We start from the raw sequence: 142,959 nt of genomic DNA on the forward strand, positions 1-142,959 counted from the left end.
TCCCTTCCTTCCTTTCATCCTTCCTTCCCTTCCTCTTTCATTCATCCTTCCTTCCTTCCTTCCTTCCTTCCTTCCTTCCTTCCTTCCTTCTTTCCCTTCCTCTTTCATTCATTCATCCTTCCTTCCCTCCCTTCCTTTCTCTTTCTTCCTCCCTCCCTCCCTTCCTTCCTTCCTTCCTTCCTTCTTTCCCTTCCTCTTTCATTCATTCATCCTTCCTTCCCTCCCTTCCTTTCTCTTTCTTTCATCCTTCCTTCCTTCCTTCCTTCCTTCCTTTCTGTTCCCAACAAACTCTGTTGCAATTGAGCAATTAATAAAACATAATGCTTTTTTCCACATGAAAATACTAAATTAAATGGCAAGGCGAGTGGTGATGGTCTAAATACTAAAAGTAACTAGTAATCTAAAGTGCATATTTATCAAAATAAACGACCCATAGCTCCTCAGCCGGCCCGGTGCTGGCTACTCCATGTGAGCGCCCTAGCAAACCCTGGATTGCCATATTATTGGCATAGAGCAAATGAATTAAAGAGAAGAGCTCTTAGAGGGGTCGGCACCACATGCTGACAGCTTCAGCAAAGTTTATTTTGTTTTATATCCACGATGTGAGGGTTTCTGACTTTTCATCCAAATTGTGGATGTCCCTGATGACAATGTTGAAGTGTTACAGTCTCATATCCACACTAAAAAAAAGAAGATGATTTAATAGTGGTTTAAATGTCACTGTTCATTAGTCTGTAGGAAGCCAGCTTCATCTGGAGCTCATTTGTGCCTTTGTTCTTAATGTGCAGACATATTGATGTATCTCTCCATGGGACAAATTAAAAATCCATCACTGCCCCTGCTCCTCAGTGTGTGGTTTATGAATGTGAAGAACTGTGGTAGTGCTAATTTGTCTTCATGGTGTCTCACTTTGTGGGCCAAACTGAATCAGCTAACTCACAGCTCTTTCAGATGTGCATAGACAATGGATTCAAAGTCGCTTGAGAATTTAAGTTTGTATTTAAGTAAATATTTACCAGCATAGGGCTGGGTGGTCTGAAGGATCTACTCCTCATCGATCTTAACAGTACTCTTATCTATACTGTAAATAGCTGTACTATACATCTACATTTGGACCTTATTTGTAAACAAATTAAATTTAGCACAGATCATGATTATAAGCCATCTAAAATATAATTTAATGTCAATGAATATTAAAGTTAATTACCTTTCCTGTGGTTTATTTTGGTTGTGGTGTGGGGACTGCCGGTCGCGTTTGGTGTGGACGCACCATTAAGATTTTGATGCGCCTCCAGGGCGTCCAGCGCGGCCCACGCTAGAGTTGGGAAATGTTGAACTTTTTGGAGAAATTTGCAAGCGTCAACCAATCAGAAGCTTTCCCCAACAGTGACGTACATTGTAGCTGAGCCACCGGGGCAGATGCTATGACGGCCCATAAAAATAAAAAAAAGATGGTGTGACAGCCGCAATCATTAGCTTCATTGTGAACCGGAGCTACAGCAGCTCTGGGACTTTTACAAAGAGTGTTTCTTTACCTAAACACCCAGGATTAAAAGCAGCGACTAGAAAACTTATATCAGTGGCTGAATCTGCGCTGGGAATGTGTTTGGGCCTCGAGGATGCCTGTTGTTGCGCTACGAACACACGACGTGCAGCCAGAGCGTCGGTGACATTTATGACAAGCGTCTGACTTCAGGTAAGCACACGCGTCTGACTACGGGCTTTAGGCGCGTTTTTGACGCCCGAAAAGCGTTTGGTCTGTACGCACCTTTACCGAATGTTCTAACAGTATGGGGCATTTGGAAATATGACTTATTAAGAAGGATAACATCAGTTGCATCATTATTTTATTTCAGTGACGCTGCCATTTTAATGAAGAAATGTTGGGCAGAAAGTTATTTTGATTTAGAATTTTTAAGCTGCTGACAGGAAGTGACATAGATGAAGGTAAATTTCCACAGCAGTTGTAAAGCTGCATTAGGACATACTGCAGCTCTTTTTTTTTTTTTTATGAAACGTCGTGCAGAAAAACTCTCAATCATTTCACACTCGTGCGGAGATTGGAGCTCGGAAACCTTCGGGAAGCAGCGCCGTGTCTTTGGGATAGTTCTTAGCTCCTTACGGAGGAACATCCCGAGGTTCCTCTGCCATAGGAGGTACCATACAGCTCCAAACCTAACTCCCTCCTAACTGCACTGACACATTTGGATGCTCCTTGTCATGGCTGATGAGGGCGAACGTCTGGGTCAGCGATAAGGCGATGTTTGCTTATTTACACTTTTTAGACATAAGGACGTGTGAATCGCCTCTACATGGTCCTTGTTTTAAACTTTATAAGGAACACTGGCTGGCTTTGAGCAGGATTAGAGACTTTCATTTTTGCAAAAGACTTGCGTTTGAAGAAATCAGCAAAACCAGAGGGAAGACAAACCAACTCTTTGCTTCTTTAGATCAGTTCTGTGGGGAAATGCTCCCCTCCTGAAGCAAAATGACTTCATCATAGAGAAACACAGTGGCAGAGGCAGCAGCCGCTTCCTCCTGCTCTCTAACAGTGTGAATGAACACCGCTCACTGCAAGACAGCTTGGCCGCTGAGGGCGCTCGACTGGGATAAGCGTGCAGTCTGTAAGAGGCCTTATATGTGGCTAGAGGGGAAAGCAGGCAGACAGGTGCTGCAAGCGTGCACGAGCCCCGGGCACAGCGCACATCAGCGGCTGGACTGAGAGCTTTGATCAAAAGGTAAACAGGCATTATGCTTGTTTAATGCCTTTTCTGTCTTGTTTTTTTTTTTTAAACACGTTCTTTTAATCAAAGACCAAATAAGCAGTGGACCTCTGAGTGTAGAAGAGGCAGAGCTCTGCGATGGAGGCTGAACGCTGCTTCATTCAGTGTTTAGCCTTGAGAACATGGAATGTTTGGAATTTACTCGCAGACTACCGGTGTTCCACAACCACAGTTTGAGAATCACTGCTTTAGAGCTATAGCCTGTTTTCTCCCCATTCTACACAGCTTGTGTTCAGTGGGTCAACCTATGCCTGAGACAACGTGTGGCGTTTGTGAGACTCGTCCTGAAAATCTTGTAGTTCGGGTAATATGATTGAATATCAGTGGAGTCTGTCTTCAGACAAGACAAAGATGGATGGCATCTAGTTTCGCTTTCTCAAGCTAGCAGCAGCTGAAAAAACAGTAAAACAGTGCTACAGTGAAGTACAGATGGCATATATACAGCACACCATGGAGAAGAAAGGATTAACTGATCAGATACAGGGAATGAAATGAAAAGGGAGGGAGACACTTGACATTCAACACAACTCCACAGCACTGATAAGACGAACCTTTAAGGCTGGACTATATTGGACCGGCAGACATGGTCCCGAGACCGTTGTGGTTCCGGGTTCCAGTACTGATCCGTACCTGCAGAGTGAACAATGCTATACATCAATCACAATGAAACAAACTGAAATAACAAATGGACACTGTACCTTTTCATTGACAAAGCTGAATGCACTTGCAAAATACACTTTTTGTTTTTATATCAGCTTGAAAAAATACACATGTAACAAGTATAGAATTTATTTCATCCAGTCTGGCCTTTTGTTTGGCCTATAATCTGTCTGTATGGCCGCCTGGAGAGTGAGGCCACGGGAAAGCCAGTCAGAGCTCATGGGAGCTCAAAGCAGAGACATGTGAGGGAGACTTCCAAACAGCAGATAAATCATCCTCTATTTCTTATCACATTCTTGCATATGGTGTGTACATGTAGCGCTGTCTGTTTCTGTGTGTACGGCTGCATCCCACCATGCCTGATTCTTTCTGAATCAGTTTTCTCCCTTTTAGTCCTCGCACACATTTTTCCTCTCACAGGCTGATCCTGTTGCATTTTTAGTCAATTGAACTGCTATTGAGCATAATGCTAATGTTTCTGATAAATTACAACATGTAAATACTGTCTCTGAATTGGTGGTCCCTTGGCAATAGGACATTGGAGCACTTGGCAGCATATTGAAATGTGTGTTTTCACCAAGTTCAGGCTCAAGGCCATGTCCTCGCTGTCATCCATAGTATAAAAGACATTGCAGGACAGAGGTACAGAATGTTCCCTTTTTCCCGCTGCATATGCCATGACGATTTTGGAATTTGTTTTCGGTTTCGCAGTTACATGTAAGACCTGAGGTGGCAGCCACGAGTGAAAAAAATGACAACTTCCATGTAGTCCCTTTAAAGAGTGCGGGGCAAACTTTATGCAGCCGATACACCTGCAGAAATAAAGTGCGAATAGAGCAAGCATTCCCAAGTTTTATTCTTCCGCTTACTCTTTTTGAGCTTTTCTGTGTAGCTACCTTGATCAGTCATTGGACAGTGGTGAGAAAAAGTAAGTTCACCGTTTAGTTTGGAGTGTCTCACATTTCAGCCTAAATTAGTCACTAAATGTGGCCTGATCCTCACCAAAATCACAGGAATGATTAAACAGTGTCTGCCTGAACTAATACCACCCAAACATTTACATTTGATCATATTTTTATTGGCCATAACATGTAAACATTGAGATGACATGAGAGCGTGGAATAAGCGATCAGGCGATCAGGATGAATCTTGGACCATTCCTCTTTATAAAACTGCTGCAGTTCAGTGAGATTCAACAAAAATATGATAAAATGTAAATGTTTGGGCGGTATTAGTTCAGGCAGACAGTTTTTAATTATTCCTGTGATTTTGATGAAAATCAGACCACATTTAGTGACCAATTAAGGCAGAAATGTGAGAGATTCCAAACGGTGCACTCACTTTTTCTTACTACGGTATATGGCGTATATGATGCCTTCTTATTTTTTTTTACACAAATAACTGACCTGAAATTTTCCCAAAGTTGTACTGGCGAGTGCCAGCTGATGTGAATGCGCTCAAATTTGAATCCAATAATGACCAGCTTAGCTTTACTGCCAAACAGAACAAACAAATCTTACAGAATGTCCCGCAAGCTCTGCGACTTTCTTCAGTTGAACAAAACAAAACAAAAACTCTTTACTCACTCTGCAACATGCACACACTGAAACGGAATACTTCAGTACTTTTAGTTCAAAAGCACTTAAAGCCAATGTAAGTGAGGTTTTGTGCAATAAATTCTTCCAGTTTTAAAAAATAGTGGTCCAGACTCTACCACAATACACTGTAATTATCTGGATGACTACAGACCTCCCTAGATGTCCAGTAACTGAAGAAAAGACTGGACTGCCTGGCCATAGGGGTGGCCACGAGGACATGCAGATAAAGTCATGTGCAGGTCAATGGAAGAACTTGTGCGTGTCACGTTGTTTGACACTTGAGCCGATTGTGTAGTGTTTACCCCGCTGGCACCCTGCTGTGTCCCTCTCAGCTCTGCTCTCAGCCCTCTGACAAACCATGCTCATTGTGTTTAGCATCACTTCTCCTCCCCAGGTCTTTCCGTTACCATTTTGAGGCAGTTTCTCCTTCTGTCTCTGGAGAAAATGCTCTCAATAGACCTCTTCACATGAATCTGAATCTGTCCACTCGCTCGGCCCCTTTTGAGAACTGTTCTTTGACTAACCTCTCTTGTACAGTCCAAATCAATGGAGCTTAACCTTTACCTGCCTGTCTTTAACCTTTGAAACTTTGGAGCCATGCAGGTGAGTAATGTGATTAGCCACCCCTCGGCTCTGTGAAATAAAAGCACAGACACGTATCTGGCCCTGAAGCAGGTGGATGCTCATGCTGCAATATTAAGTAAGCATTTCCCTGGCAGCGCAATGGTGTCTGCCTTTGAAGTTAAGAGTGAAACTATATTTAAGGCTTGCTTTCTGCAGGAAAGAAAGTAAATGCGGCTTCATTAAACAGTAGATTTCTAAACCCGTCAGTGAGCAGTTTTTGTCATGGAATACTTTTATGTCTCTCTTATAGTGTTTCGATAGACAGTGACAGAAAAAATGCCTGAACATGTTACACGTTTTTAAATTGCCTGGCTCTGCCATACTATTCCCTGTCAATTCCACGCAGAGAAGTTTCGTAGTGGAGCAATTGGAGCAGTTTAGTTGGGCGCGTACAGATTGTCAGTGAAATATACCAATCAGCATTTAGCAGACGTGATGACAGCTGTAGTCCAATTCACAAAATATGAACTGAATATAAACTGATGAGACTCCTTCATCCATGATTAGTTTTGGCTAATAACTTCTGCGCATGTCACTGTTGATTGAACTATAGCGGCGCAGCGAGTGATTGGTTCGGCTAGGCCTTGTTTACTGTGTATGTCCTGACCCGCCTTCTTTCGCACAGTAAAGAAGTGGGTGTGGTTTACCTGGCTAGTTTTAAAAACCTCTTCATTTGCAGAAATATTCTGTAAACTATATTATATTGGTAATTCTGTCCTTGGCGATGTTCTAGGACTGTTACAAAATAAAGCAGCAAGTGCTTTAAGGTGCGTCCACACCAAACGCGGCCAAGCGTCAGGTTTACATTGAAAATACATGGAGGATGTGCCTCAGGGAGCGTCAAGAGATCCCGCAGCGAGTCTGCGGCACGTTTTGAAGCTTTTCACGCGTGGTAAGCTTTTGACGCGCCTCCAGGCCGTCCAGCGTGGCCGACTCTAGAGTTTATGTTGAACTTTTTGGAGAAATTTGTGAGCAGCGACCAATCAGGAGCTTTCCCCAACAGTGACGTACGTTGTAGCTGAGCCACCGGGGCAGATGCCATGACGGTCCACAGATCTAAATAAGTCACGGCGGATTAGCTTCATTGTGAACTGGAGCCACAGCAGCTCTGGGACTTTTACAAAGACACACATCAGTGTTTCTTTTACCTAAATACCCAGGATTAAAAGCCGCGACAAGAACATTTATTTCAGTGGCTGAATCTGCGCCGGGAATGTGTTTGGGCCTCAAGGATGCCTGTTGTAGCATTACCATCGGAGAAAGCTAATGCTACAAGCTACATCTCTGGTCATCATGTGAAAACGAGAAATGTGCACAAATTAAGTCAATAAAACCACCATCTACATAAAGAACCGTTTAACAACGATCACAGACTAAGCTGGGCTGGCTGTATGGGAAATAGGTGAGCGTAACTGGCAAGGATTAGTTGCAGTCAGGCCGTGTATGGTTGTAAATGTGATATGTTTCAAAAAGAGGTTTATTGAAATTAAAGAACAATGCAGTAGAACAATGTCTCTCTCTCTCTCTAACCTGTCATATATGCTTACCTCACGTGGAGTCAGTCCATAATACAGGTCTGCTGCCTGAGTCAAATTGTCAGCCAACACTTCCTCCTGCACCTCAGAGAAAACTTGATGATTTGTTGATGCTTCAAAAACCTACACTGGGAAGATCACTGCACCCCTGTTTGCAGTATCTGCTCAGTGTTATATGGCAGATCCCATGTGCCTTCTGAACTGATCTGACTGACTTGCCCTTCTTTGTGACCTCATCAGCTGCTTTTTTAAAACATTTGAAGGCACACCACTGTGAGTCTTTATTTTCCACTGTCTATAGGCATTGTGTAAAAGTATTAAAGCCAAGAAAGTGTCATTAGTTGTATGTAAGGGGATGGTTGTGGTACAACCCCTGTCAGCCACTGTTTAGCTGTATTAGCATATTGGTTTGAAATTAGCAGAGGAAATGTCCATCACATTTTGCCTAACAAAATACAATTTAATCTAATGTAACATATGGCTTTATGTGCAATAGTATTTGCACTAAACAAAATATAGTCTTGGTCAAAAAATGTACGTTCTTACCTCCAAATCATTTTTTTTTTCTCTCTATAGAATCTCCATGCACATGTTTACCACCTTGAGCCACCATGTGGGATCAGGGAGGAAGTGGGTAAACACTGATAATGTTCATTTGACTCCTATCTTACCCCTGAGTGGTGGAATTGGTGATGTTACAACTTCCCCCATGTTACAACCATACCTGGTCTCCCCTACATCAATAATAAAACAGGATAAAACACAACACCACCCCTACTTGCAGCTCATGACATCGGTACGTACGTACAGCAACAAACTTTCTGAGCCCTGTGCTGTAGGTGGAAGTTAGCAGTGTTGGTTCCTTCCTCCTGGGAGAGGCCTGAGTGTTTTATAGACCGCTCTGGCTTGCTTTCCATTGTCTCATTCTGACCACAAGAGCTAAAACGAAGTTGCCGTGTATAGAAGCCAAACGTCCTCTACTCACCTAAACTCAATCCAGTTGACGATTTAAGCTTCACTCCTATAAATGTGCATATGAAATTTGGCACCTGGCCGAGTAAACCAGGCCCTGAATGGTTTAATTACGTCCTGCTTTCACATAAAGTGTTGGAATGAAAGTGGTTGAAGACTAAATTGACTATTTGTGAGCAAGATGTTGAAAGGAAAAAAGCGAAGACAGACTGAAACGCTCTGTCTTCAATCATGACCAGTGTGAAGGTACAAGGCAGCTCAGCACCCGTGGGTCACTGCAGAGAAGGTTACACGGTGATCTCACTCTGCTGCTTCCATGTGTGCGTGTATTCTGGCACTTTAATGGCCACCTGGACCATCCTTGATACCGGACCTAGTGAATTGTGCTTTGTGGAGTGTGGGAAACCTCTGCTGATTTGGCCTGTTACACCTCAGCAAACAAAAGGTCACCGTTTCATTACACACAACGCCACACTGGCCAAGTCTTTTTGCCCAAAGAAAAAGCCAAGGAGAGGGAACGGATGCAAGCACAACAATAGACATTTATGTAATTATTTCAAATGCGCGAGACCAGAATATCAAGGAGGTGTCCTCGCTTTAACCCAAATACCCATCGGGCTTTGCACCGCTTCCACAGCATCAACAGAAGTACATTAACAGCTTACATTCAGTGTGTGAGTGTGATGGCAGAAAAGCCAGGCTGTTGTGAGGTATTAGTCCATAGAGGTTCCAGGTCAGGAGCAACATTCATCTCTCAGCCTTTTTTCTGCTGAGCTCTGATATCCCCCCCAGAAAATAAACACACTGAACCAAAGGAGAGAGCTGCCCCACACTCTTTTACCTTATTACGCTCTGGAAACCTGCAACAACAAAAAAGGGAAAAAAAACACTTAAGGCTGCAAAAGAACTTACAAAGATTTGACAAGCTAAAATTCAGCCGAGAAGTGCTAAGTGAGCTTTCAATTTAGAGGTTGTCATTTTCTGAATTTTGGCAGTACAGTGGTGTAATGAGCTCAACGTGTTCAGCAGCAGTTTATGATATCGCCACGATGCATTGACCAGTACTGAAACTAACACAAAAAAGGTTACTGTTTTAATATACTTCATAGTGCATTGGGTAGTAGGTTTTGGATATTTAGTAAAAAAAAATAAAAAAATGTGTGTGTGTTTTTGTGGGTTAGTGATCTGTGTGCAATACAACGTTTGATCAGCTGTGCTTATTGACCACTTTATGCTGACCATCTGGAGAAGGGCACCCAGGGAAATTAAGTGGGCAAACATGTTAATTAGAAGAAAATGAAAACACAGCTCTAAGCTCTGCTGCTGCAATCATCTGCAAGGCAAAAATATATAATTTGACAATGTTTCCCTACTTCCGGGCAGGCTCCAAAATGTATTTTTGCTTGTTGGACATTTTTTTGTGCAACACCTGGAACATAGATCCCATGCATGCACATGAGATTAGACTAGGGGTCCTCAAACTTTTTTCTCTGGGGGCCACATTCTCGTTCCTGACTGTGATGGGGTCGGGTTGGCTAAAACATAGAATTGTATGACCCAGACCAAAAGGCCTCATTGTGAAGTAGAGATTACTCGCCTGGAACAGTCGTCCCTACTACTATATCCACCCGATCAACACTTGATTTCAGGCACATATTTGTTAAGCTGTAGTGGTTTGCAAAAATAGTAATCAAGTCTTCACTTTGTCTTCATTTGAAATACCACAGGTATTCCATTTATTTTTATTTTCCAAATAAAACATCATTGCGTAATGTGACCAAAGTAATAACTGCTTAAACTTGTACTGTGCTTTACAATATAATACTTGGGGACTCCTCTGACTTCTTGATGCATCTGTTCAGTAGCACAACTGGATGATAATGACATTACTCAGCACCTTTAGGGCGTTTGGTGACACTCCATTCCATTACAATTCAATTTACCAGTTCATTAACGTTCAAGAGCTGCTGATTCAAAGACAGTCATGTCAAATTCACATTGTTGTATTGTGGTTGGACAAATTAAGTTATGTTTTATTACTGCTTTTTTTCCATTGGGCACACCCTCCGAGATCGGGTGAGGAGCTCAGTTACCCGGGAGGAACTCGGAGTAGAGTCGCCGCTCCTTCACGTTGAAAGGAGCCAGCTGAGGTGGCTAGGGCATCTGTTCCGGATGCCTCCTGGTCGCCTCCCGCAGGAGGAGTTCCAGGCATGTCCTAGTGGGAAGAGGCCTCGTGGAAGACCCAGGACACGGTGGTGGGACCATGTCTCCGAGCTGGCCTGGTGTCGCCTCGGGGTCCCCCCAGAACAGCTGGAGGAGGTGTGTGTGGATCGGGAAGTTTGGGCATCTCTGCTGAGACTGCTGCCCCCGCGACCCGGCCCCGGATAAAGCGGAAGAAAATGGATGGATGGATGGATGGATGGATGGGCACACACTGAAATGTTACTGCCAACAATTCAGCCAAACTTTAAGGAGAAAATATACATTGTTAGACCCAAGCGCCTCCAGCTCTTACAATCATATAACAGTGTTACAGAGCTTTCTGCCCCCAAAGCGCTCGCCTCCCCTGAAACATACACTTACACACTCATCTCGTGCATGTTTTGTGCATGTTATCAATAAAATAAAATACAAGTTTTACAGTTTTTATGCAGTGCACTTCAGCATCTTTTACAGCTCCTTGGATTTCTTTCACATAGGTATAATCGATGACATGAGAAATTTCTGAGTGTCGAATACAGATTCAGTGAGTGATTCCTTTGAGACACAGAATCTATCACTTCATGATACAACCTCGATGAGTTGTCTGGTTAGTGCTTCATTGTGTTAGTGCTTGATTGACGATGCATTTACAAGTTTAAAGCTAATAGATAGGATAACAGTCTTATGCTGAATCTGTATGTTTACGGAGTGGCCTTCAGAAAGTTGTACAGCATGGAAGACAGCAGGTAGTTCAGCTAACTGAGCCAAGACATGAGTCAGTTGTTGAGCTTCCAGCACTTGAAGAGATAACTGTTGAACCACTGCATATGAGGATATTATGGTGTGTCCATCTTTCTCTCTGTAAGAGCAGCCGTCACACAGTAAAGTCATATCTGGATTTGTCAAAGGCATCTGCAAGTCTGCTCTCGCATATAGTTTCAGTCTTGGTAGTGAGATCCCCAAGTACTCCAGTTTTCAAGGGTGAATGTCTGGTATACCATGGACCTTTCCAAAACCGCTCCCTCCTCCCTCACCCTACCCCCGAACACTCAATTTGCGCGTGCCAGAGCGAAGTTCTGTCCGAAACAAACCAAGCAGTGAAGGGACGTGGCTGATCACAGTGAGTCAGCATCAATGCAGGCTTCCACCACGCTCACACCAACGGCGGCGGAAGTGAATGCAGCGGGAGCTTCCATTCATTCCCTATGCTGCCTGGCGACCGGAAACAAGCCACCGGAAATACACAGGAGAGCGGCGAGATACGGGCGGCCGCAGCGGTGATGGCATTTGCATAGAGTTGAAATCAATCCAACTCTGCAAATACAAAGCCATTTCCGACGGTGACCACCAACCACAGAACAAGATCTGACAGACACCTGTGCGTAACTGGCCCACACACTTCATTTGTGTCTCAAACCCCACCTCCATGTGCTCCTGCACAAGGGGGGCTGTGAAGGAAGTAGAATTGAGAGACGGAAAGCATTTTTTTACGCTTGGTGCATATAACATGTGCAATAACCTCTTGCAGAATACACACAATATTCCCTGTATTTACATCACTTATTTGTGTCACTTTATCAACCACTTGCACTATGATGTAAACCTGCACTGCTAACACAAACTATAACTTTTTTGTTATAGTCTGTTTACTTATTATTTACTGTTTATACTTTTTGCCTCCACATAGTTGTCATTGTATATAAGATATCACTATTTACTATTTAATGTTTTTTTCCTCACATTTCCTGCCTATTTGCACACCCTGAGAGTTTCTAAGAGCTAAATGTAACAAGTACATTTCTCCATTGTGAGATCAGTAAAGGCTATCTTATCTTATCTTATCTTATCTTATCTTATCTTGGTGTTTTACACCGGAGAGCAGTCCCAGAGGAACACGCACCAAACAACCTCAGTTCTGTGTTTATTTAGGAGCACCTAAGTGTTAATTTTAACAACTATAGCGCCATATAGTGGCAATGAGACCTAGTATGATTTTATTGGGAGAGGAAAAGTTCTCACGTGTGAGTTTGAATAAGGTAAAATACATCATGTAAATGGCCAATGCACCAAATTGTGGATGCTATACCTAACAAAATGCTAGAGAGCCAAGTAGTTCTTAAAGCCTTTATTAACCCAAAAGGACAGCATGATGACAGAGAGGCTTAGCTCTCTGGTCACTCCGAGTCAGTAGTGTCAGTGACTATCGAGTCAGCGGTGTTGGCCCATTAGTCCGACGTCTCATTATTCCGAAAATGTCCCTTTAAGTAGGGGTTGAAAAAAAGATTAGGTTCAGGAAAGAGCCCACTGACCTTAAGTTTAGGGCCAGTGGTTGTATATGGCTCTCTAATCCACAACACAACTGGGTTAGAGATATCGGACTAATGGCACCTCTGCTCAAAGGTACATTTTTTGGAATAATGAGATGTCGGACTAAAGGGTTGTCGGACCAATGGCATGGCACCCTCGTCAAAGGGAGGCCACATGCCCCAGTTTATGACATTGTAAATCAGACAAACTACTATTTGACTTGAAAAGTCATTCTTTTCTATCATCCCCTGTTTTTCTGTGTTGCTTCATGTTGTTACTGTGGTTCATGTTTGAGTAAATAACATGAACCAACATGAACATGAGTATCTCAGGTTTACAACTTTTACAAAAAATTCAGCAGCTCGTGTCCTGACGAAGACCAGGAGGCGGGACCACAATACACTGGTTTTAGAATCGCTGCATTGGCTCCCCGTGTGTTTCAGGATCGAGTTTAAAGTTCTTTTAATGGTTTTTAAATGTCTTAATGGTCTTGGTCCTTCTTATCTTTCAGAATTGCTTTTACATTATGAACCTTTGCGGCCCCTTCGCTCCTCCGGCGGGGTCTCCTAGTTATTCCTAAAGTCAACAAAAAGACTCATGGTGAGGCGTCTTTCCAATATTACGGCCCTCGCCTCTGGAACGACCTGAGGTGGAGCTCAGGGCTGCAGAGAACATTCATGTTTTTATGAGCAGGCTCAAGACCCATCTTTTTAGCTTAGCTTCTAGCTGATATTCATTTATTTATTTATTTTAGTCCCATTTATTTATCTATCTATTTATTAATTTTGATAACTTGATATTTACTGATATTTATTGATTTGTGGGTGCCCTGGTGGAGGTGTGGTGTCTCTGCCGCGCCTCCTATGGGGACCCTTGTGTCGGTGCCCGGGCGGCTGCAGCTGGTCTACTGCTCCCAGGCAGGACGGCTCCTCTGATGGTGTTTCCTCACCTTGGTCATCTGTACCCAGCCTCATGTACTTGATTTTGATTCTGTGTGCGAGTGTGAGTGTAGAGTAAAGGGGAGCGGGTGTAGGTGTGTGTGTGTATTGTGATAACTGTTTATATTGGGAGGGTTTGACGGGTTTGATGTTTTTAATGTCTTTTTAAATGTCAAGCACTCTATAAATGAAGATTGATTGATTGATTGATTGGATTGATTGGATTGATTGGATTGATTGGATTGATTGGATTGATTGGATTGATTGATTGATTGATTGATTGAAAGTCAGTGGCAGCAGCAGGAGATTCTAATACATATGGGTGTTGTAGTTTTTTTAAACAGCTGTTGGTGATGTCATTTCGCCCGGTGGTTTTCGTCCTGGGTGAGGACAGTTAGATTGTGCAAGCGCAGCTGAAGCTCTCGTCCCTCACTGCAAAAGGATCGAATGATTGACCTTATCACGTGAAAAGGGGATAGGAGCCAGGATCAGGACATAGGAGCAATTATTGTAGGAATTTGGATTAAGCCAAGCTCCTGCGGCTCTGCTAAGTGACAACAAAATCGTGCATGATAGCACGTCACCTGAATGTCAGTCAGCAGGCACGTACATGTGATGTGTTTGTCTCGCTTTGTGACTTCAACTGTAGAGCTGTCTATTGCCTTGTGTATGAATTGTGGTCTACAAATAAACTTGCCTTGCCTTGTGTGTGGGATGTTGCGAAAAGTGTAGTGGGCACCAGTGGCCCACCAGACCTCTAGCTCGGTTACATTATCATAATAGATTAACATAGAAAACCCAATAAAATGTCATCTTAAATAGAAATAGTTTTTGGGCCTACTTGAATTAAATGTATTGTTGCAATGTATTTAGCCTATACTGATGTAGGGCTATAGTTTGTTTATTCATACGTGCCACCCATAATATGGCCTATTTACATGAGCAGGCTGTGGTGTCGTCTAGAGCTTTAGGCTGTGAGCGAGAGAGGCTTAAAAAGTATTGTATTTTTCTTTTCTTTCACACACGTCACGCAAACAATAGATACATGCCTCATTTTATAGCATTTTGTTTTCTAGTGCAGAGCATTAATTAGTGTCAAATTGAACTCCAAAAAGAGATAAAGTGCAAAGCTTAAGCACTTGGCCTTTTGACTCATTGGAGGAGACTGGTGTTCATGCTCATATCAGTGAGATCACAAGTGGATTGTAGAGCTGCAGGGCCAGATTACCAGCCTGCTGTCCTATTAGATACTGTGTGTGTCCCAAATAAAACATGTGTCGTATTGAAGGCTGCTGTTGGGAAATAAAATCTCTGTAATGCGATGCCGGCGTTCCTTAATATAGGCCAGAAACAAAACAGCCCCGAGGACACAGGAGTCAGGAGGAGTGAAGATACACAACACACTTAAAAGCCTTGTTGAGCCCGCAGTGAATTCAGACCTTATCTCTGAAACCTAGGCGGAGTTTACACGGCGACAAAACGGCGGTACGTTGGTTTCGGACGCACGCTTCTTTTACGCACATCGTATCACTGAAAACTCTGAATGAGGGAGTTCCATGTCTCAGCGGGAGGCCGTTCTCAGCCGCTCTGCCTCTTGTGAACTGTGGGAAACAAGGATGAACACAGAGGGCCAGATCTTGTGACTGGCGCAACTCTAAACGCAACGTGGTGCACGCGCGATCTTGCATGTGGCGCAGGTTTTGCGCTTAAGGCTGCGCCACTAGGAGAGGGCGTTATTTAGGAAAACGAGGCCGACTGAGGCGTGGTTTATTATAAGCAGCCCTCACGCTACTCTTCTATGGCAACCTTCACATTATGTTCCTCTTTACATCGTGCTGCCTTGTCTTCTTCCTTAGAATCGACGTCAAATTGAAAACAAACGCGAAATTGCCTTGAAAAGTCTGTTTGAGCGTAGGTTACGCACGGGCTTACTTTGATACAGTAGATCAACGCGCACACCCCTAACACCAAAACAACAACAGTTTTCCATAAATAAACCACACATGCCTTCAAGTGCCACAACACCACGTCCAATCTGCGTTTTAAGGTGACATTTCCATCGTGTGTCAGTCTTTACCTCCTGATGATGCTCCTTGTGGCTCTGTCCAAAAGAAAGAAGCGCATTTTACAGGGGGCATTGCCGCTCCACGAATCCTGCAGCTGTTGCGCAAATGTTCCAATACGCTACAGTTTTCTTGCAACTGCTGCATAACTCTGTAACTCCTCTGCAGCCATGTGACAGTTTCTGATCAATTAAATCCTTTACATTGTGTAACTTCGCCTGTCCTGCCCACTTTTTGCGCCAGGTATGACACTGAAGATTGCAAGGAGCGCCACCCGTCTGCGCACTCGTCTTCTCTACAGCCTGCGCTATGAACCACAAGATCTGGCCCAGAATGTCACGGCCCAACCTGAACGCTGATTGACTAATGTCATGATCGCATTTTTGTGTTGTGTTGTGAAGCTTCTGACATTGATAGTCATAAAACGGCCTGTAAATAATTTTCAATGACATACTTTCACTTTAGAAAGCCCCAGAGTTGCCTTAAAGGGACTAGACGGAGTTTCAAAATGTAAAAATTATGTATTTTCCCTCCTCTACGTCCTCCAGCAATGTCCTAATGTGTACAGTGAATTAATATAGAAATTGCAGTTACACTTAAGACCTGAGGTGGCAGTAGCGAGCACAAAATGCTTCCATCTAGGCCCTTTAAAGCAGTGGTTCTCAACCTGCGGGTCGGGACCCCCAAGGGGGTCGCGAAACAAATTTGGGGGGTCGCCAGATCATTTAGATAAAATATACATATTTTCATTAGCATATAATGTAATGTTTTATTGTGGCATGTATTTGCTATTTTACCAGAGTGCCATTATTTGTTCATAGTTTGATGAATTTTATTTGTTTTTTCATTGTTTTTTAGAATTATGTGGCTAATGTTCCTATTTCTCACGGTCTGACCCGGGCGGGGGGTCACGAACCTCTATACCAGTTATAATGGGGGTTGCAGCTCCAAAAGGTTGAGAACCACTGCTTTAAAGAGCCAAATTCATCCCAGGATGTACAAACAGAAAAACCGTCTTCCTCTGTGCACTCACAGCACATATAAAAGCGTGTGTTTAGGAACACAGGGCATGACGGTTCGAGCACTCTGTCATGGCAGCACAGGTAACATCGGTCGGCAAATTCATGCACTCTATGCAAAATTGATTCTAATGCAAAGCTTTTCCACCACTGCTGTAGCATGTCTGTGCGGCCCGTACCTGGTGCGCTGGTAACTTTGCCCCTTGGGGTGTTCGACGCTCATGTGGGAGGTAAGAGTAACCCCTGTTTAGCTTTGGCACAACCTTTCAAAATAAACTTTTACACCATACTCTTATTGCCCAAACTCACAGTGTCTGCTCCTGTAAACTCTCAGTCAAAAGCCTGGTCTTGCAGGAAACTTTACTATACTGAATATTGTGATCACAACCCTCATTAAAATGTATGTCTAAAATGTAGTTTTGTAGCTGCCGTCCCTTCATGGCTGCGCTGCTGCTGTAAATGAAACAACTGCTGTCTTGTCTCGGTGTTCGGGCTTGCACTGTTGAGCAGCAGGACGGCTTCAGGCCTTACACAGCATGACTGGTTCTGTGGACCGAAAATAGACTAAGCTAAGAACTGTTTTACCGCAGTCAGTGAGAATTCCAAGGCTAACTGGCATGCATTATTTTCATGTAGATACAGACGGCATCTCATCATAGAAGGGGGCGTGGCTTCGCCAAGGGGGAAAATAGAATCTTTAGAGAAACACAATTTTCCACTGTTTTTTGCCATTTTCTGGTGGAATATGAACTTATTTATCACACATAAATAAAGTCAAGTGTAAATCGGGCCCATATGGATATTTTCTCACAGCAGATTGTTCAGTAGAAGTGAAAAAACGGCAGTCGTAGCTAGCGCTAGCTAGCCGCTAGCATTAGCCGGATGCTAACATGTAGCATCAAGTTAGCATTCTCCGTTATTTACTGTATGTATTTTTGGGCTGTGGAACCACTTTGCTTCTCTCCATGTCTTTGTTTCTTTATTTAGTAGAAAAACATGTTCATAATTCAGCATTTATTAAAGTATTTTTTGAATAATTAGAGAAAGTTTAGATTTTTCTCCAAATTGTTTTCCCCCTTATTTTCAAACATGACCATATATGGGCGATTCCAGAAATGCCGTCTGTAGCCTAACCGCACCTGAATCAGATAAACGCTGAAATAAGTAACATTTGGTGACAAACGACGAGGGACTGACAGTAACGAATACGACGGATTTGTTCATTTCAACATTTTTGGCCAAAACAACACTTTTGATGAATGGGAAGAAGAGGCGAGCAAGCAGGCTGTGTTTGGGCTTAATGAAATGAAAGCCCTGTTTGCTATGGTATTTTCCCCATTTGAATTTCTTTTTTTGTAATGTATTTAAATGGTCAATGTTTTGTGTGTTTGTCGCCTACTGCTAATAAAATATGAGCTTTCCATTTCTATTGAAAACGGTTAAGGCACTATTCATTATTGTCAGACCTACATAAAATGATTCCTGCACTTAAGATAGATTATTAAAGTCAAACATAAAAGTTTCAGTTTTATGTTTGTGACTCCACTGCAGCTGTTTCCATAAACAGTTGAGCTTCAGGCAGCTAGCTTCAGGTTAAACAGCTTAAAAAGTGAAGTAACTCCTGCCCAGGAGAGCCGCATACTATCAGTGTTCACTTCCACAGAAAAGTGCAGTGTATGTCCTGTTTTGATCCTCGTAGCAGTGTAAGACAGTGTCAGACCGGCTAAAAACCCACATCAAATAGTCCCGGTAGTTTGGCATTTTTATCCAGTTTAGTAAATAACATAAACATTTGTTATAAAACGTTAAGTTTGTGGGACCGTGGTGTAACCGGATTCAACAACTCGGAGCCGAGTAACTCAGCCAATGCACTTTGCAGAGGGCAAATCCACAAAGTGCATTAAAACTGTCTAATGCACGGCTCCTCGTTGTTTAATCCTTACTTAACAATCCTTACTTATTTTAATATAATGTAAAATAAAACCCATTTTCATATGGAACATTGCTTGCCTCATTTCACATCATTTACGATCCTGTGTGCCTTGTACTTTGTCAGTCTGTATGACTCATAATGAGCTAAATGTTCAGGTGAAATTCCTCGTTGTATGAAATAAACATTGACCCTCGCCTTGCCACACGTACTGTCAGTGGTTTTGCAGGCTGATATGGGACAAGATTGCGTTTTTCTGAAGGCTATCGTCGCCTTCGTGCTATGGTGAGTGATTTGCACAAATACATTTTGCTTGGACCTCAGTCATCAAGGCCACTGATAAAACAAATGTCCATGATCCAACAAACATTGCAACATCTTATCCAGCTTACACATGTGTTGTGTTAGTGAGAAAGGAATCACAAACATCTGCACAGTAGTATAGAAAGCCAGGTGTCAGAGAGGCTGGATTTTATAACACACAGGAGCTTTACAGTTGCTGCTGTGTAACTACTTTTGCTCATGATTTATTGTGAGCCTTGTGTAGCAGAGTGACTGGAATAATGCACTGCACACAGGGAGGCACGCTTGCTGTCTACGGTACTTTGATGGTTTATTTGAAGTACTCGCTCTGAAGAGATGCCAATATTTGTTGAAATTACGCTGCATAAGGACCAATCATGTAATAACCAATAGTAACGGCCAGACAAACAATATAATGAAGTGATTGGAACAGAAACAATATAAAGCTTTGTTGCTGGAAAAATATTATGTCATTGCTCATGATGTTGATAACAATTTACTGCATACTGATGAAATGAAATGAATCAATCTGTCGGTGACGTTGTGAAAGTCCAGCTGTGCTCATGTTAAATAGTCTTATCTTAAAGCACTTTACAGCAAGGAACCAGTCACCCATTCCCACCCTCAGTCATACACCACTGTAGGCAAGGTGAGTGAGATGTCTTGCCCAAGGACACAACGATGAAAATCCATTTTGTGTGTGAGGGATATGCCGGGGTATCAAATACAGTGACTTAGAGGAACCGTTCTCTTCTTTTCCTGAAACTGGAGCACTGTCTAATGTTCATAGAGTCAACATGCTCAGTGTGTCTCCAGGCTTGTCTCTCTCCCTGCACCGCCTCCCAGTGCCCATGTTCACATCCCCTCAGTGAACCTGAGGATTCTGCATCACAGGAAACTGTGAAATTAATCCAACATCTGGTAACACTTACAGCAACAACAGCAGTGACAATTCACTGTCATGTTTGGGGCTTTTTGTTCTCGACATGGCCTCACATACATCATAACTCAGAAGGGAACGACTAACATCTTAGAGAGCAGGGAAAGTACCTCATTCACAACACGTTCTTAAGCACAAGTTAGGCTCCTTCCGAAACGAGCAGATTGGTAAGAGCTCTTACGCCAAACCAGATGTGCGTCAGTGTCCGCCATGGCAAGAAGCTTCAGAATTGGTCTGTCAGTTAGGAAGTAGTTAGGAAAAGGAGCCTTGATGCTAACTATCATGGCCACTTTAGCATAGGGACCTCTGGTGCTAACTAACCGGTGATTAGGAGCTATGTGCCATCCCATAAGCCACGGCGCCGCCAATCCCCCCACCCCCCTCGCCCCCACCCTCGAGTGATTCATGCGCAACCACTGTTGATTGACAGGAGCACATTTACTAAGCCAAACTTTATAAAAGTGACAATACATGTCACCACATCTCAGTCACATGTCAGTGTGTTAAAGAGTAAACGGATTAAATGCTTTTGTTTTCATTTCGTAGAAACTTAAGCCAAATGGCTAATTTGCTACTGTAGCTTTATGAAACAGCTGTTGAAATAAAATAACACTAAAGGGAAATGTATGGCTCATTTGGATTTTTTTTTTCTCCTTAAATGTCTTTGTTTGGACACTATGTTGTTGTTGGACACTATACAGCAACATGCGACATGCACTTTTGTTTGGCCTCACTCCACCAGTAACTTTAAAGAAGAAGAAAAGCAGCTGTTGGTGATGTCACTTCCCTTTCCCCTGTTTAAGGATGGACGGATTGTTCAAATGCTGCTGAAGCTCTAGTTCACTAACTGCATAGAGGTCTAACAGTTGACCCCATGAAAGGTTAAGGAGCTAGTTGCTAGTGTTAGTGCTTAGAGGATATACTGTAATTTGATGGTTTCAGACGCAGCCTCTGTTAATGCCTTCTTAGGAAGGTTTTTGGCATTCACAAAATTAGCTGAAAATAGCTGAAAGAACAATTCAAGAAAAGTCAGGGGGACTCTTATGTACAAAAATATCTCCAGTTCTGTAGCCTACCTCAGGGGTTCCCTAACTTTTCCCCAAAATCACTCAACAAACAACTCTGTAAAATGTAATTAACCTTTTTGATCATTTAATGGGAAAAACATTTAAAAATGGTTTAATTATGTCAGTTTGGATGCTGTATTTTGATATTTGGCTTAAATGTTTTAAATCAAACATACATCAAATTCAATGTTAGAAATGTAAAAAATATTGTCTCAAAATCATCTTGCGACCAACACTTCTGCGTCCCGTGACCCCCACTTTGGGAACCATGACTTACATGGTCATGATGGAACCCAAAATTATGAGTGATGTTTGTACATATTAGATCTTGTAATAAATAAAGCCAATACAATTTGATAGAAAAAGTGCGCCGTCTTGATTAATTCATGAATATAATTACAATAAATAACATATACCCTGTTTATTCAGAAATAAATTGGTATTAGCCCATACTTATTAACTTATTATTAATAACTCAAGTACTAATGGATTACTGCTAAAACTTTATAAATTTGCAATTAATGCCACCGCTAATAAAAGGGACTAAAGGCACTCTGCATTAACGCTAATTGGACGAATGTCGGCCTCGATTTCAAATACTAATATTTAATATTAATATTATATTAATACTTAATATTTGTTTCCAAGTGTACATATAACATATAACATATGAATTTCAACGTACATATATGAACTGTTTCAGCAAAATTTCAGCAAAACTCTCAAATTAGAAAAACACAAGTTTCATCACAGCCCAGACACATATTATTTAGTAAACTTTAATCAAAGTCACTTTAAAAAAAAAGCTTCAGACATGATGATTTTTTTCCCCCTCCGTCACTATTTTTTATGTGTTCAATTGTTAAAGATGGAGTATTATGCTTTTTACAGATATTTGAAAATAATCTCTTAGAATTTAGAATGTGCATTAACACCATTGACAGTACTAACAGTCGTTTTCAACGCTAGCTCGAAGCGTAGAAGGTCCTGATCTAGAAAGTGTTTATTTTTCAGAGTTTATCCAACACTGGAGTTAGCATTAGACGCTGATGTCAAATCAAGTACGGACAACTCTGGGTTCAGTGTTAAACAGAAGTGACACCTATTTTAGTTGTAATTTACACAATACTTTCAATATTTTCTCCTAGCAGTGTTATTTTTCATGAGCTGTGCTCATCAGTCCGCTGAAGATAAGGCAAGGCATGTTTATTTACACAGCGCATTTCGAACACAAGGCAAAACGATACCTCTTACAAAAGAAGATATGCGAAATTACATCAGGTTAAAGTTAAGGCAAAGCACATACATAATAAAGACATGGGAAATACACAGTACACCAGGTCAGGTGTTGACATTTTTCCTTGGGGACAGGAAGGAGGACCGGCCATTGCCCGGGGGGTGGGGCTAAGGAGAACAACAGGGGCGTGGTTGGGGGGGTATGTGTGTGCAGTTGTTTATAAGTGATGAAGATAAGGCTGAGCGGGCAGCACATTTGTTAATACTTGACCGCCTGAAAGTACAACACAAGATATTAGACAATAATATTGCTTGTCTAAGTATCAATAAGCATTAGTAATCTGCTTAAGGTTAGGGTTAAGGTTAGGATTAGAAAACGCCATGAATAAGCATATTATTCTTGGCCTATTAGCATGATAACAGATAATAGTATAATACATAGATTAATATCTATACACGCATATTATTAATGGGCTATTAATTATTAACAAGCACACCTTAATCTAAAGCGTTACCACAAGGGACAAACCCTTCTCCTGTCCTGGGGAGCCAGTTGTTTGCGTCCCGCTGTTGTTTCTGTTGCTTTTCTATCAAAGCTCTTCATGAGGACGGGGAGCCAAACATCTGTGATAAATAAATCCACTTAATTTTGCCTCGTTCAGACATTTCACATGAAAGGTAAAGTTTTGCTGTCCTTAGTTCCGCACTTCTAATTGGCTTAAAACGCTGTAATATTAGCGGTTTTCCCAGGCGATGAAAACAGAGGGGCTATCTGCTGATACAGAGAAGGGCCTGGTGCAGTCATTGTATGTCGGATTGAAACAAAACATTTTGATTGGTTGATAACTCTGTCAGTCATGCCAGCTCTCACTCGAGTCATGTGTGTGGCTTTTCAACAGAGGAGTAGCTGGATCTGTGGAGCAGAATAGAGAAAGCATTGTGCAGAGTGTACGCGCTACAGGAGAAGCTATAGCTGTGTGAGTAAGTTATACCAGGGAAAGGCAACCTCTTTTTCAGGAGCTACATGTGGCTCTTTCAAAGCCCCGGCGGTGTTCTTTTGTCCTTTGCTGGAAACATTTTAACTCATCATGTTTTTGTGTGATGCTAAAAAACATTTGAGCCATAATGATGGTCATGACAAATGACAAAACACATTTTCAAGGGAAGGATTCTTGAGAGTCCTATATTTTCTTCAAAATAAAGTAATATAACTCGAAGGTCTTTTCATAAAATTATATTTTTTCATCATGACTTTATCAATAAAATGTATGCATGGTTGTTTGCTGATAGAAATTGCTATTGCAGCTTTTTACGTCTTTCATTTGTTTTGGAGCCGCAGTGGCTTTTTTATGTTGAAGGTTGCAGAATTATAATGTGTTTTCATATGATTCCACCTTGTTGTTTTTATTTTAGTTTCTCCTGTGATTTTAGATCAGCTTGAGCACATCTCGTATCCAGCCGATATGCATCACATGGCTGACTCTTCTCTCTTCTTTAATTTTGAGATACTGTCAACTTTATACACAACAACTTATCATGCTGATAATACCGCTCAGAAAGCTACAATCTGTGTCCTGCACGTACAAAGAGGCAAAGACAGATTACACCTGCTGAAACAAAAAATACCAGTGGAATGGAAAAGCAACTTGGCACTTTATTTCCTCTCTATTGAGCTGCTGCTGCTGCGGCAAAGGCTTACGTATCTAAAATGTTTACCAGTCCTGGAGCAGTAGCCTTGAAGTCTTCCACTAAGTCTGTTGAAAAAATCAGACTATTGTGTGAAATAAACTCTGTTGTTTATTTCACACAGTAGTCTGGCCAATGAAGCGAATAACTTTAACTCACTAAATGTTCTGTGCTCAAATACGCACAAACGTGAGCGAATTAGTTAGTTTGTGAAGAGATACAGCTGAAGTCAGTTTAAGTCAATGAAGTATTGCACCAACTGCTCAGAAGACTCCATCCATCCATCCATTTTCTTCCGCTTTATCCGGGGCCGGGTCGCGGGGGCAGCAGTCTCAGCCGAGATGCCCAGGCTTCCCGATCCTCGCACACCTCCTCCAGCTGTTCTGGGGGGACCCCGAGGCGACACCAGGCCAGCTCGGAAAAATAGTCCCACCAGCGTGTCCTGGGTCTTCCATGAGGCCTCCTCCCAATAGGACAGGCCTGGAACACTTTCTGCAGGAGGTGATCAGGAGGCATCCAGAACAGATGCCCTAGCCACTTCAGCTGGCTCCTTTTGACGTGAAGGAGCAGCGACTCTACTCTGAGCTCCTCCCGGGTATCTGAGCTCCTCACCCGATCTCGAAGGGTGCGCCCAGCCACCCTGCAAAGGAAACTCATTTCGGCCGCTTGTATTCACGATCTTGTCCTTTCGGTCATTACCTAAATCTCATGACCATAGGTGAGGGTGGGAACATCGATCGATCGGTAAATCGAGAGCTTTGCCCCCGACTCAGCTGCTTCTTCACCACGACAGTCCAATACAGTGACCGCATCACTGCTGACGCCGCACCGATCCATCTGTCGATCTCACGCTCCATCCGTCCCTCAGGGGAGGTGCTGATCCTTGCACACTCGGCTGCAAACCTCCCAGAGCGCGCTGAAGGTCCTGATTTGTTGAAGCCAACAGAACAACATTGTCTGTAAACAGCAGAGATGAGATCCTGAGGCTCCCAAACAGGACACCCTCCGGCCCCTGACTGCACCTAGAAATTCTGTCCATAAAGGTAATGAACAGAACCGGTGACCAAGGGCAACCCTGGCAGAGACCAACACGCACCGGGAACAAGTCTGACTCATACAGGGAACAGACAGCCCTTAGCAGAGGGCCCCGGACCCCATACTCCCGGAGCACCCCCCACAGGGCACCACGAGGGACACGGTCGAACGCTTTCTCCAGATCCACAAAGTACATGTGGACTGGTTGGGCGAACTCCCACGAACCCTTGAGCACCGGATGAAGGGTATAAAGCTGGTTCAGTGTGCCACGACCAGGACGAAAACTGCATTGTTCCTCCTGGATCCAAGGTTTTACTATCGGCCGGATCATCCTCTCCAGCATCCTGGAGTAGACCTTACCGGGGAGGCTGAGGCTGTAATTGGAGCACACCCTCCGATCCCCCTTCTTAAAGAGAGGGACCACCACCCCAATCTGCCAATCCAGGGGCACAGTCCCCGACCGACACACGATGTTGCAGAGACGTGTCAGCCACGGCAGCCCTACAACATCCAGAGACTTAAGGTACTCAGGGCGAATCTCATCCACCCCCGGAGCCTTGCCACCAAGGAGCTTTCTAGCCACCACGGTGACTTCAGCTTGGGTGATGTGCGAGCCCCCCTCCGAGTCCCCAGCCTCTGCTTCCTCATTGGAAGACGTGACGATGGGATTGAGGAGATCCTCGAAGTACTTCTTCCACCGCCCGACAACATCCCCAGTCGAGGTCAGCATCTCCAAACAGTGAAAACAGTGTTGGTGAAGCACTTCTTCCCCCTCCTGAGGTGCCGGATGGTTTGCCAGAATCTCTTCGAGGCCGACCGATAGTCCTCCTCCATGGCTTCTCCGAACTCCTCCCAGACCCGAGTTTTTTCCTCTGTGACCGCACGAGCTGCAGCACACTTGGCCTGCTGGTACCTCTCAGCTGCCTCCGGAGTCCAACAAGCCAACAAGGCCAGGTAGGACTCCTTCTTCAGCTTAACGGCCTTACTTCCGGGCGCCACCACCGGGTTCGAGGATTGCCGCCGCGACAGGCACCAGAGACCTTACGGCCACAACTGTGAGCAGCCGACAATGGAGGAGAACATGGTCCACTCGGACTCCATGTCTCCAATCTCCTTCAGAATCTGGGTGAAGCTCTTCAACAACACGCTTGGGCCTGCAAGGTCTGACTGGCTTCCTCCCCTGCCAGCGGATCCAGTTCACCACCAGGTGGTGATCAGTTGACAGCTCAGCCCCTCTCTTCACCCGAGTGTCCGAGACACGCGGCCGGAGATCAGATGACACAACTACAAAGTCGATCATCAACCTCCTGCCTAGGGTGTCCTGGTGCCACGTGCACTTATGGACACCCTTGTGCTCGAACACGGTGTTCGTTATGGACAAACTGTGACTAGCACAGAAGTCCAATAACAGAACACCACTCGGGTTCAGATCGGGGAGGCCGTTCTTCCCAATCACTCCCGTCCAGGTCTTACTGTCGTTACCCACGTGGACGTTGAAGTCCCCCAGTAGAACAATGGAGTCCCCAGTCGGAGCACCCTCGAGTCCCCTCCCAGGGACTCCAAGAAGGCCGGATAGTCTCCACCGATGTTGGGCCTGTAGGCCGAGACAACGGTGAGAGACCTCTCCCCAACCCGAAGGCGTTGGAATGCGACCCTCTCGTTCACCGGAATGAAGTCCAACACATGGCGGCTGAGCTGCGGGGCAATGAGCAAACCCACCCCGGCCCGCCGTCTCTCCCCGCAGGCAACTCCAGGAAAATGGAGAGTCCAGCCTCTCTCCAGGAGTTGGGATCCAGAACCCAAACTCTGCGTTGAGGTGACCCCGACTATATTTAGCCGGTATCTCTCAACCTCCTGCACAAGCTCAGGCTCCTTCCCCCCCAGCGAAGTGACGTTCCATGTCCCGAACGCCAGAAGCTGCGCACGCGGACCAGGTCATCGAGGCACCTGCCTTTGACTGTCACGCACCCTCTCTGCACCTGATCCCTATGGATCCCTCTGCGGGTGGTGGTTCTGCAGGAGGGTGAGCCCACGTCATCCCTTCGGCCCCCGGTTGCGCCATACCGGGCGACGTCATGGTCCTTGCTGTTGTACTGTCCATAGAAGTCTTCTGAGCTGCTCTTCGTCTGATCGTCACCTCGGACCTGTCATGGGAGATCCTACTAGGGGCATAAAGCCCCAGACAACATAGCTCCTCGGATCATTCGGGCACTCAAACAACCCCACCACGTATGGTAGCAACTCACGGGGTTGCTCAGAAGATTTCTTATACAAATTATTAATGAGATAATACAATATGTTTTTAGCCCAAAGACACAGTTTGGCCGGCTCCAGAAAACACGACTAACTTTCTATTGGGGCATCTGAACTTGTATTTGCTGATGATTCCTGATGAATGAACAGAGAGTTCATGGACAATGCCTGATCGCTGGCCGTTTTACTCCTCTTCTTCATTGCTCTTAACAGGCGACAGGACGTTTTTTTGTCAACTGCATTAGCGGTGCAAATACTACAATGCCTTTCAATCCCCTTCTCAACAAAAATAAATGCCTCTCCACAGAGAGCCACAATCAGATATACTGTCCCATGCAATACAGCAATTCTGGCCTGTGACTCCTCATCGAGCCCGAAACCTCCGATGTTTTCATCTACCACCTCAAAAAACAAATACTTTACTGAGCCACCATCTCTACAAACTTTACAACTGCAATATAATATTGTTTACTGTTTGGATTGTGTTTATGGGTGCTTCTATATTGGGAGAACGATGGTCATGGGCCACTCTAACATACAGGATCTCAAAATCATGGTGCTGGATGTCATTCAGAGCAACCCAGAGTAGGGCACAAACTTTAAAAAAAACTGCTCCAATGGGAGACATTCTGGATCGGCAGCCACAACATACTCTGTACTCAATGAGGAGATAGACTTTTCCCCCTTTCTGTGATCCCATGACTTTCATTTTAGAAACCCATCCTCCTCGCTGACATTTATGTTGTCACCCTAACAACACAGCTTCTCTTTAGTGTTCTCATAATGATATGTGTGTCCAATGCATTACTGTCATTACTAATGTCATTTCAATGTTGCAGTTTATATTTATATTGTTATTGTATTCTTCAAAATGTGCTTTTGTGTGTATAATCTCCAAAGTTGCAGGGTGAGCACACCTTTTTATGCATTTATTGTTTGTAAACCTGGTACTTCTTGGCAACTTATTGATCACATGATCTATCCAGTTGTTAAAAAGGAATCAGCCCCTGTTCATTTACACAGTTTTGCCCTGACGAACACATAGGCGGTCCATGTTAATAACACTTTTAATAGTTTTGCACTTGGAGTGCCTCGGATGCTTTGTTAACTGCACAATGTACACATCGCAAGTCATCCGTCACTGTTTTTGCTTAATTTATTATGCTTATTTTTAGACACCACTCCTACATTACATTTCACACCAAGAGAAACAAAGCATGCAGTGCTCTTCTCGTGTCTTTTCACATTTATAAGTGCTGACCTCCTTCAGCCGTGTCTGTTGCCCTGTGGTGAGTGCTGTGTCCTCTGAAGGCTGTGTGTGTCTTTGTGCGCGTGGACGATGTATGTGTGGAGAAGAAGTGTGACTGTCACCGGAGCTGTTGTGATTACTGCTGACATCTTCAGAGTGCTTTCACAGCTCTGTCACTTTAGCAGCGCATGCAGCCGTGGACATCTCCCAGTCCGAACTGCTTTCAGCATCAGTGTGCACTGATCCTCCATTTGTCTTTTTGACAGCCATTTCATCTGATTTCATACACCTGCCCAGGTCACATTTTCATATAGCTCTATTTCTAAACACTCACACATTTATTATTTTTATTTATCTATCAGGAAGACAGGGACGATGCAATCAGCATGTTACAAATCAAGTTTGCAGCTAATGTGACACATCATGAGCTTCTAGCAAGTGCTAATTCGCATTTTATATAAAACTTTTGCAATCACACACAGAGTCCAACTGGTTCTTACAAATTCAGTGCTATTTACAAATGGGTTAAGCAATGGTGGGTTTTCAGCCAAGACTTATACCTAGAAGTGAACATTTTAACTCAGATATGGTTTTAAGTTCTGTGGGTAATGAGGTCCACAGCTTCGGACCTGTGGACACAATGGCAGACTGACCAAATGAAGTCTAGCAGAGTGGAATCGTGCAGTTGTGATTGTTTTGTCTCTGTATATATGAACTGAGTGGTTCAGGTGCTAGGTTGTTGACCGATCTGAATATTAGTTTGAGATGGCACAACTTCCCAAAGTTTTCAAAGCTTAGAAGAAGAATATTGCAATGATGGTAGGGGAATTGGGTTTTTGTCCATGATCTTTATTGCTTGATTGTATAATTATCCAATATGTTTTGTGGCAGCATTAATGAAATGTTTATGATAGGGCAGAACAATTTTGGGATTTTTTAAAATTTAACTTGATTTTTTCTAGTCTTGTCAATCTTCCAGCGGGTCTTCCTGGGGCCCTCCTCTCAATAGGACATGCCTGGAACACTTCCCGAGGGAGGAGACCAGGAGGCATCTGAAACAGATGCCCAAGCCACCTCTGCTGGGTCTTCTTGACGTAAAGGAGCAGCAGCTCTACTCCGACTGAGCGAGTGACTGAGCTCCTCACCCTATCTCTAACCTCCGGCTCACATTTACTATGTTCCGGGTTTGATCCAGAATCAGATCCAGCCCGGATTTTCCCCAAACTGCCACTCACAGTGACTCCGGCTGACACTGTGGCTGGCTCCGGCACCAGACATAGAAACGGTGCTCGTGAGAACAGAAGTTTACATGGGTTCACGCCAATTGCTCTGCATAGTGGCCATGACACTAGGGGCTGAAATTGCCCGCCCTTGCTGTAACACCTTGATATACACGTGCGGCAAAACAAGCTAGTTTTCCATTAGAAACCATTGTATTTTGCACGTTCTAAGCAACTGTAAAGCCTGAAACCAGAAACCAGGCTGGTTTTGATAAGAAACACTTTAGAAATCTCGTATTCTAATGAGGGCCAGACTTTGATTGACAGGCCCTCTCGAGGGCCGAATCTACAGTGAAGATCCCGCCCTTAGGCCCTTTTTAGGAACATGCTCAGTCAGAGCAGGGTAGGAGGAGTTGGTAAATCTGCCATGGATTCCCTTTCGAACGTGGTCATTATGGCAAACGGGGAGGAGTGAGAAGATGGAGTCTTTTATTTACTATGTCTATGGTTCACACTCTTGGCACGAGTTCACAGTATCAGTAGCCCCACATATAGGACGTTTTTGTAAACAAAAGCTGTATTTGCAAGTACAACGACTCTCCCCAGTGAAGTCGATGCTCTGCAACACACTTTTGGCCCCGTGTCACCGGTATGATGTAATGTTTATATTTTCGATGTTACACTAGTGTACAATGGATAAACGAAACCAGATAAATATTATTTTATATTATTTATTATAAAATTTTCTTTGAAATACACCGGATGTTCTTTCCTCACGAGACCCGACTCCGGCCGGATTCTTTCTGTTGCAGCCGGACGATCTCAGTAACCGGACCTTGCAGAGCAATGTGAGTGTGCAACATTGATTTGAACGACTTTTAAATTCTTGTGGAGGCTGTACTGGACCCCGACAGGATTAATGTGAGCCCAGCATCAGGGTGCGCCCAGCCTCCCTGTGGGGAAAACACATTTCGGCCACCTGTATCTGCGATCTTGTCCCAGTTTTTTACCCAGCTCTCATGACCATGGTTGAGGGTAGGAACATAGATCATACGGTAAATTGAGAGCTTTGCCTTTTGACTTAGCTCCTTCTTCACCACAACAGTCCAATGCAGCGACGCCACCTGCCCGTCACACCAATCCGAAACACTGAGGGCATGATTTGCTCTGCTAAATTGCAAGTAGTACTTAAGATCTGATACATAACTGAGTTTGCGCTGTGGCCTTTTATTTTTTATAAGATAATTTTATTTAATTGTTTTTGCATTTTTTATTATTTTTTTAATGTTTTAAACTATTTTACTGTAGCTTATTTATGGTTTTTAATCATTTATTGTTTTACTGCATTTTTTGATGTTTTTAGTTGATTGGTTTGGTTTCATTCATGGTTTGGTTTTATTGTTTTATTTCTACTGTAAATTTTGGAAATGCTTGTTTATAAAATGTGCTATATAAATAAAGTGGATAAGCGAGTGGTGAAGACTGAAGGATGCCGAGTACACAGTGCTGATGGCTGGGTGCAAAGTGCATTCTTTATTCAACATTTTTTATTATGTCTGTATGTAGAGAGTTGTGAACATAGAGGGAAAGTGAGATTGAGAGAAACATCACAAACAGAGATTAATAAAATTTCTGGTCAGCTGCTGGGGAAAAGTGAGGAGCTATGGGAGTAGGAGGGGCTATAGTTGTAGGTGAGGCCCCGCTACATACTATACTAGCCAACTATGTTAAAAACAATACTGCGGTATACTTTTTGACACTCAACAGTTTTGCGGGTTGAGAGAAAAATATAAACCAGTAACATTGTGAATGGCATCAGCATTTTTTTTCTTTGATTGTGCTGCATTTGCACAGCAGCAAGATAAAGTTGACTACTTGCACTACATCCATAGAGCTCCCCTTGCACAACAGTAATAGTAATAGTAATGTGTCGACGTGTAGGTGTATTTTCATGTGAAAGATACTGGAAGTTTTGAGCTGGGCTTAAAAGGTTCATTTATGCTCTGCATAATCTTTCCACCCATAAGGCAAAATGACCATATAGAAGGACAGTAAAACTGGACCACTTTCTTGTGTAACAAAAGTGTTTATAATAACCAGCTTTTGGCACTGGAAAAACTGCTGCACCAAAACGATTGATGCGCAAAAAACATATTCTGGTGTATGACTGCGCTCTGTTTAATCCATCTCTTGGAGCACCTCAAGCCCTCTTCTCGATTTATAATTACAGCACACGTGTTGCTATAGTGACAACTGTTCCTGTCACCAAATTTATATCTGTAGTCTTACACATACATGGTTTTGTGGATATTTTAAAGCCAATAACTCCTTTATTATGTCTTTCTACAATTAATGTGAATGTCAAAAAATATTAGTTTAATCTGTGACAGTTTGTTCTGTGTAAAGCCTGTGCTACAGCACACATTACACACAACTGATGACAATATAAGAGAGGCCCATACTCCAGCTGATTATTGTATTACATTTAGTCACACACATTTGCGAGGATGAGTTCACCTCTTCATATTCAAACAGTCTAGCTTTGATCTAAATAAGGGCTGAGTTGCAATGTAAATGGACATGTCCGAGGCTGTGCTGAAATGGGAAGCCTGAGAAAGAAAACTGATGTGAACATTCAGGGTTTGCATCGCTTGAGAAAAAGAAAAAAGAAAAAGAAAAACATGTGCGGGACTCAAACGTGGAAGAGACAAAACAGGGAGTCACTGGGAAAGATTGACAGTGTGTGAGGCATCTGGGCTGTACATGTACCACATGCTTTTGCATACGAGCAGCAGGCTTTGTTTCTTTTAACGTTGATGTCAAAACAGTATCTGCGCTTGTGAATTAGTCAGAGTCTGTTTCTGAATCAGCTCTTCTACACCTCGAGAACAGCTCAAAACCATCAACATTATGGCAGATAAGTCGTATATTCCATAAACCGCAGGAATGACAGGGTTTGAGGTCACACAACAGGAGTTACAGATCTTTTAGTTTATTGCAGTCTTCAGACAAGTTTCAGTTACACTGCAGTGTTGAATTTCACAAATAAACAATAATTGTAAGACATTTAATCTTCCTTTAAAAAGATTTTTTTGCCCCTCTCTTTATTATGCTGTGACCATTGAGCAAACCTTTGATTAAAAACAATGTTCCTGAGTGACATTTTCTAAATTATAATCTTTATAGAATGCACAGATAATTTAAGACTACAGGGAGAAAACATATGTGTATTGAATTTATTAATATATTATATTGCATTCTATACCGGCGGGCAATCCGGCTGAATCTGCTTTTCACTTTGTTTATTTCATTTTAACATTCTTGTGACATGAAATAATACCAGTTGAGCTTAAATGTTCAGCTCATTTTTTGGTGTTCCTATGTTTTAAAATGACTTTATACTGGAATTTGTTGTAAGGACCCATCCTTCAGTCCAAGGTGAAAGCAAACATGGCCTGATCAGTCCAGCTGCCTCTGAGCAGAGTGGAAGTAATCAGTGCATTTCCTTGCAATTCACTCTGACATTTGGATATTTCCAAATTGCATTTGACATTTTAGACTAATAGTGAATATGGGTAATCATGCTATTAACATTTGAGCCTGCCTCACTGAGCCATCAGTGTCAAACTGCATTCCAAAAAACTGTGGCTGTAAAGTGTGCGACACTGAAGCTTTGACACTGCTGGACTGGGTTCTCTATTCTGGTCATCTAGCCTTGCAAACACAAAAGCAGTAACGTAAGGCCACACCAGAGTTTTAAACTGTTACACATTATTCTAACAGATGGCAGTGTCTATGAAACATAGAAAAGACCAGCAAACCTGACCAATTTTACTCACTCTGACCAGGAGCCACACAGGTGTCATTTTTCAACATTTGGTTAAATATAACTTGAAATGATTGAACAGGATTGTGTCACATGGGCACATTTTGTCTGATGTGGATCCAAAAGCTTCACCAAAATAAAAAAATGTAGCCACTTTCAGAAACACAACTGCTGCATATTACTAATTTAAACGTGATCTCATCCTGTGGCTCGCGGGCAAGTGTACTTTGCTCCTCAGACACATTGTTTATAAAATTGAACTGCCAAGAGTGTGTGACGATGGACACTTGACCAAGTGTGTGGAGACTAAAACAGTTCAGAGAACACTTCAGTAACAGCATACATCCACACAGCCATACAACAAGACTCTCACACAGACATTTTATACTGCAGTGAAATAAACACTCTTTTATAGAGACCATTGAATTGTCTTTTATATTTCACATTAAATGTTTTTTGTTTGTTTTTTTACATTATTGACAACAGAATCTAGACCTGAAAAGCACACTGGTGTACTGCATGGAGCGCTTGTGAGAGGACCCTGTGTTCCGCCATGTTGTATTGGTATTTCTAAAGTGTATATTTTCCTGCGACTAGTGAGGTCAGAGAAACCGAGTCGGCTGAAGATAGAGGAGAGATGTGTCCAGACTGTCCAGTGCAGCGCTGCCGCCTCTCTCTGATGATCTGACAATGTGTATGTTTGGGTTTAAGTGTGTTGCTTTGAGCTCCAGCCAAAACCCTTGCGCTTTCACCAAATCTGTCTGTGATCCAAAGACAGAACTGGAGAGGGGGCCCAGTCTGAATGTTCCAACTCTCCAAAGTCGAGTCAGTATGATCCAAAATCCCAAGTGTCTCTCATTCTCTGCCTTCCTCTGGTTGTCTTGCATAGAGCCGTCTTTAACTTTCTCAGTTTATATTGCACGGGCAGTCGTCCCCCGTTTTCAAAAGGGCCTCGCCGATGTTTTCAGTGGCTGTTTTGGTTTGGCATTTCACTGCGGCTGTGCCTGGTTCGTGCCATTTACAAGGGAGATGAGAGTTTGTAGCGTATTCATATGGGGGCAGAGTATGGCAGCAGTTTGAGGGTGGGCAGGTACACATTTATGAGAGCAGAAAGACTGTGAGAGCGGACACACACATCGGCACGCACACTGGGGAGAGGGATGCTGGATGCCGACCGCTGCTCCTCGCGTCTGTCGGGTCATGGGAGTCAAATGACCCATGAGCCAACAGGGCCTGCAGAGGAAGAGGCAGAAGATAAACCAAAAACAGTTGATATTTGAGGACGTCACGCAGTATTAAACATTATCCTAAATAAAACCATGTAAGTACATAAATATGTTTTTTTATTCCACTTTGACCACTTCCATAATATCGTCTGATTGGAAAAGCTCTCATCATGTCATACTGTTTAAGGTTTGCTTACTCTGCTGACCTTTATACTTTCATTCACCTCAATTGGTCATAAAATGTGGTCTGATCTTTATTAAAATCATAAGAATGATTAAACAGTGTCTGCTTCAACTGAAACCACCCAAACATTTACATTTGATCATGTTTTTATTGGCCATAAGATGTAAACATTCACAGGACAGGGAGGAATAAGTGAGTACACCCCCTGAATCTCACTGAACTGCAGCAGTTTTGTTAAGAGGATTATTATTATTCCATGCGGTTGTGAATGTCTGTTTTTCTGTAAAATATCTCGATAAACGTGTGATTTAATTTTTTCATTGATGACAGCAGGTTGTCCAGGCCCTGAGGCAACAAAACAGCCCCACACCATGATTCTCCTGCTCCAGACTTCACAGTGAGGACAGGGTTTTGATGTTGATGTGCTGTTCCATTTTTCCTCCACACATGACGTTGTGTGTTCCTCCCAAACTATTCAACTTTGGGTCCATCAGTCCACTGAATATTCCATGTCCATATGTCCAGTCGTGCTGTGGAGCATCCAAGAGCTCTTTCGCAAACCAAAGTTGAATAGTTTAGGAGGAACACACATGGAGGAAATATAGAACACTGGGTTCACTTACTTATTCCACGCTCTCCTGTCAATGTTTACATGTTATGGCCAATAAAATAGGATAAAATGTAAATGTTTGGGTGGTATTAGTTTAAGCAGACACTGTTTACTTATTCTTATGATTTTGATGAAGATCAGACCACATTATGACCAATTTAGAAATTCCAAACAGTGTACTTACTTTTTCTTCCCACTGTATGTAAACAGTTATCAAATTTTCTCTATCTTTAACTGTTTAACAGGCCTTTTTAACACTTTACGGTTCTCACCTCCTCACACTTGAATTCTTCTGATGGGATGCACTTCTGGTCTCCATCCTGTAAAACGAACCATCATAATCAATGTTGTTTATGTGACTGTGGCTCAACAGTTCCCATTGTCAGCCCACTCCCTCTCCAGATAATGAACTCTGATTGTTGCCGATTAATTAAAAGCGCATTTTCTCCACTTTACTGGGATAATGAATGGACAGTTGTACTCTTGGGCATTTTTCACTCTCAAACCCTGTGATTGGCTGAGATATATGTTTATCAAGAAAGTTGGCCACGTCAGTATCAGAAAATCCGAGAGTAAACAAACATAAAATTTAAATTTATCAGCGTCTTCCATCTGCGTCTTTTGTCAGTGCTTCATTAGCATATCTCCTCCTGTGCCTGGGTGGGAGAGCCAATCAGATCTTATCGCTCAACCAGAAAAGAGAAAAGTCTTTTCAGCAAGAGGGAATAATAGAAAGCAGAAGAAACGGCTGGAAATGCTTCACGCCTGATCATTATCGTTCTCCCTGAAATGTACAAGTCTATAAATATCCATACATGTGTATGTACTCTGGCTTTGTTAAATTGCACAGATGCGCCATATTATCAATGTTGACTGTTTGTGAGGTAACTTTCACGGACACTGTATGCCTCTGCAGGTCTTTTTTTCTATAAACATGAATGTCTAGCAGGCTTTTTTATTTTTACCGAGAAGTAATTGCTGCATTTATGGGGGGAAATGTACTGTTAAAAACACATATATCCACAGCAGCTTGTGTCCCATTGCCTCCAAAGGGACAGACCCTACACCAGTATTATTACAGGATATTTTTCATATCATACTTTCTAAAGTATCAGATTGCTGTTCATCCAGTTTTCTCTCTCTGTGTTTGTCTGGCCTATACCTTATCCTCTTCTTTTCAAATGTAACTTCATCTCAGTGTGTGTGCATATTTACTGGAAAACCCCAGTGTGCGACGAGTGATATTGAAAATGCCTCTGAAAGTGCTGAGGGACAGCAGTTTGCAGCATTGTTATTATGTTGAATAACCTGAAGGAGGACCGGTGGATAGCTTAATATAGGAGAAGTAGAGTAGTAAATAACATTTTTAAAAGGTTTCTGTGCATGCTGCATCAAGGGACTTAATAGTATGAGATACATACTGCAAATAACATGTTAAAGATTTGGCCCAATTCTTGAATTTGACTTGTCTGACTTGAATCTATAATAAAATACATTTAAAGTTTTCCCCAAAACTATCGCAACTGTTTACAGTTATACAGCGTGAACTGTATCATTTTTTCTGCTCCTGATTTTTAACATTAACACTGTCCACTATGAGGTTATTATGTTTAAAGATGTAAATCTTAAAAAAAAAAACTAACTCTGGGGTTTAAACAGAAGTGGTGTAAAAACCTTACGGTGCGTTCCAGGCAACTGATAACTGGTTTCTTTCCCCATTAAAAATTATCACCTCAGCGCGTTCCAGGTGAATAAAGTCGTAAATAAACCAAACGGCTAATGCTACAACTGTTAGCTCATACGATGCTAACGTTGTGTGAAAATTTCTCCAAACCAGATATACTTAAAAACATCATTAGCTGCGCGCCTCCACCATTACTGTCTTCATCTCGTACACGAACTCGTAGAGATTTCCGAGTTTACAAGTTGTAATTACCAGTTCGAGCGGTGTTCCAAGGCATTTTTCCAAGTGCGTGGTGGGAAATTTACCATTTACCATGGAACGCACCATTAGTTACTAAGTTTGTCTGTGGCAACCAGAAAAGCACCTTGTTTAAATGTATTCCTAAAGTATAGTATACAATTGCAGAGTTCCACCAGAAGAAGCCATTGTGCACGTACCACAGTTTGACAACCACTGATTAAGGTAACAGCTTTTAACCTCCTCACATTGACTATGAATACATCATCTCAGTGGGTTAAAATATACTGGTGCATTGAGTTGCATTGTGTACGAAATGCGCAGTATAAATGAGGCTCCATTGCCTTACACTGTTTGGTGTAAAGTATTGTGTTTTATTACATGCCTATACATCTCTAACTCACGCATCAAATCCTTTCCTTAATGGAAAGACATTTCCGTTGGCCTTTCCTTCCATGCTGTGCGTAATGGATGCTCGTGTGCTCTCTGAATAGTAGCAAATGGCACTAATGTGTGTGAAGGTGAATAAGTACAAAGCACATAAAGACGTTCTGCTTAGTGCTCTTCACAGTTGTTGCCATATGTTGAGAGCTATAGCTGACGACACAAAAGGGACAAAAGGTAGTAGAGGTGCTCATTTTGTCAGCTTACATGTAGATTGGCACAGGTTGAAAATATACAGGCGCTGTCCAGGGGTTTGATGGCATTGCCGTGCAGAGAGGGGGCGGGCTTAGCGATGATTGGCGGCTGGGCAGGGGGTAAAAAGGTGGATGAGACTTCAGTGGATTGATGTGCCCCTCCATCAGAGCCGTAACCAAACATTTGGATTGCATTTTCTGGAACAAGAGATAAAAGGCTGGGTGAGGATCAACAAGAAAGAGCAAAACAGCGTGGGGATAGTGGCTATGAAGTTCCCTTATTAATCCTTTTGTACTCAGAGCTACAATATTGACAATGACAAACCTACTGTCCAAATCAATGCATGCTGCAAAAACTAAGCTCCGAAGACTTCAGTCCTTGCTTGTCTTTCAGCAAACATATTTTGTGTGACTAAGTTACAAACAATGAAGATATGGTTGAAATGTTTAAATTAGGGAGTAAGACCACAGCACACGCACGTCCCTTACAGTCACTGTCTGTGCAACTTTATGCTCAGGTTCAAAGGTCAACTTAGAGGTTTGGCTCTGGACTGGGCAGAGTTCAGGTCCACAATGTGAGTATATCCTTGTCTGAAGGGAAATGTCTAAGGGAAATGTTTTGGCTACCAAACAACATTCACAGATAGCATACAGCAATGAAGGGAGAGATGATCCCACCTCCTGAAAGTGCACAGTGTTGTTGTGTCCTTGGGCAAGACACTTCACCCACATTGCCCCCAGTGTCTGCGTACATTGGTGTATGAATGAGAGTATGAATGGGTGAGTGGATCCTTGCTGTAAAGCGCTTTGAGTGCCTAATGTAGGTGGAAAAGCGCTATATAAGTTGAGACCATTTACCATTTACCATGATTTGAACCACCTACACCGCTGGAAAGTTGATAATTTAAAGGGGCTAGATGCAAGTTAACCATTTTATACTCACTACTGTCACCTCAGGTCATACGTGTAACTGCACCTTCTATATTAAGTGCATACATGAAGGCAATTCGGACCCGAAGTGACACCTTTTTGAGTGACAGTGCAGGATTTTAGAGGCAGTTGTGGTGAACAGGTCTGGGCTCATTCTACACATTAGGACATTGTTGGCATATTTAGGGGGAGGAAATTAGATAATTTTACCATTTTTAAACTCTGTATAGTCCCTTTAAAGTGTTTTTGTAGTCATAGTGGAGTGTCTGTATTTAGTCTATGGTTACAACCTGGTCTGCGTAAGGCTGCCTGCACACTAAGGGAGATGCTGTCAAAGATGATTACCAATCCTTATTCATAGTTAGAGACAAACATTTCTGACCCCTTGAAGGCAACAACTGACAGAAGGTTGGACAAAGTCCATGGTCTGAAAGTGTGGCCGCCTTGCATAGCTGATATTTTACGGTATGTAAGCAGGGATGAGAAATCGCTACCACGCCCGGCCTCATAATGACTACAGGAAAAATGGGTGTGACGTTTGTTTTGACAAGTTGACAGACATAATGTGCATGCATGTCATTACAAGTCTTTAAAGTGCATATGACACTACAATACTCACTATATCACACGTGTTCGGCATAAAAAGTTGCATAATGCACCTTTAAAGAAATAGATCTTTCCATAGAATTCTGATTTACTAATTTCTCCTAGATATAACATGGTTTAAAATTGTTTACCTCTATCTATGTCACTTCCTGTCAGTCCAATGAGGAAGTGAAACAACAAACATCACACAAAAAATGACAAACTAACAAAAACTGTGTAGTATAATTGTGTCAACCTCTTAACCCCCACCTGAACCAGCGTAAAAAATGAGAAGAAAACAAGGATGAAAACGCAACAAAAAAGCATCAAAAAGTGACCCAAAAAAAGTCACAAAAGAGCAAAGAAAAGTAACGAAAACGCACCAAAAAAAGCAATGAAAGTAAAAAAAGCAACAAAATGTGACCAAAAAAATGGATGAAAGTGCAGCAAAAACGTAACAAAAACTCAACAAATTGTGACACATTAAAAAGCAACAAGAAATGGAAGAGATGAAAAAGAACGTGGGACGAAAAAAGATCAATTTACATCAGTTTTGTACGTCTTAGCTTTCAAATGAGGCTCATAGGCTGTAAACTCCAGTCAAGAAGCTTCTAGATTTGATTTAAGCTGAACTGGAGAAACTGCGCTCGGTTAAGGCGAGTGGTGAGAGGTTAACTATGTTTTAGCAAAGATCGTGTCTAAAGTGTCATATGCACTTTATGGAACCACTGAACGAATTGAAATAGCCTAGAAAATGTATTGTCCTTACATGGAAGTCTGATTCCCCCCGCCTTTAACCAAATGGTCAAGATCACCTTTCAACGGCCTAATCAAAGAAGTTATACTGAACTTGTGTTTGTTGGAACACTTTCAACAAGGACTGTAATTGAAACATCAGAAAGTGAGTTTGGGGTCTTTGCCTGGATAGTGGCTGCGTCAGAAGGTCCTACAAAGAATGAATTACAAGATGTGTCAAGCAAGACTGAACACTTTATTTTGCTTCTTAAGGTTATAAACACCAACATCACAGAAATAAAACGATGTCTGAAAGTCATCTGGAGCAATTTGTTATTTATGTTCATAATCTCTAATCTGATAAAGTTATATGTGGAATTCTTAGGTCCCCTTATGTGCTTGTTTCAACTTTTTTTTAAATAATTATTCACAACTAGCACGCCTATCCTCCTAATATTCTACATATTGAATATTTTTTGGGATTGTCTGTATCTGTGTGGAATCTGAAGGGTATGGCCTTATCACTTTGAGATAATTGGAGTCAAATGTGCTATTAGAGGCTAAAATGTCAAATCTTTCATAAATTTCCAGACTTTAGAAGATGCAGAGAGCTCACTTGTGGAACTTTTTGTGGGAGAAGTTAACTATATTATTTCATTAAAAAAACACAATAAAAAGTATTTCCCATTTCCCGGAAGTCAGTTTCAGCTAGTGTATGGTCAACAAGGCCCGGGAACCGCAAAGCCTCACTTAAAGGAATAGGCCACCGTTTTTACATACTAAGATATGTTCTTACCTCACTTTAGACGTGTTAATATATCCCCGTCTGGTCTTTGTCCGTGCGCTCTGTCACGCACACGGAGCACATACGCAGCCTCTCCCACATGTCATATAGCTCCGAAAAAGCTCACGATAGAAGCTACCAAGCTCTTCCACGTGTTCCCTATTTAAATAAAGTTACGTGAAGTGTTTTCATGCGAAGTATATTTACACAGAAATGTAACATGTCGATTTTATAAGCAAATAAAAAGGGGGACTATATTGTGAGGCGTAATGATACGAGGAGCACAGCGTCCGCGTAGTAACTCCTAAAGACTTCCCCCGCTCACTTCCGTCAATAACCTTTAGGAGTTACTGCGCGGACGTTTTGCTCCTCGTATCATTACGCCTCACAATATAGTCCCCCTTTTTATTTGCTTATAAAATCGACATGTTACATTTCTGTGTAAATATACTTCGCATGAAAACACTTCACGTAACTTTATTTAAATAGGGAACACGTGGAAGAGCTTGGTAGCTTCTATCGTGAGCTTTTTTGGAGCTATGTGACATGTGGGAGAGGCTGCGTATGTGCTCCGTTTGCCTGGCAGAGCGCGCGGACAAAGACCAAACGGGGATATATTAACTTGACTAAAGTGAGGTAAGAACATATTTTGGTATGTAAAAACGGTGGCCTATTCCTTTAAGACCCAAAACAGCAACAACCGTGACCATCTTTCCCGTGATTTAATGATCTCCTTCAAGCCCAAAGTGACTATACTGCTCTAAATGTAGGTTTGTTTTTCACACATATATCTGTCATGTAGGTATTATCGTATTTTTCAGACTATAAGTCACACCAGCCAAAAAAATGCAGTAGTATAAGTTGCACCAGCTTTGTCAGCACCCTGTGCATGGAGGCGTAACTGCACGGTTTACAAGCCTCTCCCGGCAGCACGTTATTCAAGCTCTCATTTGTGAACTCGTTCCTCTAACTGTGGCGATCTAGCTTTTAGCCCTCGATTAGCTCTTCTAGCCTCACAAGCTTCTCGCCCCAAACGTTCTTTCTGCTGCTCGTTTACCGTTTTTTAAAATTGTCATCGGTACAAGAGTAGCAGATACTGGTACACGAGCCTAGAGCGCCCTCTAGCGGCTGTCAGTGTGAAAATGACAAACATGTGAAATGATATATTTTGATATATAAGTCGCACCTGAGTATAAGTCGCACCCCCAGCCAAACTATGCATACTACGGTATGTGTCACGTACTACTGCTGAAAGCCATGTCAATAACTATAATAAAATACAAGTGCCATTACTGTGAGTGGACTCGCCTCTCCTCGGGCCTGAATCATAACTTTGCAGGTTGGGACAAAACCAGCTTGTTTCTATGGAGATGTCGCTCCTTTGCTTTCAATACAGGTAGCCAAACATTTGGTTTAAGCATGTCATGTCCTGCGTCAAATGGTTTTATTTTCGAACAGCATTGTGGATATTTAACTGGTTACTAGGATCAAGTTTGATATGGCTGACATGTTTTTTACCTTCTATCTTCCCCTACGACAACAGACTGCCTCTCTCTCCTAGCTCAAAAAAGCAGATCACCATTGCATCTTTTTAATATTTTTGTGTATTAGCTTGAAAGCTTAGTTCCTTTGGTCAAGTAAAATAAAATAGATTATGACTTCTGATAACATCCAAATACGCACTTTTTGACATAGGCATAAAATATACTTCTAAATCCACACTCTATTATTACATTGCAAGTATAAATGGCAGCTGGACAGCCGCTTGGAAACCAGAGCTTTCAAATCAATGTGCCTATATGCATTAATGTACATGTTCATGCCATGTGTGCGTCCCTCCCACTGCGCTGACTCACTGAGGCAGGTGTTGTGAGTGAAGTCGCGGTGGAAAGCCTCGCACACTCTCTCCTGATTGCCAGTGCCCCTGCAGGTACACCACAGGCTGATGCTGATGTTGGAGGGACTGTTGTCGCTGTAGTTAGGCGTCACATCTGAGCCTGAGCCCAAAAAAGAAGAGCAGAGAGGTAAGAAGGAAGGAGCGGAGGAGGAGAGAGGAATAGGAATTAGGACAAGATTAGTGAAGAAATAATGTTAAGAGGATTTTCTGCAATGTGTAAAATTGAATCAGTGGATCATTTCCAGAGAAGTAGAAAATCACCTACAAAGTATTTTTTAAACAATGGCATGTGCTGAGCCAATAACTATGTCCAAAGTAAATACTTATTATTAAATAAGCTCCTAAAGGGAGTTCACTAGATTTTACCATCATGAGTTTTTGACCTAATTACATCACCTGAATTCAACAACACCTGAGTTTCGTTCATTTATATGAACCCACTATAGCATTAAAACCCTATCTTTTCTGAAAAATGGATATACTGTATAACTCCTGAGGGTACATTGAAAGGAGGTGTTTTATTAGAATAAAAGAGCCAAAAAGTCCAGACAAGAGAAATTGCCAAAAAAGTACCCTTGGGGCATCAAGGGCTATGCTACTGTGAAAGAGAATGTGTTGTGAAACTGAAAGCTAACTGTGAACATAGAAATAAATGAATGTAAAAGGAACATGCTGCCTCTGTCCTTTGGCAAAGCCTGTGTGCCTTAAACTAAGAACTGAAAAGTATTCAGAAATATGCAGCGATGTCACCTTATTAACCCACTTCTCAAATTAAACGTCACTTTATTTTTAGTATTTCTTGTAACATTTAAAATGAATATTGCATGTGTGACCTGGTACGTTTTGACGATGCCTTTTAATGAACGGAACAGACTTTGTGTGGGCAAAGAATATGTAATTATGATATGAAACATTTATCATAAACTACCATAGTTTGTATCCAAAGGACCAGACATGATTAACAACATCACTTTTTGAATACTTACCAACAAGACCGACATAAGACATAAGGCAGCCATAGTAGTTGTCATGCGGACAGCTGGTGACAGTGTGCGGTGTCATCTGGCAGTTTGTGTGATAGTCTGCAAGCCGAGACCTATCAAAACAACACAACCATGTCTAAAAATCATGTTACAGCAGGAAGACAGCCTGATGCATGCCGTCCTTCATGTTGAAGATAATCTTTCCCATTTTTAGAATACATGTCCTGCAGTACTTCATGCATAGGTAAATTCACACTGTGAAGCTATACATGTGAGGCCGCTTAGCTTCATCTGACCTACTTTTGCACTCATTCACTCTATGTTATAATATGTTCTCCCTGTCACCAGGCAACCACTGCTTAAAACAGGTCCAATTAAACAAGAATGAGAGTGATGGTATTAAGGAGGATGGGCTGAATAATGGCATATGGCCGGATCTGTCGGGAGAATGAAAAAGTATCTCATAGACACAGCCACCTGTAGCTTTGAAAACGTCAGAGGTCAAAGAGCTCATCTGTTCTTACCTACTTATTATGCTTAAACTGACATTTTCGAAAAGATTTTGTTTTGTTATGATCCAATTAGGGCAGGGGTGGGGAACCTCAGTCCTCAGGGCGAGACCGTTTGACCATATTTAATATTGTATAGATAAGGCCATGTGTTGTTACGGGACGTACTGAGCGGCAGTGACTGACTTGATTGACAAGTTCTGCGTCATAGCGACAGTCCGCGTATTGCAGGAAAAATGGACAAATGATTTTAAGTGAAAGGCAAGCCAGTGTGCCCAGTATGTGGCGAGGGGCAGTTATGAAGTCTCGAGTGGAAAATCAGCTTCAAGTAGCATCGCATCATGTGAGTCTGACGTGCAGAAATGACGATCCTCCATACGATCAATCCTATCTTATGTGTTTGGCCCCTGATGTGTAAAAGGTTCCCCACCCCTGAATTAGAGTGACCATTGCAAAACGCCTTCCTACCATCACTCATACATAATACATAATTTTAAAAGGTTTTAACTCCATCTAGTAACTTAAAAAATGAAAGTCTTGTGAAGTAGTTCAGGTATTTGTTTAGGGACTCATGCATGTAAACCAATGGGCGCTGGTTGCTCTGCTTTATGACCACGACACTGGGGGCCACCATTGCTGTAGTACCTCCATATCGCCACTAGGCCCCCATTGAAAAGCATTGGAGTTTAGACACCTTAAAAACAACTTTAACGCCTGGTTTCAATGTTTTCAACACTAGACTAGGCTAGATATTCCTCCTGAGATAACGCTGGGTAAGTCACAATTCATGAAACCAGGCTGGTTTTCGTAAGAAGAATTTTTGAAATCTCGCACTTAATGAGGGTCGGACTGTTAGCATTGGAGCAGCGCGAGCTACACGTCACGCAAGGGCCGAGTCTACGGTGAAGATCCCGCCCGTATGTCCTGCTTCGTCAGAGCTGGGGAGGGGGAGTCTGTAAATCCGCCATGAATTCCCCCTCGACTGTGGTCATTATGGTAAATGGGGAGGAGTGAGCAGAAGACGTCCATTATTTTTTACAGTCTATGATGTAAACACGCCACGCCGGATTGTAGGAATGGGCTAATTTGCATCCGCTGTCCCACTCTCACACTCTCATTCATCCTGGCCAATTGTACATGTTTTTAGTGGTAGGAGAAACCGGAGCACCCGGAGGAAACCTACACAGACAGGGAGAGAACATGCAAACAGAAAGGCCCCGTCCAGGTGGGAATCGAACCCAGGACCTTCTAGCTGTGAAGCAAATGCACTGACCACTGTACCACCCATGTTAGACAATGACAATGTTTGCAAGGAACAGATTCACAGTTAAAGCAGCACTAAGTAACGTGTCTACCTTAATAAATCCTTTTCGTAGTCCCTGTGGGGGTAGTGCGAGTGTCTATGGGATGATTGGAGGGTCTTTCATCTCCCCCTGGTGTCTCTGGCCAGAAAACCATGTTTGCAACTTCACTGCCACCGGACCAGAGCAACCAATACACACTAATAGAATCACGAAGAAGAAGCTAACATGCTAACGGGCAAAGCTAACTGCGGGCTAGCGTCACTTTAAACAGTACTACAGCCAAGTATGAGTGAAAAGAATATTTCCATTGTATAGTTGGATGTACAATATCCCTCTCTAGGGACAAGAGTTACTTAGCACTGCTTTAATTAATATTAACTCACTAACTTCCATTTATAGTTCTGCATTCTATAGTTGTTTTTTTCCTTTTCCAATCCTTTTGGACACTCTGGATATGGGAAAGGCTAGTTTATTTTCATTGTTATATTATATATTAGAGTTTTGAGCGCCCGAATGATCCTGGGAGCTTATTTGTCGGGGGTGTGGTACCCCTGGTGGGTCTCCCATGGCAAACAGGTCCTAGGTGACGGGTCAGACAAAGAGCGATTCAGAAGCCCTTTATGAGAGACCAACAGGCCCGGTAAACCGTGAGGCCATCCTTCCGTGGACCCACCACCTGCAGGAGCCATAAGGGGCTGGAGCAATGTGATTTATCGGAAAAGTGGAAGAAAATGGATGGATGGACTGATGAATATACATATATGGGGGACAAACGCAAGTCTCTATCACTTTCTGTTCCAAAGTTGTGTCCGAAAATCTACGATGTTGTAAGTGGCGGGAGTATGGGGTTCAAAATTTAAAGCGCAATTCGGCGCCCCCTTCCAGCAGATGACGCCCTGCCTGAGTCACCTAGGGCCGGCTGTGTGGCCACCTCTTGCCATCCTGCTGAATGTACTGTATTATTGGGCGGCGCTACTGAAGTAGTAGTTGTAGGCTGCTGTACTGTAGTGTAAACCGGAGAAATCTCCACAGTCAGGGGCAGGAGGCTACAAACCCATGCGGTCCAGGGGCCGAGTATCTGCTAATGCACAGGCCATGAAAGCCAATAGAAATAAACTACTGTAATGACGCGTACACACCGCACGGGGCCGGGGAGAGACAGTGTATGGAAGGGCATCTCCGAGTGTCCGGGAAAGGCAGGAGGTTTAAAAACTGAACGAGGTCTGCATTGAGTGTTGGAGGCAGGCAGTAAAACTATTCTACCGTCACCAACGTATAATCAAAGAATCAAGAAACACTTTTCCATTAACAAATTTGTGTTCGGAGAAAAGCACATGGGAAAAACCTAAGAGGAACACTAGCTCCTCCTGAAGCGAACAGAAGAGGCATGCACGAGAGAAAAAGCAACTCTAGCGAGTGACTGCAACGTGAAACTAGAAGCATGTGACGTGAGCTGATGCATTTGGTGCGAACGCACCATCAGAAATTCAACAATGCTGAGGAAAAAGCAACAACAGCCCTGTCTCAAGGATAACCACTCTTGTTCTGTCTCTCTGTCACTTTAGGTTTCCCGCACACAGCAACCTCATGAGGTCTGTCTGGCCCTCTTGCTTTGGGACACTCTGACTCACATGCCTCTGTGGAGTCCACTTAGTGTTTGGCAGGCGCTTATTTGAAGAAACAAAGGGTTTTCAGGACACCGGGCATGCCACCAGCACTCCTCACATCCACAAGAGCAAAAAGGCAACTCAGGTTGGACAATATTATACCATATTCATACACTATTCAAAACACAAAATCATTCAAACTCGACGTATTCAGAACTTTGCAACAACCCAAAACTTTATCTGTGTTACAAAAGAATAAGAAATAATATGTTGTTTCGTTGTATTTTGCACAGTGACAAAAAAGATCAAAATAATACATTTTAAGGACTGAAGTACGATTACTGTGACCAATAACTACTCTATACAACTCTGATCAACATAGTCACTACTAACACCATAGTCTGCCATCAAACCTACGTATTTACTTAAAATTAGCCAATATACCATTCTCCTGTTGTGTTCTTTGTAAATCACATCCAAGCAAATACAGGTCAGTCATATTCGTCTCTTGAACACAGGTATATGCGGTCTCTGGAGATCTCCCATCAAATGAGTGCAGAAGTGAAACCTGTTTGCTTCATACAGTGGATTCAGTTATCTCTGTGTGAAAAAATCTAATCAAACAACACCACGGCTGAGTGAGTACAAATGGTCTTATGGCTGCAGACATGGAAAGAACAGTCACTGCAATTACCTCCACTATACTAACACACAGACGACACATGCCACAGATGCAGTGCATGCTGGATAACAGCTCTCACATGGTATGGCACACTTTATCGTCTCTCAGTTGGGCCCTTTTTTGGGCACATGGCAAAGATGCCCAGACTTCTCTATCCACGCACACTTCCTCCAGCTGTTCTGGGGGATCTCGAGGCGACACAATGGGACACGCCCGGAACAACCCCTGAGGGGGGGCATGAGGCATCTGCAACAGATGACTGCTCTCGACATGAAGGAGCTGCGGCTCTACTTCGAGCTCCTCCTGGGGACTGAACTCATTATTTTCTCATTCATTGTAACTTTTTAAATCCTGTTTTAAAATCTATTTTACTCTGCACAATTATGTGATTCTCAATTACAGTTACGCATAAGAAGAAGAAGAATTAGAGCAGTGCGAACACCCTCTTCAGCGACACTCTGGAGGAAACTACAAACCATTCTGAAAGTGGCTTTTTGACTTGTGTAAGTTTATTTGTATTCCCTACTATCTGATCTTGGTAAATGGTAAATGGTCTCAACTTATATAGCGCTTTTCCACCTACATTAGGCACTCAAAGCGCTTTACAGCAAGGATCCACTCACCCATTCATTCTCTCATTCATACACCAATGTACGCAGACACTATCTTCATAAATTACCTGTTCCCCCTGCCCAAACAGCATTTGTGTCTGTATTAAACCTTCCCATATTGACGATTAGCTCCTGTCTTGCTGTTCGCTTTAATTAACAGTCCCTGAGTGGGATGGCTCATTTGCATGTTTACATATTTACATAGCCTTAGAGTTGCAGGGTGCCACTTCCCATAATCTTCATCATCACGTAGACTGCCCTTGGTATCAATGTGCTTTCATAACTTTTGGATGACTTGCTGTTGTGTGTTCCTGTCATTGCTCACTTCCTGTATACTTGGCAGAAAATCTTGAGCAGGGCAGGGGAAATGAGTTGGATGGTAGAATGCTCCACACTAAACACACAAACACAATAGGCAGAAGAAAAGGCCTGTTACACAGCTTAGTCCTCTGTGACCTACAGAGTAAGGCCAAGATATTTCCATCATGGCTCCCGCTCACCTCACTGACCGTGTAATGGAGCAGTGCCGTGGCTAGATTGGCTTCCTTTGCTTTAAAACACAATACCCTCTCCCAAAGCTGCCAGAGGCAGTTGAGCCATAAACACACCGATGCTCAGGCCGATGTGTTTGCATACACTGTCATTAGCAGCCAATAAGACAAAGGCACTTTTGTGGATTCTCAACCCAAACATGCCTTGAATTCTTTGTGAAGGTCTTATCATCCTCAGACTGTGGCGTCAGAACATTTGGGATTCAGAGTCAAGTGCATTACTGCAGAGAGGGCAGAAGATAATGAAATTAAACAATGTATATTGTCCACTGGTTTTTATAATAGTTTCAGTTTTCCTGCAGCTCTCGCTTTCAATTGTCATGCCTTTTTCTGAATATCTATATTCTGGACTGTTTCAGGAATATTATGCCCCATTGAGATAATTTACCCAATACATGGCAAAATTCAACTCACTGTTCAGGGTCACTATGGCAACACATACGGGGCCAAGCTATATCTAACATGTGATAGATGTAGCTATATTTGCTCGATGAACACAGATATACTGTATCAGCGTTCATCGAGCAAATATTTTAAACTCTAAAAACCTGATCAAACAAAGCAGAACATAGAAAACACAAGGTCAATTGATTTAAGTATTGAAGCCGATTAGCAGGTACAATCTTTTATTAAACTTTGTGAGATGTGCTTTCCCGACTTATTAACCTTAAATTGATAACAAACTACGACTTAATCCAATAGACAATGTATTAACCTTCTTTGCCAGTAAAACACTAAATATGTAGTCGGGCTGATAGATTAGTATAGTTGGCACAGATCGAGTAAATGACTCAAATTGGGAAGTGACACAGACATAAACGTAAGTTTAGTTAAGGTCAGTTCTCATTGCTATATGGACATTAACTTTGCACATTTCCACTGGGAAACAGACACAGAAAGTTTCTGACACTTTTGCCATAGTCTTTGCTTACACCCACTGAAAACATTTGCTCAATTTACATCAGAGTGAACCAGGAGAAAACATCTTCTTATGGTAAGTGAAATAACAAATTACAGACGGCAGACTTCGTTTAAATTTTTTGATGAAAAATGTCTTCCTTCCGAGGCAGCTTAGAGTTGGAAGTGTGTCCATCAAAGGGTCTGTAAATACCGGAGAGAACGTTTTCTGCACCAGGAGATGAAGTCATAAGAATTAAACTGAAACATCTGTCGTTTTTAATAACAACTATGTTCACTGCGAGGACGCCTTTCATCTTTTGAGCCTACCATTAACAAGTAAAATAAATCTCTGTATGAATTCATAGTCTGATGTAATTATTATTCCAATGTTTCCGGAAAAGATGCCAGTTTTGAAGTTGCTGGTGAAAAGGAGTAGCTCTGAATGTTAATTTGTGCTGAGTGTTTAGTAAGTGCATGCTAATGAAATCATTCAGTTCAGTGGATCCCAAAACACCAGGAACAGCTGATGACATCGGGGTCATCCGAGTTACTTATCAACTTAATGGGTTTAATAGGCTTCAGCTAATTACTGCACCTAAATAGCTACAAGATATTTTGCACTTTGCCCCATACTCATGCAGTCTAAGCTCTGTGTTTTTCTGAATTGGCCCAATGTGTGTTATTATGATTGTCATTTTACTCAAAACACAAAACATAATCAACCTCAACCTGGGAATGTGTCGTCAAAACTGCTAAGATTCCTGGGATTCCAATCACATTTCATAATAATACAGTTGGAGATTTTCGAAATGTAAAACTTTGATCAGTTGTGACCCGATATTCCACTATGGAACTCAGCCAGTCCGTTATTTTAGCCCATCATTTTAATGTGTGGTTGTTTGTACATGAGGGGAAGTACAGCTGTGCTCAAAAGTTTTCATATCCTGACAGAATTTAAGATTTTCTTTTGGCCATTTTTTAGAGAATATGAATGATAACACAAAAACTTTGTTTTCACTCATAGTTAGTGTTTGTGTGAAGCCATTTATGGTCAAACAACTGAGTTTACTCTTTTTAAATCATATTGACAAAATAAACCACCAAAATGACCCTGATCAAAAGTTGACATACCCCAGTTCTTAATACTGTGTTTCCCCCTTTAACATCAATAATGGCTTGGTTTCTTTTGCAGTAGTTGTGGATGGGCCTCTTTATTTCCTCAGATGGTAAAGCTGGCCATTATTTTTTGGCAAAAAGCCTCCAGTTCCTGTAAATTCTTGGTAGAGTTTAGATTTTAGGATTTTAGCCTGAGTCGGGCCGAGATGTCACGCATGACAGTCGGGTTTGGGTCGGGTCGAGCTTCAATTTTATTTTATTATCATTATTATTAATGTTCAAAATTATTATGCAAATTGTATTTCAGTGCCATAAAGGTAAAAAAGAAAAGTTTTTCAATGAAACTCATGGATGGTGTTGTGTCTCAGGGCTCTTTGAATCACAGACATTAATCTCAGACGCCTGGGATGATTGGTTGTCAGGTTAAGCCCAGTTCAGGTAAAAAAAACACTGAGAAAGGACATTCCACATTATTAACCATTTTCAAGCAAGATGGGAAAGAAAAAGGATCTCTCTGCTGATGAAAAGTGTGAAATAGTTGAATGCCTTGGACTAGGTATTAAAACCTTCGATATTTCGCGAAAGATTCAGCATAATCATCATACTGCTAAGAGATTTGTGACTTTTTCAGAGCACACACGGGTTTGAGCAAATAAAGGCACAATATGGACGGTTTCTGCCAGACAAATACATCAGATAAAGAGAACAGCTGCTACAAAGCATCAGACAGGTATGAAGCTGCTGGTGCCTCTGGAGTCTCCCGAACATCAAGGTGTAGGACCCTCCAGAGGCTGCAGTTGTGCATTCCATCCGGCCTCCCCTAAAGTTTTAATTCAATCCTGACGAGCGGAAATGGCTGCAGTGGCTCAGAAATACATGAAGACTCATTTTCAAACAGTCTTGTCACTGATGAGGCCGTGTAGCCCTGGATGGTCAGATCAGTGGAGTAGTGGATGGTTGGTGAATGACCACCATGTCCCAACAAGGCTGTGACGTCAGTAAGGAGGGGGCGGAGTCATGTTTTTGGCCAGAATCATGGTGAGAGAGCTGGTCGGCCCCATTAGGCCCTTTTAGGATCCCTGAAGGTGTGAAAATGACCGTTGAAAAATATTTGGAGTTTCTGACTGACAACTGGCTTTTATGCTACAAAATGAAGAGCCGTGCTTTCCCTAACAAAATCCTCTTCATGCATGACAACGCACCATGTCATACTGTAAAGAAAACCTCTGCATCACTGGCTGCTATGGGCATAAAAGGAGAGAAACTCATGATGTGGACCCCCTCCTCCCCTGACCTCAGCCCTATTGAGAACCTTTGGAGCCTCAACAAAAAAAACTTCTATGAGGGTGGGAGGCAGTTTTCAAGCTGCTATCACACAAGGGCTCCTATGTTAAAATATAACTTAAAAAGTTTAGGATAATAATATGAGTAAATATGACCTCCTAATGCTGCAAATTCAACAAATGATAATTTTCAGTTAATTACAAGCTTTAAAATGTATTGAAACGATGAGTTGCTTAATAATTTGGAACAGTAGATTTTGAGTTTTTTACAAAATGTGTTTCTGAAAAAAATACTGGGAGGTTTTTTCAATCAAATTATGATGACACTTAAAGACTTGAAAATTATGCTGACTGTCATTTGAGTTGATAATTTAGAAAATCTTGGAAAAATGTCATTTGTTCCGAGTGCTTCCGTGTGAGGAAAACGAAAATGAAACTACCACTTAACGAGTGCATGCACTGCAACGCAGTGCAGGTACATTTTATTATAAAGCAGCTTTGAAAGCATTGCCAATTTTATTCTAAGGTTATAAATACTGTCTAATAACGATCATTAGGCTATTTCATTTCAAAACCAACTAATTATTTTTTAGATTGCACTTGCACCGTGATGTACCAAACCGCGGGTCCTGTCTCCTGAATTCTATTTCCTGAGTTTAGTGAACATATTGCAGATGTAGTCGCTCATTCTGCTCGTGCTCTGGACAACGGGCTCACTCCTTTCTGCAGCTGCAGTGAGGTAACTTTGCACTAGACTATACAGTCATTACAGTGGTTCTGGGATTGCAGAGGCTCAGAGCTTTGTCTGGTCAAAGGGTCAGGTCATGAGTACAAATCATCAAATATAAGAAAGGAGTACGGGTTCATAAAACACTCTATCTTTAGCATTCATTCTTTTATACATTTGTAGTGGCCACAGTTTTTGGAATGGGTTGGGAACCACTGGGCTACTTAGTGCGGGTCTACAGCTATACTGAGTGACGGGTTATATGGACTATAGTGGACATTTCTTTGTAATAACTCATAATCTCAGAATATCAAATGTGGAGACTAGCGAGTTTGTTATATACCCTTTGTTGGCAATGACAGAGGTCAAACGTTTTCTGTAAATCACACACTGTTTCTGGCCCATTCCTCCTTGCAGCTCTCCTCTAGAGCAGTGATGTTTTGGGGCTGTCGATGGGCAATACAGACTTTCCCTCCAAAGATTTTCTATGGTGTTGAGATCTGGAGACTGGCTAGGCCACTCCAAAACCTTTCTTACGAAGCCCCTCCTTCGATGCTCAGGCGGTGTGTTTGGGATCATTGCTGAAAGACCCAACCACGTTTCATTTTCAATGCCCTTGCTGATGGAAGGGCATTTTTCACTCAAAATCTCACGACACATGGCCCCATTCATTCTTTCCTTTACACGGATCAGTCGTCCTGGTCCCTTTGCATAAAAACAGCCCCAAAGCATGATGTCTTATTATTACAGGTAATGAGTGGACAGAGGAGCCTCTTAAAGAAGAAGTTACAGGTTACAGATGGAGCTCTCTTGGTGTGAGTGTTGGCCATTGAAGCACCATGTGTGCTAAACACATAATTGTCCTACTCCAACTGACACTGCACTCTTCTCTCTTTCACCAAAAGCTTCCTGTTTGTTCACTCTTCTGTTTCCATAAAAAAACAACAACAGTGTGCTACTTATTGGCAAATTTAACAAAAATCCTTCCTGTGCTGCTGTGATGAAAAGAGACACACTTTTCCCGTCCTAAGTCAGTTTGAAACGTCTTTGTCTGAAAAGATAGTTGCACTTGACAGCTAGAAGACTGGACAGGATTTGTGCTCCTTCAGTGAGGAAGTCTAGTCTCTCAAACCTCCGACAAGCACTTTCATGATTCTGCAGTGCTCCTCTCTGACATGGCTTCAAGGAGCGACAGCCTGACAAAACTATTCACAGCATTAGAGGTATGAGACAATCTGAAAGGAACAGAATGGAGCTGGTATGCAGCTCTGGGGATTTCACTACTGCCTTTCAACCTGCCTGTCCCTTTGGTGCACACCAAGACTGATGTTTTCAAAATGAGCTATTATCTCTCACAATCTCAGCTGGGTAGTGTTCAAGACATGCCAGTAATATAACTGCAGCTTTGTAACTGCACGTAAAAATGCTTTTCAGTGTATGTGCCCAGTGCTTCATTTGTAAATCCTTAGAGGAACACTTAGGATAGGTGCGATAAACAGTGGGAATAGACCAAAATCGTAACCAGAACAATCTCATATAGTATAGTTGTATAGTTGTAGAACAATACAACTATACAAATTATAACCCAGAGCCTAAAGATTTGGAAAAAGGGGAATGTGTTCGCCTTAAAGGGAGATTAGTTTAATGCAATTTAAGTACGAAATCATCTCGCGGGCTGGATTTGGCCCACAGGCCGCAAGCTTGATGATATTTTGAGTCAGCTGTTTAATGGTCAATACAGGGAAAGAAATTCTGATCACCAAAAAAAAAAAGAGAGGGATAGCCTGTCCTTTCTCCGCACCAGAGAACACAACATGACACTAATGTTTTGTGAAGACATCTGAACTTAAGTTTGCAGAGAATTGGTTTGTATGAATGGGCCATGCGTAAAGTCTCTTTGCACGGTACAGATTCCTACGTACGTTGAATCGATCGCATTGGCCACATTTCTATAACTCTATTTTCTCATCATTCTCATTGAATGCTTTTTTTGGTCATATAAATGAATAAAACAGTGGTGCAAATACAAGGCAGTCATATTGGCTGCAATGTGGTGCCCCTCAGAGCATATGGAATATGTTTGATCCATGTTAGATGAAACATATCTGACTAATATGTATTCATATGTATTCATAAACATTGAGCACACTTGAATTTAGTCAGGGAAACTTACGCAGACATGCAGGAGAACCGGGACCTTCTTGCTGTGAAGCACAAGCATTAACCACTGTGCCACCCTGCCGCCACTATAATTACCTTTTATGTTTGTGTTTTGCCGAGGTACTGCACGGTTTAAGCATCCACAGCTTTGATCAGTGAAGTCCGCGCTCACACAAGGGGAGCGAGAACTGTGTCGGAGTGGAGCGCAAAGTCTGAAAACAGTTAGCGATATTTGCTCCTACCTGTGTCCACCACAATTTCCTTTTAAACTTCTCAGCAGGTTATTTTATACATTACTTGTTGCAAGGAGCATGTTTAATTACCCTGTGTGTCAGTCATTTTCGTCCTTGTACACTGGTCCTGCTTCTACACAGTCAGGGATGAGACGTCCTTCTAAGCTGTCCAGTCCTGAGGGACCAGCCTGTCATTATGCTGCTCACTCCACTAGAGGTTAATGGAGGCTAAACACATATGAACACAACTACTTTGAATTCCATTTATGCTGAGTTTAACAACATTCAAAGAAGCCTATGATGTTCAACTCAAAGGTTTTTTCTTCTTTACAATAACAGAATGTGCCGTTTGTTTTCAGAAAGCATTGATTTATTCCTTTTGCTTCTCTGTGCTTTGTAGGTTGCATATAATAACATCCAATTCTGCACTGGACTTGATTATGTTTTGTTCAAACAGCAGCACCAAGAGTAAAATTACCATTGCACACATGCATCCCGGAGAGATCAAGTAGAGCGTTCACCAATGATTTGTACTTAATCTCACCTCTAGATCAGAGGCTTCTGTAACTGTGGTAGAATGTGGTATAAACATACCTGTATGCAGCAAGTGAATGCAGAATCCGGCAGAAATCGGAAAAGACCCAAGCCACAATTTAACAACAAAATGTTTTAAAATTGTTCTCAAAAAGAAATACCCTAAATAAAAAGGTGTTTTTATTACAAGCAAACGATTGTTTCTTGTGCAACCCTTACAGTGAGAACCAGATGTTTACATAGACTTCATAAAAACACACATTTGCATTTTTTCTCACTGTCTGACATGAAAACAGAATTAACTTTTACTTTTAGGTCAATTAGAATTTTGAAAATGATTTCTATTTGCTAAATGCCAGAAGAATGAGAGATAGAATGGTCTACATGGTTTTATATTAAACTTTTTCTGGTTTTATATTACTTTGTACAAAGCCAAAAGTTAATATTTGGTAGCTTTAAACTGCATAACTTGGGTCAAACGTTTTGGATTTCCTTCCACAAGTTTCTCACAACAGTTGCAGGAGTTTTGGTCCATTCCTCCAAACAGAACTGGTGAAACTGAGACACATTTGTAGCCACCTTGTGTACACATACCTTTTCAGCTCCGCCCATACATTAAAACTGGATTGAGATCAGGACTTTGTGATGGTCACTTCAAAACACTGACATTCACAGTCGTACCCGAACCATGTAAACACAAACACGTGACGAGATCGCAAATGTTTGATTAGGGCAGAAGTTTATAAAAAGATCGTGAACAGATAAACATCTGACCGACCTGCTATGAAATCCTCATGAAGTATCTGTTTGTTTAATAATCCAATATCTACAGGGAGCAGTCAGGTCTTTTTTGACAGGCACCAAGAGGTTGTGAGTGTGAGGCGTTTAAGGGTTGCAGGGGAAAAAGGTTCTGCCTTATAAACTTAATTCTAAATGGAAGTATTATGTTCTAAAAGCAAGAAAAAAGAGCCTTTCAGCCTTTCATGAAAGTTGCAGTTTAGCAAGTAAATGTAACTCTCAAAATATTTACTTTGCAACATATCTTCTTTATGCTGATAAAGTGAGGGTCTCCTCATTGGCAAAAAGTCCATCTGAGCCAAAACCGACAGCTTCAACATCAACATTGACAATTCAACAGTCCTCCCTTCCTCTCAGGTTAAGAGTCTGGGTGTCATCCTGGACAGCACACTCTCCTCCCAGGCCCATATCAGCAATATCACCCGATCTGCAAATTTCCATCTCCGGAACACCACCCGCCTCCACCCCTCCCTCACCCCCAGTTCAGCTGCCATTCTGGTGCACAGTCTTGTCACATCCTGGTTAGATTACTGTAACTCACTCCTTCGGTCTCCTCCAAAAATCACTCCACAGACTTCAGTTCGTCCAAAAATCTGCAGCCCGAATAATCACCAGAACTCCTTCCACTCATCACATCACCCCAGTTCTCCAGCAGCTCCACTGGCTCCCTGTCAAACACCAATACAAGACCCTTCTCCTCACCTTCAACGCTCTAGATAACCTGGCCCCTCCATATCTCACTGAGCTCCTTGTGCCTAGTCCCTCCTGCATGCTCCGGTCCTCCTCTGCCCCTGAGCTGTCTGTACCTACTGCCCATTTAGCCACCATGGGTGCTCCAGCTTTTAGCCGTTCAGGCCCAGACCTCTGGAATTCCCTTTCATTGAATTTCCGTATCACATTGAATGCAATCAGAGCACTCGCTGCTCTGATTGCATTCAATGTGATACGGAAATGGAGCGGTTGTGGAGCAGAGCAAAAAAATCAAAAAGACATCGCTATGGGCAGCTTTAAGTGCATTTGTTAAGTGCTTGATCATTAAGCAGGACAGCCCCAACATCTATTTCATCTCCCAGCAGCCAACTTATTACAACTTGCAGCTCTCTTTTTTCAGTAGGTGAAAGGTGGAGACAGCGCTGACTATTCTAAGTGCAGAGACCGCCTGAGGAAATAACTTTGTTTATTAACATTCAAAGGCATAGGTTTCCCCATAGGTTTCCTCCGGGCACTCCGGTTTCCCTTCCACCAAAAACATGTACAATAGGCCAGGATGAATGAGAGCGTGTGCGAATGTGGGACAATGTATTTAAATTAGCCCATGGCGGGGTTTGGAGCTCTGTTGTCGGGGCTTCGTGACCCTGGTAGGGTCTCCCATGGCAAACAGGTCCTATAGGTGACGGGTCAGACAAAGAGCGGTTCAGAAGACCCTTATGAGAGACCAACAGGCCCAGTTAGAACCATGAGGTCGTCCTTCTGTGGACCCACCACCAGCAGGGGGAGCCATTGGGGCTGGTGCAATGTGATATGGGCAGCTCCAACAGCCCCCACGACCCGGAAACGGAGAAGTGGAAGAAAATGGATGGATGGCTACAATGGTGTGTTCATGCACTGTCCCGACCAAATAAACCAATAAATAAAAATTATCACTCTGCATCAACCCAGTACATCAGTGAGCACGGGAGTTCCGCTTCAAAGAAAAAAACTTTCTTTTAAGTAATTAAGAAAGTATCATAAGATTTTTTTTTAAAGTTCGAGATGTCAACTCTGAATAATTAATGAAGTAATTAATTAATTAATATTAAAAATAACAAATACACACGAGTTGGCAACAGTGTGTGCATGTGTGGGATGACAGCATTTTCTGTGGCCGATGAAAAAACTGGGAAAAGGAGGAGAGGAGAAGTGAACTAAGGATGATTTCTTTTACTTTTACTGGGGGACAAGGCTACAATCCGGTGTGGCTTGTTGATTAACTTGCACTGTCCTTATACCAAATAAACCAATAAACTAAACTAAACTAAACTTGTGTGATAACATTTGAACCATGCAGCCACACTTGCATTTATTGTTTAGCCTTGACTGAGCCAAGCTTTGTGATAGTTCATCTCTGCTTGAGCGAGTAGTAGGCGTATCTGAAGCACCGCTGTCTGAATGAACCCCCAAGCAGAGTTCAGGCCATGACGTCTCCTGATTTCCTATTCTGCATATCATAAATTGTATTGTACATTATGTTGAAGTAGTGGAGGTACGTTATCTTGATACTTGGTGAATATTTCCTGTGTTTTCTGTGAGTCACACATCTAAATTATGTACAGAAATGACGAAACTTAATTTAAGTGTAATGTTAACGATGAGCTCACTCACTATCAATGTGCTCATACATGCTGTTAATGTAGAGTGTGAGCAAGTGACTGGAGGTGGTCGGAGGGGCTGATAATGCAATATGAAACCTCTATGAGCGTCCAAAAAAGCGCTATATAAAACCAATCCATTATTATTATTATCATTACCAGTAAGGTAGCGCGCTACTTTAATTTGACGACTTTTCAGTAAGCCCCACCAGGTGATGCGAAGCAAACAGCTAATGCAGGAGGAGGCGTTTTTTTGGGTCAGGATATGAGGTAAGACACGGCCGCAATCTTCGTGGAAATGCATTGATTTAGCCACAGCACAAGGTGAACAGCAGCGCATTGAAGTGAATCAGACTCGATCAATAGCAGAAATGCCCTGTAGTGGTCAGATACCCAAACTACCGTAGATGAATCTCACTATAATAAACACCACACATAACTCAATTAGCTTGAAAAAGCTACAGTCTGGTACAAGCACCTTTGCTCACGAGCTGAATGTAATTGTACATTGTTCTGATAAATCAATAAGTGAAATAAACAGCACACTAAACTCGCTATAATAAAATAACGCGTAATCTAACTTAGTTACTTTCAAAACCAAGTAATCAGTAAAGTAACTAAGTTACTTTTTAAAGAAGTAATCAGTAGTCGGTACTCATTTCTTGTTCAAGTAACATGTGGCAACACTGATCATTGCGCCTCTGCCGTAAATCTTCCTATCGAGCTATACAAAAACAAGTTGAATTGAACATTGCTTAACCTTTACTGCCGGACAGAGAAGGTAGTGTAATTATTCAAGTAAACAGAAGCAGACAAGACATTTTTTGGATAATTAGCATTCACATGACCAGACTACAGTAAACACTAAATTATTTATAATGAAATGGAGCAGGGGAACCAGAATCAACAGGTCAACAGCAATTTTTCATATGCGACTTGACGGGCCACATTAATGTTCTGACTGTACTCAACAAAGACTCTTGCTACCTCCATCATCACAGACCCCGTAAAGATTTAAAGAACTAACCCCCGCACTAGAGCTTTACCCCCCCACATTCAATATTTGAAAAATGTACCCAAGGAGGCGTTTGCCAGAGGGGCCGGTGACATGTGGGGGCGGGGTGATGTTGGCTGTGTGAGCATGAAGCTGGCTGACGTCAGAAATCACTGCTGACGTCAGTCACCACGGCAGAGCCAACGGATTCAAAATTCTAACAAGGTATATTTTTTAACCACAAGAGGGCGCCACACCGGCTAAAAATTAAGATTTAAAACAATATGCACTTGAATGTCAAAATAATGACCGAGATATGTAAGCAGTACTATTAAACACCCATTATATAGTTTATTAGCACAAAAAAGTTGATTTGTGGTTAGAATGACACACTTGATGAAGTTGGTGTTGGCCATGATAATGTCGACAGTACTGTTTGAGAGTGAGTTCCCAGAGCCTGATGTATGACACTTAAATGGTGTTGAATAATTGGCTTGACTTTTGTTAAATTTATTCTCTATAAACCTTTATCCACTGCCCTTTACTTGTCTTTCGGTTCCTCTCCAAGCTTGACAACATGTATTTTTTACAGTACTGCTTGCCCCAAGAGACAGTTACAGTGACAGTTTACCTCTTCCTTATTAAATGTATGGTGTATGTTGTCTATTGTAGGTGAGACAGAGAGCAGTGCTGACCTGCACAGAGCGTCGGAGCGGCAGAGCTGCTGCAGATCCAGACAGCTGGGCTTGTGCTTCTCTTGGTGGGAGCAGTCAGGGATGATGGTGCGTCTGCGCCTCTCAGCACAGGCTTGGTCCCGGCAGGAGCAGAACAGTAGGGGATAGCTCAGCTCCCATGACACCCGCTCGAAAAACAGACGCAGGGCCTGCAAGACACAGTTTCAAGGTTGAGCACTTTTTAGCTCACTATTATTATTATTATTATCATTATTTATTGAAACAGGGACAATGTACAGAACCATTAGTCTTTACAAGAGGAGATGGTTTGTACCAGATTTGGCTCAGCAGCTATTTTCCATATAAATACTGTGCATGTGTTCTATATCAGAGAGTAATGTTTACTTGAATTAATTCATGCGTACTCACATTTCATGTGACGTACAACCTTTAAGTCTTACACTTCAGACTTCTCATACAGCCAACGCATGGAAGTTCTAAGACCAACCTACAATAAATGTACTGACCGCGGGTTCCATGCAGGCTTCATCTGAAGGTTCCAAGAACTGCACACGATCTGTACGTTGTGTGTACCAACGTCGTGCGTTTGAGAGTACCCGGTCATTTGGAAGGATATTTCAGCAGGGTCAGCAGGGTTGACACGGAAAAAATCTACCAACCTCTCCTCGTCTGCTCTGAAAGAATTACAACACACTCCTGGTCTCCATTCTCTTCAGGTACATTTTGTACCTCCTCGGTTTTTCCTCCTCACTGCTCCTTGCTCTCTCTCTCCTCCCTCTCTCTCACCTGTTCAGCTCCTCACCTTTCCTCCTCCATATTGACAAAACTTTGTACAAATGGCCGCAGGCACCTCTGAAACTTTATATATCGGAGTTTTTGAGCAATTGACAAAGAAGAATTGACAAAGAACCTCTGTGACAGGTGTGCGGCCAGTCTACGGCTCGAAATTTTGCTCGTCCCACTCACGCTGTCTGAGCCTTTTTTGCAAGTAAGACCGGCCATAGGAGCCGATTGTGACCTAGGCTTAACAATGAAAATGTCCCACTTGGTGATCAATAAAGTATTTCTGATCTAATGTGTGGTGTTCACTTAATACTAAATAAAGGCTTAATAAAGGCTGTCTCAGATAGTGATCTTATCCTCACATTAATCTATTCTAAACAAATCTATTCGTAAATCACATTTTATGCGTGTGGTTTTTTGGACCAGGCACAAAAAATTACCTGTCTAACAGAACCGAGAGGGTACAAACGGGGGGTTCTGCTTCTGATGTTCTGCAGACCCAAAATGGAGTGCCTCAAGGGTCCATACTTGGGCCCTTGCTTTTTACACTGTATATGGCATTGGAAGAAATGTCCCAAAAGCTGAATTTCACTTTTACATCGATGATACAATGATCTATTGCTCTAATGATACTCGGCTCCATTTACATGGAACTTACTGAAGACGAACTTAAAAATCACAGACCTTATTAGTTTCAAGTCTCTTGTGATGTCAGTCCAGTCCAGATTGGTCCTGTGTGTGAATGGTTTAACTAATGCTGTGTATGTTTTTTTATTTATATAATGGAAACTTTGTGTTCCTGCCCATCTTGACCAGGACTCTCTTGTAAAAGAGATCTAAGATCAATGGGACTGACCTGGTTAAATAAGCTAAATAAAAAAGCAAAGTAAAAGTAAGAGGTATATTATGTTGTAGTATGAACATTTGATGATAAAGCTGGTAATATGTTGTTGCTATGATCATCTATAAAAATTAATTACCTTTAGATCATTAACACTGATGACATGCAGCGTAAATTACATAACAATCCTAACAGTAACATTTTACATTATGGCTTCCCTATGTCTTATAAAGCCAGCATTTTATATTAACATACCTTTTGGCAGCGTTTCCGACTGCAGGCCTCCTGATTGGCCAGAGAGGGCTGAGGGGGTGTGGCTTTGGAGCAGATAGTAGTGTAGCTAGAGCGCAGTCGTTTACAGGTGTCATTGAGATTACAGGCTTTAGCAGCATCCAGACAGGGGTTACAAGGTTTACTTGCTTCAGAGCAGGGGCTCGTCTTCTGCAGGAATGAGTCTGGTGAAAAAAGACAGAAACAAAACAAAACGTTTACATGCAGATCAAAAATCTGATCATGATCTGATTTCGGGAGTTCTCAGGTTATTGACATGGCATGTAAACAGCATAATCTGATATACATAATCTGATATTTATAGAATCTGATTTCTTTCTGATCTTTCACACGTGCGCATAAACTAACCAGGAAAAAACCACAAAGAGGCCAAACTGAAAAATATTAAAAGATATTAGAAAAAAACTAAAAGAATCTGGCTTTGTCATGTCCCTTGTCATTTAAACTGAATGTGGACACTATTCTCTCACATAGTTAGTTGCTTGTGTGCATCATTGCCTTCAACGCTTTAGACAGTGTTTTCTTTGCAGGTGACCTTGGACAACAGCTCTGCCTGAAACAGATTATTGCAGCAAACAGTTGCTTGTTAAATTGATCTTAAAGAAGCATATTTGCGGGTGCTGTAACTTCTCTTTTGACAAATTGAACAATTTCCCATGTATTGTAGTTTAAATAATAAAAAGCTGTATGGAGTTATTGAGAAGTTGTATTTTTTTTTACTTGCCACTGCCACTTCCGGTCTTATGCGTAGCTGCAGTCTCTACGTTAAGCTCGTGCATGACGATGGAGATACAGTAGTTGGTATTTTGGCCCAAAACACCAACTTTTTCAGTGACAGTGCAGGCTTTTAGTGGCAGTTGTGGTGATAGGTCTGGGCCACAGACTGTAAGGTCTGGGCTCATTCTGCATTGCTAGGGCATGAAGGGCAGGACCAATCACGGCCCCTGGCTTCATTTAATGTGTCACAATTTAACAAATTAACATTATGTACGGCCCATGACCGGCAAGCCAAAAAAACAAAACCAACAATTATGAACTAACGGCTATAATTATGCGATTTGACTGTACTGCCACTAAAATGGTAACCACCCCGATTTCTGACTGTACAACAGTTCTATAAGATGCTATCCAGAACATGGGGGTATATGATGTGTTTTTAAATTGACCAAATGCAATCCTAGTTAAAGCAGATGTGAATAAACTAGACGCATGACAATCAAATCTAAACTTTTAAGAGCAGCTATGACTTGTTCATTGCAAAGCAATGTTCATTTTGACAACATACTTAATTTAGTATTAGTCTTTTGATGAAAATCTGTTTTATTTTAGTCAAGATTTTACTTTTTTAACTAAGGTTCTCACACAAAGCACAGAAGTGATCCTTTGGCAGTGTGTTTAAATGATATGAGGCTCTTTTTGATCATGAAAATAATAATTATTTTTATTATTGTGATACATAAAGGCCCTCGCCCCCTGTCTCAGTGTGTTCACTGGTTTGTAGTACACTGGTATTCTGTTTTCTCTAAAGATTCTCTGAAGTTTCTCTGAGACACCAGCTACATAAAGCAAGGAGACTCCCGTTCTCCTGGGCTCTGTAGTCTGCCTGTACAATCAAAAGCGAGGTTGCATAATAATAATGCAAATATAACTAGAAGCAGCTATGATTTCATACCAAAAAATCAAGTTGCAAATCTTGAGGTTGCTCTAAAATAAATTGTTTGTAGTGAAATTCTTAGAAGCCAAGAATTTCAGAAAATGGGGTGTAACATTTTTGGTTCAAAACTTAATGAAATTATGGCACCATTTAGGAAAAAAGGAAAAGAACGGAAAAGAACAAAGATATCGAGTGTATAAAAATTATGAAAGAAAGGGCTAAAAAAAAAAAGCTTCTTGAAATCTGGTTTGGATATAGACAGACAGATGTACTGTAATTAGAAATAAAGTAGTGGCAAGGCAAGTTTATTTGTAAAGCACAATTCATACACAAGGAAATTCAAAGTGCTTCACAGTTGCATAAATACAAGAAATCAAGTAGAATCAGTAAAAACATCAACATAAAATTTATCAATTACAGTAAAAGGCAGGAGTGTCATTATTTGTCTTTTGTTCTCCTGTTTTTGTATGTTTTCTTGTCTTTGGTCTAGTCATGTGTTTTATTTTGACATGTGTTCTGTGTTCCTTGTGATTTTGCTTTACTTCCCTCATTCCCTGCCTGCCCCGCCCTGATGTGTTTCACCTGTGCCCCGTTTCCTCTTGTATTTATACCCCTTTGTTTCCGTTGTCCTTTGTCGCATTGTCTATGTCAGGCCCGGTCTGTTTTAGTTTTGTCATTTTGGTTTTCATCGTTCATTAAACATCGCCAGTTTTGTTGCAGTCCTGCATTTTGGTTTTACTTTCTTCACTCCACCACAATCCATGACAAAGAGTGCAGATAAAATACTTTCAGTCATATGCATGGGCAAAATGAACTGTTTTCAGCCTGGATTTGAACATTGAACTCATGAAGACTGTTCCAGATTTTAGCTGCATGAAACTGAAACGCAGCCTCACCGTGTTTAGTCCTGACTCTGGGAACCACCAGGAAACCCCTCCCTGAAGTTCTCAGGGCCCGAGATGGTTCATACGGCTGTAATGTGTCAGAGATGTACTTCGGCCCTAAACCATGAAAAGACTTGTACACAAGCAGAGCTGTTTTAAAGTCTATTCTCCGAGTGACAGGGAGCCAGTGCAGAGACCGGAGCGCTGGACTAATATGGTCGTATTTCCTGGTTCTTGTCAGGACTCGAGCAGCAGCGTTCTGGATGTACTGTAGCTGTCTGATAGCTCGTTTAGAGAGGCCAGTGAGTATAGGCCATTACAGTTATCTAACCTGCTGGAGACAAATGCATGGATAAGTCTCTCTAAGTCTGGTTTTGACACTACTCATCAGCCGTCATTGACACGTAGATTTGAGTGTCATCTGCTGTGGTATGACACATTGTTGCTGTTTATTAGCTGACCCAATGGAAGCATGTACAAGTTGTGTAAGAGGGGTCCCAAGATTGACCCCTGGGGGACTCCACAGGTCATGGCAATTTTGTCTGAGAGTGTGCATGGTTCCAGCACATACACACACACACATTGAAACTCAATTGGGACTGATGCTGCCTTCATGTGTCCTGGTAAAGGTAATCCTTTCCAGCTGTGAAATGGAAATTCCCAGTGTATTGTGTTCAAGTGTTTTTGTGTCGTAGCGAAGTGAAATATAAAAAAAACACACACACCAATACACTATAAACAAATACATTCACCTGAAAAAGTTGTCAACAAACCACTGAACTATTGCTTCTTTGCATCTGTTTTAATAAAAAAAAAAAAGCGGTAGCTTAAGTGTATAAAATATAATAATGTAAAAAGATACAATATTAAAATGTAATAAATAAATAGCTAAATGCATAGTGTCAGCTTCATAACAATCAGCTAATAGTATTGTATATATTGTATAATGTATTATCGCTGCTCTGTTGTGTTGAAAGGTCTCCTTGTTTCCCAGTGGAAAAAACGAGGTGAGGTGGCGTTCATGTGCAATTTTCCACTCCATAATTACGAGATCAAATGAAGGCAGCATGAGTCCCGGACCCAATCACAGAGCACATACATCAATCAATTTTATTTCAGTTGTCTCGGGTTTCTGGTAGGTTTACTGGATGGAATGTATCCGTAACCATGGAGACAGTTCCATCCACAGTAAAAACCGACCAGTAACCCTAAAAAACTATTGATCCAGGAGTGTCCTGGAGGCCATTGGGATGGAAAGTAAAGGTGCCATTCTGATTGAATGTGATACCAACTTTTTGCCAAATGTGAAGATATTTTGGGCCCGATCTTGGGTCTCAAACGCAGACGAGAGTGTGACATTTTGCCCTCTGTAGAAGCGAACTTTGTGATCTTGCCATTCCAGACTTAGCGTATTTTCCTTCAACCAGATTGACTGGAAATAAAGGAAATAAATGTCGTGTTCCCATCAGTGCAGTCACCTCCTCTTGCGACGCCCCCTCACAAGTTACGGAGGCGAATGGCGCATAGCTCCGCCACGCGGAAAATAATTCGCCAAGAGCCTGCGCCTCTCCGTGCGCCTCTCCGAGCGCCTCTCCGTGCGCCTCTCCGTGCGCCTCTCTGTGCGCCACCACAAGATCTGGCCCAAAGAGTTTTACCCACAAGTGGCAGATTATATAATGCTTTTAACATTTTAGATGAAATATTCATGGCATAACAATGCCAATACATTCAATTCAGTTATTATACTTCCTGAGGTCAATAAATATGCTGGAGCAGCAGTTCTATAACTGTAAAGTTCCATTCAATTGTAACCATGCTTCTTCAAAGCATTAAATAGATATCCAATTCAGCATGATATATTCACTGCTGCCTGACTCACAGTTTAACCCTTGAAACCTGAGGCACCTTCTTTCATCTTCCACTCCTCCCTCCTCTCCTACTCTGTCTCTTTCTCCCACACTAACACAGTAGTAGTGCTGGTAGGAGTGTGCTTTATGAAACGGAACAGAAATATATATATACAACAACACAGAAAAAGAGAGCGTATCCAGGGCAGGAGTGCGGGCCAATTAGAGAGATGCCCCAGGTTGTCCTGTTATCTTTCTCGCACACAGACTCAACAGGACACACGCACGCACACACACACAGACACACACGCGTGTGCGCACGCACACACACACACGCGCGCCGCCCTGAGGTCTGTGCTCCAAACTCTTGACTTCTTATAATGTTATTTTGTCCTGCGCAACACTCCAGTGTCCACTGTCAATATACACACATCTGAGAGACATGATCTAACAAGGTCAAAGACAAGAGTGGAGGGAGGAACTCAGGGAGAAGCAGGGATGAGGTGGAAGGATGTGACAGAGAGAGCAGGAAATGAGCTGAATGTATGAAGGGGGAACCGCAGGCGCTGAACGAGAGCCAGACACTCGTGAGACTCCACACGGACTGACAAACACAAACACTAGCTTAGTTTTTCTCCATGAGGCTACAGTTAGGAGACGATAACAGTGAATGCAGACAGGACCAAGGTGTTTAGCGTTTTATATCCAGATTCACAAGTCCTGAGTGAAATTTTACTTATTTATTTTTTCTATCTATCTATCTTTCTATCTTTCTATCTTTCTATCTATCTATCTATCTATCTATCTATCTATCTATCTATCTATCTATCTATCTATCTATCTATCTATCTATCTGTGTCGTCATTATTTGATATTGAACTGAAACTCATGAGCATGTTTTATTTTTTAATTTCTATTTATTGGTTGGTTTCCAAGTGTGCCATCAGATGTCCTTCCTGTCATTGCACAGTTTGAATTTTTCATCCATTTTAAAAGCTCAAACCAACACGTGCACTTTTCTTATCCTGAAAAATCCTCTTTATATTTTGTGGCTAATTGCACTCAATAGGTGATATTCTGTTCTCTCGTACTTCCTCTGACATGCCACTCTGACATTGAGTCTAATTATACAGGAGAGTTTGGTGAAGGGAAATGAAATGTGTTCTACCAGTGGGTTTGACATTGAGGTGACATACTGAATCCCTCTCGCACCCAGTCCAATGACTCACGAGTGATACATCAGGAGCACGGCTGGAGCTCAGATCCTGCTTCCAGTCTGCAATCGTACTTCTAATAACACAGTGTTATTCATCCATCACTGCACTGAGAGACATAGCGGGGCAACAAACTGCCATATTTACCCCTCACTTAAACATATATACACGTGTGTGTGTACACACACATACAAATACCATAATTTCCGGCCACTACTTTTTTTCCGCGCTTCGAACCCTGCGGCCAATATGCCAGTTCTGCCAATATAGCCGCCAACAGGCACTAGAGGCAGTAAACGGGCTTGGCGAACTTCCGGTAGTTTGAATTTTGAGTGTTGATTTTGCGCATCATACACACCCTCATCATGGAAAAGACGTGGAGAAATGCGTATGCGATCTGAGCTGGAGATGTGGGATTTCTAAGCGTACAGCATGATGTCATCCATGTAGAGGAGGTGACTGATGGTGGCCCCGTTCCTGAGTCGGTATCCATAGCCAGTCTTGTTGATTATTTGGCTGAGGGGGTTCAGACCTGAGCAGAACAGCAGTGGGGACAGGGCGTCTCCTTGGAATATGCCACATTTGATGGAGACTTGTGCATGTGGCTTCAAGGGTGTATGTATATATATACATACATATATATACATATATATATCTATATATCTATATATCTATATATCTATCTATATATATATATATGTATATATATATATATATATTATATATATTATATATATATATATATAATATATATATTATATATATATAATATATATAATATATATATTATATATATTATATATATATATATCCTGAGACTGTACGCTAGCCGTAACTAGGCCCGAGGACTAGTGAGCATGAGAGAAGTGACCAAGCTCTTCCACGTTTTCCCTATTTAAATAAGGTTACATAAGTAGTAGTCACACAAAATGAAACAGGTCGATTTTCTAAGTGGATAAAAAGGGGTACTATATTGTAAGGCGGCGTAATAACACCTGGAGAGCACTTTGATGCCCACGCAGCAATATCTTCAGAATTCTTTAGGAGTGAAGAACATATCTGAATGGAAAAACGGTGGCCTGTTCCTTTAAAGGAAATATGTTCTTACCTGAGCTTAGACGAGTTGATGTGTACCTGCCTGGTCTTTGTGCGTGCCCTCAGTCAGGCAAAACGACCCAAGATGTTGTTAGCATTTGGCCTCTCCCTGTATTCCGATAGCTCCAAATGGGGGTGAAGTTGGAAGCTCTTCCATGGGCACTAACACAGACCAGACAGGTACGCATCAACTCGTCTAAGCTCAGGTAAGAACATATCACAGTATGAATGGTGGCCTGTTCCTTTTACTAAACGTCACTATAGTCGTCATCAAAACACAGAGCCAATGATATCATGTCTTTCCCAAACCAAACTAAACCAACAAGACACAGTGGCACAACCAGTTGCCATGAATGTAAGATATGAAGAAAGCTGTTTCTGACAGCATGCCAACAAGAGGGTAGTTTTGTAAAAAGAGACCATTAGTGTCACAGTCATGCTTAGCGTAAATTATTATTAAAGTAGTTCAGGAGCTGCAAGCCTCTTAATGCATATTACATTACCTAAATGGAACCATTTCCCCGTATTTACTCAGCGTTGCTGGCTCTGGGGAAGCAGCATTTGGGACAGTGCCAGATTTGACACAAACTGCATATGTTTTCACTGTCCTTGTTAATGAAGCATTTGTTGGTGAAATGCATTTACAAACCTACTGTGACATAAGTTATCTCTCCTTGTGTCATCACATGGAAACTTGACAATGGGGCTTTTCCTTGACATCTGAAGAAGTAAAATTTATCTGAAGAAGCAACATTTGTTTATTTGATTGGGACTGATTCCCATCCTGGGCGTTAAATCACAGGAGCAGAGAATTCACAAAAAGCAGGGCAGTGCAAGACATGTGTGATATGTACGCTCATAAAACCTGTAGGGTATGAGGGTTTATTAATCAATTAATTTGTTTATTAATTAATTAATAGGTTGTAGATTAGCCTTAAAAATTTAACGGGGCACCAGTTCGAAAAAGCAAACAAAACTAAAGTAAGAATAGGAGGCTAAACTACAGATTTATCTGAAGGAAGCAAGTTCTTGAACGTACACATTGACCCTTAGTCTGAAATAATGAACACAGACATTACCAAAGCAAACTGTGGTTTATGGAGGTTTAATGATCAAAATCAATTAACAGACGGCATTAAACATTAAAGTGCAAACAGGATATCCTAGAAGGCTAACAGAATGAATAATCAGAAAAAGTGTTCTAAAATGGTATCTGAAAGTCAGTAAGGTGGTTTGCGTAGAAGTTATGTGAGTCTTATTGAGCCAGGTCTGTGAGATGCGCTTACGTCCGTGAGAGAAAGGTTTTCCACGCCAACTGTGGTCCGGCGTTCCAAAGTCCTGGTGTCCGATGGCCTTTGGTCGTGGTCTCTCAGGTGGTGATCTGAAGATGATGCAGGCGAGGCGGGGGTCTCTGGGCCTTGAGCGTTTAGCTTGACAAGCTAGACTCAAAATGGTTGCGCTGAAAGCTCAGCGATCCAAAATGTTGTTGTCTTGTAGGAAAAATGCAAATGTTCTTAAAAGAAGTAACTGATAGTTACAAATCACGTCAAATGACGGGCTCAAACTTAAAGATTCTTGTGGTCCATCTGAGACAAAGACAGGTCAGAGTTCAGCGGGGGATTTCGCCAAGTGCTTATCCTGCCGTCTCTCCTTCTTCTCCTGTCTGAACTCCAAGAGAAACTTCAACTGTCCAACTCCAACTCTCACATGAGGGAACTACTTCCTTGTACCCTTCCTTTATACCGGGGGCGGCCCCTTTGTCTCCGCGGGACTCGACCAATCGATTCAGTCCGTAACTTGATATGATTGGGGCCCAAGTCATGGTGGGATGGGTGGAAGGCTTATCTTGGGAGAGAATTCAGGAAATACATTTCTATTGCAATAAACACATTAACAAATTCACAAACTTTCCAAATGCATTACCGACATTTCGACAGTATGTGTGTACATTGCATTTTTGTTGACCTTGGGAAGAATTCATCATTAGAACAGATTGGTTGAGTTCATTCTCACTAGGGCTGGGTACTATTAAACGGTACCTACTTGGTACCAACCGAAAAGCTCCGGTAGGGCACGGTATCAAAAAACTTTTTTTTTTCTGTGCTAATTTTCGGTACTTTTTCTCTCCAAACGTCAATAAATGATCCGCAGTGAGTCTCAAAAAAGCCTGAACTCATGAGCAGCTTCAGCGCAAATGCAGAAGCGAAGCAAAGCTGTAACTTACTAACACTTCAGTCATTATCAGAGATGGCAGAGCCGCGGTCTGAGCCAGGACTAAACCAGGACTTACAGTAAACTGGTTCAAAACCAGGACTAAACCTGGACTGAATAAGACAGAAGACAAATAGAAAAGCAGTGACAACACGGTAGTGACAACGAGAAACACATAAGCTTTACCTTTAGCTTTAGCCCCGCAGAGCCTGAAGTTACTGCTGTTGTTTAAACTCCAGCTGCACCGGAGCATTTGGGATCCGATTGTTTCTGGAAAAGGTGAGCGCTCACTCTGCATTAGCCATGTTTGGAACAGTTATAGCACATTTTTTGTGACAGAGTGAGCACTCTCACTATGTAACAGATCTTTGACGTGTGAGGCGCTTTCACTGTTGAACAGCGCAGTGTGTTTAGGAAGGTTTAGCTGAAATAAAACGGTGCCTGATGTGGATCTGGTCTGTTCCTTCAGCTCAGAAGGTAATAATGTCCTTTCTCTCTTTTTATCACTGCTTTAGTGGGAATTCTGCTCAAAAAATTAAGTTACAGGTGACGCTGCTGCGGCCTGTTTTCTGATGTGCCGTGTTTGTGCCGCTGTGCTGTTTGTTCTCCTGAACGATACTTTTTATACACATTATTTTAACTCAATTAAAATAACATAGGTATCGAAAAAAGTACCGTTAAGGCACCGGTACCGAAAAGTAGGTATCGTATCGGAAAAAAACGAACGGTACCCAGCCCTAATTCTCACTGTCCATGAATTAAAGAAATGGCTTATTACTCAAATCGGAAATTTGAGATTCAGTCTTAAGTCCAATTTGAAGGTCAATAAAAAGTTCTCATCTCTGGATGTATGGTCTAAATGATAAGATCATCACAGTCTTCTTTTGTCCTGAACTGTGTTTGATCTGATCAGCCATGCACAAGACAGGAAGTGAAGTAATTCCAATGCCATAAAATGGTCTGGGGGTTTTGCTCATCTCTGGTATGCGGTAACCATGGCGATCGGGCATAGGTCACCCTCACACGCTACAAACCACTCCATGTTCCGTTACTACTCAGGAAAAACACCATAACCAGTGTCAATTTTGTCGACTAAAATATTTAGTCACAATTTTAGTCGAAGTAATATTTTTTCAGACTAAAATTGCAGCAGCTTAGTAAGTCTAAAACTTCACAATTTGTTGGTCTCTTGGTTGCGTCTGACACCATATGCCACGCACAGCTGGGTGCTATGGCAATGCAATAATCAATGCTCTTCACCTTTACCTTTTAAGGCATAGAGGACACAAAAAATATGAGAAAAACACTGTAAGCTTTTTACAACAAATATAATTATGTGCTGTTTGTAACTGTAAATAGAAGTGACCATTCTTTCATTGAGACTTAAAAGTGTCGGTGTCCGTGCATTCTCCTGTGGTTATCTGCTCCCTCTCACACACGCACTGGCTGTCTCACTTTCCCCATTGTCTTTCATCCAGTCTCCTCCATATTCTCCTCCTCAATGCCCTAGCTTGTCCTTCCTTTGGCTGTGATCTTACAAATCGTACTCATTTGATCTTATCTGTGCAGGAATAAAAAAAGAATAGCAAAATGCCATGGCGGGTGTAGATGGATGGTGCTTTGAACAGCTACAGACAGGCTCTCAGTGGCTTGTTGGGCAGATGATATTGAGGGACAGGCCGTGGCTAAATGAATGCAGATGTGATGAAGCCTCACACTGATAAAGATCAGCAGATGAGCAATGGAAGACGAGAGGCATTTGTCTGGAGTAGACGGACGAGTGATGAGCCTCATCATGAGCTAAAGCGATCTGTCAGGGCTAAGTGAGCATGAACAATAACACTGGGATGGCCACAAAACAACTTGGTCAAAGCAAACAACATGATTTAATGACTTTTCATTCATTGTAAAGACACATTAATGGAAAGATCTGGATTTTACTAAAGGGTGGTGGATATAAATGCTTTTCAGTTATGGTATAGAACAGTGGTTCTCAGTGTCAGAGGGGCCCCTGGAGGGCCTCAGAGGCACAAAGAATAACCACACATCATTCACACAACCTAGGGAGGCTTAAATCATCGGCTGCACTGGGTCACATTCTAACAAGAGCAAACAAGAAGTTTCTGTGAATAAAAGCAAAACGCCCTCAACTGAACTAAACCCAGTCCAGTCAACAATTTAAGTTTCGCAATGATAAATACTTCACAGTTTCGAATTAATCATTACTGTATTTGTTTAATCATAAGAGGTATTTTGCCTGTAGCCACAAGTAAATGTGTGAGAAAAAAATGATTAAAATGATTAAAAGAGTAAATTATATCATATTTATGAGATCATTGTACCCAAATATAGGGGGGACTGTGACGCCAGTGCGTATCACTACAGCCGGCCACGTATTGTTGCAAAAAGATTGATACATGAGTAAATAGATTTGTCTGTATTAAGAACTGAGCAGAGATGGTTTTGTGTCTCCTTGATATGTGCGTCTGTAATTACTATTTCTATATTTTATTTCTATTTCCAAACCTGCTTAAAAAAACATACATTCTCTACATTTTCTATATTTTTAAAGGGGGGTTTAGGGGGTATTATGCTAAAGCAGTTTTTTTCCTCACCATGCTACAATGTTCCCTCATCAAAAACATAATTTGTTTTGAGGCACTCGCGCATGTTGAATGAATATTCTCTGGAAACTGTAGTAACAGCAGTTTGGAGGAGCATGGGCGTGCAGTGGTTAGCTTCATAGCTAGAAGATCCCAGGTTCGATCCCCAAGCCGGACGGGGTTTCCCCTACCACTAAAAACATGTACAGTAGGTTAAACCTGCAGCATTAGCCTGGCTCCACATCTGGAGATGGGTCCCAGTGCCTGGTTAGCTCTTTGAACGAGCTTGCCTGCTCAGTATCATGTTCAGAGGTCCTGTCGCTGCGTCAGCACTGATGCTATCATCAAATGCACATAACCCTTTCATTTCTGAACTTGATGCAATTCATTGGGTTGTGTTTGCAAGCCTTTGTTTCGTGCTTGCAAACCACAGAGAAGCCACCTCTAAGTGTTTGTGTGCTTACTTAGTAGGCTTCTCTGCGTAAAGTTGTGCTCGCATTATCATCTGATGTAAGATGACAGTCAGCTGTTGATGAGCTGATGATCATTACATTTCCACTGTGCGCTAAGTGCTCTTCACATTGTTAATGTGAAAATTGACAACGGTGTAACATAAATAAACAATTCCTCATTGAATCTGCTAGCAGCCAACAGGCTAAATTTAGTCAAAATAGCTTCACCATGTTACCAGCCCTGTCCTCCATTCAAACTCACGACACCCTTTTTCTCATGTGTTCTCATGTCGACATCTCTTCTCACCTTTAGTTCTTAGTCTGTCACATTTTGCCCCAACTTCATCGTGATATAGTAGTGGTTTGTCATATGTTTGTGGAAAAGAGACAATTTAAGGGATCCAATTGATTACAATTAACATTTGATTTCCTCTGTCCATGTCACATCCTTTTTTTTAATTTTATTTATTGATAGTGTTTTATTGCCAAATGTGGTTAAACATGTATCTCAATCTTAAATGTAATTGTATTTTTTGTGAAATGGGTAGTCTAACCTGACTTATGCACTTTGAGGTTGTACACCTGTCCAGAAATGGAGCCCAGAACCTTCTTGCTGCAAACTGAGAACGATAATCAATCAGCCACTGTGCCGTTGGGTGGCTATGTGTAATACATATATTACTGTTTTCAGGATAAATACAGCCTACGTTTGTTTGGTTGGTGAGTGTAAATTCTCTCTGAACTCCCTTAAACACATAAGGATTCATACTGGAATAGTTTGTCACACGTTCCCTGTCCCTCTAATCAATTTGAGCCGCTGCTAGCTCAAACCGACTTGAATGTTTCAGTGTTCTTTCTTGTGCCATTGCAATTTAACAGTCTCCATATCCCCTCACCTCATCTTACTCAATTAGCCTCCCACCTTGCACACACACATACACATTACTTGCTTGTCTGTTTGAATTTCTCAGTTTTCATCTGATCAAATGTTCATTCCTGAATCACACCTCCACATTCAGTTGACAGGCTCTTAAAAACAAAAAGTGCAGATTAAGAGGAAAAGTACTGCTTGTTTTATGTTTTCTTTGTAACTCTTCAGACAGCCCCACCTACACCTTCCTAACCCCGTGGTGACAACAACCAGAAAGTTACGTCATCTCCAGCTGATCCATTAAAAGTACATCACCCACACAATGGACTGAGTTCATTTGCAAAAACAGATAAGCCGTTAAAAAAACCTCAACGTATGCTTGCAAGTTTCTCTTTCTCATTTTTCACTAGTTTTTAGTTAAATTAATACAACCATAGCTTCACAAGTGTCATGTAGAGTACAGCAACAAATATCCAAAACGATTCTGATTTCTTTTTAAAGCCGGGATGCAGTGGGAACCAGATGTTTACATACACTTTATGTACATGTAAACAACACGAGGCAACAGCACGCTGGATCGGGCGTACACAAACAAACAGCTGACATTATGCAAGACTGTTTTGAGCACACAAATTGGCAGGTATTTAAGGATGCAACCACATATGATTTACAGTCACATTAATGGCAAGTAGTACTAATGTATAGTGCAAAAACGTTTTACTGCCACTGCTTATAAATAGTGCTGAATGCGCACAGCATTAATGTTTTTTGATAAAGATGAGTTTAAGCCTCGCTCTTGCGTTCACCTTGTGTTTAATGGTCGGACACTCTCCTTGTTGAGCTCCGCCGCTTCACCTCTTTAAGGGACTGACCCACGAGAAGAGAAGGAAAAAGCTTTCATGATGCACAGGTTATATGAAATTCAAATCCTTTTGTAATGAGAGAGTTAGGAGAAACACTGCTGTGGGAAGTACGGTACACTGAGCGCTATTCTCTACCTCTTCTTACTGAGGACTTTGATTATGATACAATTCTTTTCTTATGTGAAGTCTGGTCATTACTATTCACATGGTATCCCCTGTCCCACTCCCCCTTAGGAGTGCCTGTTTCAGATCGAACGGAGGAACCCCGCCTACAGGGACTGGACAGGAAGAACTGAAGCTCCAACAAGGACTGGACATTCTACGATCTTGACCATTGACTGATTGATTAATTGAGAGCAAATGTGTGTGTGCCCAAAGATTTAGGTGGGTCCATAAGTGTGACTTTTCTTTCACTTGGGGTTTTCTTGGTTATGTGGATTTGTGTTTTGCCATTCGTATGTTCCCCTGGCTGCCTGTGGTGCACTTCACTTGTTGTTCTTATATGGTGAAAGATAGGTGGTGAAACATGCTAACTAGTCCTGACACGCATTCACCAACCTCAGAACACAGATGCGAAGGATTTTCCCTACTTAAGAATGTGTCGTGAATCTGGCGCAGTCTCCTGACACTGCTTTATACGGATTTTAAGAAGATGTTCATGAATGACGCCCAGTGCCTCTAACCAAGCCTGGTGCCACTGTGGGAACCATCCCGAAGAGCTGGAGGAATAACGCTTAGATAGGAAAGTTTGGGCATCGCTGCCTCCGTGACCCGACCCCAGACAAAACGGAAGGATCTTTTTTTTAATGGTCATATGCCCTCAATATGCCAACTATGACAGGATAAAATCATTCAACCCAACCATCAAACAAATTGCAACATTCTGAAGACAAACTCTCAGGGACATTCATGTGGTGTGTACCTGAGATGATGGAGGCGAACTGGAACTCCTCAGAGAAGTTGATGGGCTCATAGGGAGATGTCTCGTAAAACTCCTCTCCTGTGGCAAAAGAGAACAGCGTGAAGTTTAAACAGTGGGACACAGAATTTGTAATGCAAAAAAATCACTCAAAGCCTTTTACATGCAACCTGCCTTCAAAGCACACTGAAGCTAGTGTCCAAGAATTATTTTGGAGATGCAGAAAAGTACTTTTGCTATTAGTACAAGAAAAGGCTGGGTGGTATATCATGGTTTTACCATACCCTAGCACTCATTTCGTTTCATACAAGGGTCTGGATCTTCACAATTGAGCTCCGTTATCAGGTGGGAGGGGTGAACTCCTTTGAAACGATTGGATCTGATTTTTGCTGGCGTTGTTGGTCGTGACGTATATGTAATGTGCCCGTGTGAGTGAAGCAGCTATCATAACTCTATCATAACTCTATCATAACTCTATCATAACTCTTGGGCACATTCCTTACGCACTTCAAGGCTTCAGTTTCAATTTCTGGATATTTGGGAGCCAAGCCAGAACGGATTGAAGAGCTTCCATTACTTTCGTATCCGCCGCCATGGCCAAACTACAACCAGCAGATCGGCGCAAATGCTTGACGTCACCAACAACACCCGCCTCCCCCGCTCGCTGAAGGGTAGGTTGAAATGCAAGAGAGCGGGTGCTTCACACGTCAGATTCATACCAGGTGCGCAGGAGAAGTCGTGCGTGAAGCTCGTAACATGTGAAAAAATTTAACTCCCGCACACTGTGAAACTTGCAGAAAGTGAGGTTTATTACAACATTTCGGCTCTAGGCCTTCTTCAGGCAAATGGCTATAGAGTGGTAAAGAGCCACCTTAAAAGGGGAGTGGCCGATGACGCAAAAATGACAGCGTCCAAAATAAAAGGTGCACAGGCCATATAACATAGACACCCAATCCGTGCACATACAATATATATACATCAATATATCAAACTATATACCGAATCTAAGTAGGATGTAGTATACATATGGGAAACAAATATCACAGTCAGTCTAAAGAGGATTTTTCTTTTTTGTTTAGCTCCATTTAAGCAATTTTGTTCACTACTATGGAACTAAAGATAGGGAATTTATTACCAAACAGGAGGCTTATGTTTGGGAATGTTTTGGATAAATATAAGAACTTGTCTCACAACCACTAAAACACAATTAAGAACAAATAGCAAGAAATTATTTAGGCTTTTTACAAAACAAAACAAAATTGTAAATTATATAAATGACCATGTGGGCAATTTTTGAACAAAAAGTTATGAAAAAATACTGAGGTCCGGTAACCTCATGGCGGCTCCGGCCATAAATGCACAGGTCTTTGTGCTTCATTTTTGTGCAATCTGTCAGTCCGTCCAACGATAAGCCTCCTGTTTTACTGGTTAAGCCCTTTTACACCGTTTGACAGAGCCATGTTTTCATTTGAGTGCTCTGGGAGGTGATGGTGGCATAGCCTCAGACACACTGCTACGCTGCGAAAGAGGTACGGAAAAATGAGCTGCGGGCTAGATTTAATTGTTTGGCGGACCGGATCTGACCCCCGGGCCGCATATTGAATAGACTCAGCTAGTGCTACATCATAGTGCACAGGTTTGAACAATCAGTCATAGATAAACAGAAGAATTCTTTATATTTTTGATTCAAAGCATTATATGTATGGTTTATATGTGTACACAAGTAAATATTTTACCAGCAAATTATAGCAGATGTAATATTACATTGTAGATGTCTTGGTTTGTTTTTGTTTCTGGTTATTTGGAACTAGTTTATTCTCGCTTACAATTGCTTTTCCAGACCTAAATGGGATAATTCTGTGTTACAAACTATATGTATGTATATTCAATACATTAACTTAAGTCACTTACTTTGACACAATTTAAATATATAACTAGAGAGGAGCACAAACTGAACAAACTGAAGAACAGTCTAATCTGTGAGAAGAAGTAACTGTTGTTTCTCTATTATTCACACACATTGTTCTTTAAAGTGAGTCCCCCTCTTAACTTTCTTAATGTGTTTTAAAGTCTCAAAGTGACTCCAGAAATACCTCTGTGGCATTGACGTCTCAGCTTAACTTCCACCTAAAAGCACTTGATCAAAGAGTCTGCTTTCTTTGTACTTTTAGCAATAAATGGACACAGGATTAGAGCTCACAACAGCCGGCTCTTTTATCTCCCAGGTAAACCCTCAGTAAAAAGTGGTTTATTCCTGCTTCCATTCAGTGATGTGACACTTTTATTGGCGTCGACTGGAACAGCGCGTGCCGAGCCCAGCACAACCGATCAACAACTTCTCCAGATAGAGAGGACTATTTGTCTCTCATCTTTTTTCGTCACATTATGCCAATACTGCCAATGGAGAATGGCAAAATCGAGTGCAATCATAAGCTACGGAACATTTGTGTGCACTCAGCAGTAAGTGCGACCTCCCACTTTGTAAGTGGAGTGCACTGTGTCCTCACTGAGAGAGGCACACCGACACATGCGACTTTCCAAATGGGGACTTGGTTGACTGCTATATGATAGAGCTACAAAACAGAGTGTTGTATGTTGAATGTTGTAACTGGTGATGCAATCTAAGTGGTTGATGATGATTGTCTGAAAGCCTATTTGTTCAGCGCTAGTATTTCCGAAATGCACTTGAACGCGGCTTTCGCCCCATCACGTGAACTGCGCCTGTACTGAGGATGCGGCACGTTGCTCAGTTGTTCACACTCAGGGAATAACTGTGTTTTTGTGTGCGTTTTAAGAACAATAAGTAAGTTTATGTTACTGTTGCATGTTTGTAGTGCTTTGAGATGAATATTGTGAAGTTTATGTATGTTAACGTAAGTTAAATTTTACTTGTTGAATTGCGTGACCTATTAGTGGATTCACGATGCCGCAGCATGTTTTACTTTGCGACATGTTTCCTATGTGCAATAATTAGCCTTTTATATGTGGATTTAGACCCTATTTATGTTTAAGATTTAGATATGCTACTGTGTTTGAATGCTGTGCATGTACTATCTATTTGTTGGTACCTGAGTGCTATTGTGCTACATGCCAAACCACTCCATACTTTATATTACAGTGTTAGATTTCCATTTTGCAGCAAATTCAAGCCTCTTCTCTGTTATCATGCCAGAAAGGTCAAGGAGATAGCTTGGCTAGCCAGACCGACTTCCTTTCAGCATGAAAGAAAGTGGGTCTGGACCACGATTGCCAGGTCTCTGCAGCCAAACCCGCCTAATAATAACTGAAAAATCGTCCAACATCCACAGTCATACGGCGGGATTTGTCAATGTTTTTACCAGTTTACCAGAGTCCATGTGCGACTGCGATGATGAGAAACATCACCTTCCTGAAAAAGCAGCTCTTTTAAAAGCAGTGCTTTTACTAATAAATAAGCTTAACGCGACAAGGCTTATGAAGTTGCCCTATTCTGAGGTCTAACTGTGGACCTGGCAACCCTGGACACACACGGATGACAGGTTTCTGATTGCCGGCTGTGACATAGCCATACCAATCACAGCCGTCGCACAGAATTCACAAGAAAAGGTCAGACACGAGTAGTCCTAACCACCACACTAAAACACCCAAATAAACCAGGGAGCTGTACCACTATCGCTGGCGGGCATGTTTACAAGTGAGCTTGCAGCAAACAATAAAAAGACACAGCAGATTTTATGTGAAAAGTGGCAAAGGCTGTTCACCGCTGGGGTATGTTATGGGTATGTTCTTATTAAGGTGTGCCCTCACCTCCACTCAGTATGGTGGCACTGGTGGAAAACAACCCAGAGCTCTTCCAGGAAACAGGCAAGTTAAAGGACTTTTAAGTCAACTCCACATTGACATCACTGTCCATCCTCCATGTCAACCACATAGACGAGTGCCATTTCACATTTGCCAAAGAGCGGAAAAAGAGCAAGAAAAGCTTGAAGAATGTGACATCATAGCGACTTTGACAGGCCCAACGCCATGGGTCGCAGCGATAGTGACTGATAATGACTGTGTTACTGCAATACAACTTGAGCGTCACATCACACTAATGATAGACAAGGTCACCAGCTGGCGCTCCATCCTGACAGCAGATATCATTTATACTAGCCAAGGCCTCCGCAGATACAAACGTCTGAACTTCGGCATTTCTTCAGCAGTAGAAGTATTTGAAAATGCCATCTGCCGAGCACTACAAGGGATTAAAGACCCTCAGCGACGAAACAATCGTGCGCGGTAAAACACAGACTGATCACGGCAAAAGCCTACAGCAGTGTTTCACAGATTAAAAGATGAAGGCCTCACCCTCAACTGAGACAAGTGTGAGTTCAACAAGTCCAGGCTTGAGTGTTTCAGATTCATTTTCCATGCACGGAGGACATGAGCTGACTCCAAAAAGGTGTCTGCCATGAAAGAAGCCAGCGCACCAGACGACACCACAGACGTGAGAAGCCTCGGCACTCGGTTTGAAAAACAAATGGCCGGTAAATATAAAGTCTGTCGGCCAAAACCTCTGGAGAAAAAAATACTCATTTCACTTAAGTCAGTGATTGGTATTACAAAGTGTTTTTGAGACTAAACTGACTGAGGTTATGCGCACAACTTTGTTTGTACTTGGAGCTGTGTTTGCGTCTTTCTCACCTAGAACTTCTTTCACTAGAAATATAAAATGCTTTAATATATATAATTGTATTAGGCTACATTGTATTGATAATGTGGCACAATTTTTGTACTGGCGAAAGTGTCCGGCAAAATTAAAAGTCTAGCGGGACTTCTGCTCGGCTTGGCAACTTACTGAGCTCGTCTTTTCAAAGGACTTTGGGGACTCTTAGCCTCACCATGTCTCTGGGGCTCAGAGTAAGCCAAAGCGCTGCATGGTATAAAAGACCGCCTACCCAGTGATACTATCATGTCGTACTTTCATCCAGACACGCAAACTGAACTTGTTGGCCATAGGGACTATTATATACCAACTCAGTAAGCAGGGGGAAAGACACACAATAACATATGCCAGCCACGCACTCAGTTACGTAGAAAAACGTTACTCACAGACTGAACGAGAGGAACTAGCAGTACTGTGAAGCTGTGAACATTCCTCGTGCTAATTTTTCCATACGTGCTGTTCGCTGTTTCATAAACTAGATGGAAAAATATACAAACTTCTTTGTGAATTAAACAGAAATTAAAAAGGCGACGGGACTCTCTGAGAATGTAATTCCCTCGCCAGAGTACGCTACAAACATTACACCGCGCAGATATCGGGCTTGGTCTGGGGTTCAGGTTGCTTCAGTGTAGATGTTGCTCTTAGCAGGGGAGACGGGGACAGACAAGAGGGGACCTGAGCAGCCAAATGCTGCCCCCCAAATAGTGAATGCTCCTTAAGGCTCCCCTTCATTATTATTATTTTTATTTTTTTTCACATTTGATCACCTCCACATCTGCAACGTAACCATTACATGCTTACTTACATGAAACAAAACCTTTGTGAACTCAATTGTGATACATCATACATAAAAATAACAGTCCCCTAAAAGATGATTGAATCCACCAAAACATTTCACCTTAACCCATGGCCATCTCCAAAGTCAAAGTTCAGTTGGTGTCAACATGAGCTTTCTTTCCCCTTCAACAAATTGCCTCTGTAAAGCTGTGTAATCTCTCCTCAAACCTCCCCCAAGCCAACATTGTTCCTTTCTGCACATCATACCAAGCAGTCTAAATGTATATGTAATATGTAATATGTAGTGTGCATTATTATTCAGCTGACAAAATGGTCATCAAAATATCGTTGCTCTGTCACATTCTGAGTCTCATCTACCCCAGGGACTGTAGCAGCATCTCAATTAGTGAACTGTATTCACATCCAATCATCTGCAGTAGAGTCATTTAAAGGTTCTGCTCACCCGTTCGTTAAATGATTTCACAGTTTGCAGTATCATCACAAGGTTAATTATTACTCTCATGTTCTTAGATTATGAGCCATAAACCCATGTGAGTGTGACAGCGCTGTGTGTCAATGGAGGGAAGGAGGGATTTACCTGAAGCTATACACATGCACACATTCTTCAAGCTCAGACACAACTTCTATGTTACGAGACTGGGTTCATGAGAACGTTACGAAAAGAGATTTTGACATAACTTGTGATAATCAATAGAGATGAAATATGAAATATGAACACAATAAAAATTACTGTTACTTTTATAAAGTACAAACCAATATATTATTTAAACATTGGTGGCTAACTCTTTACCAAATATTCCTTCAAGTACTTTTAAGCCGTATACAATCAGCATGTGGAATGTAGCACAATAAAATAAAGAAAGAGAACTGGTGCTTACATATAAGACAATTGTCTGTGCAGAGAGGACATGAGACAGTTGTCAAGTGTCGTGTAAATTGTGCTGATTGCGTTACATGGTTTTGCTTTAAATTACCTTCCTGGCTCGCATCTGCATAATTACAACAAAGCAAGAGATTGTGTGGATGATGACAGACTGAGAAAGTGTGGCAGCTCATGAATGTAGTAAGTCGTACATTTTATAACAAGCACTATATGTGTGACATTGTGTATAGAGCTTTCACTGGCTTTTTTCATTACAATGATCACTGATCATAGATGCTTTAGACCAACATAACACATTGTTTGAGGCTCATGTCTTCAACATTTTAATAATTTCACTTAAAAAATTAGCACAGTGTTAGCATTGGCGGTACGTCCTCAACTCTGTATCACCATGAACTCTGGATGAGACATGATGAACTCAAGTGGACAATCGAAATGTGCGAAGGGTCTTTGAAAGCTAGAAATCGATTTAGGCAAGAGCTGAGAGATTTTACTCAACTACCTCTTAGAACTTAGAAGAACCTTTAAGTCTGACTATTCTTTCTTTTATTTAATAGATTTAATTTTGCACACTTCTACTTCATGCTCTTGCTATCCTGGAATTGTGCGTAGAATTTTGTAATTATGTTAACATATAACATATGTTAATATATTTGAATATGTCAGATTATTGTTTTTCATTTTTCATTCGTGTTGTGTGGCCCGGGCTCAGAACAGTTTTCAACACTGTTACACCCCTAGTGTTTAAATACACTCTCAGTCGACAAGAAGCGGCTGCTGTCCTGCCCTGAAGCCATAAAATAGTAAATGGTCTCAATTTATACACTTTTACCCAGCGTTTTACATCAAGGAACCACTCAGCCACTCACACTCTTATTCACACAACAATGTACGCAGACACTTGTACTTAAGCAGTTTCCTTGAATTTTCCTATATCGATGAAAAAAATGAAAATCTAAAATCCTCATGTTTGAAAAATGCACAAGGTGCATGTAGTGGTTGTACACTAATAATCTAAAAATAAACATTTTCTGCATATTTTAGCTATCTATCTACGTTTACCCCACAAGCTTCTGGCCACATAGAAAAAGATTGAATTATGATTTTGTGTTGGGGAGCAGAAACAGCCTCGAGCTGCTCGGCTTTGTGTCGCTTCGTCTTGTAGTCTGCTTAAACAGGGCGCAAATGTAATTGAGCCTTACATAGTGCTTTGCTTCAAAAACATGTGCTGTGTGTTTGCGACCTTCATCTCCAAGAGATAAAAACCTCTAAGAGTGAAGATTAGCGCTAGAGCTCCAGACACAAACTGTGAAGTGTCTAGGTAGTGCACTGTCAGCAGGATACCAAATCAGCCGATAAACACAGAAATCTGACCACTTAAGTGCCTTTGCTCACAGATAATCAATAATATGGCTCACATGGTCACACTGTGAGTGAACTTCACACAGAAATAAGACTAGAGTTTGTATTTGTACAATAGATTTGAGTATGAATATAAAGACAAAGACATATATGACATATATGAGAGAAACAAACTGTAAGACAATACTACATAAAACTCTAGATATTGTGATTTTTATTCACATTGAATTTCTGTTGCCTAATAAATCAAAGTCTTCTTCACCCCTATAGCTCCTGTATTTTATTGTTACTATTTAATTACCTAAAATATCTAGACTAAGTTTTTAGTCTATTTCTAAGCCAAATATGCATGATACAGTGGGTTGCATAAGTATCCGCCCCTTTTAACTTTGTGCTATGGATCACAAACATGAATATATTTAATTGAAATTGTATGGAAAAAAAACACACTAAATTGAGAAGTGAAATTAAATTTATGTCAGTTTGGTAGTATGTCCAGTATCCAGTGTTGTGTGTGTGTGTCTATGTGAGAACAGAGCTGAGAATACGAGGGGTAAACAGTGAACTGTGGCGTCTCTCTGTGGAGCAATACTAATCAGACGGCAGCTCACTCATTAGCTTGCATGCTAAGTACCTTGCTCATTAGCTTGCTTGCTGAACACATCGGTCATTAGTGAGACTGGTAAATTAGTCATTTATTTGACTGCATACTAAACACCAATGTCAGTGTTAACTGTCTAATTTAGCAGGATGAACTCTAATTACCTCTGAGATTAGGTGCTTACACAATATAGTCCCTGAATACTTCTAGACACAAAATATTAGTGGTATGTTAAAGTGGACACAGGGCGCCAAATTGACTTGGACCGGCCCTGCTCCAAGTGGTGGTTTACCGAAATGTCATTTTTGTGTGTCGTTACACCCCTTTAAAACAGCAGTGGTTGCCTTATTGGTTCAGATGAGGGGATATAATGTTAGAACATAATTAGCTCAGCTCTCCTTTGCTTTTTTCAGCATTAGCTTTGGTTCAGCACTATTTATTTTTGTGCTGTACCCATTATGCTTTTAATGACAAAATAATTACATTTTGATGTAAACGCAGATGCTCTGAACCAGGAGGTCTCCGGTGGTGAAAAGCACGGGACAAGGACATGATGTGTCCTGACCCAAACAAGCACAGATACAGAAATACAGAGCAGCGTCGGTCAGGAATCTCTCTGTGGAGACATTCAGCGGTTCAGCTTCATTATGCAGTGTGTGAACGCTTAATTACAAACCACATTTGCTGCTAGTCTGGCAAGTCCAGAACGATAACCCTCTGTATTTGTTTTGTACACAGGGATATCAGTCTGGTCACCACAATCAGATTTGTTTATTATTCACGTGTTGTTAGCGAGCAGCATTATTACACTTGGGATGTGGAAGACTCCTAAATAACAGGATGGCACACGGGAGAATAACTTATTTCCAATTTGCGGTAAATTATTTACAATAAATGCATATCACGGCAGGTGAGCTTTGTGATTTATAACCCTGTTATAACCCGATTCGCTAATTGGATCCTTCCTGTTTGCTTGTGTCACCCTTGTTAACTGAATAGTCAAGAATCTTTCAATATAGCATCCAAATGGCTTCAAAATGTTTCAATACTCTAGTTGGGTTCTACAGGATCGTAAGGAGACTGGCAGTGGTAACTAAACTATACTATAACTAGAAATCTCCAACCGCAATTGAGATACTGACAACGACGTAAGAAAAATAATTAAATGTATTCAAAATGTTGAATATGTGAATCGCCTTAAATAAAACATGAACAAAAATGTGCAAATCCTTTAAAACTATACCGTCCCTTTAAGTGCACCAAGTCACACCGTCCAAGTTAGTTTGATTGTTGAGTTTTTTCTACTTTTCTGAAGTATTGTATGTATGTATATGTGTGGTATCAGGCCTGACCCCCCAAAAAGTATAAATAAATATAAATATAAATCTCTATTTCAGCATGTTGTGTTTTCTTTTCATAGCAATAAAAAAAAATTGGCCAATAAACAATATATTAAGAAAAAACATTTCAGTGTAAATCAAATGACCTGTGTAAAACAAATGGCACACTACGAACTCGTGACGGATCAATGACAATACTGTGCACATGGTGAGTTAGCTTAAACTTCACATGCAAGAGCATTAGCTTACTTCTCACAGAGCAACCAGGGCTAACAATTCATTAGCAGCTTTTGGCAATCACATTGCTCACAAAATAGTATATTCTGACTGGTTTTATATCTCTAAAGTATTCCCAATCATTAAAGTACAAGTCTCACCAGGATTTTCTTCAACAAAACTACATTCAGTCTTATCGACTCAACAGGTTACAGGACTGAACTTCCACAACACCTTTGTGCATTTATAAAACAAATAAAAGCTATTGTACTCATTCGACACAGAGAGAATGTGAGCCTCGCTCCGTGCAGACAGATGCTGTAGGAAAAAAAAAAAACTCGCTCTGAGCCACGCCCCCTTTTGGGGGAATCAAGAGTTAAAAATTGCATTGGTGTGTATGTGGGAACAGGGGTCATTTCTCGGTTTGAGGATAAAATATTACAAACCAGAGATCAGAACCACAGGAAATTACCCATTCTTGAAGATCATTCTTGATGATCAACACATCAACTCACTCAACACCCATTCACGAGTGCAATAAAGGAACCTCACAGCGTTGTATATGGAGCCCCCTATACGTACTCGACATTACTGAAAGAAAAGATCCAGAACGTTGTGACACAAATGGATTAAATTAGTAAGTTTGACATATAGCTAACTATTGTAACTGATACGTCTATTAACTGTTTTTTATTTATTTATTGGTTTAGCAAAGGCCACAAGTTCTTTTTTCTCTTCCCAGTAACACTGTGTCCCCGTTTCTTACAGAATTCTTCTAAAACATCGATTTTCAACGCTCAAAATATTCAATGTCTGTGTCACACTCGGTCATGTTAACAGTTTGGGATACGATCTGGGTAGTCCTGACCTTTAACCTGGACCAGCATGCTTTGCGCTCGGTGAGACGCCGAATCCAACGTCTTTAATCTGTAAATATTCAGACATATTACACGTGCTCAGCGTTAGGCCTAATTAATGATTCTCTGGGTTTTAAAACGCACATTAACGTTAGCAATAGCGGCGAGAAGATTAGCTGCTGAACCACGTATGATTTGCTCTTAATAGCTACAAAACTACATCATAGGCTGTATGATTTTAATGTGATAACAATATAAAAAGGGACAGACTAAAAGCTGAAGCTGTAGTAACATTATAAAGCAACTAGAGAAAAGGTTACACAAGCAAGTGTCACTGACACAGTGGGTTTCGCTGCTCAGTTGAAACATGTTAACCGTTTTCTCTGTGAATTATCTGAAGCAACATGTCACTTCCATGACTTCCTTTTCACAAAACAAATAAGACTTTTTTTCATGTGTAAATTAAAAGTTCACTGACAATCTTTCCTCATTCATTTCTGTGAATGAGCTGCTGATATCCCCAACAATAGGGGAAGTGACATCACCAACAGCTGTTTCATAAAAAACATATACATTTTGTCATGTTTACAACCATAAACATAAAGATTTTATTTCGATTTTTTTTTACAGAACGTTCACACACAAGTAACAGACAACTGTGAAGTGAAAGCAAAATGATACATGATTCTGTAATTTTTCAAAAAATAGAAAAGTGAAAAGTGGGGCGTGCATAAGTATTCATACAGCATTTTTCTGAGTGCATTAAATTGCCTTTATAACATTCCTCATGACTCCAGAATGTTCACTCCTTGGCCTAACCATTAAATAGAGGCCACCTGTGTGTAATCTACTCTCAGTTTAATTTCAGCTGTTCTTTTAGGCCCTCAGAGCTTTGGTCGGAGTGGATTGGTCACTAAACAACATCATGAAGGCCGAGGAGCAAACCAGAGAGGTCAGGGATAAAGCTGTGGAGAAGTTTAAAGGAGCGTTAAGTTATACAAAGATTTCCCAAGATTTTAACATCTCACGGAGCACTGTTCAATCCATAATTCAGAAATGGAAAGAGTAAAGCACCACTGCCAACTTACCAAGACACGGTTGTTCACCTAAACTAACAAACTGAACAAGGAGAACACTTGTCAGAAATACAACCAAGTGCCCCAAGATAACTCTGGAGGAGCTGTGAAGTGCTGCCGCTGAGCTGGGGGAATCTGTACATGGGACAACTATAAGTCGTATCTACACAAATCTGGCCTTCATGGACGAGTGGAAGAAGAAAGCCATTATTGAAAGGAGGCCACAAGAAATCCCGTTTGAAGTTTGCTAGAAGTCATATGGAGGACACAGCTCCATGTGGAAGAAGGAGCTTTGGTCAGATGAGACAAAAATTGAACTTTTTGGCCCAAATGCAAAACGTTATGTATGGAGCAAAACTGACACTGCTCATCGTCCTGAGTGCACCATCCCCAGTGTCAGATATGGGGGGGAGCATCATGCTGTGGGGCTGCTTTTCCTCACCGGGGACTGGGGAGATTGTAAGAATAGTTGGGAACATGGATGGAGCCAAATACAGGGACATTTTGGAGGAAAACCTGCTGGAGTCAGCAAGAGAACTGAGGCTGGGGCGGAGATTCACCTTCCAGCAGGACAATGACCCGAAGCACAAAGATAAATCTACAATGGAATGGTTTAAAAACAAACATATTAATGTGTTAGAATGGCCCTGTCAAAGTCCTGACCTAAATCCTATTGAAAATCTGTGGAAAGACCTGAAAACTGCTGTTCACAAACGCTCTTCTTCAAATCTGACAAAGCTTGAGTTGTTTTGTAAAGAGGAATGGGCTAAAATGTCAGTCTCTACATGTGCTAATCTTGTAGAGTCAAACCCCAAAAGACTTGCTGCTGTTATTGCAGCAAAAGGGGATTCCACAAAGGATTAATTCACGCCCCACTTTTCGGTTTCCTATTTTTTGAAAATAACAGAATCATGCATCATTTTGCTTTCACTTCACAGGTGTCTGTTACTTGTGTGTGAACGTTCAGTAAAAAAAATCTAAATAAAATCTTTATGTTTATGGTTGTAAACATGACAAAATGTGCAAAAGTTCAAGGTGCATTAGTACTTTTGAGAGGCACTGTAATATTGAACTACGAAAAGCACTCCTACTGCAGCCACTGACTTCATTTACTCAAACATGAACCACAATAACGACATGAAGCCACACAGAAAACAGGCGATGATGAATTTTCCATTTTCAGATTTATCTTACACAACTACAGCTTCATTACAGAAATAAGACAATGCTCTGGTCAAATATTCCACCAAATCCTGTCCGTTGGTTCATCGTCAGAGAGATCCAGCCGCATTAACAGGCAATGTATGCAAATTAGCTCTGTGGCTTTAGTTTCTACTAAATGAAAGCAAGAGCACAAGCACCTTCATTTAGGCCATTTATTGAGGCGGCTCTTTAAAACAGTGACATGGGGGACGTCGACGCACATCCAGTTTGGGCTTAGACCTCTTACCAATCTGCTCGTTTTGGATGTACCCCAGATCTCGCTCTTTCTTCTTTCCATAAAAGTACATTTTTCACATCTACTGCACTGTTAATAAAATGTGTGTCATGCCTGCTTGGTGTGAAATGATACATCTTCCACAAAACACTGTAAAGCAAAACAAGCAGCATCCATGTCTTAATACAACTCCACTCTGGGTCAAAGCTCCTGGACTCTGTCTGAGACTACACCTCAGGAGCTCCAGGCAACAGACTCATTTTATGTAACAAGTTTTACACGGTGCTTTAGTCCCACCAGGCGCTCAGTGCAGGGGTTAAACATTCAGCAGGCCTTGGGAGAGGCACCTCAACTAATGCTGTAGCTTTGGGCCTGTCCCCGTCTATGTGTGGCCTCCTCAGAGACAGAGCCCGCAGTCTCTGTACATTATGCACTCAGACTGGTGCAGACAGGACCCCCCAAGTCATACCCTTGTCTCATTAAGAACATTTATTTCTCTCCTCAAGCGAAAATCCTTCAACAGTTTGAATGTATGACCCTTTTATCTGCTTAATATTTGACACTGAACAAGTTGAACGTTATTATAAAAAGACCTTTATACACTACTATGCTTTGGTTTTCATTGTAGCAAATTATAATTAATACCATGAAAGGGTTCTTTAATCTTTTCATCTTTACACTGTCTTTAATATTTGTTTCGTGTGCACATCTTGCACAATAATACTGCTCACTTGTACGATAATGCCATGATGTCCAAAAGGCTGAAAATAAAAGTATCTCAGTGATTCAGTTTTGTGTGCAATAACACATTAATATTATTATTATTGATGTTTTTTTTTTCTTATTGGCATTTGTCGAGAAACACTGGCTAAGCCTGATGACACCTGCACTCACTTTCAATGGGGAATAGAATATCTAATTGTGAATCATCAAATGAATTAAATGACTTGCAAATTGGGCCCATGGGCACTCTGATTACATTTGGTTAATCGGAGGGCACTCGTCAAGGTCACACAGTCACATCTATCTTGCTCTCGTCTTATCTCTGCACTGTTTTTACACCGAGTCAATACTACTTCCGCTCAATAACAAACTACATTGCGCCTGTGGCTACAATGTTAAGATTTCATCCAAAACTGATCTGAAGTTGGATCAGATTCCCCCTAAAGCAAACTGACTGAATACAAAACCATACCATGGAACAGAACCGCTTTGCCCTGCTTTGTCTGAAAGTTCCACCGCACATGCTCCCAGGGCTAGTGTCACGTGTAAAACGCATTTTAACTTTTTATTGCATAATTTTACAGGATTTAAGCCTAACCCTAACCCTAACCTTAAGGTGCTTTGATTATGAACAGTTTTACATGAAAAATGCAAGTTGAAGAATGTGCCGATAGTTCTGCACATGCACAGCAACACCAAGCCGTGTGTTTCCATGTTACACTGGCTATTGCTGAAACCTGCTGAGCGTAAACAGGAAATAGACCACAGATTTAGCTCCTTAATGGCTGAGGAAATAGGAAGTGAGGTGGACTCGAAAGGCAATAAGGTCAGTAATGACTCCATTTTGACACTGGGAGATGTGTCCGGTAACTATTATGACTATTCAGGAGACCGGTATGGGGAGGAAATGAGTTACAAATACTAAGAAGATTAGTCAGTAATTGATATTATGTTTGAAAAAAAAAAGAAACAAATCCTTTAAATTTGTGGCTTTTGCAAATGTAGTTATTTACAGGTATTTTTATTTTATTTTTAGAAAAACATATTTACCATTATTGTGAAGGCTCTCATTCGCCCAGGAAGTATTGGCAAGGCAAGTTTATTTGTAAAGCATTCATCGTACTGAAGCTAAATCGTCGACTGGACTGGGTTAAGGAGTTGAGGAGGCAGAATTGAATATTGAAAAACATTCTCACCCTGAACCCCCAATATTTACAGGGATCACAATGGTCACATACACCCACACACCCACACACCCCACCCTCCGTCTACACACACCCCTCATGCACACACACAACAGAATATGTCGGGGTATAGATGAACATGGTGAGGAAACCCCATTGTAGGAGCTGTCTGCACCGGGAGCAGCAGACCAGCCGCAGTTGCATGGCACCGACACAGGGCGCTCAGAGGAGGCGCTCAGAGGAGGCGCTCAGAGGAGGCGCTCAGAGGAGGCGCTCAGAGAAGGCGCAGCAGAGACGCCACGCCTCCATCAGGCAGCCAGAGGACAGAACCCACACAACCACAGCAAACCACTGCTCCAGAGGCAGAGGGCCCCTTCAGAGGAGCCTGGGCAGGCCAAGAGGTGTGTACGCTGTGGGGCAGGTCACAAGCTGTGCAGTCTCTCTTATCTCCTCCTCCCTCGATGCATTTACAACACTTTTTACACACCAACAGGAGTCAAACTGCTGCATTCATCCTCTGTGAGTTAAACACTGTCCTGAGAGAAAGAGCAAAAAGTGATGTTCTGTTTACATCATTTTTGTGACTTAATATTTTGTATTAACATATTAATGGCGACACATAAACAAGTAGCAACCAGTGTTAATTTTGACAACATATTTTATTTTAGTTTTAGTCTTAGTCTTTTGACTAAAATGTAATTTAATTTCAGTCAAGATTTAGTCAAAAAAAACTTTTCAATTTTAGTCTAGTTTTAGTCGACTAAAATTGGATGTCAATTTAGTCGACTAAAATGAAGACTAATTTAGTTGACTTATATTTATAATATTCATTATAATCATATTTAATCGTGGTCCTTGACTTCATGGAGCTGCTCCACATGAATAAAGCACAAACCTGTTCATTTGGCAGTGAATTTAAATGATATGAGGCTTTTTCAGTCTGTCAATAGAAGTTTGGATGATTTTAGTCTCTCCTTTTCATTTTTATTTAGTCTTATTTTAGTCGACTAAAATATCTGGACATTTCAGTCATAGTTTTAGTCTCATGAGAAAGTTTTAATTTAGTTTTAGTCCTATTTTAGTCGGCAAAAATATCACTTTGACTAAAATTAAGACTAAATATTTTAGTCAACGAAATTAACACTAGCAACTTCCTCTCTCTTTGTACAGCTGCCTTTTTCTGCTAACTGCATTTGTGGATTCTGTTCTCTGTTGTGCTGGATGCTTTTGTACATCTTTGTCGTGTTTTCGAGGGGTTCAGCCAGAAGAAAGCAGTTTTTTTTTTTTTATTAAACAGCTAGCTTATGAGCTAAAGACATTTGAGATACACATTTCTTCTTCTGAAACACTGAAGAGGAACCAAGAGCCCCTCACAGCTGCTCCGGTTTCTCCTATCTCTCACCACAGCGGTGCAGAAGCTCAGGACTAGCACCTGAACACTATTTTGTTGTACGGTTGTGACAAATAAAGCACTTACAAACTTACTTAGTTTTACCCCAACATCATGCTACTCCACATTTGATAAAATAGTCTATAAAAAGGACAGCCTCTTAAAAAAACTCGTCAAGGATGTCTCCATTGTCTGATTTGATAGTCTAAAGAGGACGGCGGACAAATAGACACTACATGTTGAGGAAATAGGCCAATGATTTCTGTTCTGGGCTTAATGGACCCACAACTGCAAACATTTCAACAACCCTGCATAAACAGCTCACATCAATAACACAATGATGGCTCTTAAATCTCTCGAGTCTTATTTGTTTGACAGTGGGCCTTAATGGAAGTGTCAGACTGCTATTTATTGTCAGTGTTTCTCTTCATGCTGTGCTGCCAGGATGCTCAAATATCAGCAAATGTGAATAATCTCTAAAAGGCCTTTTGATGTGGAAGACAGCAGTTTGACCTCAGTGTATGAAAGCGCCTGTGCATTGTGACTTTAATGGATGGAAAGTACGAGGGAGCGCTCAGATAAGTGGAGGCTTGATGCTCCTCTGATCCTGTCCCTCTGAACTCCCCTTTCCCTTTGCTCCTCGTCTGGAACCCCCTCCCTCTCTCTCCCCATCATCATTTTCTGTCAGCACACCTTGATCTAACTCCCTTATCGCACTTTTTTCTATATCTGTGCCTCTCCTTCCATGTTTTTCGCTCAACCTTTGTCAAATCCAATTCACATAAACAACCCTGTTTAGTCAGATAATAAAGAGCAATTGTTTTTCTAGGCAAGTCAGTCTTGTATATAGTCTATGTATATTTTTCCACATTTGAGAGAGCGCTGGGTCTCAACTGTGATTGCAAATTGGTTTGGTTACAATCCTACTACTTCTGATGACGCTGCATACAATGTTACAGTGAATGCCTCAAACACAATAACTACCTCCTTTGTCAGTGCAATAAACAGCATGTGTTGTAGACCAGAAATGTAATATAGAGTGATTTAGCTGTGGTCTTATTTATCTGCGTCAGTCCTTTGGCTGCTGAACAGCATTATGATGACTGAGTGCACCCTGAGAGCATAACATGCAACAAGGTTTAATTTTAAGAACATTTATCTGCTGAAGCTTTAACTGGGGCAGCACATGAGAGGGAAACATCTCACGCCTCCTAATTGAGATGTCACAAATTTACCATGTTTACCTAAATCTAAATCAAAGTTAGCTGCTGCCACACGCCACAGGCCAAAATACTGTTTGGCACACAAGGTTATGATCCACTTTGAAAAATCATTTAGATTACACAAGAACGGCGTGCTTTTACAATCATGAGCAAACTGCAACAGCCTATCCAGAGCCCACACATGTGTGAAGGACACATCATCCCATCAATAAGCAATTAATGGCTCCATTTAAGAAGAAACATGCAAACAAAAGACTGGTGCTAATGTAACTCCTATTTCACGACATCCTGAAATACACATATTCTTTAGTTCTCCAGTATTTACTGAGAACAACACATTTGTTTAGTGTGTGTGTTCTTTTGTATTAGAGTGTGATATCTATTATAAAAGCTTTGAGAAATGCTAAAGCGGAGTCAAAGGCAAGATCCTGGTTGGTGGTGGTTGAAGAGGCCAATGGCACAAACTGGCAGCCTCGCTTCCATCAGTCTACCCCAAGGGGGCAGCTGTGGCTAAGATAAGACAAGCCTTTATTGATTTCACAATGGAGAAATTCACTTGTTACATCTCAAGAAACACTCAGGGTTTGCAAAATAGACAGGAAATGAAATAGTAAATAGAGGTATTTTTTATACAATGGATAAAAAAAAAGCTTTAAGGGGCAAACAGTATAAATAATTAAAACAAAAGTAGCTTATCACCACTAAGTATGAAGTGAATGCATAATGACTTCAGTAAAGCGCAGAGTGAAGAAACATGTGGCAGGAGAGCCCTTCAGTGAGCTTTGACAAAAGCTGAAACAGCACCTTTCTGTCAGGCATGTTACATGTTTAATCCAGTCAAACCCTCCTTTGATTGTTTTTATAAAATTTTAAAAAAAAATCCTTTAATTACCTATGCACCAAATAGCATAATTGGAGTTTACCACTTTTCTTTAATGCTTCTGTTTCCAGAAGATGTTTGTAGATGACTGTAAATAATTGTATAATTTTTTGGGAATATTATACCTTTAGTGTCTTTATATGACTGGCCTTTGTGTCTGCACAGGTTTCCTCCGGGTACTCCAGCTTCCCTTACCAGTAAAAAAAAACATGTAGGTGAATGCCCCAGCCAAGTGATATTGACCATCAGCCTGCTCCATGGGTTCCCATCTCGCCCTCTGATGCTGACGCCCCAGCGGCATTGAAGGATCGGTCAAATGCAGCGGGACAATAAAGTGAACCTAACATCCACACTGTTCTGTCCTCAGTGTTGTGGGGTCGAGTGCAAGCATAAATATATGATGAAGCACTATGATGATTTGCGCACTGGTATTTATGGACATTATGCAACAATTTCAATACTTTTTTTTGTGCTGTCATTCATATAAATCCAATTTTAACTTTTCACTTCAACAAAACTTAGGATGTATAAAAACATAAAACTTACCAGATACTAGTTAGTTACCCTCTCTACATTTAAAATAAAAATTATACAGCTAGCTCAAATAAATTACTAATATCTAATTATTATTTTTTTGAACGTGTTTTAATGTCAACTCATTTACTAGTACTTTTTTTTTTCACAGGAACGGACAAAATTACCTTCAACTTTGAAAATGGCGTCAGCCGCACTGTCCCAATTCTGCAATTTTTGCACACTTGTGACCTGCGCACTCGAACCCTTGCGTGCACTTCAAACAAGTGCACGCTTCGCAGAGGAGGGTAGTGCATGAACATGAACAGCTCTGGCACTTTAACAACATTAAAGCTAAAAACCACAAATGTCATTGAAAGCTTTGATGCCAATTACCAGTATAGGTTTGTCTATATTTCTTTATGTTGAACAAACTAAAATAACGTCATGATATCTATATATGAGAAAAAACATACTCCAGTAGAAACTTTGAGCTCTGTAGGTTTGCAAAGCAGCAAGCTTCATATCATTTTCTCCAGTTTCAGTCAATAATCTCAGATTTGTCTGATATACCGTATTTCTCAAGTTACCAGATAAAATCACTGTGAATTATTTATTAGGTCATTTATTTATAAAGTAGTTTTTTCTTTTTTAATTCATTTGTTTGTTTTACTTTTTCCTCTTGAGATAGTATCCTGAAAAACATAGTGCCAAGGTTAATACTGGTAGTGGTGAGGTCATGCTGCCTTCATGTGGTCTCATAATTATGGTAAATACCACTTGTCAAAATTACACACGAACGCCACTTCGTCTCGTATTTGCCCCAGAGAAACCTGGAAAGAACTCCCAGGATGAGATGACCTTTGACCTTTCAACACAACAGAGATAATACATTTTTTAAACCTTTCAGCATTATGAAGCCTACATAATGCATTTAGCCATTATTAGCTGCTCAATTTTAATATCGTCCACTTAACGTCAAGGAAAAAAAGGCCAAACATTATGTGTTTTACTGATCAAAGCAGATACAGAGTTAGGTCAGCGGTTTGTAGACGACTTTCTCACATCAAAGTGATGGTCTGTAAGTTTGCAAAGTGAGGAGAGATAGAGTGACATCTAAAAGTATAACAATCAAATTCCTCCCCTCTTTAATCAGAAAGCCCTTCTTACTTTGCAAAATGAAGAGAGCGGGAACAGGATTTTCAAAAGTTAACAATCAAGCTCCTCCCCCTGCCTCCTGATTGGCCCTGACAGATTGGTTCACAGGAAAAGCTCGTCTCATTGGTCAACATGGGAGGATACTAGACTCTGATTAGTTGCTGAGATCTGGGAAGTAGGGACCTTACAAAAAATACTGCAAGACCAGGAGGTTAATTTTGCACATTTTATAACATTTGTAAAACATGTAGACTTCCATACTATCACTTTAATAATATTTGTTTTTAGAGTATTGGGGTGTGTTTTTTGTAATGTTTCACTTTACTACAACACAAAATCACTTGAACACAATGCACTTTTAACTTCCACTTCACACCTGAAAAGGATCATCTTTACCAGAGCCCATGAACGCGGCATTAAATATGTTGAACCACTCATTTCAGTAAAGAACGGTCCTGTAATTGTGATTCCAGGTAAAAACGTACTTTAGAGCATTCATTTAGAAGATACTCTTAGTTGTTTTTAGTTTATTTGTTCGGTCAACATATGTCATGTATTTTCCGTGATCTTGTACAACACACAATAAGAATACATGTTTTTTAAGTGCTAAATGATTCCTCACTGACAGGGTTTAGGTTGAAGTCGAGGCAGAAGTGCTCTCAGCACAGACACTCAGAGACCTCCATTTTATTAAGTTTTTTTTGTAACAAACGCGGTCATGTGTAGTTATAAGATTAATTTAATCTTTCAACACTTTTAACACTGAAGCCTTTTATAGAGGTACTTTTGTAAGTGAATAAGATCATCCTGTCCAGGGACTGAAATCCGCCTGGCTCATGACATCATCTGTTAGCAGTGACGTGCCGTGGGGTTTCAGTCTGGGCCTTCAGCAACAGCCTGGGTTCACTCACTCAGACGCATATAAACTGATGGACGATAGAAAGGTGTATTGATAAAGCAGCTTTTTTTTACGTGCCATTATGTTCGCTAAAGGATGGATCAACAACGCAAACCAAAGCAGCGGTGCCTCCGCCCCCAAACAAAAGAAACAAAAACCAACAAAACAAAAACCTTTGGGAACACTCGTAGTATACAGCAACACGTGACAGCGTATTATAACCTGGATGTCTCGCTTGCCTGCGAGACATCCAGAGATCAACCCAAACGCAAAATCCAAAGTAACAAAAAGATCCTAGACTCACAGTTTGGTGCTATATACCCAGGGATGCCTTTTTAGCGCTCGTAGTGCTGTACCTGTTCCCTGCCTGAGTCCCAGCACAGCTGACGCAGGGAAACTCTTCTCCTGTCCGGGGGGCCAAGCTTCTACGTCCCGCTGTCGTTCCCGCTGCTTTGCTATTGAAGCTCTTCATGAGGAAGTGGCCCCAAATATCCGTAATTAATAAATCCACTTCATTTTTCCTCATTCAGACATTTCACAACAGAAATGTTTTGTTTATCCGGCTGAGTTGAGCTGCGCTTGTTCTGATGTTTTGGAAAGTCTTGCCCATGCGCAGTTACATGAGTGGTTTTCCCCGGCGAGGAAAGTGAAGGGGCTGAGACGCAGCAGGGCCTGGGGGACGCGCTGCCATTGTTAGCTGAATTTTGATTGGCTGATAATTCTGTCAGTCATGTTGAGTGTCACTCATGAGTGCGGCCTGACAACACAGGGGTTTCTCAAACTGTGGAGCAGGCCCTCCAGAGGTGTTTAAGGCACTTTTTGGGTGGGAAATTACAGTTACAAATGAAGAGTTCATTTGCAAAAGCAGATATCTCCGTTTTGAATTTTTTTCAAAATCGTTTTGGATATTTGTTATTGCGCGCAACAGATGCCACTTATGAAGCTAAAGTTGTGTGAATTTAGTTAAGAACAAGTGACTTCATATTTTTATGGCACTGAAACAAATCTGGTAATGAAAAACACTGCTGTGTAAAGAGAAATGTTGAAGCATACGTTGAGTTTTTTCAATGGCACTTATCTGTTTTTAACTTTAATAATATAAATATACTATTAAGACATTTTACACTTCTTTTTTCTTCATTTGGCCAGGGCTAGCAAAGAAGGCCCTGACGGCACACCACTGTTTGTTTGTTCTCATTAGAATCTTTGCAATGCCCCTGATTAAATAATATAAAATGCATAATCCCATTGAAGTATAGTGGAGCATTACAAACACCTATCCCAAAATGACCATGGCTGCTGGATTTTTATTCTTAATTAGCCCAAAAATGAAACGTTAAGGCATTATTTCTCTCCCAGGGCTCACTTCACTGTATGAACTAATTAATTGCACCTCATATGCACCCTTTGTTGTCAGTGTGGCAGATGACAATTTTTCCAAAGAGAAAACTACTTTAGCGGTCAGTGTGTGCAATCCTGGCTACTTTTTAGATGTTTTTTTAAAGTTTGGTTTTGAAGCCCTCGATGGTTGTATGTCTTTATACAGTCACTGTGTAGTGGCCTTCACAACAAAAGCTGATTGTCCAAAAGCAGAGTGACAGAAACTATGCTGTATCTTTGCTCTAACTCCACCTTCATGTCTGCCCTGTGTGTGTCCCCTAAGGTCCGTGTGTTTATGTAAGCCACTACAGACACATCAGAGTGGGTCTGAGAACAAAGCAAGAGCTCTCCTAATGAGCAGTGCCACTGCTGGGACCCAAACTAGGCCAGCAGCAGGAAGGCCAGAGTGGAGCTGTGAGTCGGAGCTGCTGACACAGACAGAAGGCAGTGCATGACCAAGCCCAGCCGATCGTCAGGTGTCTGGGGTGACTCCAATCCCTCCATTGTCAGGGAATGGTTCAGCTCATGTGCTCTTGGCTGAGAGACTTCTGAGTAGTTAAAAAATCTTTAATTTCCAAATGCTGTCCAGATGAATACTTTTGAAACCCTGGTTCTGATTTCTGCTATGTTGGTGAAATTGTTGTATAGTGAGTTAAATACAAATAAAATGCTGCTTGGCTCATACATTGGAAGAGAATTTGAACACATTTTCAAATGTGTAAAATTTGAATTTATGAAGGGAAAAAAAGTAGATTTCTTCTTTTAGATTTTTTCTCTTTTTTTTTCCGGTTCTGATGTAGAACAGAGAGAACTTCATGGAACTCTGACTCATTAATATTTCATTGGTAAAAATGAAATAGAAAAATCAAAAGTTGAACCTTCAATAGCAGCAAATTGAAAAAAATAGTAAAACGGAAAGATTGTTTTAATTATTAAAAATCTTAAATATCATAATGCTAACAATATAAAATATGGTGCCATAATATGTCTGTCAAATGTGTTACACAATTTCCACGTCCATTTCCGTGTTATTTTTTGCATTATACTTTAAGATCCATGCAGAAGATAAAATTCCCTTTGAGGACAATAAAGTACACCTTAACCTTGACTATATATATATAATCCAAACATAAGTGCTAAACAGTTTGGCTTTTATCTGACAGTATATGCCGATGCAGAGGCACAACTCAAAAGGCAACAGGAGGCTTAACAGCCTCAGAGTGTGGCACCTTACCCTCTGTCAGGCCCAAGTGAATGCTCCAGTAGTTCTGGAGGCACTGAAGCTCCTTCTTCATGCCTCTCTTGCAGCGGCAGTCATACAGTGGCGAGTCCTGAAGTACCTCTAGCGCCCCCTGGCACTCTTTGGAGGCCAGCATGGCACTGCGCTCCTTGTCCCCTCCAGAGAGGCACTGACGCATGATCCGGTAGCGGGAGCTGCACTGGCTGTTCTGGTTGCACATTTCCGAGGCTCTGACACAGTCCAGAGGTTCTCTCCAGCCAGGAGGCACCAGCTCGAGGTCACACACCAACACATCTGCATGGAGACCACAGAGACAAATTAGAACGTACTCTTCAGGCTCTGCCGCTTCTTATGTGAGCGAGCCAGCTATAGTAATTATTTAATGTTCATACCGGGCCATTTCACATACAGTATCAGCTGGGATTTCCCTGTCAAAGGCAAAAGCTTTTATTTTGCATTTTTGAAGGCTGTCTCAGTCTCTAAAAGCTGCCATCATTGCCAGGCTTCTTTCAGCTTACAGCCAAGACCAATTACATGGAGCTGCATCACAGATTTCCATAAGAAAGCCACAAAGAAGCAGTGGCCACTGTCAAGCTAATATGTTTAGCTCATGGATTCATACTCAAAGGGTCGCTTCATGAGTTCAAAACTACACATCTTAAGTTATTTATTTAGTAACAAGTATAATCTAAAGTGATTGTTTCCATAGTAACAGAGAACGAGGATAATGTTTTTTTCTCCCCAAACTGATATGTTATTGTTGCTGATGCCTCAATACAGCCGCTTTGGAAAAGTGCGATGTACCATTTATGCGACTTTGACATTTATTAAACCAATTATAAGATTTGTTTAAAGCTCAAGATTACGACACTCTTTACAGCTAGTCCCGCTCTGTTTTACCAGCAGCAAGTTCAGGGAAAGCGAGAAACAAAAAGAGAAAAGTGGATCCTCACGAAATGAAAACGGCAGGAGGAGCACAGTGTTTACAGGTAGCCTTTAGCAGTTCAACAGCCTCCACAGCCTCGCACTGGACGAAGCCTGGCAGGTGGGATCAATGAACTGAGTGTCACAAAGACTAGAGAGAGATTCCTAAGACAGAAAGCATCGAGATGAGTGTTTACCTCCACAGAGTCGCGCGAGAAAGGAGCAGCGCAAACTAACCAGAACAAGGAAGACTCAGGGGGACAGGGCAGCTCCAGCACCAAGGACAGCGCCACATCCCTTACACTGCGCTCTAACGCATGAATACTGATGACCTTTGGCAGCGCGCGGGAACACAGGGCTGCAGCATTAGGATTGGAGACTAGCCCTGAGTATCCTTCTCCGATAAACTGAATTCAAGTTTGTAAGCGCGCTGACATTCAGCATGTGTAACGCACTGAGGAAACCAATGCACATTTGAACGACAAAAACGTGACCAAAGAGCTGCACTTAAGACTATAAAAACAATTCAGCTCCAAGGCCAGTCCCGTGACCCTGGCCCTAAATCTATAGATTGTACTGCAGGTGGTTGTGTGCGTTACTTACCGACAAGAAACACCAAAGTGATCAGATTGAGCGAGCTCATTTTGGGTGTAATTTCAGCGGTCATGAGCAATGAGTAAAGTGGTTTCCCGCGCTGTTTCCTCCACTCCCACCGTATTCAGGCAGTTTGTGCTTGGTTTGGGGCTACGATACAGGAGAGTAAAACTGTCAGCCACATACTGGACCAGGCATGCACCTCTGGGGTAAGTCTCAGCCAGACTTCGGCTCTCCGTGACACGGTGGCTCCACTCAGAGCTGCGCGGAGGGACGTTCGCTCGTTGAGAAGAACTCCTTAAGGATTTGGTCCAGAAAAGACATTTCCTTCCATAAGCTTTAGGAGGTGTTTCGCACTCAGGTGTGTTCCTTAAAATGTCATTCAGCTTCAACACCAACTTTTGGAATAACTGTCGAGGCAGTGCGGCTAAATCACAGCAGAATGCTTACGGAGTGCATCTTCAGTCTTTATATTCCCTCCATCGGGGCGAGCCAAAATCTTCCAACAAAAGCCTTTGTATAATCCACTACCGAATGCGTAAACTCCGGCTGGAGACAGCGCGTGCAGCGGAGCTTTCTCCAAATGCCTCGTGCGCTCGATCACGACTGAAACGCGTGCTGACGGTAAAAGCATGGTCCCGTCGCAGTCTCCGCTCAAGCGCCCTCCTCCTCTCGACTCTGCTTCTTTTTTTCTATTTTTTTCTCACCAGGTCAGCTATCCGCGAGCCTTGAGCTGTGTGCCGACCCTTCCGCGTGACCCTGGGAGATTGCAGGGCTCGATGAGGCAACAAAACAGACACTGGTGAACTCTATAGAATACAATCTCTGTTCAAACTACTCGTATGTGACACAGCCTTCAGTTCCTCGATGAAGGCAGATCAGTAACGAGACATGAGCTTAATGTTGTATTTGTTATATACTCATAACTTGTTGGTAACTTGTGCACTATACACTCCAAGCGCATTAAGGTGAATATGAGAGTGTTTGAAAACTGTGAATTGTATATTATAGCAACATTTAATTATGCTCACTTTTATTAATATAACGCAACAACTATATTCTAAATCATTTGACAGTAGCCTGTAAATTACAATTGATTTGTTGTGATTGTGATTTTGAAGTGCAACAACAACAGGAAGAAGGCGACTCGGGTTCTGTGGTGTTGCTAATGTATAAGCAAACCCTCAATGGATCTGTAAAGCTTTTTGCAAACTGACACTTTTTATCTTTCAGTCATGGGGGGGAAATACCCACTTCCAAAGGACTTAGGGCAAAGTCGTGTGTCTTCACAAATGATGCTCGCTCAACACAATCTGTGACGTATGAAATTGTCAAGATGATTCCAAACAGTGACTGATATTGGCTGAGATGTCTCGATGCCCATCATAATCTGACACTGGGTAAATCATGTACATCGCCCGTGTGTGTGAGTTTGTGTTGTTCTGTTTTTTCAATCAAATGAAAGTTTTTAAACCTACAATTTGAACCACTCACTTTACTTTCCAGACTTTAATTCCTGTGAGTTGCAAATTAAATTCCTGGAAAAACTTTGAAACTGTTGTGATATTGGAGTATGTGATATTGGAGAAAAACACACTTGCCTTTTCCTCAGCCACCTTTGCACATTTACCTGTTGGTGTAGCAGAATAAGGATAATAAATAAAAGTAAAAAGCATCAAGGAGAGTACTTTACCATAATCCAGTGTTGGATTGTTCTGTTGGCTTCAACAAATCAGTACCTCCAGCACGCTCTGGGGCGGTTTGCAGCCGAGTGTGTAGCGGCCGGGATGAGGATCAGCACCTCCAAATCCGAGGCCATGGTTCTCCATCAAAAAAGGTGGCTTCCCCTCTACAGGTCGGTGGGGAGTCCTTACCTCAATTGGAGGAGTTCAAGTATCTCGGGGTCTTGTTCACGAGTGAGATCGATAGACGGATCGGTGCGGCGTCAGCAGTGATGCGGTCGCTGTATCGGACTGTTGTGATGAAGAGGGAGGTGAGTCGGAGGGCAAAGCTCTTAATTTATCGATCGATCTACGTTCCCACTCTCACCTATGGTCATGAGATTTAGGTAATGACCGAAACTCATGACCGAAATGAGTTTCCTTCGCAGGGTGGCTGGGCGCACCCTTCGAGATCGGGTGAGGAGCTCAGTTACCCGGGAGGAGCTCGGAGTAGAGTCGCTGCTCCTTCACGTCGAAAGGAGCAGCTGAGGTGGCTAGGGCATCTGTTTCGGATGCCTCCTGGTCGCCTCCCACGGGAGGTGTTCCAGGCATGTCTTAGTGGGACAAGGCCTCGTGGAAGACCCAGGACACGGTGGTGGGACTATGTCTCCGAGCTGGCCTGGTGTCGCCTCGGGGTCCCCCCAGAACAGCTGGAGGAGGTGTGTGTGGATCGGCCATCTCTGCTGCCCCCGCGACCCGGCCCCGGATAAAGCGGGAAAAAATGGATGGATGTTCAAAAGGTACATGTTGGACTTCACTGGAAACACAACAATTTGGTCACTTAAAGCAGTACTAAGTAACTAATGACCCTAGAGGCCATAAGCACCACTGCAGGTGTCGTTTAAGAGGCGCTAGCCAGCAGCTAGCTTTGCCTGTTTGCCTGTTAGCTTCTTCTTCGTGATTCCATTAGTGTGTATTGCGCCTCCGGGTCGGAGCAGGGAAAGTTGCAAGTGTGGTTTTCTGGCCAGAGACACCAGGGGGAGATGAAAGACCCCACAGTCATCCCATTAACACTTGTATTACCCTCACAGGGACTACGAAAAGGATTTATTAAGGTAAACAAGTTACTTAGTACTGCTTTAAGTGGAACGTCTGCTGTTGAAATAACAACACTTTATTCTAAATGTTAAGGGTTTTTTGCTTTTAATGACCTGCATTTCTGTTCACTTCTAATAATCTCATGGTGAGTGTATTTTGAGATGTGCTCATCCAACCAGTAGATTGCAACAAAAGGCTCCACACAACCCCCTCATTATGTCAAATTTGCCACCGAAGATGAAAGGAGTTGAACCGGGTCCTCTCAGAGCCGATGTGCAGCCACAGAAAAAAAAATAAAGCTCATTTGGATGGGAGGAGGAGGAGGATAAATTCTCTATATCCATATTTTGAAGATCTTTATTGAAATCATCTCTCATAGCGTCATCAGTTCATGTTAAATATGGAACATTATTGAAGTCAGTCTGTGAGCATCAAATGAATCAAATGAGCGCAGATCTTTTGTGAGTTGGACTGTGAAAAGCTTTGACGGTTTGTTTCTTCTTTCTCAAGGGATAATTACAGTGATTAATTCAATCATCGTGCACAAACACTTCCTGCTTGTCTCAAAACATGCTTTGATTTGTTAGAGACAAACACGGAGGCTCAAAAATGCACCAGACAGAAACACTATAACACGTTTGGAAACAAAACTACACAGACTGTTGTGTAAACTAGGTAGACGGGACATTATTATACAATACTACCTCACTACATCCAGTTAATGTAGATATCTACCCAGAGTTATTATGAGGTTTACTTGGGCAAATGTCACAGATAGATGAACTGTAGTATAACAATAGAATGATTCATCATCCTGACTAAACGTACACTACAGTATTTTGATGGAAATAGGGAGTCCATTCAAATCAACGTGTAAAAAGAATGAAAACAACTATTAAGTGAGTGACAAGGTTTGTCTTGTCTTGGGTGACAGTGCTTCATATTCCCAATGAAGCATGTTCCCAAACTTGTCTGTCTAGCACAAACCATTTTAGGCACAGAAAATGGCACATTTCATTTATTTATTAATTTATCTGAATGGGACAGTGCATAATATTCACGGACAGACAGTTATATATGTTTGTACCATGGTCTGGGTGAATACTCGATTCTGATTGGCTAACGGGCGTGCATTAAAACTACACGTTAGTCCGGTAACAGTTAAGCTGTTTCCATAGTAACGACAAACATTTGAGCTGGAACTAGTTTCAGTAAAACAGCTGCGTGTTGTGGTGTTCTTGCCTTCCACATCATGCATTAAAACTGTATAATGCACGGCTCCTGTTTTTACTCTAACTTGAGTCATTATTATTTGCCTCTATACCGGGTAAACTAAATCAGCTCGAGGTCCACAAATGTTAATTCTGTAACTCTCGACATATGTCTAGGGCCCGGACATGTGCAATCATTGTTCTTAAAAATGTAAAACATAAGCACATGTTGACTATTTACATAGCAAAGCTGGTCAATGGATCAATGAATCAATAATTGTTCCCTTTTATTTCAAAGCTATTAATATTGTTTGAATAATTGTTAATCCAGCTTTAGATATTAAGTATATTGAAAGGATGAAAAGGCTTTGGGGTCCAGCCCATTGCCTCTGGAAGTCCACAACTGGACCCACGTCCACCAGGGTCCTATACCCACCACAACCTGTAAGTGACTTTCATAAAGTCTAATCATGGACAAGGACCACTACTTTTACGGTTTAATTTTCTTTTTTTTTCTTTTTTGTTTTTTGTGCCAGTCATGTGTCCGAGATGTCCTGACTAAGGATTGGCAACAGTGTTAATTTCGTCGACTAAAATATTTAGTCTTAATTTTAGTCAAAGTGATATTTATGACGACTAAAATTGGACTAAAACTAAATTAAAAGTTTTTCATGAGACTAAAACTATGTCTAAAATGTCCAGATATTTTAGTCGACTAAAATAAGACTAAATAAAAATGAAAAGGAGAGACTAAAATCATCCAAACTTCTATTGACCGTCTGAAAGAGCCTCAGATCATGTAAATTCTCTGCCAAAGGATCAGCTCTGAGCTTTGTTCATGTGGAGCAGCTCCATGAAGCAGAGGAACAAGATTAAATATGATTATCATGAATATTATCAATGCAAAGTCGACTAAATTTGTCTTAAATTTAGTCGAGTAAATTTACTTGCCATTTTAGTCGACTAAAACTAGACTAAAATTGAAGATATTTTTTTGACTAAAACTAGACTAAAATTGAAGATATTTTTTTGACTAAAACTAGACTAAAATCGAATTACATTTTCGTCAAAAGACTAAGACTAAAACTAAATTAAAATATGTTGTCAAAATTAACACTGATTGGCAAAGACCCCCAAGGTTCACAGCACAAAACAGAAACACAGTCGGAGGAAAATGTATGTGAGCGCTTTGGAATTTCGCACATTTCTGCCTAAATTGTTCATAAAATGTCCCATCTGATCTTCATCAAAATCACAAGAATGAGTAAACAGTGTCTACTTAAACTAACACCACTGAAACAATGACATGTTATCATGTTTTTTAATGGCCATAACATGTAAACATTCACAATAATAATAATAATAATAATAATAATAATAATAATAATAATAATAATAATAATAATAATAATAATAATAATAATAATAATAATGATAATAATAATAATCCCCAAATTGTACAACATGTGTGTTCTGAAACATTTTAACTCATATAAATCCAAACATACCATTTAGCTTAATAGCTTTCTTGCAGCCATGTACATATTATCTAAATGTAGTTCACGGTGCAGCAGGACCTGCATTATTGCACCTCCGGTTATCATTGGTGTCATGACTGGCAGCAGCCGGTTTTCATATATATTTGGAGACAGTCATCCATGGTTGTATAGCATTCCCCTGTTAATTCAATTCGAGCCCATCCAGCCACTGACAGACCACATTTATATCATCTGTATTTTGCTGCATGTCACCGGGTGCATTTTCATATTCTCCTTGCTCTGCACACACTGTTAAATTACAAGCTGCACCTAAAGCAACCAACTGGCTCCATCATGACTTCATTATAATTCAGAGGATGGTGGCGCTCTGTTATACTTCACCTATAATACTGCCTAGATCAGCTTAAAATGGCCACCTACAGCCAAGTCTTCTGGTGCAAGTTTTTTCACAAAAAATATTGATATGGTCCAGGTGTAATGAGGTACAGTCAAACATCAAAAGATAGAAAGGATCCTTACTTCATTTTAATCATGTTTTCAAGAGTTGGTAAAGAGACGCTGTTACTCCAGTACCTTTTTCATAAACTAAAAAAGCCATAACAAACCTACAACACCATTTATTCCTGCTCAAGTTATGATGTTGAGTAATAATTTCCCAGATTCATATTGTAGTTTACAATCTTACAAAGCCTCCCAGAGCACTCAGTCCATTAGTCATTCACTTTGCAGTCAATGGTGGGATGAGCTCTGTATAGTCACAGCTGACCTGACTGGGGACAGACACACACACATATGTTGCCCGTCTGTAACAAAAGTTTCTTCATTCACAGAGATGATGTTGATGTGTTTTTGGACAGAGCAGTAATAAACCTCATGACTGAGCTCAGCAGCATCCGGTTCCCACTGATCATCGTTGAGATGTTTCTACAACGTGACTGGAGTCCACCTGGGGTTAATTGAACTCATTGGACTTGATTTGGCTATATGGTCCCACAGCTAACAGAGCATGTCAGAGCAGAAACCAAGCCCTTGAAGTCAAAGGAATTGTCTGTAAACTTAGAGACAGGTTTGTATTGAGGCACAGATCTGGGTGAAGGTGCAAAAGTAGAGAAACTTTGTTGCAGCATTGAAGGTCCTGAAGAGCACAGTGGCCTCCATCCTTCGTAAATGGAAGTTCAGAACTACCAGGACTCTTCTTAGAGCTGGCCGCCCGTCCGAATTGAATAATTAGGGGAAAAGCATGGTCAGGGCGGTGACCAAGAACCAAGAATGGAAAGAACATAATGTAAAGAACGAATGTAAAGAACGGACTGTGAACGACCCGTGTACACAGCCATGGAATCAAAGGAGTTGCTTCAGGACAAGTCTGTGAGTGTTCCCGAGTGACCCAACAGAGCCCAGACTTGAACCCGATTGAACATCTCAGGACAGATCTGAAAATACCAGAGCAGCGACGTTCCCCATCTAACCTGAAAGAGCTTGAGAGGATGGGAAAAATACCCCAAATGCAGGTGTGCTAAGCTTGAAGCATCATGCTCGAGAAGACCTGAGGCTGTAATAAAAGGCGCCTCAACAAAGCACTGAATAAAGGCTGTGATTATTTATGTGCATGTGATATTGCAGTTCTTTGTTTTTTAACAACATCAAAAAATTACTTTGACATTATGGGGATATTTGTTTGATGAGGGGAATAAAATAATGTTATCAGTTTTGGAATAAGGCTGTAATGAAATGGGGGAAAATGTGAATCATGTTGAATTGATTTCTTAAAATGAAATCTGGCTAACGCTCTGTCTGTGTTTCCGTGTCTCCGTCTCTCCGTCTCTCTCTCTCTGGTCTCAGAGTGAAGAAGGACAAGAAGAAGAACGAAGTATCAGCAGAAGGTACTTGTGTAAACCTTTAGCATCAGTCCACTGGCTTGCTGCATATCTGTGGCTGCCATATTTCCGCGCTCCAAAAAGAAACATATGCTGGGATTGGCTTCAAGCCTGAATATAAATATAAATTGATGCATATAGTTGGAAGTTTGAAGAAATAATGAGGAAATATTGTTTACCGGCACTAAAACGTTCTACATAATACATCACTGAGCCAGAAGAATCAAATCTTTCAAAAGAGCCAAAAGAGGCTTGGAGACAGGCAGATTTGTTTCAGGAAACCACAATTCGGTCCAAAGGATTTTATTGATTTGTTTTGTCAGGACAGTGACACCCTCCCTTAATCTAGCCTATTGCACATGTTTTTACTGGTAGGGGAAACTGAAGCACCTGGAGGAAACCTACCCAGACACAGAGAACTGGACACTTGGAGAAGAGATCTAAGCGACTGATCAATGACTCTGATTGATCAAAGAGTGCAGGAACACTGACTATCCTCCGGTTAAAGACTGATCTATGTTGCACCTTAACAGCCATTTCATTCTGATCATTTCTTCACGACAGCTCTAAAATGACTGTACATTGGTGTCAGTAAATGCCAGTGTGACACATCCCAGTCCTCTAAACCTCACTTTCCTTCAATAAATGTCACTTCCATTTGCCGTGCTGCGCCGCTGTATAGGAGCATGATGTAATTACGGCTGAAGATACAGACGTCAGCTGGGTGCTCTGCAGGTTTAGCTCCACTGAAACCCCACTGGCACATTCAATCACATTTGATCTAAATTAATTGAGCATTTTAATCCGAATAAAGAACACTCAATCAAATTTCAAATTGTTCCTTATTCTTTAGTGCCTGTGCGAAGCTGTGTTGAGAAATTCAAGTCCATATGTGCAGAAAAATCCTTCCTTCAACTTAATATGCCTAAACCAGTTCATATGTTTCATAGAGCACCTCAAACATAGCACCAGATATTTCAGTAGCAGGACATAAAACACAAGCTGTTACATAATTCTAATATTTGGGATGATTCAATCATTGGTTCAAAGCACACATCCAAAATACAAGCAATAAGGTCAAATTTCATCTGGTTACTAGATACTGAAGCTGCAAAACTTTGTTATGTTTGTTTTTGTTTTTGCCATGATCCCCTTGCACATCACATACAGCATCAACACATGGTCCAACACATATGCCCCATCAATCCCCTGAGATCATCATTTAAAGGGGCTAGATGCAAGTTGGCCATGTCATACTCACTACTGCCACCTCAGGTCATAAGTGTAACTGCACCTTCTATATTAAGCTCGGACCCGAATTAACACCTTTTTGAGTGACTTTAGTGATTTTAGAGGCAGTTGTGGTGAATAGGTCTGGGCTCATTCTACACATTAGGACATTGTTGGAACATGTAGGGGGAGGAAAATACATAATTTTGACATTTTTAAACTCTTTATAGTCCCTTTAAACAAAGCTCTTAAAACATTGGATCAGAAACCCTACAGATGTCACCATTGTCAGATTTTGCTGAAATATAAAACTCAAAAACCTTTTATTTTTAATTTAGAGAATTAAAATGCAAGTTTGTAAACTTCAGATTGAGTTCAGCCGGAGTAACTAGAGGGACAGAAAAACGTATAGAGCGTCCCAACAGTGGAACACAGTGCCTGAAGAGATTTGAGAGTCTCCTTCATACTATTCATTTAAAAAGAATGTCAAATGTGGCTAGTGGAGACACAGATTTGCTAATTATACCGCAACTTTGCTCACCTCTTTTTATGCACTTCTCTATACATTGTATGTATGGCATTGTGTTTGTAAATTGTTTTGTGATTTTAATTTGTTTTTTTCTGGGATGACCCGACATCTGCTACATTTTTTTAATTTATTTGTTATCAAAACGATACACTCAGAGCATGTTTGCATGGCATTGGAGTCTTCAGGTCCATTCATTTGCACTGTCCCTGGGTAAACCACTTTGCTATACCTGCCTCAACCATATTGCCAATTACACTTGAGCTGGCAGCAATACAAAGCTGTCGTGTGGAGGACTGTGGGTAATTGTGCTTTTCAACTGCAGAGCCACGCCGTGCATGGACTGCTGCTGGAGAAAAAGAGGCTTCAGTATGATTGAATTATGCCCATAATTACATCCACACGCTTCAAGTCAAACAGCTTAAGTGAATTTATCAAAACATTATTCTGACAGATTGAGGGAAACGCTTCGTCTTCGTAGCGTTATCGCTCCCTGCACTATATGCTCCTGCTCCTGTGACCCGGGGGATGGGGGGCAGGTCAGCAGTTGACTCATGGGTTAGCAAGGTCAACTTATAAACACCTCGAGGTGCTTGGGCAATCACTGTTGCCGATAAGCATTGATTGATTGACGCGGGAGGAACCCAGTCTTCTCCTGTAAACCAAGTGGGAGTGAAGAGTTGTGAAGGATTACTTTGATTGGGACAATTTTGACCAAAGTGTGAACTCAATAACAGGAAGGTTGCCCACTACCCATGTGTGTCCAGATAAGAGTTAGATTTATTATTATTATTGTTTGTTATTGTTATTATTATTATTATTATTATTATTATTATTATTATTATTATTATTATTATTATTATTATTAAGAAAAAGCGCAAATTAAAAATGTGGAAGACCAATTTCAGCATCACCTCCACCTCAGCCAATCAGCGCAGAGCCACATCTTTGTCACAGCCAATCATCCCGCCCTCGGTCCCGTGTTTAGGCCTCCAGCGTCATGGCTCGTCAGCTTCCCAGCTGTGCTGCGACCCACCTCCACCTCTTCACCACCTCTTCTGTCCATGGCTTCACTCTGCTACACTGGTCTCCCGTACCACCACCAATGTCCAGGCTCCAGGGGAGATGCGTATATCTGCCGGGGTCTGATCGTCAAAATATTTATGTCAATAAATCTTACTAATCGCTGCTTTTGTCACCGAGTCTATCCAGGTTGAACTATTATTATGTTAAAGGTTTTTTTGTTCACCAATCAGAAAGCAGAATGAGCCACATGGATTGTGAAATCTTATGCAATGATCTAAAATTTAAAATCTGAGCCTTCAAATGAGAAATGGCATGCCCATGTAGTGAGGTCAAGTCCTCAGCCTGCTGCGTAAGTCTGCATATTCAAGGATCAATAATCAAGGTAAAGCCCAATTTGAAAACACTTAAAGCCTGTGCTAATATCTTTAAATGTCCCTACATTTCACATCTCATCCAGTCGGCCAACAATAAAGGAAGCAAGTATTTAAGGGAACTTTAATAACAAACCGTTCGGTGAACGTTGAACAATTTGCAACATTGTGCAGCTCTATTTCCGACTCGAGTTCTGGGAAGCAATGTTCCCCCAACACAATTTGGCATGACAAGACTCATTTTATTTGTGTGATCGCTATATATATTCATAAAAGATGTAAATGTTCATTTAGCGCTGCCGCTGTGGTGGCAGACTTGCTCACTTACAGGAGCAAGCTGACAGCAGTTTAATCTCATATAATTTGAATATTTTTTTCACAGGTGTATCCAGATAACATTAATTGGGTTTTCTCTTTCTAAGCTTTGGCCCCGCCCTCACACTTATGCTGTCTCTCCATCTATCTGATATCTCGGTGTTTATCAAACTGTCTGTCTGTGGCTATGATTGATAGTCTGCTCAGCTATCTGTCTGCCTATTGCTCAAATGCACATTATTTTTCACCTTTATCTCAACCCAGCGTTCTGACAGAAGCTATTTCCTTCCAACAACAGCACACACGCACGCACTCACATGTTCCCCGTCTGCGCTGGTAGTTATGGATACCGTCCAGCTTTAAAGCATGTTAGGGAGCACTCAGCACTAATGCCATTACTGCCATATAATTACAGAATATGCTGCGAGAGAAAAAAGCAGGAGAGTACCAGTGCTTTTCTGTGGATACTTCATAGACCTCCTTAACCTGGTCAGCAAAATGATATAGTGGCACTGTGAGGTCAAGAGTGTGGATCTCATTGCAGAAAATACTGTGTTATGAACAGGTAACCAAATGTAAAGCATTTTGCCAGAAAGGAAAACAACCTCAAAACAGAGTGAAACATAAAGTAGTGATGTCTGTCGTTGCTATTTGGCTTTTCATACCTCGAACAATGACTTATCTTTCTTTTAACGGTGTTGTTGTTGAGGTATGCCCGCTGCAGCCTCTCCTGGCAACTATGGCCTTGAGGCGGGGAACACTTTAAAAATGTCTACAGTACCTGCCTATCTATCCATCTTGTCAAGTAATTGCAGAAGCTTGAAATTCCTCACATTGACCTGTTTTATACATTTTTTTTCACTCTGTTATATCGATTCTTCACAGTCATAAACCGACATTTTACAAAATCACGTTATTTTTCTCTTTCAGCCTTCCACATTTATCTTGTCTTACAGACGCTCGAGTGACTCCACCTCTGTCAATGTCAAAACACACATTCATTCACTGGTACATATATCAAACACAATTAACATGTAAAACGTTTATAGATTTTGCATGCATTTCTCTGCTTTCACATGCAAAATGTGATTCACCCGTATCACCCTGTTAGTTGAGCGAGAGGTGCTGCTGTGTGGAAGATAGCACCCACATGACCAAACTGAAAGGACAAGCGCGTCCAGCACACACCGGCCGCACTTCTTAAGCCCAACCGTGTGTGATCCATTCCCGAAGAACTGCGCCCACCGTGTCTAAATACAGAGGCATCGCTGGTATTTTCCATCCTCACACATTCAGCGACATCTGAGAGGAGAGACGAGAGCTGCAAAAACAGGAACTACATAGTGATATAATAAGGCACTGTACTGTAAGTGTGCTGCAGTGAGCGGTAAGGACTCTGAACAGCCTCACAGCGAGACACCGACTTCAGACGGACCGCGACTGCTTTCTCTGCTCCCTCAGCTTGCTCACACCTCACATTCACGACCTGAGGCAAATATCCCCAACACTACATGTGAACACTATGAACTAATATTTGTACAGTACAGTGGCCGAGCTGGGGGTTGTGTGAACGCTCACTCAGCTGCACTTGTATTTCTTTCATGTACATTTCGCTGTTTTTTGGCAAGTATGAGACTTTTCGACACAATTTGAAAATAAAACAGTGCTACATTTAAGGCTTTTTTTTTTTTTTTTTAACTATGGGGGGTTTGTTAGTGAAAACTGCCACAAAATCAAGTTCCTCAATGTGAAAGCTGACTCACACACGACCAAAAGATTATGATTTGTATGAGTTAAAGGGATATTTCAGGATTTTTGACATAGGGCCTCATATCCTAGTTATCCAGAGTGTTGCTGGTTACTGGAGATATTTTTTTTGTAATTCAAGCAGTTCTTATATTTGAAGAGTTTTGTGGTGCTAGGCTAATGCAAGGCTAGCACATTTCTACGGTATCAGCTAGCCTGCATTAAAAACAGTCTGACTCACTCCACAGTGCACCTGAGGCAAATCACTTATAACACCAGACTAACCATATAAATGTTTGTGTCGATAGAATAATTTTAACCATTTTGCATTTAACAGACCTTATATTTGAGCAGCATCAGCTTCGTGGTTGTATAAGCTACGCAGCGGCAGAGTGATCTGCTAGAAAATAGTCCCTCAAAATGCGATCATTTATGTGATGCAAGGTCAGTTATATTACAAAAATGATTCTATCGACACAAACATTTATATCGTTAGTCTGGCGTTATAAGTGATTTGCCTCAGGTGCACTGTGGAGTGTGCAAGACTGTTTTTATTGTAGGCTACTAGTTACCATAGAAATGTGCTAGCCTAGCACAAGCCAAGCGACACATAGCTCTTCAAACATAAGAACTGCATGAATTACAAAAAAAAATATCTCCAGAAATCAGCAGCACTCTGGATAAATAGGAAATGAGGCCCTATGTCAAAAATCCTTGACATAGGGCCCTTCAATGTGAATCTATAATGTTAAAGGAACAGGTCATCGGTTTTCCATACTGTGATATGTTCTTACCTGAGCCTAGACGAGTTGATACGTACCTGTCTGGTCTTTGTGTCTGTGGAAGAGTGTGGTTGCTTCCAACTTCACCCCCGTTTGGAGCCATAGGAATACATTGGGAGAGGCCAAATGCTAACAACATCTTTGGTCGTTTTTGCGTGACTGAGTGCACGCACAAAGACCAGACAGGTACGCATCAACTCGTCAAAGCTCAGGTAAGAACATATCTCAGTATGGAAAAACGGTGTCCTGTTCCTTTAAGCAAAACAAAGCTATAACTTATTAGCATAGTTGTTTTAATCTGGGCGCTCACTTCACTTTCTATTATTATTATTGTTTGGCATCCAATTTCCCCGTCCCTTCAAGTCAGAGTTATCATTTTTGATGATTTAAGCAAATACTTAACAATCAATTGATAAAACATTCCTATGTGGAAACTGTGCATGTGTTAAGATGGTTTACGCCATTATCTCAGCAGAACATGTGAATGCATCAGCGTGTTATGGTTTGCGAGGGAAAGTGCTGCTGAGAAACGCGTTTCAGTTGCTGACTTTAAGCGTCCATTTGTAGTTTGTTTGCATCTGTGAATGTCAGTGGCTGTGTGCATGGTTTTCATCAGTCTGACATCTTTAAAAGCTCTGCCTGACAAGTAAATAGCTGCAAATTGTCTTAAAAGAGATGTGTTTGTTCTTTTTGTTTGGATTCTTGCTGAAATTACGGTGCTTTCAGAAAGTGGCAAGAATGTAGCCGTGTATGGGAGACAGTTGACCTCTGCGTAAACCTCTGGACATGTCACTATCACATCTTTGCTCTTGGTATTATACGAGCAGTTTCCTCCTGTTTAATCATGCAACAGTTTTCATTTGGCGTTTGTCACAGTCTGCTCATTTTTTCTGATAAATGCATTTGCGATTTCAAATGTGCCCAGAAATTCTGCTTGTGAATCACACTGTGTGTATATTTTATAAACCTAATGCAGTATAGATACAGGAGGCATCTTGTCATAGAAGGGGGCCTGGCTTTGCCGAGGGGGAAAATAGAATCTTTAGAGAAACACAATTTTTCACTCTTTTTAGCCATTTTCTGGTGGAACATCAACTTATTTAAAACACATAAATAAAGCAAAGTCTAAATTGGGCCCATATGGATATTTTCTCACAGCAGATTGTTCAGTAGAAGTGAAAAAACAGCAGTTGTAGCTAGCGCTCGCTAACCATTAGCATTAGCTCGATGCTAACATATAGCATCATGCTAGCATTCTCCGTTATTGATGTATTTATGGGCTGTTGAACCACTTTGCTCCTCTCCATGTATTTGTTTCTTTATTTAGTAGAAAAACATGTTCATAATTCAGCATTTGTTAAAGTAGTTTTGGAATAATTAAAGAAAGTTTAGATTTTTCTCCAAATTGTTTTCCCTCTTAACTGTTTTCAAACATGACCATATATGGGCGATTCCAGAGATGTCGTCTGTATCTATACAACATTTCATCTTCATTGGTTAATACATAAAATGAAATAAAATGGCTCATTTTCATAAATTCATAAAACAAGCCTCACAGGTTTAAAAGCAAAAGTGGAAAAACAAGATGGCCACCCTGAACTGACTGGTATTCAGTTAAATTATAATATCTTCAAAATTATACGAGAAGTTCTGAAAAAAAAAAAAAATTAACATTGTCTTTAACAAATTTTAACATTGTCAATCATTTGTGCCTCCTCTCAACTTTAGGTGACACTGATAAAGATGTGTGGCTACTGCACACGTGTTATACAATAAGCACGTTGAAACGTAATCAACAACTAGTTGGCAGTTTACAGAAAATAAATGTGTGACTACAGCATCTACATCGCGTGAATATCCTCTTGAGGTCTGCAACATTTGTTATCGATCAGAAATCTAATTGGAAGTGTGAAAAGCCTTTCTACGTCGTCAGTGTGGGAAAATAACATTGTTATACGAACCGCCAACAATTAGGAGGAAGGTAGATCCTGTCTTCAGCGTGAGCCCAGAGGTGCATCCGAATCGAGCAAATTGGTAAGAGGTCTCAGCCCAAACCAGATGTGCATCAACGTCCGCCATGATAAGAAGCGTCCGAATAGTGCTGTCAGTGAGGAAGGAGGGAGGAGGGAGGTAGGGAAAGGAGTGTGCTTTCTATCATACATCTCCTTTAGCATAGGGACCTCTGGAGGTTCCTCACCAGCGGTTAGGAGCAATGTGATAAAGACATCTATGCTAGTCAGCGTGAAATACCACCATACCATGACCACGCCCCCTGGGGACAGGAAGGGGAAGACAAACTGCACAATGGACAGTGGCCAAACCCTCTCAGTCCTTCCCAAACCAAAAGACAAACCCCAAAAAGCACACACAAAACCTTTGACTTCTTACTGAGTTCCTTTTTTTGATTGATTGCCTATATTAAGTTCACTTTCCAGATCAGACTGTCTGGGAGCTTTACAACAACAAATAAACAAACAAAAGAAAATCGATTGCAAGGCCAGCTATTACCCAAAACTATCAAAAGTGAAAAGTATTTCAATGAAGTACGTATACAAGACAAGTTATATGTCAAAAATAAATTCATAAATTCATTTCATTTTTGGTCTGGAAACGCCTTCAGTTAATTATCTCTGCTCCCAAACATGTCTTTGACGTAGATCAAGCCAATTTTAAGTCTAAAGTCAATTTTCCTCATCTGCTGTAGCTGGCTCAATGCCAGCAATGAAGTCGTCAGCCTTCTGTGGGTCAACAAATACATGTCTGGTTCCTTCCACCGTGACGCTCAACTTCACAGGATAGTAAAAGGTTAAAGGGACTAGATCCAAGTTGGTCATTTAATACTCACTACTGCCACCTCAGGTCTTATGTGTAACTGCGGCTTTTATATTAAACTTGTGTATGGCGGCACTTCGGACCCGAATTAACATTTTTTTGAGTGACATTGCAGGATTTTAGAGGCAGTTGTGGCTCATTCTACACATTAGGACATTGCTGGAACATGTAGGAGGAGGAAAATACCTAATTAAATAAACTCTGTATAGTCCCTTTAAAGCACTTTATTTGTCATTGTACAACAACTGTACAATGAAATCTGTCCTCTGCATTTGACCCATCCTTCGATGCCACTGGGACGACCCGCAAGGGGGAGTGGGCGGTACCAGGGACTCATCTCCATGTGGAGCAAGGCTGGTGGTCAGAATCACCTGCTGGAGGATTTACCTATTGTACATGTGTAATAGTAGGAGCCGTCTGCGGTATTACTCTGCCCGTCAGCTGGGGGCGCTGTATAAAAGGGCACAGTCTACCTGCGTTCAACCTCTGACCTCTTGTTCTTCCGTGTCTGCCTGGTGTGGAGATGGTGTAGCCTAAGGCTTTCGTGAGCAGGTAAAAGCAAATTCCCGTAGTACAACTTGACAAATCTATATTTGTTAGCTCTAATCCGAGCCCTATGTTTGGTGCAGCTATGGGTCTGGGGTGCGCTTCTATCACGTTCAGCACAGGAGACCCAAATGCGTGGCTCAAAATCTTTTATTTAACGTGGTCAAAAACAAGGATATAAACGAAGAATTCCCAAAAGAGCTGCACAAGGACAAAGCACAAAAACAGAAGTGTCAAAAACTTAAAACATACTAGAACAAAATGACATGGTTACCTGCACAAGGACAATCTGACAAAGACAAAGTCTTAGGGCCCGATCTTGTGCATCAAAACGGAGACGATAGCGTGACATTTTGCGCTCAGTCGGGGCGCACTTTGTGATCTTGCCACTCCAGACTTGGCGCATTTAAGTGGGTTGAGACATACACATTTTCCTCCAACCAGATCGACTCCGCGTCCAGGAGAGTGGGAGTGTGGGAGTGGGGGGTGAACATGTGCTTTTGTTTTGCTTCGCGTTCACGCCAAGCGCGGCCGATCCGCGCCACAGCGGACGCTGTAGCTCTTTTTCTCTCGAGACGTGAACATCGTTTAGCTCACGATGGGGTAAATAAAGTTTTTAGTTTGACCTGTGAGAGCCTAAGGCTTAAGAAAGAACGCAAGCCAGCGCAATGTAAACGAGGAAGTGAATGTCAGCCGTGTTTCCATCAGTGCAGTCACCTCCTCTTGTGACGCCCCCTCGCAGGTGGCGGAGGCGAATGGCACATATAGCTCCGCCACTCGGAAAATAATTCGCCAAGAGCCTGCGCCGCCCCGTGCGCCGCCACAAGATCTGGCCCTTAGTCTGAGTCTTCCCGACTCAGACTATATATACTAAAGGGGTGGGGAGGGCAACATTAGGGGAGAGGCAGGTAATCACACAGGCGGGGAAACAGGGAAGGGCAGGAAGGAAGTCTGAAACGAGAAACAAAAGGTAAGATTTCAAAATAAAACAGAATGACTAAACAAAACAAAAGAACTTTAACACCAGACATGACAGCTTCAGGCACAGTGCGAGATGGCGGTGCTGTAGGTGGGAGGTGTGGTTCCCCACGGGCCAGTACGCGAAGCATGACGTCCCCACGAGTATGATGACCCCAAAACGGTATGTGCTTTGCACATGTACGAAGTAAACCAGTGTAGGTTTAGCAGCTAACTTTTGGATTTTGTTTAGAACATGAAGTGAACCGTCTCGAACCTACAGAAACAACCATTGCTGCTTTGTTCATGCGGACGGAAATGAACGCGAAGAGTGTCTGCAAAATGTGTGTGAACTGTGAAACAACAGAGAAACGTGAGAAGCGGGGTGCCAATGAATGGACTTTTGCCCACCTGTTTACCTTTTTTATTTTTACGACACGAACTGAACTGGAACTGAAGATTGAAACCTAATTTAATTTATAAACCTGAAAAAAAATTGGATAAAATTATTGGAACGACTTGCCTCTTCAATGAACGGACCTGTGGTCCTTTTTTTTAATGTGGTACTGTGTTAAGCTAAAGCCTTCCACTCTGTCACACATGTTTTAGTGGTAGGGGAGCACCTGGAAGAAACCTACGTAGACACGGGGAGAACATGTGAACTCCACACAGAAAAAAACACGTTCAGGTGAGGCGAATCGAACCCAGACCTTCTGGCTGTGTAGCACAAGCACTAACCACTGCGCCACCATGCCGCTCTAAAGACTGTATGAGATGCCCACAGAACGCAGCTTTAGGGTCTTTTCCTTGTCAGCGTAGCAATGCAGACGGGCAAGAAATGTTCAGGGACGCTCACCATGTGCCCGGTCAACGATGAGAGGGGAACAAATATTTTCTCTTCCCAGTATCCGCGTCAAAAGATCTGTCACAAAGCGAGTAGAGTTGCACGTTTCAGCATCTTCTTTGATCCCTACAATCCTAATGTTCGATTTGCATCTTCTGTTTCCATATCCATGCACTTGTTCCAAACCTTTTAGTATTCTTTAGACAGTGTTTCATTGTCTGAGATCTCCAATGTTCTCCTTTACGTCCTTCATTATTCTACCTCAAAAACAAACAATATTTTAGTGCAACCTGGTTCTCGGTTCTTCTTTGCCATTGTTGCTGAACTTGTGCTAACTCAACTGGAGAACTGCCCTGCGCACGTCAACACAGGCTCCATTAGAAACACATGCGGAGGCACATACATGTTTGATTGACAAGCTGTTTTGCAGGTACCGCCGTGTCCAGTTTATGAATGTTTATTTTTTAGGAATCCATTAGTACTGTTTGCACTGTTAAAGGTTGATACAATGATTTTAAAGTGAATTTAACATTTAATTGTATAATGAAAAATATTGTTCAGGATGTCCAAAAACAGACAGGCCGTAGCAGTGTCACATGTAACTTGAGCAGAATTTCCACAATACAGCAGTAGTGAAGAAATAGGAGCACAGGTGTGTCTCTGCTGCCAAAAGTATAACTACAGGCGACATGCAGAAAACAAAGAAGAATACCTCAGCTCTGCCACTCGCGACTCAGCATAAACCATAGAACCAGACTTAGCGGCAAACAGTATCCTGACAGCACTATGAATTTTAATAGGATTTGAGTCAGCTGATTTGAGTTTTTAGACTAATGCCACAGACAGACTGAGAGCAAGGCCATCATTCAACTCAAAATGTAGTCACACTTTCCCATATGAGGCATTGGCAGTTAGAAATCTATACCATAGTAGTTTTCAAATGCTATAGCATTGTCAATTATGAAGAGCCATCATGAGCTCTATATTTGTGTGAGTCAGGTCAGCTCTGACGCAAACACAGCATTTGACTTCACTGTAATAATGGCTGAGTGCAGCGACATGATGGACTCAGACATTAATGGACAGTTTACTACATGACTCAGACTTACAGTTTAACTTTTTTTATTTTTATAATTTTATTGGCCCATGAAAACACCTTTAATCACATACATGCTTCCTATCATAACTCCTTTAACATAGGGACCCCTGGAGGTTCGATGAGCCATCCCCAAGCCACCGCACTGCCCCCCCCCCCCCCCTCCCAAGTGATTCGGATCATTTCCAATCTCTGCAAGACCACTGTATAGATGATTTACAGCCACAGAATAAAATAAGATTTCCACTTGCCAAACTTTTTAAAAGTGACAAAATAAATGCTAGAGCCACAACAGCACAGTGCACATCGCACTGTTTTAAAGATTAGTGAAAGTAGATGGCCCAAATGAAGGCACTTGCCGTACTTTTGCTTTCATTTAGAATAGACATTTTGGCCCCACGGCTAATTTGCAAACACTGCGTGGTGGAACCATAGAAATAATATTTATAGACCTCCCCATTTACATGAAATACTCCATTTAAGAGAGCATCCATGATGGCAGCTCAATCTCCTCCTACAGAGCATGTTCCAATAAAAGACAAAAAGGTGGAAAACTAGCCGGGCTGTGTAGCAATATGGCTCTACAGAGCTCCAGGGCCTGTCAATCAGAGTAGATCCAGTACCACAAGCTCCAATATAACACATGCGCGTGTGCGCTCTCCTGACGTGCACGCTCGTAACTTGCTTTCCACGCGTCCGTGGCCTAAATGCTACCATTGTTTCAGTGCGCTCGTCAAAAACACTTGACACTTTAATAATACAATAAATATATAAATATTTGTATTTAAATAAAGTTACAAATTTGCAAAGAAATGCATGCATTTATTGTAATAAGTTCATGCATTTATTTATATATATATATGCTATAGCGCAGCGGCCCACGACTACGTAGATATGCTTGAGGTCCAATGGGTAATTGTTTACCACTCCAAAATGGAGCTCAGTGACACAAAGCAAAGGATAAAACAAACAAGAACAAAAAGAATGTTGAACACAATTGTTGCACATGGAAAAATGCTCGAGTGTTTTCGTTTCCTTTATGACATGGCTGTAGTTAGAACACAATGATCTCAATATACTGAAGCCGATGGCTATGCTGGACACGGCATCTGAAAGGCTGCTCCTTCAAGCCGAAAGGAGCCAGCTGAGGTGGCTCGGTTTTGGCTGCCTCCTTGTCGCCTCCAGGCACGTCCTGTTGCACATGTGTCAAACACAAGGCCCACGGGCCAGATGCGGCCAGCGAGATGATTTACTCTTTGTAAAGCATGAATTTCTGAGTATGTCAAAAAAAAAGTAAATCACTCCAGCCACTAAGAGGCAGCTTAAATTTAAAATGGAAAGCATTCCACACGTGTCCAGCAGAGGGCATCAGGATATAAACAGCATATTACAATCATGTGAGGGCGGCTGTGGCTACAATAGTAACTTACTGCCTTTGAGTGTGGACTGAATGAATAATGAGTATATGTAGCACTTTGAGAAACATGTGACACAGGCTGATAAAGGCAATAACTGTAAGCCATTGTTATTTCTTTGGCCACAGCCCTTTACAATAAATGCAGCCTGCGACCCGCCGTGGGGGCTGAATTTTGGCCCATGACCCAAGCGAGTTCAACATCCCCATCCTGTTAGGAAGAGGCCTTGGGGTCATTATATCTTTATTTGAATAAAAATGGACATTAATTGAAAATGGATTGATTACTTTTTAATTTATTTATAAATTTATTTATATATATATTTATTGCTTTGGCCATCGGCACCATCCCCAAAGTGTCAAATGTTTTTGACAAATGCACAGAAATGCGTTCTTACGATGGTAGCATTTAGGCCACGAACGGGTGGAAGCAGAGTCACAGGCGCACACATTCGGAGCACGAAGAGAGAGTAGTTTACGCGTGTGTCAGTTAAATTCAACTGCTTGTATGTCTATTTATTGCGCGTGTGGACTTCTGGCGTAACTCTAATGCCATACAGTCCCCTCAACAACAACAATCTCCGGATGCCGCTAGGGAGGGCCGAGAGCATTTTTCCAATCAGCGGTAAATTACCAAAAACACATCAACAGTAGGTGACATACGTCTGCTCTTCGCTCATTGTTTTGCTCCACTTCCTGCTTGTGCTTGTTCTGTTCTAGAAATAGTTGATGCCGACTCTGACCAGACTCAATCACTGGTACAAACCAAACCATCGGTTGTTGTTGTTGTGTATTTATTTACTGACTTGGTCACTGACTAAATCACATGTTTTAGATGTATAGAGGCTTCATATATTTTCTTGCCATTGAACAGGTAACTTTATGAGATATTTCTGAATCTGAAAGAGCCAGAAAATTCCTTTGTTTGTTTCATTATTGTCACAGCTGTTGAAGGTCGATGATTCAGTAAGTAAGTGCTTTATTTGGCATTGTACAACCGTCAATGAAACTGTGTTCACGTGTTAGTCCTGAGCCGCTGTGACTTGTGGGCCAACCTGACTAGCATGTGTTTGGAGGTCGGGGAAATTGTAGCACCCGGAGGAAAACCTGACTGGCTGCCTTCAGTGCTCCTCTGATCCTCTGAAACGGTGCAGCTCCTGGGTTTGTCCCCGTTTCAGAGCGTGGTGTCACTCACTGGTCAGCTCCACCTCCTCCTTCCTCCTGCAGCTCTCTCAGTCTTTCACCATTTTCTGGGAAGAGCTTAGCAGTTAGTCTGTTTAGTCTCCAGTAGTCCCCCTCCCCGTCCCCGTCCTTCTCTCACTCCCCGCTCCACTGCTGTCCTTGTCCACAGCCACGTCACATCCCGCATCGACTACTGCAACTCTCTCCTGTTTGGTCTCCCTCATGAGACTCTGCATAAACTCCAACTGGTTCAAAACTCAGCCACTCAGCATCATCACACACACACCCTCCATGAACCACATCACACCCGTCCTCCAACAGCTCCACTGGCTGCCCATTACACGCCGCATCGACTACCAAATCCTGCTCCTCACATTCAAAGCCATCCGTAACCTCGCCCCTGCATACCTGACTGACCTCCTTCATATGCACCTGTTCGCTCTCTCCGCTCCTCCTTCTCTCTCCAGCTCGTTGTCCCTCCTGCCCGCCTCGTCTCTGTGGGGAGTAGAGCCTTCAGCCGCTCTGCTCCCCAGCTCTCGAACGCTCTCCCCCCTGACTGCCGCAACTTCCGACTCACTCCCACACTACAAATCCAAACTCATCTGTTTAGAAAGGCCTTTTCACTAAGTTAAAAGGACAGACCATAACTGCACTGTCCTTTTGACATGTACTGGATCTGGTTTTCTACTTACACCACACTTTGTCTTAATTATGGTGCAATAATTCTTATATCTGAAGTCTGCTCATCACAATCCACATGCTGTCCCACTCCTCTCCTGTGGTTCTCCCCAAGGTTTCTGTTTTCTCCCGCTGGGTCATTGTCAAATCTGTTTACTCCACTTTCTTTGCATTTTGCTGCAGTTTAAGGTGATAGTCTGTAAGTCTGCTAAGTGAGGAGAGACAGAGTCAAATTTGAAAGAAACAATTAAATTCCTCTCCTCTTTAACCAGAAAGCCCTTCTTAGTTTGCAAAATGAGGAGTTTTCAAAAGTAAATTATCAAGCTCCTCCTACTCCCTCCTGATTGGACCTGACGTGGCTGGTTCACAATAAAAGCTCACCTCATTGGTCAGCGCAGGAGGATACTAGACTCTGATTGGTTATATATAAAATATATATATTATTACTGACTTTACATCAAAATGCAAGTCCATCCAGACTATCACTTTAAACAAAAGGGGCTATGATGAATAAAATAGTCACTTTTAATTACGCTGGGTAAAATAGAGCTGTGTGCGTCCCCCTGGGCACCTGTCCTGTCCTGTCCTCCATGAGCTCATGGACAAAATACAGCCTTGAAAAAGGCTACGAGAACAGAAGATATGACGCTCGGTTTATGTCATTCATTGCTGCTTCGGCCACCAGTTCAACAGTATTGTCACTCTGCGTTGCAAGGAAGCACTTCACACGAATGAGCACCAAAATCACAAGCGATTTAAATGCACCTGCAGCATTTATCTGTTAGACAGAGGCCTATTGCCAAATCAGGGTAGCAGAGAAATGCTGCTGCTTTGTTACTCATCAGGAGGTAAACGTAAATACAGCCTTTTCTCACTGTTTACCGTGACAAATGCAACTGCAATACAGCAGCTGCTTGTATCCGTGCGTGTGCTCATACACAAGGAACCTTCAGCCCCTCCAAGAATCCTGCAAGTGTAGCGCCACTGTTCCAATTAACTATATCATTTCCTTGCAACTATAACTATAAATAACAATTTCTGATCAATTAAATCATTATTATTTTGCCACCTGGCGCTCATCTCTGATCTGACTTTGCGACCTCTCCGTACCCACCGCCGGTGCCGTAACCTCGTGTGTCCACCTCCTGCACTTACAGCGGTATGAAGCTGACGATGGCACAAAGCGCCACCCGTCTGCGCAATCGTCATGTCTACAGTCTGCGTTTAGAAACACAAGATCTGGCCCGTTTGATCAGGACTGTTTCGCTTACCCCACATCGGTATAGAGTGAATGAATAATTGTCCTTTTTGAATTAGAAAATGCCCAACAATCAACCCAGGAAGCCCACAGTAAAAAGTTATTGCATTTGAGAGCATCAAAGACATCTTGAAATCATCTTGGCAGCTTCACCCAGTAAGTAAGTAAGTAAGTAAACTTTATTTGTACCCAGGGCCTTGTGACCCCTGGAAGGGTCCCGACCACGACTTTTGGAACCCCAATACTATACTATACAAATATGATATGAGTGTCGCCTAAAAATCCCTGATGAGAAAATAGCTAAGGGTAACAAATAAACCTTTTCTTTAGTGCAAAAGCTTATTAACAAAACTCCATCTTTTTCTTAATCTCAATCCGAAAAAAGCAAAGCAGTGTCTCCTCAGATTTTAAAATTTCGGTGTCTGTTTTATTATTGTTTTGAATTAATTTTATTCAGTCTATAAAGTGAATGAAGCTGTTTCCTAGCAACAGCTTAATATTTGATTTCCCTAGTTGGTGTAAAATGCTTTCATGTGTCATGTGAAGCTCTGAGAAATATGGTTTGCAGAGTGTGCCAATCTTGCTGTCAGTCCTGGAGGTGTGAGTAAAGCGCCTCTCACAAAGGTTTTGCTTTACCTGTGTGACTGTCTGAGGGGCTCCGTGGGGAGTCGGTGCCGACTGAGGGAACCAGAGAGGGGTGAGGCCGGTCAGTTGGGGGAATAAAAATGAGGAACCGCGAGAGCTAATTATCACCCAAACTCTGTTGTAGACAGCAAAAAAATAGATTTGGGACACTTATGCAGGCGCTACTTAGCAGAAGACAAATTTAAGTGGGCTGACGGCACAGTGAGCAGAACACACAAGATTTCACCCACGCTTTCAGCTCTGAGAAATGGGGTAAAACCACAGATTCTTTTAAAGGAATTTCCAATCAGTCCAAAATGTAGATGTAGATCTAAATGAAGATCCAGAAGATCATGGTTAATATAATACTGTGTATCTATTAGTTAACACTTTTATAATAGGACATAAAGCATTTACAAAGACTGAGCTAATTATGCATAAAGGCTAATAGGCAAAAGGTTGGTGATTTTATTTATTTATTTATTTATTTGAGCATACATTTTGCTCGGAAGGAGTGGGCCGAAGCAAGAAGCTTATGAGCACCTACCCCCAACTCAATATGATGATGTGATGATGTCTACTTTTGTATGTCATTTGTGAACCTTTATGAACAAAGCGCTTCATCATTGGTCTATTTTAAGTTCAAGAGTAACTTGTGCTTGTATTTATGACCAAAGCTTTACCAGTAACATATAGTTCAATATAAATGTTAATAACTCTGCTTGTGAAGATTTTTGATATACTATATTGATAATTAGTGTATAAATAACATAAGATGTGAACCATAACAAAGTGTGACAAATTCCTACCCACCTTATTCCTCCGCCCCGTGAGCCTTTGCGTGAAACATGGGGGGATTTCCGGCATGACCGGGGCTGCTGTTGGTTTGTATGGAGACCATTCGCTACGAGCCGTGATTCGCTGCTCACAATACAGTAAGTTGTCTTCACTTAACCGCTGTGGATATTTCTAATTCTGCGATCTTTCACAAAGACTTTACTCAGATGTGGCACTTTAGGCTTAGAGAATGGATTGTCAGCATAAAAAAACTGTCTTTTTGTTTCGTGTTGATTGGTCAAATATCCGTGTAGATTTTCAGATTAAACTGAGCTACAGTCTGTTTATGAAGCTTCATTACATGTGCTGCATTTACGTGGAAAAAGGCTATGTCTAGTGTAATTACGTCAAGGATTTTGCAGAAAAAGTTGGAATGCTCTTTGTATAACTAAGAAATTTAAAATGCAATATATTCAGACACATTTCAGCTTGTGTCGCCTCACGGGGTTCGGTTCATATCACTTGTACAGTGTGAGCAGGTCAGTCAGTCGTGTTTGTTTAACTCCATGGCCTCAGGCTTTCTTCGTAGTGTGAGTCAGTAACATTGAGCATGTTCAAAATCGCCCCAAACATGTCCCAGTTTAAGCCCAGTTTTTCATGTTCCAAACACTGCAGGTTCCAGAGCCACAAATGTCACTTTCTCCGTTTTTGTAATTCAACCACGAACAGCGAAACTGTTGTGGTCCAGCCACTCCTCCCTTCCTTCCATCTCCCCCTCCCCTTGTGTGTTTACCTTGTTTGTCACTTCCTGGGCGGTTCCCTCATTAGTCACCTGCTGTGCTCCACACCTGTATCTCATCATGCAATCACTGTGCAGAAAATGCCACCAGACCACCACTCCATTGCCAGATTGTTCCGTCACTCATGCGGTGATCATCTTTCAGGCTATTTCAAACTATTTTGTTGTACCTTTTTGATGTTTTGAAACTAACCTGCCCTTTTCTGTGTCCTGTTTAGTTTTTGGAGCCAGTTCCTGTATCACCACCATCGCCATCCATCCTCTGTCTTTGTATCTGTCTGGATTCCCCACCAACCACCTACCTCCCCTCTGCAGCCCCCCCCCCCATTCCAGAGCGGCATGAAGACATATTTACAAATGTTAGAGGCTGATTGTTTAGAAAATCATCTTAAAATGTGGAAATAAACCACTATGTAAAACTTCACACATCTCACCGGAAATTCTCCCCATCCTCGTTCATACATGAGCCACCCCAGGAATAAAGCGGATATATACAGATGGCATCGCATTATGCGATGAGGACGTCTTTTTAGCCATCGGGTCCATATGGATGTTTATTCCCAGCAGATTGTTCAGTAGAAGTGAAAAAACAGCAGTCGTAGCTAGCATTAGCATTAGCATTCTCCCTTTTTTATGTATTTATGGGCTGTTGAACCACTTTGCTCCTCTCCATGTCTTTGTATCTTTATTTAGCAGAAAACCATATTCATAATTCAGCGTTTGTTAAAGCAGTTTTTGAATAATTAGAGAAAGTTTAGATTTTTCTTTATTCTTTTCCCCTTAACTGTTTTCAAACATGACCATATATGGACGATTCCAGAGATGCCGTCTGTCCCTGAACATCTCGCCTCAGGTAGATGAACCAAGCGCACCTTCTCTCTTTACTCCGCCCTCCACCACCTGCTGAGCTGGTGCAATCAGTAGTTTATGTAGGACAGTGAAGTCCATTTTTCTCTCTTTTTTTCCTGCTGAGCATGCATTCTAGATGAAACCGTGCTCCATGCCCTAAAGGCAAAAAACAGAACAAAAGTGGAGAAAATAAATCTAAGCAAAATGATCCCTCGCCTCCTACCTTTTTATCCGTTTGTGGGTTTTCCTGTTACCAGAGTTATGAAAATGTACACAAAGTGCATTGCTTGCATTGTCCCGCCCACTCTGTCACCCAGTTGTTCCCGTTGGTCTCTGAGTCACTAATCTGCACCATTGGTTTTCCATGATGAAGGATAATTTTGCACCAACAGACCTTATTTCTCAGTCCTCTTTCAAGTAATTGGCAGCTGAAGAGTGAAACATTTCTTCCAATAATAAGGCTGTTATATCAAAATTGGATTTCAATTCTTTGGTAGAAGTTAATGAGTTACAAATGCAGCCGTCTGTTTGAGTGCCACTCGGTAACGTAATGAGAGTAGATCAGTTCTGTCTTCAGAGTACCAGGCACAGATATGATTGGATGTCAATTGTGACCATGCAGTGCCTGATCTGACTGGACAAACTGTAGAGGCTGAGGCAACAGAAGCTAAAGCCCTATTTACACAGGATAAGCATTATGTTAGGGACCCCATGTACCCCAAAAAATATCCCCCGACGTCAGGGTTGCCAGGTCTGGGCAGCCAAACCCGCCCAAAAATATCTGAAAAAACGTGGAATATGGCGCGGCTGGAATTTTCAATATTGTTTACTAGTTAACAGAGCCCTTGTGCTCCTGCCATGATGAGAAACCGCCCCTACCTCCCTCCCTTATTGAAAAAGCAGCTCACAGAGCCTTGGATTAGAGAGTTTGTCATTCGAAATAGTGATTTTAATCAAAAATAAGATAGAAATGGACAATTTGACATTGATTACAGCAAGGCAAAAAAACACGGCCAGTTTTTTTTGACCCGGAAGTAGTAGTAATATTAACTTTGGCCGCAGCCTCTGGGCTCTCTCTAAAGCGCCGCTACAGTCTGGTAAGAGTCCGCATCAACTTGATTTCCCCAGTGGAACATACGCAAGCAAACAGGAAGCGGAGCAAACCAATCAGCGAAGGCCAGTCAGCGGCTCAAACAGAATTATGAATCACAAAACTCACCTGTCAATGTGTTTTGGGTTCTTCGGTAAAACTAATCCCTAATGTTTTGTTTTTTGTTTTCTCTTTGCAGCATGAAAGCCAGGACAAGGTCAATGAAGGGAGACCTGTTCAGAACTAACCTTTCCTGTCTGTCAAAAGAAGTTAGCCGCACATCCTGTAGCTGTGGTTGTAATAACCCTTTTAGATTTCACAGTGCCAATTGTGAAGGTCAGTAGTTTATGCAAACCACCAACGTTTAGGTTTAGGTTTGGGAGTGGGTTTACATTCTTAATAAGGGGAGAAGGGAAATTAACTTCACCCACGACACAAAAATGAGAAAATAAAGCATTGCAACTGTTTTCATTTGGAAGAGATGAGATAAGTAAGATAAGTAAATTTTAAAAATGGCATTTTTGTGGGGTTAAACACTCCTGGAATTAGATATCAACCATCAAAGTACAAGACTGGAGCTACTGGAGACTAAAGAGCATTGACTGAGCATAATAAGTCAAACATGCTCAACTGTCCTGTATGGCCATAACCTTGTGGAGTCATCTTGCACTGTGAGTTGTGCACAGACTGGTTACAGCTGTCAGAAGTCAGCTGCTGTGTTGAAGTGACACAGACGGCTGATTGCCTGTGTTATCAGTGTTGAAACAGACAAATCAATCCCACCCCAGCGATTAGACAATTAGCCGCTTTATTAGCTCGCTTGTACTGTGGCCTCCTGCTGCTGAAGGAGGAGTCAAGTGCATGTAAACAAATGTTGCAGCACACTGCAGCTTAACACTGACGAGTAGGCGATACCTTTATGGGAGCATACCACATGCATGCGTATTTTGTTGCTGGACTGTATGAGCCACGAAATTTTATTAATATGATTAAGTCTTGAAGGTCAGTGTTTTGGATACATTGTATCGCCACTTAAAGCTCTATAATAGTTTAATCAATCATAGCAATTGATGTTAAAGGGGCGTCACAGCGACAAAAAGGCTGAGAAGAGTTACTCAGTTCAACAGGAAAGTGAACACAATTTGATTCCTTTATTTATATATTTGTGCACATGTTTACCTGCAACCTCACTGTTCCAACGGGTCATGAGCATATGTCGCATAATATTTTTAAATTGCCACTTCACTTGTGTAAAACTATGAGTAATATTTACCATGGACCTGTCATGTGAACTGACAATGGCGCTGACTATGGTGTAAGCTTTTCCGCCTATAGGGCACAATGTGAGATTTTCCAGCTCCAGACCTGGCACATTGAGTAGCTGGACAAACAGCTACTCAATGTTGTGTGCGAGAGAGTGGTTGGTGGTTGTTGATGGCACAGTCTGGTAGCCTCGCTTCCGTCAGTCTACCCCAGGGCAGCTGAGGCTACAATAGGCTTGTAAAGCTCAATAATTAAGCCATTATTATTATTATTATTATTATTATTATTATTATTATTATTATTATTATTATTATTATTATTATTATTATTATTATTATTATTATTATTATTATTATTATTATTATTATTATTATTATTATTAGACATAGACCTGCCACAGTGGGACTGGCTGTTCTCTTTCTCTCAGGACATGGACGGTGTTTAAGGCACAAAGCACAACAGCTCTGCACAGGAAAGATGACTGTCGCGTTTGGAGCTACGCTGTTCTCTATCTGATGGTGCTGCTGTTGATCACCTTCAGGGTAGGAATGAGGTGGGAGGAGTTTCTCATGACGGCCTTGAGTCTTGAGAGCATCCTTCCCTCGAACACTCGTTGACTGTTGGGAGAACCAACCTTTCTTGTTCTTATCTGCTGCTCCTATAGCGTCTTTCTACCTGCTTTAAGCGCTTTACATCAAGGAACCTGGTATGCATAGTGTACGCAGACACTGGAGGCAAGGTGGGTGAAGTGTCTTGCCCAAGGACACAACAACAGAGTCCCCCTGCGGTATTCGAACAGCCAACCGTCTGATCACAAGATGACCCACTCTACTATTTCAGACTTTTACAGAATTTTCATTTGAGACTGCATTTAGGTTAGCAGTTTTTTCTGGCTTAATCATGGTTCAATCAGACATAATTAGGTGTATTTGAGATTGAGACACTTTTTACACTTAAGTCCTGATTTGATCTTGATCTGCGGTACTTGAAAGATGGAATTCAAATCTTAATTTAATTTGAATGTTAACTTTTCGTATGCACATGTATTATTGGCTCTGAAAAAGAACAAAGCAAGCAATGATTGCAAAGTCAGATAAAAAGGCCATGTCTTTTTATACTTTTTACATATCTGGTATCCTATTCAAATGTTAAAGAATGTATTAATTGATGAACTGATTTTATCATTAGGAGTTGTTGAAGTGTAAATCATCTGTGATTTAGCTGCATTTAAATGGACATACAAAATGGTCTCTCAGCAGGATGGTTTTGTAATAACATTCGCCACACAATTTCTTAGAATCTTTTCACACTTGATGACTCTATTTAAATATCACATGCGTTCCCTGCAGAGCTCCAGCCCATTTGTGAATCTACAGTACCACGCAAAGAAGTGAGTACACAGCCATAAATCTTTAGCAGCCAACATGCAACAGAAAAGAACAGAAGACCCGGCTTGTTGCTCCCATAGTTTAGGCTGTAAACATGTGGGGAAAAGTGGCTATAGTGCTAAGGATGCCCATTGATCCCCTTTCTGCAATCGTATAGGTTAACCCGGCTGGAGCAGAGCAGCAGGAATCAAGGGATGGATGAGGATTATTTGGTGGTTGTGTGCGTCCCGACACACCTGAACACAAACACAAGCTCTCATAAAATCAATAGAGGTAAGAGGAACATCACCCTGAAGACTGATTGTTTCCTGGCCAGATGCAGAAGCAGAGAAAATAGCTTTCTTATTGAATCTACACCAGCCTGCTGCGGCCACGTGGTGCACACTGTACACGTGCACATCTGCTTGTATTGTGTCCGTGGTGGCTGGGGAGTGCTCGTGAAACAAAACACAGCCTGGAGATTCTAATGGAAACCGTCCAACACTGCATAAAGAGAAACACTCACGTTATTGTCCAAAATTGAGTTTACTAAACAATTAAGCACAGTTCTTGCATTAAGGGCATGTAGTATATTACATACACTGTCATATTATAGATGACAGTAAAAGCCTGACTGTTTTTCTTTCTTTTGGCATTATTAAAAAGAGTGTTTCTTTTTAGGGCCATGTTGTTCCCTGACGCTCTCTCAATCTTTATATGCAGTTTCCATATAAATCTCGAGTCTAAACCAGGGTCTGTCGCCTGGTGGAGCCTTGTAAACCAACTTTGATGTATCCGACAAGCCACAAACCAAACAAAAGTACAAATCTTGTCTTATAGGAAAAATAATTGGCCATGTGGGCAGTATTTTTTTGACACATTTTTGTTGATTACAGGTGAAACTCGGAAAATCTGAATATTGTGGAAGAGGTTCATTTATTTCTATAAAACAACTTGAAATGTGAAACTAATGTATGATATAGACTCATGACATTAAGTGAAAAAATGTCAAGCCTTTGTTTGTTTTAATTTTGATGATTAGGGCTTACAGTCCGTTTTCAAAATATTCTGATTTTCTGAGATGTTTTATTTGGGGCTTTTACAAGCTGAGCCATAATTATTGAAATTATAACAAATAAAGGCTTGATATATCTCACTTTGCATGGTGATTTTGGCTCACAGCTTGTAAAAAACCCAATTCAAAATCTCAGAAGGTTTGAATATTATGAAAAGGGACTATATTGTAGATTCAAAGTGTCACCCTGTCATCAGCTAATGAATCAAAACACCTGCAAAGGATCACTGAGACTTTAAATGGTCTCAGTCTGGTTCAGTAGTTCACCATCATAGGGAAAACTGCTGACCTGACAGTTGTGCAGAAAACCATCAGTGACTTCTTCCATAAGGAGAGAAAGTCTCTAAAGGCAATAGCAAAAGGAAGTCGAATGTTCTCAAAGTGCTGTATCAAAGTACATTAATCGAAAGTTAAGTGGAAGAGAAAAGTGCACAAGCCGCAGGGATGAGCGCAATCTGGAGAGGATTGTCAGGAAAAGGCCATTCAAAAGTGTGAGGGACCTTCACAAGGAGTGGATTGAGGCTGGAGTCAGAGCATCAAGAGCTGCCACACACAGACGGATCCTGGACATGTGCTTCAAATGTCATATTCCTCTGGTTGAAGCATCCTGGTCTTCCAGAACACCTCAGCAGTGCCACAGTCTGATCCATGCACGCGAGATTTTGAATTTGGGTTTTTTACAAGCTGTAAGCCAAAATCAGCATAATTAAAAACAACAAATGCTTGACCTATGTCACTTTGCATGTCATGAATCTATATCATGTATTATTTTTACATTTCAAGTTGAATTATAGAAATACATTAACTTTTTCACGATATTCCAATTTTCCGAGTTTCACCTGTATATCATTTATCATAGAGTGAACTATTGAAAACTATCAAAACAATTTGTCCACATGCACCCAAGCATATCATAGTACAATGTCAATGAAGTTTTGAGGCACAATATGCAGTAGCAAAGGCCATATGGCTGCAGGACACGGAGCTCATTTGAAGTCAGTTTCATGAAAACGTCAAATCCTCCGGTGTGAAAGAGGGGTTTTCTGTAGAAAGCTCCCTGTGTGAGTTTCTCTGCCCATGTCTCATCTGTGGCGGTTTTACTAAGCAGTGTTCATCTCAGGCTGGAGTCCCAGGAGATGCACTGGGGAGAAGTTCAGAGTAAAAAATAAAACCTTACTTTCTTTAAGCTTTGTTCCAACAAAATGCTTAAGTTTAGGTAAATATTTGGCCAAATGCTGTTCCGACATTATATTTATTTTCATCTTCATCCCAAATGAGCATGTGCCTCATTGTATGTACAACTGTCACCCATACAGACGTCTTTATATGCACAGTGTGCACATAAGATCAAAACACCGCTTGAAATGACTCCAAATGGATGTGCAGAGATTAAAGGGATTAAAAGTCATGAAGCCCCGCCAGCATAAGACTTGTTCCCAAGGTAACATCAGTCGAAGCAAATCTCTTACCTGACACAATTAAACAGCACTTCCAGGTCTGCTCTGGGACACTGCTCCCATTTCATTATGTTGTAAAATATTCATGAAAATGCTCTCACTTCCTAATATACTTATACTTATACAATCAGCATGACCTAAAAATCCTGTCACATTTTGGGGCCCTAACAATACTACGTGATAAAGAAAGGGCAAGTTTATATTCATCCTGGGACTGAGTCTGATACTGTGGAAAGATGTTCACTTAAAATATTGTAGGTTCTGACCAACACCACCCCAACTGCACGGACTTACTATGATGTCCGTGCAGGTAATACTAGGCACCAGAGACACGGTTCAAAATCGACAAAGGTTTTATCACCAAATGTCATTAAAAGTGGTAATTTTATTTTAAAGGTGCATCATGGAACTTTTGGACCATTTTTTTTCATTGCTGACAGACCCTTTCACCAGAAAACTTATAAAACCATTTATTCTGGAGCATCATAGAGGCCACTGTGAAGTAAAGGCAACAAGTTTACCACCCATGCAGCCGATTTTTCATAGAAAGCTCAATTATGCACAAATGTGTTTTTTTTCTCTCATTATAGTATGATGTTCCTTTATTAGGAAAATAGCATATTTCTAAATGGGCCTTAATACACATACAGGGGAGAACACAGAAATGGTGAAAAACCTAAACCTACCACTGGGAGCTTTAGGCGTGCAGACGGTAGAAAACCTACTTTTCCACGACACCTTTATTTTTGTCAATAACATCGACTCTGAACGACCTATGAGGTGACCTATAACTTTTCATCATAGCATGTCTTTGGACATACATTTTTTACTTTTTTGGAAACTAAAGATTTTAGGCTTTCATATGAGCACTCCCTGATGTATCTATAGACCTCCAAGAAAATGCATACGATCGCAATGAAAATCTGTGGAAAAACCATGTCCACATTTTCTGAAAGGCCAAATGTGTCCAAAACGCTTGGATTTTTTCCATATCGACATTTCTTCTATATGTAGAACCTTTATATTTTACTTCCATATCCCTCTAATGCCTACAAACTTTTGTTTTAATAATTTATGTATTGTTTCAATGATTTCTTTTTAGATAGACCTCACTGTCATCACTTGGTCTCCACTTCACAATCCTCAGATCACAGTAAAAGCAAATAGGAGAGGTTATCGTCATCTTGGTTTGCATCTGACAACAAGAGCTGCTGCTCCAACAGCAACATAGTTTTGTGCTTTTGCCTCAAAACTGGAACCGAACAGGTTGTAACACCCACGCTCTATAAATGTTAACATTGGTGATGCTTGTGAGTCCATATAAGGTGGGAGATTATTGAAACATATATACTGCAATATTACTTGTTGTTCCCCAGTTTAATTGGGTTGAAAGAGCATTTAAGATAAGATAAGATGAGATAAGATGAGATAAGATAAGATAAGATAAGATAAGATAAGATAAGATAAGATAAGATAAGATAAGATAAGATAAGATAAGATAAGATAAGATAAGATAGCATTTATTGATCTCACAATATCACTCAGGGTGTGCAAATAGGCAGGAAATGTGAGGAAAAAACAATTATATAGTAAATAGTGATATCTTATACACAATGACTACCAAGGACTTTGGGGACAAAAAGCATAAACAGTAAATATTAAGTAAACAGACTAAAACACAGTGTCAGCAGTGCAGGTTTACATCATAGTGCAAGTGGTGATAAAGTGCTGCAGATAAGTGATGTAAATACAGGGATTATTGTGTGTATTCTGCAAAGGGGTTATTGCACATGTTACTTTACAGTCTCGTTGTACAGTCTGACAGCAGTGGGGATGAAGGCCTTGCAGTAGTACCCCTTCTTGCACAGAGGGTCCCTCAGTCTGCCACTGAAAGAGCTGCTCAGCACCTCTACAGTCCCGTGTAGTGGGTGGGAGGTGTTGTCCATGATGGAGATATTTGCAGACCAAATAATGGCACTTTGTGCAGTTTCCATCTGCAGCGTTTAATAGTGGAAAGGTTAGAGGAGAATTAACAATAAACAACAGAAGTGGTGAATTATTGAAAATGTTGCAGTATTTCATTGAGTACAATGTATGTAATGTGAGGACATAAGTGAGGGGAGATGGCACGTGTGTCTGAGAGCATCAGCAGCACAGGCAGCAGAAAGGCAGAGGCTGTTGCCCTGCAGATGGACTGGAGGGACTGGGGCTCGTTAACGGACCATCACAGAAACAAGCCGTGATCTGAGGCAGCATCACCTCCAGCAACACTGTCCGGGCCTCATCTGAGTCGCTCCTTATGTAACTACAGTCTTCAGTCCAGAGCGTAGCTTTCTGAGCTGCTGTTCTTCTCAATGTGTTCTGAAGTTTTACTCTGACAAAAGTGAGGAGAACAATTGTTGTCTGAATGTTTCCCTATTAGCGCTGATACGTGTATATGCTCTGGGGTTGGTCGTGTAAGATTTAGTTAATATCTGTAACAATAAAATATAAAGCATTTACACATTTTTGTTAAATTCTTTGGTATTATTATTGTTCTTTTTTTTCTTGACAGCCCAATTCTATTTTAAAATCAGATAAATTACAGTATGTTCAGGACCATTTATGTCATTTATTAATTTCAGTGATTAATTAAGATACTCCACAACAATTAAAATGATAAAACACAGAAAATCATCCCTTTATTTTGATAGTATTGATATATCAATACCAAACGGATACTTTTTGAGTATCAATACTGAGTAAAGTGTCTATACTAATTTGCGTATGTAAAATAGAAGCCACAGCAGCGATTAAAAACCTGGATGATTTACTTAATTTCCTGTGCTACACGCTCCACTGCAGTATTGAACTGAGCCACACGTCATGCTAATTTAGGTTGTCATAAAAATAATGATTTTATACTTAATTTATGTATTTCATTTATTTAACATTGACGTTAAATAATCACTTAAAGCAACATCATTTAGATTTACTAATTAAAAATATAAAATAAGCGGTTTTATAAATATATACTGAATGAAATGTATCAGTATCAGTATGAGTATCCAAATGGACCAAAATGACCCCAAAAGTAAATCTAATTGCAATAACCAATCTCAATAATATTGAATAGCAGAGGCAGCTGATGCCTTCTTTTAAAAAGCGAGTGCACTTCACAGACTGTGACAGTTTTAATTAATCATTTTGTTAATATTAAATCATATTGTTTGAAACATGATTGATTCTTTCATTTATGGACAAACAACCAAATGCATTTCTTGCTTTGGAGATGTTTGTGTAAAGCACAAGAGAGAGATAGAGTTGTGCATTTTGATTGACATTCAGAGGTTATCTTGCTCAAGGTCAAACTTGCGGCATCACAGGGTAAAAAGACGTGTGAGAGATTTTTTTACTTGACACCTTTGTTGGAAATGTCTCTGCAAAACAAATGTGTGTCTGTATTGCACAATAACAATGCTAGTGCAGGTGAAACTCGGAAAATTAGAATATTGTTCTATAGTTGTGGCCATAAGCGACTAATCTGAATTGTATAATTGGATGTTGGATTTTGGTTAAAAGAGGATACAAGTATTGGGTCAGACGGAGCCATCAGTCATTGGACATGAATGTGGCCTTCGTGGTTGCTTTCATTAGCCAAATGATGAATGTAGTGCAAATCAGGGATGTGCACATGAAAAACTACATCAGATGATAGAAAACTGTAAAGGGCCCGGTCTTTCACTTGGCGCAAAGACAGCGTTGGTCGAGGTGAGGCTGCTTTCTTGTGCACACACAGCGGTGAGCTTTCGCCGATAGCCTGAGGGCCTCGCCCAGGGGGGAAAATGAGGACACGGCTGAGGAGCGCTGACTTCAATGAGCGTCTTCTGCAATCTCTTCTTATACATTAACATCACGCGCAGCCTCGCGCATGTTATAAAGTTTGGGACAAACTACACATTTTTCTCCCACTATGAGTTAAACACTGTGTCTAATTCCATGGCAAAGTCCATGCCATTGAAACATGATCAAAACACCAGCACATGCAAACCCACCGCCTTCCGCAGGAGTGGATCATATTCCTGTCTGGTACAGGAGGAAATGTATGGGGAGGGGCCACTGCTGTGCAGCCCACGTACTGTGCCAGGTGTGAAGCTGATGATTTCACAGAGCGCCTCTGCACTAAATGTGGGTCACTATGTACAAGCTCAAATACACACAAATGTCAACTTTTTTACACATCAGAAGTTCCGTAATGCACCTTTAAAGGAATCAATGCATTAGCTATAAAGAAGAAGAAAAGTTGGGCAGAAAGTGGAAAGGTCTGAAGTGCGATGGCAAAAAGGTTCCTCTTTGCTGCTACTTTCTATCCTGGATATGGCTATTGGCCCTGGCCTGTGTGCTCAGTGCAAACAGCACCTGAGAGGTGCACCTTGAACCAGTGAGTGCCAGAGCGTCCGGAGGGTATAAATGTTTGTTTTGTTTTTCCCCTATGTCTAAACGTCCACTATCTGCACGGTGCAAACATGGATAAAATATTTGAAGGAGCAGTTTGCTATTTCTCTAAGCCAAAGATTCAGATAAGAAGATTGTTATGATGATTATTATTTGTTTTTGAATAAAATAATAATTATTAACAATCGACTTTTGTCATATATGACTTTTATATATAGCTTTTTCCTCAAAGGCGCTCCGGTAAAAGAAAGCAGCCTCTTCTCAGTAGTACTGACAGTACTGGTTTACTTATTACTTATTTACTTATTATTCTAATTTTTATTTCATTCTTGTTTATTTGTTTCTTTTGGTCGAGACAGTACATGTTAATGAACACATGGGACTCATGCATGAAACATGGCGAATTGTAGCTATGGGCTACTTTCCATTTGTTATCCCACACTCTCACTATATATATTAATATTATGTTATGATTCGTATTGTTTTAAATTTGCTTTGTTTATTCTCATTTTGTTTGAATGTTTTTGCAGCGCTGTGAGGCAACTCCTGTTGTGATGTAGGGCGATACAAAACCATTAATTGAAGACACAATACATTGCAAACCATCTCAGGCAATGGAGTGAGGATTTGCCACGTTTGCCCAGTTTAACATAGACATAGTTCCAGAGTCTGTGTGGAGAGACTTCTTTTGTTGAATATGGACTTCTCTGGGTGACTTTTCCTCATGAATCAGCTTCGACTCACAGATCATTATATGCTCCACAGTTGTAATCATCTTCCCACTGAAACATCCCCTGAGCTCAAATAACAGCCTCTATGTCCAAATGGACCATTAACTGTTCTGTGGCGCTGGTCCACTCATGCATAACTTATGACTCATTTTATCAAACATATAAATGCTGACAAATCACAGTACAGAAAATGTATATGCTTATCAAGCCACCTTTTGCTGGGAGCTGGAGGAGAAATAAGTCTGAAATCTATCTGGGTAACTAAAATGCATCAACTTTCCTTCATATACTACTACACCAAATGTAATATTTCAACAACAACATCAACTAATTATATGGCATCTTCTTAATCTCATTTATTATCCTCATCCATCCTTTTTTCCTTTTAAAGATTATTTTGACCCGTATACGTTTTGTTGGACCACAGGGTGAGGAGCAAGGAGAGACAAACCCATGATGCTGGAGACTGTGTTAGGACAGCAGCCTTATTTACACTGTTCATTATTGTTTTAACTTTTTTATATATATATATTTGAATATCTTAAGTAAATGTGTGTAAATGAAGAGAGTCAAGAGACAACCTGTGTAAATAAGGGAAATAATAATAATAATAACTGACCATATCATCCAATTACATAGAATCTTACACATATAACTATTTACATCCAAACCAAACTATGCCTCATTACACTTTCACAAAATTGCCCAAGAAGATTGATATAGCCTGGACACTGTCTCCTCCCTGGTGTGCGCCTGTCCATTACATTGCACGCAAGTTTAAAAACACATCAACACAACCTCAGGGAGCTAATGTGGTTTCTATTAGCATGCTGTTTGTTGACTCAGTAGGATGCTGCAGCAGTGGCCAGCCCTGCGCTTGCAAACAGAAAACATGGCTGTGTCTTGTTGTCACCGCATGTGGGTATGTTGTATGTATTTTTGTATCTGTGGAATACAACACAATATTTCAACTTTTTTTCTTCTTCTTTTTTCTTTTTTTTTTTTCTTTAGACGGTTCCAATAAATCTTTTTTTTCTGGCACAATGTTTTTTTTGTCAGTGGTTCTTTTCATCTCAAAACGTCAGATTAGCTGATAGACAGGGATGTATTTGGAGGACATATTTCAGTATTGCTGGTGTTTGCTTTCACCGTTTTATCCCTCAATCCCCCTCTGCAATCTCTGTTGTCTGATAGAGCATGGGAAGCCACCTGTGGCCCCCACGTTCACCTGCAAAGATTCTACCTCATTCACACATTCTCCCTCCCATCACATACCAAGTTAGGGCTCACCAACCTTTTTAGGTCCTGACGCCTTGATGTATGGCCTACTACTATATTTATAATACTATAATAACAATAAACTTGACTTAATTGAGCCCATTTTATTCACCAGTGACTAAAACTACTCATAAACAACAGAGAAATCTATATTTATAATGTCGCACATGTTCTTCTAAACG

At 41.4% G+C, this 142,959-nt stretch overlaps 1 protein-coding gene across 2 annotated transcripts; it reads right to left on the reverse strand.

Annotated features, from left to right (window-relative positions):
* Positions 1-34,380: 34,380 nt before the first annotated feature.
* On the reverse strand, positions 34,381-103,631 carry gfra2b (GDNF family receptor alpha 2b). Of its 2 annotated transcripts, XM_079551229.1 has the most exons (10): positions 102,894-103,629; positions 101,361-101,660; positions 77,523-77,600; positions 62,871-63,070; positions 60,992-61,179; positions 43,943-44,052; positions 42,916-43,056; positions 38,039-38,223; positions 35,739-35,786; positions 34,381-34,679 (listed from the first exon to the last, which is right to left on the reverse strand). In XM_079551229.1, exons 1-10 carry the CDS (start codon positions 102,955-102,957, stop codon positions 34,545-34,547), a joined length of 1,449 nt encoding a protein of 482 aa, XP_079407355.1. In that variant the 5' UTR covers positions 102,958-103,629; the 3' UTR covers positions 34,381-34,544. The 2 variants fall into 2 exon arrangements, with proteins under 2 accessions (XP_079407355.1, XP_079407356.1); XM_079551230.1 differs by lacking the exon at positions 77,523-77,600 and having other exon boundaries at positions 102,894-103,631.
* Between the last annotated feature and the right edge of the window lie 39,328 nt (positions 103,632-142,959).

Source organism: Gobius niger (assembly GCF_951799975.1).
Source record: "Gobius niger genome assembly, chromosome: 2".
Classification (NCBI taxonomy): domain Eukaryota; kingdom Metazoa; phylum Chordata; class Actinopteri; order Gobiiformes; family Gobiidae; genus Gobius; species Gobius niger.

Bases quoted from the DNA above. Each gene is read 5' to 3' on its own strand.
- gfra2b (XM_079551229.1), bottom strand. From the start codon at position 102,957: ATGACCGCTGAAATTACACCCAAAATGAGCTCGCTCAATCTGATCACT. The intron at 61,180-62,870 runs GTATGTTAATAT...TGTGTCTTGCAG, and splicing joins GTCGGAAACGCTGCCAAAAG to GCCCTGCGTCTGTTTTTCGA. The intron at 43,057-43,942 runs GTAAGTATTCAA...TTTTGGGCTCAG, and splicing joins GTCTTATGTCGGTCTTGTTG to GCTCAGATGTGACGCCTAAC.